This window comes from Seriola lalandi, unplaced genomic scaffold (assembly GCF_002814215.2).
Source record: "Seriola lalandi dorsalis isolate HSWRI2012SDOR001 ecotype SW California unplaced genomic scaffold, Sedor1 jcf7180002054695, whole genome shotgun sequence".
Classification (NCBI taxonomy): Eukaryota; Metazoa; Chordata; class Actinopteri; order Carangiformes; family Carangidae; genus Seriola; species Seriola lalandi.
Genome location: NW_019525248.1, coordinates 672,860 through 801,109, shown reverse-complemented (window position 1 = coordinate 801,109; position 128,250 = coordinate 672,860). Strand labels below are relative to the sequence as shown.

At 40.3% G+C, this 128,250-nt stretch overlaps 2 protein-coding genes across 2 annotated transcripts in view; both read left to right on the top strand.

Annotated features, from left to right (window-relative positions):
• Positions 1–11,054: 11,054 nt before the first annotated feature.
• On the top strand, positions 11,055–106,750 carry lamc3 (laminin, gamma 3). Its single transcript, XM_023424003.2, has 28 exons — positions 11,055–11,642; positions 19,151–19,455; positions 34,575–34,705; positions 36,488–36,654; positions 51,959–52,147; positions 53,190–53,307; positions 57,829–57,927; positions 58,819–58,955; positions 59,254–59,373; positions 67,656–67,854; positions 78,097–78,206; positions 80,820–81,047; positions 91,868–92,056; positions 92,330–92,575; positions 93,734–93,887; positions 93,997–94,139; positions 94,309–94,487; positions 96,469–96,649; positions 97,668–97,900; positions 98,916–98,992; positions 99,330–99,464; positions 101,280–101,499; positions 102,008–102,154; positions 102,906–103,008; positions 103,527–103,729; positions 104,488–104,628; positions 104,737–104,836; positions 105,385–106,750. The coding sequence occupies exons 1-28, from the start codon at positions 11,255–11,257 to the stop codon at positions 105,645–105,647; spliced, it is 4,905 nt and encodes a 1,634-aa protein (XP_023279771.1). The 5' UTR covers positions 11,055–11,254; the 3' UTR covers positions 105,648–106,750.
• Positions 106,751–127,544: 20,794 nt separating this feature from the next.
• aif1l (allograft inflammatory factor 1-like) overlaps positions 127,545–128,250 on the top strand; it is a 13,034-nt gene continuing 12,328 nt past the window's right edge. The window contains exons 1-2 of the mRNA XM_023424006.2: positions 127,545–127,698; positions 127,870–127,931. Coding sequence (XP_023279774.1) covers positions 127,674–127,698; positions 127,870–127,931 — 87 coding nt within the window. The 5' untranslated portion in view covers positions 127,545–127,673. The remainder of the gene's footprint in view (positions 127,699–127,869; positions 127,932–128,250) is intronic.

The window sequence follows — 128,250 nt, the reverse complement described above, 5'->3', positions numbered from 1 at the left end:
ATCATAAATAAATAACATCAACAAGTACAATTTAGGAAGTGTTAAGAGCAATGAGAGCATCTGACTTCAAGATATTGAGCTTTTCATTTCACTAGTTGTATATAGTTGTATATTATTTTTTTCTGTATATAAAGGAGAAACAACATTTGTTTTAGATGTTTATTATGACTCAGTCACAAGTCAGAATTGATGGTTTCTGCTTTTTAAACATTTAGTATTTTTGAAATTTAGAACATGTCTTAATTAGGCCATCAAAGGCAAACTGTAACCTGGAGAAGGCCTGATTTGTGCTGAAGTCATAGAAGATGGTATGATTAGCATAAACATGAACATTATAGTGCTGAAAAAACAAACAAACAAACAAATACTAGATATAGACTAAATAACACAGGAACCAATACTGATACTTGAGGGACACCTCTATCACTGTTTCTGGGGCTTTTTGAAATTGCGAGAAAAATAAATGCAGGTAAAGAGACTTTTTTTATGGATAATATGTCAGCTTCAGAAAATTCTGCTCATTAAAATGTGTGAGCTTTCATTTCGGAATAAGTGATGGTAGTGATAGTTGTGTTAATTGCTTGGTTCCTCTTCATTTTCCTAGTATTTGTGACACAAACTACCTTGATGCAGTTGCTGCTAGATTTAGCAAATTGTTTCATATTTGGTGTGGTTGAATCAGAAATCAGCCAAGACAGATTTATTCATTTTCAAACTGAGCTTGGCTGAGATGCTGTAGAGCCAGTTGAACTTAAGGTCACCTACAACTCCAAGATGCAAACGTTTACCATAAAGTTCTGATCTCTTCCAGAGAATCACTAATTGCACAGTTGGGGAAGGGATTAATACCAGTAAATGTGATGTGGGTATCCCCCACAGCACATTCGTCCAGATCATGTAGCCACATTCATTAGGCACTGAGGAAGACTACAGTAAGATACAATAAAGTAGTTCTTTACATAAATCAATGCCCCACCTTCTTTGCCTTTCCTGTCATATACGAACAACTATATTTATATCTCAGTGTAACATGGGCATTGAACCAGAGTTCTCTGAGGATTCAAATATCTTGTGCAGTTTAACACATGAACCCAGTAATTTCACACATGCATTTAAAAAAATACAATGACCCTCAGTGGTATATATTTTCTTTCAGCATCATTGATGCCATCACAGAGTGCAGGGTGAAGTCATGTGCAGTATTCAGAAGAGGTGATATCTAACTACATACAGTGCAAAACTGAATTGGAATAACATTTCTGCCAAGTGTTCCCGGGGTCAAACTAAATCACAGAGAATAAATCAGTTCTCACAATGATTGTGTGATTTTTCTTCAGTGCCCTCACAAAGTACTGTATGAATGATGCAACTGTTTTTATACTATACATGTGGAGGCTATGCTGTTACAGTGCTTGTTCCTGTCAGTTGATATGGGATAAAAGTTCTGTTTGAGCAAGAGAATACATGGAAAGGTGGAAATATATTCAGATATATTCATGTAAATGTTGGGAGCTGTGCAGGAAGGACTGGTCAGAAAAATTAGAAAAGTTTTATTTCAGTTAAATGCAAAGTGGGCCAGTTATTGCAAACACACAATTACACATCAAGTATGCACGTGCACATTCCCATAGACACACACATTAGTTCAACTGTAAAAAAGGAGAGAGCAGACACGTGCAGTGAGATTACACCAGCATGCAGGAACATCTGCATGAATTATCACCTTGGAGCTATTCATCACACCCAGAGCACTTCCAAAATACACTGTATTTGTAACACAACACACAGACAAAGACACACCGCATACATAACTACACACACATTTTCTTTCCCTAAGCAGGGAGGGAAGGAAGAAGAGACTGGAGATGTGCGGAGACCAAACCATTTCAGGTCAACCATGTAGCACAAAATTTCTACATTTGAGAAAAATGGCACCGTTATGTGAAGGAAAAGAGGAAAATTAGCATGTGGACACCACAGTGCTTAGCCTCGGGAGTGATCACAGCCACCACACTGAGATAAGCCTCAGAGAGGTCAATAAGGAAAAACCATTAGCTGACAAATGGCCACCACTGTAATGTCATTATAAACTAGGCCTATGGGAATCAGAGGGCGAATATCAACACACATGAAAAGGAGTAACAACAGCCTCAACATTAAAACGAATGCTTCTCCACTGATAATCCCATACTTTTACTCTGAAATGATCATTAAGTTGCACTACTGAGATGTAAATGGGACATTTTGGTCATTCCAGTGCTTTCATTTATGTTTCTAAGCTCTAATCCTCCACACTTTTCAGGCTCAGAGCTCAGGCATTCTCACTTAGGGGAAGGTTGGCCATTTGGATAAGGCCTGCATTAGGCAAAATGATTTCCTCCTCTCACTTTCTGTGTCTTTTTCATCTCTGGCTTATGTCATAATAGCACCAGGTGAGACACATAGAGTACTGAAAAACAACACTGCCACCTCCATGGCCTTGTTTACACATACACACATTCACCCACTTCAGTGATGGCCCTGATACAGGATTAATGTTGTCATTTGCACCTATTGTTCACACTCCCCCCGCCTCTTCTCCATCCGTATGTCCAGTCCCCCTGTGTTGCAGTTTTCTCTGTAGCCTGTGGCCTTCCACAATCCCCACCTCCTCCCACCCTGCTTCCTCCCCTCCCTCCCTCCCTCCACTGACTTTTAAATGAGCAGAACACCAATGGATATATCACTAACTCCATTAAGCACACACTGTTAGCCTTATGGTGCAGTCTAGTGTGTGAGTATGTGCCTTGTGTGTTTGTACGCACACATGTGCGTGCATGCATATTGTATATAGTGAGAAATGAGGAGAAGGAGGGAAAAGGGCAAAGACTGGAGGTAAGGAGTGTGCAATGGTGTGTTTTAACTGCGTGTGTGGGCGGGCTGCGGTCACGTACCACTGAGGTCAAATTTGCAAAGATTGAACATAAACGCCCTCATTCCTCTTTCCCATTCATCTACAGTGGAATAGCCATTAAATCAGTGACCTGGTCTCCCCGCCTGCATATGTGTATGAGCCTATATGTGTGTAAATAATGCATGTGGACATGTGGGAGCACAAACACAAATCTCAAATGATGTAAATTATTACATGAAAGACAAGCAGAGACAAAAGAGGCCCAGACAGAGATAAGCCCTATTGAATCAAATGTGCAACATATGATTTACAGAATAACTCAAAACAGCCCTAAGATCTGGCTTTTAAGCATGAATGAATCATGTTTATCTGTCACAATAGGCACTCCCCACATTTATGGTTGCGGTACTGGATGATAATCACTTTCACATGTTTTTGCTTTTTCTCCCAGGAATTCTTGCATAGCGCCTGCAGATACTTGCAGAAGAAGCTTTAACAGTGTGGATCTGCAGCAACAATGTTAAAAGTCGCACTATTCCTTCCTCGATTTCTCCATGTGTCACAAATAATTAGTGCCACCACCTGAGTCTCAGTGGTGTCTGCTGCAGTCTGATGTGATGGAGAATGCACTCTGGATAAGTGTTGCTATAGGTGGAATAGAGAGATTCAGTTCACTTACTCAGACATGATGACAGGTTTACAAGGCTCTATAGATGTATATTTTGTTTGTTGCAACTATTTTTCTCCCTTTTTAGCCCCACCTCCAAATTGAATTTTAAAATTTTTAACAAGATAATCAAACTCTTTTTGTGCAAAAAAAATCTCTTCAGACAAATTATTATTCCAACCAGAGTGTTTGTATATGACATAAATAATGTATGGAGGGGGTCTTTAAATGATGGAACAGCAACTCAATCACTCATCTTCGACTTTTCCCCTCACCCCATCCTTTCCTTTGCTCTACTCCCCTTTATCCCCTCCATACTTTCTAGGAAAATAGTTTAGTGGTAATGAGGAAGGGGAGGAAATAAGGAATATAGAAAATGAGCTTTGGGATGATGCATTAAAAGTTGTTTGTCTCCTTCTTTGTCTCCAAAACCTGTTTGGCCCCACAGCCAGTCACACAAATGCGAGGGCAGAACACTGCTTCCACTTACAAACCAACTCAAGCACAAAGCAGCTACGTCCAATAATGGGAGGTGCAAATTAAAAGTGCAAATTGCAGTGTAAAAATCTCAGAGTCAAATTTAAATGTAAAACTTGAAGCCGGGGTACGTGGAGCATTCTAATGAAGCCATTGAAGGGGATTAATATGCTGGGTAATTGCTGGATCTCTTTTTTCTCTCTAAAGCCCTTTTTTAATCAACAGCCCACTAATTACTAAACCTAGGGATGTTATGAATAAAAAGCTGTTGGTTTCAAGAAGATGGGTGGACAGAGAGATAAGAAAATATGCTCTTCCCTGCAATCCATTCTGACAATGTGTGTTTTTGATATTACAATGACGGAAGGAATCGCTGGAGGATGCGAGAGCAATGGGCGAAGCCGCAAATTCTTGGCCTCTGACAACAGCTCAGACACAATAAATATCCACAATCCCTGCTTTGTTACAGGGCCTGTGTCCTGCTCCAGGTCCCCTAAATCTCTGAAAAGATTTCTCCCCTAATGACACCCCTGTGCAGGGGTGTCATATTACCACGTTTGCAGGTCTCATGAAACTTTGAAACAGTTTTGGAGAACAGTCTCTAAATCGATCTGTTTATTCCGCTCAGTGTTCCCAATGCTGGAATGGCAGATTCATTTCATATCAGCCTTGGACACTGACAAATCACCCTGGAAGGAAGACACAATGTGGACTAACACTATATAGAGCAGAAAGGTGCCGTGAGTTATACTGGGCAGCTCAGGAGGCCTCTCCATTATTTCCCATTGACGATGCCCTTCCAACATTTGAATGGCCACAAACTGTTCCTTGTAAATCATTAGTGCAGAAGTCTTTTTATAGAGCTCGTTAGATACACTCAGCTGTAGACAAGCTGTGTTTGAGTCAGAAAGGACAAAAATATATAAGACCAGTATACTTAAAGTAAAAGATAATTATGACTATTATAACCTGTGTGTCATGGTTTCTAAAATAACTTTCTTGTTCTACTTTTACAGCTGAACCTCAGTGGCATGAATAACAAACCACTCCTTTCATTTCAAAACCTGCTTCCCTCATCTGTGTATTCCCAACCCAAGCCCAGCGATAATCAATCACCTTTTACACCTGTAAGGTAAGTTATGTGAAAAATGTAATCAATTATTCATAACATCAGCCCACACATAACTAGAAGTGGAAGTAAGAAGTCACTTTGCTATTAAGAATAGTTTCATTGAGTTTCATGGTCACAACTTTAAGGTTTGCTCTCTTTTTCAAGGCTAAGTGATTCCATCATCTGTTAAATGCAGTGAACACGTCACCACTTTGTTTGGTGCTGATTTTCACCGTCCTCACTTCATTAGTACATTCATTCGCCAGCTGATTCATGCTGTCCCGTTTAATTCAGTACAAAACGTGCCTTTTACGATAGCTGTTTATAAGGTTGATAGCACAGCAGGCAACAGTTTATGACGCAAACCATGAAAGTTTCTGTGCCTTCTGTGGTCTTCTCATAAGCTTTCAGCAAGGAAGTAATGTAAAACTGTGCTGATCTTAGAGTCACCAGTGGTTTCTGTCACCAGTAATGTGAGCTCCACTGCTAAAAGCTACTGATTCGGACAATGATGATTCAGTTCAGTTTACATATTTGGTGTTAAAGATTTCTCTGTGCATGCACTGCACACGTTTACACATGTCACATGTTCTGCATTATTAAACCCTATCACACTGGAGAACAGGACATTATGGTTTGACGGCGCTTTGGAAGTATTTACCGACTGTCAACACCTAGCTTAACCTCAGCCTTTGTGACTAACCACAGCAGCTCTCCAGAGAAGTCTGTGTAAAGCTGCAGCATGCACAAAACAAAGAACATGTAAATACAATGGCACTGGAGTTGAAGGGAGTCACAATTCTTGTTACCAGGGGGAGTCACATTTCTCCTCTGTTGGTAGCTAGTCTTTCATCTCCTGTGTCAAGCTAACGCAGATAGATGAAACTGATATCAACCCTTTATCAAACTCCTGCTAGGACAGTAAATAAACAGACCCCCAGATTGTTTATGTAACAGAACATGACTGTAATGTAGGTTATTAATCCCCAATATACTGTATATACACTCCCTCAGTTTGTCTGCCCTCGGCCACATAAACTGTTCGACTCCTCTTCCTCTGTCAAATGAGTCTGCATTTGAATCCAGCTTAAGTTTTCTTGAACCACTGTCTCTTTGTCTGCTAAAATGGCGATGTGATTTTTTTTTTTCACTGGAATCGCTACAGAGCTTTTAGTACCACCACTCCGTAAGCTGATCCAAGTGCTGCTCATCCCTGCACACCCAGAGGATCACCACCATCCTCACCAGTCGAATCCAAAACAGCAAATAACACAAGTCACTTCAACACTAAAATCATTCACACTGCAGTTGCATTTCCTTAAACAGCAGTGACAGAAACGTTATCTGTTATAATGGTCCAATTTTAGCATTTTTTTAAGCCTGCCCACACTTGTTTACTTAGCTTGCAGCTGGTCTCCTCTCACATTCACATCATATCGGAGGAGGCAGAAGCATGGACTTCTCATTGTGACAGCTTGAAAGCATTCCTGTGTTTTGCTCATTTGAACACCCACATCAGAAATCATTTTTATGTATGAGTTTTATGTATGAAATCAAATCTAAATGAAGTAGACATCTTTTGATTATTTGGCTGAGAGTGAACATGACAGATGATTGTGACTTTGCTTTGACTGCCAACGTTTTTTTGATTCCCTGTACTCCTGGTAACAGGCATCCATTATTTTTCATGCCAAACGACGTTATTCTCAAAAGTAATGTCCATTCACCCATTTGTTACAGCTTTCGTTATTAACTTCAGTTATGTGATTATGTGTGCAGTCACTGCCATATATTGAAGTTTGTGGCTTAATGGGAGTCTAGACTCGGTAGACTACGCCCGTGGCCATTACGGTCTGTGTCATCTCTGTGGTAATAATGTCGTGGGGGAAAAGTGATGACATTAGCTCATGGTGACAATATTTACTTTATGTTTCCAAAAAGATAATGGCATCAAGATAATTTACTCTCATGCAAGTTGAGTCTGGAGGAAAGATGCTTAAAATCCACAGAGATGAATTATTTTTTGGTCATGTGAAAACCACGTCATTATACTTATAAACATGTACTAGATAAAATGAAAAGTCTGTATTTCATGACAAATATTGCAAACTGCGTGTTGCATAGTTTACTGTATGTTCACTGGGAAGATCTTAGCTTTGTATGTAGCAATATTTTGACCAAAAATCACACGGCATAAACAGGGTTGTTATACATAAATGTAATACGGTTTTGTCAGGCAAGAGGAGACTTTCATAAAGGAGCGTGATGGCAGGAAATTTTTGTGACGACGTGGCGGTTGTGCAGCGCTCATTAGTTTGTCAGGTAACGCGTTCCCTGTGGGGATGTGGCAGCCGCCTCCTGCATTGCTAAGTGAAGCGCTGACAGCTGTGACATCAAATCACTGTTTGAAAGCGTAACTCATCGCTACGACATTGTGTCATCATAAAAAGGAGGCCATACCTGCAAGTCTCGGTGCAACAAGCTTCACATTGTGACAGCCAGCTGCACCAATCTGCAGCATGAAAGAGGTAGGTGGCAGGTGGGGGGCTAAAGGATCTGTGGCATTGAGAGAGGGGGAGACAAGAATGAGAGGTAAGATGCACAGGGAATAGGAGCAGAGGATGTGGGAGGGCAGAGTAGAGTTTGAAGTATTACATGGAACAGGGGAATGAAGACATGAGAGGAAAGGAAAACAAAGGACAGGGGGGAAAAAAGCACTGGCAGAAACAGAAGGGGTTAAAGCGCTGAAAACAGATGGATGAGAAGAAATCTGTCTGAAGTTTGAACAGGCAGATTTCTCTAATCTCATCTATAACAAACTCCATTTGAAATTAATATTCTACCCATATTCACATTCAGTTGCAAAAATGGCGGGACCAGCATATCATGACAGTCTAACGCTTCGCCCGATCACAGGCTTCGGCAGGGATTCAAAAGGAGCTGGCTGTGATCTGGTAAACACAGATCAATGCCAAATCTCAGCCAAACCATCCAGATGGCTGCCAGTGCATTGTGTTTCCTTAAATGCTCCAAACAGAGATTTATCAATTTGCACCGTGACATTGTGATGTCTACCTGCTTGGTACTGAAAAGAAAGTGACAAGAGAGTGTTTTCTAAAGCAAAACTACAAATTCCTAGGTGATACTACTGTGACACTGATTCAGAAGAAGTGCAACTACAAGATGTACTCCTCTGCTGTTATGTCCTACAGCTTGTATTTGACATGTGACTTTCAAAGAGAACACGTTTTTTATGAAGTCAGCACAGTGAATTTGACAAGCTGAGACTCATGCTCCAAGTGTGCGGTCTATCTTCTAGGAAAGCGTGTGGTTGGCTCGTCTGAATGGTTACAATACAGTAGGGGGTGTCAGGCAATACCTTTGGGTACTTTGCAGAACCCCCCCACACACACACACCCCCCACCCCCGTTTCAGCACGTTCACTGCTGAGCTCATTCAGTCAAGTCAAATAATGGCCACAGTTTTGAAGTCAAGAATACAACTCCTCGTGTATACAGAACTTTTATTTAAGACTTTGATTTTCCAGTTCTCCAGCTTGTCATGTGTGTCACAAGTAAAGTCAAACACATTATTCTCTGCAGATGAATTTGAAGTATCATCCTGATTTGAAAAACCTAGACAGGCAAAATCATCTGCAGCAGTTAAAACATTGACCCACATCTCCCAGTTCCTTCAAAATGTTTCTTTGGTCAGTACATACAATGCTGTATTTGCATATTGTTCAAACATGTTGTTGCCCCATGCAACAGTTGTGTGCCCAAGTAGCAGCAGAAGGTATTTTAGAACTCACACACAAAACATGGCATACAGGTGGTAAAATAACAAACCTGCTTGATGAATAAAAGTCTGTTTACAGAGGCATTAGATTCTTCATCATAATGCCTGATCCACATCCAGCCAAAGAGATTTGAAGCCAGGCCTGCTCTCATCCAAAGCCAGCAGAGGATTTCACTGCAAATTGATGTGGTCCCTTTTACAATGTCCCTTCCTGAGCACTGATAGAGCCCCAATAAATCAAGGCAATCACAAGGAGATGTTGGAAAGGCTTTGCAGTAAATCCCGCTGGGATCATAAATGTACAGCATCTAAATGTGTCTGTCCACACTACCTGTCCCTCTATTCTGCCTTCTCATCACTTTTTTGTTGTTGTTCTTTCATTTCTTCGTCTCCTCCTTGATTTCAGACACTCACATGTCAACATTGATCCTATCATTATTTTATTTCCTAATGCGCGCTATCACTTTAAATGTTCACTAGCTCGTTGGATTATTCTGCCAAACTTCTAATGGAAACCAGAAACAGCAAAGGCATTCATAGAAAGAGGATTAGAGCGCACAATATTACACATCATTGGTTCTGGCTCTCCACAACCACTTGTTGCACTTGTCACTTGTGGGACTCATTCCACTTTGACACTGCGTTTGGTGCAGTGCACAGATTTATGGAGCAAGCACATTCAAGAAGCCACGTAGCAAATCTGAGTTCACTACAGGGTGTCATTATTTTGTAAACATATGCATATCTCGTCAACTTAACTTTGCTGGCAATGGAAAAATTAGACTATTAACCACAACTGAGCCTGTATTATACATTATACATTCTGTATGTCCAGTCATCAATGTTTCGATGTGCACAGACAATACAGCCGTAGTTTGCAATGTGTTTCTCACTGAAACTGCAAAAGGTAACTGTGGAGCCTTGTACTTGTTCTCAAGAGTCCAGCACCTGGCACAAAAGGCACGCAGTGGCCTTCAGACTCAGCTTTTCATGCTCAGTTCTGCGTTTTTAGATTTGACTCTACTTCTGTCAGTCTATTCAAGCTGCTAGCATAACAACTAACGTGTTACCAAGTGTATTCTGGATGCTACATCACGTCTGCTGTTGTTAATGGGAACGGTGATCATGAATGTAGTGGAGGATATGCACTTCATCTGCTGTGTATTTGTAGTATAGAGATTGCACATCCTTTATCACCTGACATGAATTTTATGTCAGGTTTATGATACAGCATCATGATGTGCATACTGCCTAAATGAAAATGAAGCTGAGACAATTTGTTAAACAATTAATCAACAGAAAAATCAATCTCTATACACTGTAATATTTGATTAAGCGTCCAAGTCATTTTCAATAGCAAAGATGCCAAAAGAGGAGTAAAGTGAAGATGTAGTTTTAGCACAAAAAGTCTGACGTTGCTAAAATTTTTAAGTTTATATTAGTGAATGCAATGACTTACAGTTACTTGTCATAGCTGTGCCATATTCAATTCATCACTGGATGAGCTACAAAGGACCCCAAGCAGTCAAGAAGAATTACAGTGACAGAGACTTTTCATGAAAAGCTGAAAAAGCAGTGCAGTTCTTTCACTGCTCTATTTTTACAAATAAATTGTTCCTTTAGATCAAAGAGCTCCCCTGAGCGACACCCACTCATGGAGATGACCTGTGCCTGCTGAAATATTCCAGACAGTTTTAGCACCTCTAGCCTTCACTGTGAATCACCACAGTCAGCATTTACCAGGATGTCCTGCTGTGGGGCCAACTGCCAAGTACATTTAACACCATATCCATGATATTGTGTGTTCCTATAAGTGGGGAATGCAGGTGTTTTGGTACTCACTACCTGGATGCCCAGAGGTGTAGTGACCTCGCTGCTGCATCATTTAAACTCGTTGACGAATGTGTTTTTCCCGTCAAAGGAGATTCTTTTAACCAAGTTTGCTTCACATCTGAAGCTAATGGTGGTGCGGTGCTTCTGTCGACCAGCAGGTGGAGAAGTTTTATGGACTTTTTTGGATCCTCCACCCCCCACCCGTCCTTCCTCTGTCTGCCTCATGTTGCCCCCTGATGAAAGGAGTTCCTGCACAAACTTCATTCCACTCCACATAGGGAGAACACATGTTGGAGGCTTAACATAGGCAGAGCAGAGAGAGCAGAGGAACAAAGCTCTCAGACTGGATTTATTTTCTGTTCTTGGATTACTTCTCCCAAGTCAGGTTCTTCATGTGTTTGCATCTCTGCATCAAAGTATATGAGTGTGAGAGTTTCTGTGTGAAGTGTAAATGTGATTGTAACTGCTTGTAGACATGGATACATCCTTTGCTGTGACATCCTTTCTCCTGGCCTTTCAACTCTCTTTTCATCCGCACTGCCACCTCCTTGTTTGGGCCGCAATGGACTCCTGCTACGATGAGGACGGTGTCCCAAGCCGTTGCATGCCCAGGTTCGAAAACGTCGCCTTCAATCGCACTGTGGAGGTATCAAATGTGTGCGGCTCCCCACCTGAGGACTACTGCATGCAGACAGGCTCAACACGCTCGTGCCACTACTGCAACACGCTGGTTCCAGAGCTGAGCCACAATGCCAGCCTACTGACAGACTTCAACAGGAATGAGGAGCCCACATGGTGGCAGAGCCAGTCCATGTACTATGGGATCCAGCACCCCAATTCTGTCAATCTCACCCTCCACCTGGGTAAGAACACGGCAGAACATCCTTAATTCAGCCCCCGGAATTCATCAGTTTGATCTCAGTCAAGTAGAGTATGTGTGTGTTCAGGGTTCAAACATGGTCTCTATTCTTATAATGTTATTATTTCTTTTTAAAGTGCAGGAAAGCTTTTCATATGCACTGCATCTGTCCAGGAATAGAATATGAATATCAGCAATAGATTCCACTGAATGCAGATGGTTTCCATGGTGGAGGAATTTAAGTGTCATCAGGTTTTCCACTTTTATTTTCTGTGACAGAATACTCTGTTTTGTGTACTGCAGGACCATTGATAGTGAAACCTTTAATGCAAAACAGATGTCCAGCTCTGAGCTGTCTTCATACAAAAAAAAGAAATCTTTTCTTTGGCCCAGACATGGCTTATGTGTGAGTGCATAGCCACAAGGGCATGTCTGAGAATTTGGTTGGATTTAGAGGGGATGAGGAGGACACACAGTTGCATCTAACATGCCCAGATAGCAAGGGAGTGATGGCCCATATTTACTTTTATGCAGCCCACATACTGCCATGGAGCAGTGGAGACAAACCCATCCAAATCTGGCTGCCACAATACAGTCACAACTCCAACTGATGAGGCTTTTTTTTTTTTTTTTTGGTGTGATTTGTGCTGGAGCTTGACAAGAATACAGCCACAACACACAGCCATCATAGAAACCTGTCTCCAGCATGATTGATGCTACACTATGGCCACAAATCAACCTTTTATATCACATGGCAAATTCAAACATTGGTCTTTTGCTACAAGCTCAATTCACTGTTCTCTTTTCAGCAATCACAAGGTTTTACTACAACAACTACACTGTACAACTGACTTTAAATGACACAGAAGCTGCTACATATTTCCAGAGAAATTCCAGGTAATAAGCAGCCGACAACCTGCAGAAAAGCTCCAAGTTTGGCAGGAATATGTCGATGATAAGGAAAGGAGGTCCAACTGAAGTTAGTTAGACATTTACATAAAATGCATTTGGAATTTAGAAGATACAGTTATTTTACACAGTGGTAAATTTCTTTAACCCCCACATCCAGAGTAATTTTGGCATAGCCAGGTACTTGGTCAGCAGACCTACTGTCACTTGAAATTATGCTCATCTTCCCTTCACTTAGAGAGTTTTCACAGAACATTTGGAAAGAAATCCCTTGTAGTCAAACACCTTCAGTTATTACAGTTACTGTCAAAGTCAATTGTAATCAAAAAAATACAGGTGCATTTTCTAAAAGAATAAAGAGATAGCACTTGAAAGGCTTGGCCAAGTCTTACTTTTATGCAAGTAAAACATTTATGTCACCTATCCCGTGTTAAGGACAAAGACAGGTTGAGGCTGTTAAGTTCACACAACATCATTTTCAGGGAGTTAGGGGTCAGTCATAGCAAAATGAGAAAACTACCAGCTTTAAACTTCACTTGATTTGTGCTGGGAATTGAACCTCAGTCTCCACAGTTCAAAGCAATAACCATGCACCACTTTTACCACACTGCATTATTTCAAACCTAGTAAGACAATTTTAAGGATTTCCTCCTTCACACACACTTTTCCTTTGAGAAAATGCATTCGCCTCACTTTTTGTGCACTGCGTACATATTTGCATTTGAAGACATTCCTCATTTTACAAAATTTTATGAGATCAGCTTGAGCCATTAGCATCATTATCCCATTACCATGCTGTGGGAAACTGCTGAAATAACTAACAGAGCACATTTTTCACTTTAACTGAATTAAATCGTGGCGATTAATGTTACAAAGAATTAATACAAGTCTTTCTATGAAATTACCTTTTCCATTTCCATTTATTTGCTGAGCTGTGTTTGGCTGGGTATGTTCTGGTGTGTGTATGTGTGTGTTCGTAACAGAGGGTTTCTTTTCGACAAGGGGCCCCCTGCAAGACTATTGCTCTGGGACCCCTTTATTATTGAAATACATTTAATTAATATTTTTTTGTAAAGAAGTTGATGTTTAATAAATTGGATTTATTCTCAGTTTGAAGAGGCTGAAAACAGCAGTTTCCTTGCTGTTTACTCTGTCTTGTCTTTCCTTTTATCCACAGTCCTCTTCTCTGGCTTGGCAAAAGACAAATAGCATAATGTCTAAATACTGAATATAGCACCGAATCAAGACAAGTCAGCGGTGACTTTCCCGTATTGTGCCAGAGGCAGATTGCTACCAAAACAGCACACCCACAACGAATGAACCTACACAGCCAACAATTACTGCTCTATTTAATCTTATAAAAGAAATAATACATTTTAGGAAATATGCTTATTGGTTTTCCTGACAAGAATAAAATAAGATGATCGTATTGAATGATAAATTGACTGTTTTGAAAATGAATATGGAGCTAGTGATTGAGAGACATATGGTATGTAAATCAACTTCCAAAGAGTTGACACTTGCTGGAGCAGAGGTAATCCATCACAGCGAACATTATTAACTCCTTCATTTTCTCAAAGTTATGTGACTGTGTGGTAATAGAATTGAAAGTTGGTTGATATAAATAAATCTGAAAAGTGGTGCGTTCATGTGCTGGTGGAAAACTGAAATAGGGAAACAAGCAGGAATTTTCCCCCAGCTTCTGATTAACTGCCCAATTTTGTCCATAGGTTTGAATGTGAGGGAAGATCTGTTAACACTGAGGTAGAGCGGTGACTTGTCAGGTCCCCCTGATTTCATACAGTATGTGCTGGAATATACTTCAATCCTCCCGTCTTTGTACGTAAGTAAGCGGATTATAAAATTAGTTGGTACATTGAGAATCTTTGTCAACCCTCTCCAGCAGTAGACATAGGCCACATCTAGGGACAAATTTAATTGCCAGCTTGTTTATAGTTTTTTTGCAGAACTCAGTTGAATTCAACACAAATGAAAAGGGTTTCAACGTTGTTTTTTTTAAGATAACCTTAACCCTGCAATAACTAGTTTTGGCCACACGGTGCAGCGAAAACGAGCTGCAAACGCAACACGGACGTATTATCGCCTTAAAAAGTTGACGTGGCGAACTTGTCAGCAAGCAGCAGACACCGGAGCAACATCGTCTTTCATTTGGAGTCAAGTTTCCGGCGACCCTGGCGGATGTAAGCCCACATTCCCCTCCTAGCTCTGTTCTGTAGCTCCAGCATCCCCCCGAGGGAAATACCTAGCTGTTAGCTGCTAAATGCTAACGCTGTGGTGATGATGGCGAGGGTGAACCAAGTTGAAAATTGAAAACGAAAACAATTAGCTTAAAGGTGCTATAAAGCTCAGCAGAGCGGAGGGAAACTTCAAAGACGAGTTATAATTCTCGGTGGGTTTGTCAGTATGAGTAATTTGATCCATTGTTATTATGAAAATATTGATTATAGCCTCTTGAACTGTGGTCAGAATTACCTTCTGTATCCTCTGTGGAAATACAGCACTTAAAGTAAAGAGAGGATGCTCTCAGTTTTATTTATCAACTTCACACATAGTGCAGCAGACAGAATCGAGTAAGTATTTGGTTTGACTACCAAATGTCAATTAATCAAAAGCTTTAAAACAGCAGCCAGTCTCCTAGTACACCTGTACATAGTTTTTCAAGGTACTTGGGAGAACTCCCCACAGTTCTTCTCTGGATTTAGTCTGTTTCAGTATCTTCTATCTCGTTGTGTAACCCCAGTCTGACTCCATGATGTTGAGATCAGGGGTCTGTGGGAGGCCAGATCATCTGCTGCAGGACTCCTTGTTCTTCTTGTCACTGGAGATGGATCTGTAAGTCTCTGACTTTATGTTTGGGCCGGTTGTCCCACTGCAGAATAAATCTGGGGCCGGTCAGATGCCTCTCCTGATGGTAGTGCTATCATCTCAACAGATAAAATACCTAAAACCTTTGCTCAGTACTGTGTGTGTGTGTGTGTGTGTGTGTGTGTGTGTGTGTGTGTGTGTGTGTGTGTGTGTGCGCGCGTGTGCGCGTGTGTTTGACTTCCAGGAATCAGTCAAGCAAGGCAGCCCTTGCTCAAAACCAGAAATTTTCTTGACAGGTCAGATCTCCTCCCTCCTCCTCTGGTCCTCTAGGTGGATAGTGGGTGCACCCCCATCAAAAAGCCCAGCTTCAAAGGAACAAGAGGCAGGGACAAAATGATGACAGAAGTTGAAAATGTCAGCACTTTGACCACAGATGAACTGTTATATCACGTGCTATGAAAGCAGGAAGTGCCTCCGTTAAATGTAGAATATTGATTTCCAATAGCGAGCAGATGTCTGGCTGTGTTTTGAGGCTTTGTTGTTTATAATCTCCGGCGAGTTTTTTTCTCCTGGAGAAAGGTGCCAGTGATTCTGCTGCTGCTGCTGCTGCTGCAGAGGTATGTCTTGTGTTGTCTGGAGGGTTTGTTGTTCTTCCAAGAAAACCGAACACCCACAAGCCTGTCTCACTCAGTGAATTGACCTTTGCTCCTTTTCTGCGCTACTCCTAAACACGTGTTTTTCTAAACCCTGTGCCGTCTGATTATCATACCTGGGCTTAGTATTCCTAAAAGAAGCATTGTAATGTTTTCATACCACTTCATTAGATGTAACTGAAAACCCCTAAGTGTTATATGTGTGTCATCCTTATGGTCCATATGAAAGCTCTGCGATCCATCTGGGTTGCTGGTGGGGGGTGCCTTCGACAGTACTGTTTTCTTTTGCCTCTCCAAACATAACAAGCTCTCTCTGAAGGGAATACAGGCAAATGCTGGGATGATAAACAGAGCAGTAGGATGCTGGGACACATATTGCAGCCAGGTCAGAATGGGTCTGTGGAAGAGTAGAAAGATGAGGGGGAGTCGGGCTGCTTCAAGGGGAGTAAACAAAACATAATGAGGAAGAAGGGGGAGAAAAAGAAAAAACTAGAGAATGCTGGGTGGTTTACTGGTGAGGAATTGGGGTCAGGTTTTTCCCACAAAGACTTGGTAGACAAACACACAGACACACACACATTCAAACAGCACACATTGATGTCTACAGCTGCTTCTCATTCAGCACCGTCAAAGAAAAGCAACATCCTGTCTCCGATGTAAAACAATGATAAAGTCTGCCACAGTCGGCATGACGCTCTCACAGCCGGATTATCGGTTTGCATGTGAGACACGGTTCTCTGTAAGAGAGCAAGAATTCATTTTTAAACTTTGAGACATTGTGAGATTAGAGGAGATAAATCCACTCATCTGTGTGTTTGCTGATCACAAATATCTCAGTTTGAAATAAACAGATTGTAAATATTGAGTCTACAGTCCTTGTGGTGAGTTTAGTCTGAGCCTGTCTCAGTCTGGGTGGACGAGAGCAGCTGTGTTAAGGTGACATGGATGACTCAGAGCGGGTCAGACGCTGTACTTCTGCAGCTCCCAGCCTCTTGCTCTTAAAGTGCTCCGTGTCCAAACAGTCCTTTTTTATTACCGCGTCTGTGCATGATGTGAACAGCTTTGCTTTGAGTTGTGATGTCACAAAATTCTGGCTCAGCCCTGTAAAGTCACACAGGGCTGTTTTTACTGGGTTTCCAAACTTGTCTTTAATTTTCGCAGCTCAAACAGAGACTGCCTCTTCGAACTGAGCTTTCCAAACTGTGAAAATGAATGTGTGAATTCTATCTTGAGGGCAAATTTTCTCTTTTAGGCAGGTTCTTGTTGTATGTTACTTTGCTTTGTTAAAATCTAGTAGCTGAATCCCCGTCTGTTGTTCCTATATTAAACTGTGCTCTCCTGAAAGAGAACGAGTCACGAATCATTAAACATTATGCATAAAAAACATACAAATATCTTCTGCAATTAGTCTGCAGCTCGTCACAGGGGATATCCAACAAATGTTTCATCTTCTGCTTCTTTTATGTGTTTTGCCTTAGTCTCAGCAGGGCTGAGCTCACCTCACGCAGGGAGTAAATGAAAGCTAAATGATCTTAGGGCTCCTAAAGGAAGGATACCATTAGAGTTTGCTGTAGAGACAAGAGACAGAGATGCCTGTTTCTGACTTGGCAGAGAAAAAGCAACAGATGTCATTATGGCAGTACCAGAGGATGGCATCCCTCTATGAATGTGCAGAGGGGCTGAGACTTGGTATCTAATGATGTAGAAAAAAAAAAAAAATCCCCACAAGCATTGCATTGAAGAAGCCTGTTAAAGAGAGTTTCTACATGTTACCTCTGGTATTTGCTTCTCAATATGACTTCAGTTTGTGTCTGCTCAGTTAATCCCTTTTTCAAGATGCACAACATTTGGCAGATTCTGAATGTGCGCCCGTGCTCAGGAAGTGTAACTCTGCAAGTGTCTTTGATACAGCTCCAAGATTATTGTTTGTAGTGTCCACAGTGAGTAAACAATGGGTGGAAATGACACCACTCAATCATCAAGCAGCATCAATTCTCTATTTGCCTTGAGATTAGGGAAGATGTCAACTTTCTTACAAAATCAAACCCGGATGCTCCAGTTTTCTACACAGGAAGCATTGTGTTGAAAAATCAAGCCATCTGAATATACAATCTGCCATCTTTCCTGTTCTTCTTCTCAGTTAATTTAACATGGGCAATCCTGTCTCATATTTCCCGTATAAAATGGACATATACAGCTAAATTGCAACGACAGAAATTGAGGATATTGTGTTAATTTACATAATAACAGTTAATAAATGTAGCAATTCATTAATTAGAAAAAAAAAGAACATAATCCAGATGGTCATTATGTTTCCTAAAAAATGTGCGTGCACAAGTTGTATAGAAACATAATTTCTAGGAGACAGGTTTGTCCCGGGAGACTCGTGACTGCACAAAAAGTATTTTACAGACATTTCTTCTGTAACAGTGCAACACCAATTACACCACAACTTAGTCTGATCTGCTAAATCCCCCCCCAACTCCAACCCAAATGGAAATCCGGGTATATCTCCTCATTTGCTCCATATCCTGCAGATGCACCGATTGTGCTCTGAATCCCATTTTGCTTTTTCACAGATTGAAGTCAAATCACTGTTTTAGGGGGCACACAAATCTATGAAAAGTCTTTCTTCTCTTCCTCTCCGTTTCTCCTTGTGCCCCCAAACAGCCGATGAACCGCTAAAACCTCACCTTAGGTTGCTTTCCTATCACGCCTCAAATGTTGCATCAGCCCGTGTTTTACAGGCGCCTTTCCGTTTTGTGAGTTAATATAAGAAAAGAGACTTTTTTTGACTCTTTCCCTTTGACCTATGTTTCACTTCTGAGGTCCATTATGATCTGGATAATGAGGAAATAATCCTGGGTATTCTTCTACTCCTGCAGGAATGACATTCATTTACCCTGCATAGAGGCACAGGAAATTAAGCCTATCCCCCATTGTTTTCCTTCTTTCTATAATGCAATTATGTCAGTTTTTTTTCTTAGGCTCCTGGGCCCTCACCCCACAGTATTTGTCTCTTACATAAGCAGCCCTGATCTAACTGTAGACTACAATGGATGCAGTTCTAACAGTAATTGTTTCAGTGATTCCATTCAGAGCTAATCATGTCTGTTTTCCACAGGGAAGGCCTTTGATATAACCTATGTACGACTGAAATTCTACACCAGTCGGCCAGAGAGCTTCGCCATCTACAAGCGCACAGAGGAGGATGGGCCCTGGTTGCCGTACCAATATTACAGCGCATCTTGTAGCAAGACCTACGGGAAGGATGCTAAGGGCTACATTCGCCCAGGAGATGATGAAAGGGCTGCTTTATGCACAGATGAGTTCAGTGACATCTCCCCCCTCAGTGGCGGAAACGTAGCCTTCTCCACCCTGGAGGGACGGCCCAGCGCGTACAACTTTGACCAAAGCATGGTGCTGCAGGTGAGGCCACATTTCGTTGTGTATTTTGTGTGATTTCTTTCTTTTTTTTTTCTTTCTTTCTTTTCTGTCCACATATTAAGGTTGATGTCGTTCCACTTTCATCTGTTAAGAGACTTTGCAGAAGCTGCCACAATCTCCACTGATACAGATTTTGACTGCAAATGAAAAAAAACGTTAACAAAAAAAGAAAAGAGAAATGGAGTAAAAAAAAAAAAAAAAACATCTTAGAAGAGACAAATGTTTTATATAGATTAAAGATGAAAAAAATTTAACTGTTTACTTTTTTTTAATGCCTGTTGCTTGTGTCTTTTCTTCACGATAATCTATAATGGATGTTAGATCCTGCTAGTGTTGACCTTTTACTATATTTTTTTTTAAAAACCATCTGGAAAAGGATTGTGTCTCAGTTTGACAATGTGAAAAACTTTCTTCAAAAAACAGTGATTATATACCAATAGACACACGGGCTAATGTTTGTAAGTTTGTAACTGCATGTAATTCTTCCTGGTCAAACCCCTCGCTAACATTTTTACACAAACAAACATATTGTAGCCATACAGATATATACACATGACTTTTTCAAAGCCGCTGAAGGGAATCTAATGTTATGTTTAGCTCTGATTAACATTGATGAAGTCTTGAGAGGGCTGTGCTGAATTAATGGCAGCCTCTTGAGGGTGAGTCTGGGCACAATAAAGCATGGCTAAAACTGAGTAAATAAAGCACTTAATGCAGCCACTCCTTCCCCTTTGACAGTGCTGTGAGTAGGCACACACGCATCCGTCCATGCATGTGCTCTGCCTGCATCGCTACTTAAGCTGGAAAACTCTTCGAGACTTCACTAATTATTAATAATTACTGAGAGCGTCTTTACTGTTGTGTGTGTGTGTGTGTATATATCTGCCATATCGGGAAATTACTTACTATATGCAGGTCTCAGTTTTGCCTACAGCATCTTTTAATGGACCAAAACTATAAACAGAACCTTGTCATGACAGTTTAGGTAGGTTGGCTAATTAGAGCAGAGATTCTACAGGACCATCTACTGAAGAAGATATGTCATGATGCAAAATACATTAATAATAAGTAATACCTCCACATCTGAGCAGATGAAACACGTGTGTATGTGGCCAGAAATAGTAGATCAGGATATGAAATTTTGATTATCCATTTTCATTGAGTGAGGAAACGTAGTTACAGCAGATTTTCAGTCACAAAACTAAATCTATATCAATATTTAGTCACTTGCTGATGCTTCATTTTCTTCACTTCAACCAAATTTGTAGGAGAGTTGAAAGATTTTATGTTTATATGCTAATTATACTAATTTGATTTGCCAAGTGCTTTTAGAAGGAAATGTAATTTCTAAGTGGATTATATTCAGTGCCACCTTTTTCTCTCTTTTTCTTTTTTTAAGGTTTTTTTTGGCGGTTTTATGCCTTTTTTGATATGGAAAGTGGTGAGAGACAGGAAATAGAGTGGGACAGACATGCAGTAGAGGTGAACCAGGGCCCTGCTGCTGAGGTCTCAGTATGCCCATATGGTATATGCCCAAACCACTCGGCCACTGGGGCCATCTGCTTGTACCACACATACCTTTTAGTGTAGAGGATGTATTGTGGGCCGCAGAGTACAGGACCTTGGCACTGGATTGGAGATTGGGGTCCACCCCTGCATGCAGTTAGGTTTAGGCAACACGGGTTAGTTAAATACTGATGGCCTGTTTTGTGCCTCACCGTGGAATTAATAATATTTAACCACAACATCAATTTTTCCTTGACCTTCACTTGAGTACTTTAAGTGCCTATACATAATCATAAAAATGCTGTTGCCATGTCGCTGTCAATCAAAGTGGTGGCAGCAGCAATAACACAGTAAAACTAGTCTTTTATAGCACCAAACATAAATGACCCCAGCAGGAGAAACGTGATGAACAGAATTCATTCAGAATCTAATTTATTGTCTCGTAGTAGAAGTCCCACACCCGCCCCCATAATCAGATCCACAGGATGTGGACAACATCCCGGCCTCCCACTGGCCCAGTGTTTTCATTCTGCATTTTTATTCTTTTCACTGTCCCTTACACTTTCTGCATCATGCTATTTTTATTCCCCTGTCTCTACAACAACAACAACAACAACAACAACAGCACAAATCCCTACCCTCTAGTGGACATACATCTTTTCCAATTATTTAAGAGGTTTATGCTGCAATGGTCAGTTCACACTTGCCATAAGCAAAATTATACAACGATAATGACAACACATTCTCCCGTCTGACCTCTCTCCTAAAATATTGTGTAGAAAAAGGTCTGGAAATGCAAGATGACTACCTCTGTAAGGGAAGCTGTCCTCCTCCACATCATTAAATTAGAGGAGTAAGGATGTCTTTTGGAGGATATGTGGAGGATATGCGGTATAACCCTGCATAACCATAACCCGCTCCCACCTCTATTAAAGAAGACATCTTCCCAAACTTAATAACATAAGAATGAGGGAATTTTTTTTTGAGAATATGCAATGCTCATTCTGCCAGTATATTTGCTGTTTAGTGTATATGACTGTTCTAAATCAATTTAAAGTCGATTTAGCTATAACAAACCCAAACCCCAATATATCTTCCCAGCTCTCTTTATGTTTTGAAACTCGTCTGTGAAACATGTTGTGTTTCAAATTTCTGAATAGGATATGCAGTGAAAAACTGCTGAAGCCTGACTCCAGCACAGAAATGGCTTTTTGTTTGCCAAGGCTGGCATTTGAATAATGTTTGATTCATTCCCCTAAAGAAAACATATTTAATTTGTGAATAAAAGGCTGTTTTTATAAAGGATAGACTGTGAAATTATTAATAAAAGTAACCTAAAGCTTCAAATAATGACTTTTTTTGAAATATAGTGTACATCAACTGATTCTAACAGTTTGTAAATGAGAAGGATTTATTTTGACTCCATCATTGTTTCGTATAACTCTTAAAGCTGATTTTCAAAGGAAACCAGTGTGATGCAACTGACAAGCCCTTACAGCTGCGTATGGTACCTCTGCCTGCACAAATACCTATACCCCACCCCCCTCCCACCCTAACACACACACGCACTCTGTGCCGGATGCTCATAAAAACCCCCCTCTCTTCAACCACAGCACTTTAAGTGGGTGACATATCTGCAACCTCCCGCAGAGCAGAAAGAGGAGGCAGCCTTCCCCAAGAGTGATCCCATTTTAAACTGGGATGGAGGATGGAGGAAAAGACAGAAGTGGTGAAGCCACATCAGCTCTCAAGCATATGCTAAGCTGCACTGAGCAGGAGGATAAAGACATTTTCTCCTCATCTCTGCTATGCGAGGTCCCCATGCATCTGCAAGCAAGTGAAAATAGAAATAAAATGCACTATTGGATTAGCTTTAGCGCTGCTGTGAATTGGACACATTGTGTGGCAGGCTGCTGTCAGTAAGACGACATACAGCTGCATGAAAGAGGAATCTGCACGCAGGACTGGATTTGGCTCCTGAGCTCCAAGTCCAGAGATTCTTCTCCATCTGTCTCGCAAGGACAACAAAGACAGGAGAGTGAATTTGAAAAAAAAAACAACCTATTTTTGTGGCTTAACATAGCCACACACTTGAAAAAAATACCTCTCTGGAAGTCTCCACAAGCACAGAGAGCTTCTCTCTCCACCCCATTATTCTCTGATTCATCCCTTTTTGTCCTGCTCAGTGTGTATTACTTAGCTTCACCTCCTGCGCTGGTGGTTCTACATTTTTTGCATGAGAGCAGTTTTAAAGTGCTTACAAGAAAAGGTAGCTACAGCCCCAGTTTTCTAGTTCAGAGATTATTAAACTCCTTTTCTGATTAATCTCTTCACACTAGCCCTTTACCGCTGTGCTATTTCAGCCCCTCTGTCTCTCTCTTATATAAATGTGGACGCTGGCAGGCTGGGACAATAGCTAGCTAGAGTCTAGGTTTGTAGGACATACCGGATTGAGCCTGGTCTGCTGAAATTTTTCTGAAGAGGAGCATTATGTTTTGTAGTTGGAAACACATGCTCCTTGCATGAACAGAGTTTTTTCTCCTCTCCATGAAAGGATTATGTGGGATTAAGGAATTAAGGCACTAAGGATTATGTGAAGGAGGCATGGCAAGAAACAGGTAGCCTGAGAGTCAACAATAACATGATCGGAAGAAAGGGCACTGTGGTCAGGATGGTCGACACTTGGCTTAATCTTTAATGACCCCGGGTTCAGTTACAATTCATGGAAGGAAAAGAGGAGAAAAAATATTCTGTTAGCAAATTTATTTTATTTTTCACGTCAAAAAACTTTCTTATCTTTATCAGTGAGTTAAACTGAAGTTTTCTTACCTGCTTTTGTTCATATGTTAATTTCGTCACTTTTCCACATCAAAACTGTTCAATTTTCAACTCAGTGGAGGGGGCATGTGATTCCTTTGTGTTCACAACACATTGATTTCATCCCATTTTTAGGCTGTGAGTTGTACAGTCTTGTGATGAGGTACAGTCACTTTGTGAGGTGCTTGTGTTTTTTTCACTCTACCTTGTAAGGTGTTAGAACACATCAGGTGTTACATTCATTTTGCAAAGAAAAAGAGCTTGTTTGAATATTCTCTGAATGTTCACCAAATTTTAGTCACACTGGTGGAGTTGCTCCACAGATGTTGGTTAGTTGTTCCACTACTTTGGTCCAGACCGAAATATCTCAATGACTATTGGACAGATGGGTGTTAAATTTTATGCAGACATTCATGGTTCCCAGATGATGTCTCCAAAGGGTTTTAGTAATCCCCTGACTTTTCTTCTAGTGCCACCATGAGGCTGGCATTTGTGTTTTAGAGTGAAATGTCTCAACTATTTGCTGAATTGTCATGAAATTTAAATGCAACCCTTGCTGGATGAATTGTATTATTGTATTGTATTGTATTGTATTAACTTAAACTTTTGCTTAAGCACCATTTTCAGGCCAAAACTTTAGCTTTTGACCAAATACCTGAAACTACCATTCATATATACTTTTGTTTAGTACTAATCACCAAAAGTTAGCATGCTGACATGCTAAACTAACACTCAACAAGTGAAACATACATATATCAGCAAGTAGTCATTGTAACAGTGGGCTTGTTAGCTACAGTGGCTGGTGACTATGGTGGCCCCTAAGGACAAAAATGAACAAGAGTGAAAGCACAAACAATAAGGGAAACCAAACTGACACATTTTCAATAGAAATAGGGAAAACACATGCAACAAGAATTGCTACACCAGAAGTGCTCTGGGACGTAAGGGGGGAGTTATGGGCTCAATTTGGATAAGCAGCAGTGTTCCAGAAAATTGTGTGTGTCCGTCGGGTTTTTTTTTATAATCTAACCAAACCATTTATTAAGTTTGGATGTTTCTGGTGAGAAAGCAACCATTTACATTTCAAGGATGTGGTCAGTTTACCCAAATAATGTCTGTTTGGAAATTTTTTCCAATGTTGTTGAAGATGTGAGCACCCTTTCAAGGCACTCAAGGACACCTTACAGTAAAAAAATTGTAGCAGTTTCTTAATTTGGAGCATGTTTCCCATAATATGATCTCCCTCTTGTTTGTTTGTGCTTTGTCCTAATCAGCCACAGTAGTAGACTCTGTAGTCTTGTTGCAGCAAGAATTACACAAGGATCCTGTACATGTGGACTCCACTGCTGAACTTTTGACCGAACAGTCTGATTTAACATAATGAAAAATAAAGTAAATAAACAATAATAAATAAATAAATTAAATAGAACATAAAAACATTGCTAAAATTAAATTAAATTGTGTTCCGATTTGAATCAAGTTATTCTTGACCCTTTATTTAATCTCACTGATAACGAGCCTCTGAGAACAGCAGTGTGTTTCCAGTAAATACCCATATGACTAAATCTTTTGAACTGTTTTTTTTTTTTACATTTCAAAAGACTCATCCAAAAAGTCCTCAGTCTATTTATTTGGAGAGCTTGATTCCCAGGCGCGACCGTTGTCTGTTCCTCAGTCTACATATCTGTGATCATTCCTGCTGCCTGATGTATGTGGGACCATTGTGACCAGCTGAATGGAAAAATCAATCGATTAATCCATTGTTCAGTGTGTGAGGAAAAGCTCTACAGTATTCAGTGTGGAAAAAAACCCCAACTAGGTCGGTATACATATGTCAGTCAGTTCTGGCTTATTCTACACTGTTGTGTAGGTGTTGCTTCCCTCTCCTGTAGACACCCTTTATTATCTGTCCCAGAGAAGCAAATCTTCCCTGAGAAAAATGGTAAAATAAGATTACATAAAATACTATCATGAAGTGTTAGTGAAGAAATATTTATTTTCTGTGTATGAATTAATTAAGAGCTCTATCAAAACTCCCTGTCACATTTCATACAATCAGATGTGAAAACTTGCTTTTACATGTAAAATAATTATGTATTGAGAAATAAATGAAATTTGGAGTGAAGTAAAGGTTAACACTGATGTTACATAATATAGTGTTAATTATCTTGGAAAACTCATTATTATTGAATAAATGGCCTCTGCTTCGGAAACCAAATAATAAAAAAGAAAGCGTTTTACACAAAACAACAAAATAGTTGGTAAGTAAGCTATTATATAATGTTCCATCTACTGAATAAAAATAATCACATCTTCATCCTTACTGCTAAATAGTTGTTGTCACTGCAGGTGTGCAGCTTTCATTTCAACAACTAAGGCTTCTAATTGACGTGCAAAAATACACAAGCTGAGTCTTTCACTTTTTCCTTTTTTACTTACCTGTCAACATTTTGAAAACAGCTTAAATACCAGGGGATATTGTAATGTCTCATTAACCTATTGAACCTTTAGATATTTTTGTCTTCATGCAAAGGCCATGCAAAAAACATCAGGCCTTTGTAAGGGTGCGTGACTGGCCTTTATTTACATTGAGACTGACTACTAATGGTGCTGCTGGCTGTATTTCAGTATGTTTTGGTTGACATCGACCGACTGATTGTAAAGCTGTGGGGGATCAATATAAGCCAAGAATACATAGATTGGGTGGCAAATCTCTCAACAGAGCTGCCAAACACCCTCTCTCCTTCGCTCCACCACTCCCTCTCGGCCTTCCTCTTAAACAACAAGATGAGAAGACCCATAATTGACTGTGATCTCTTCTCCCATTAGAATAAAAGGCGGATCAATTGCACCATTTCTTTCATTAAATCTCTCATTCCCCCTCTATTTTAAGGGTGATGGGACAGATGGGTATAGTGAGCACAGACAAAAACACATCAGCCATCCTCTTTGATGCACAAAACAAAGTGAGGGGAATGCAAAAGAGTATTCGTTTTCCACACAGTGAATCTTAACAATAAACGATGAGGCATACTCTTCTTTAATGGTGACATACTAGTTCCTGCTTGAGCTACAAATACTAGAAAAACAAGAAGACAGGCAACGTGATACAAAGCAGTGGGGATGAGAGCAGCACTCAAAAATATCATTCCCACAACAGCACTACTTATTGAATATGAGATGAAGGGGATAAAAAGGAGGGAGGGGAGGGCACCAGGGAGGAAAGTACATACCAGCTATTTGTTTTAGATAATAAAGGAACCCCTTGCATAAATCCAAAAAAAGCTTTTCCCCCTGTACTGTAAATAGTAAAGAGTTTACTTTATGTCACCAGGATAATTCTCTCAGTATCAGTGCTGCTTTTCAGGGAGTCCTGGATACACACAGTATATTAGAAACAAACAATGAAATAATAAGGCACATAAACACATCAAACAGACGGCACAGTCTGTTGATCGAGTGTACTGGTGACCACATATTAGTTTCCATTTGAAAGCCTGTAGACTAGTTTGTTCTTTTCTGTTCCTGCTTCTCCACCATCTCACCCTCTTTGCTAACCTTGTGTGACTAATAGGGGCTGGTAGCGAAGGCCACCTGAACAGTTCTGTCAGGTATAGGGGAGGCAGTGTGATACCACTGTCACTCTGTTGATCACTCACTGAACCTGATCTAACTTTATTCTTTTATTCTGCAGTAGTGTTGGGAGCCAGGCTGTTCCATGGTAATCTTAGCAAGGAGAAGTGCATTGTATAAGATGATGAGGATGATGAGGATGATTTTCTTGATTACAAGTGCCTTTGCTCTACTTATTGCAGTCAAACCAGCAACCAACTTTTTTTTGATGGACCTTGGTCTTATCTAGCTTCCACCGTAGGCAATGATCAGACATAAGTATGCAAACGAAAAGCTTGGAGATATTAATCCCATGGCTAAATGTCAAGGAGTTCCTGGTGCTTCAAAAAAAAAATTAAAAAGCCCAAAGAGCATGGATTTTGGTTTTGTGGGATTAGGAATAGCTCATTAACTTTAAACCTACACTTTCTGTATCTTGCACTAGGGTTTGCTGACATTTGTCTGTCATTTTCTCTGAGGAGTAAAGAATCAGCATACATATGGATTCTGCACTTTGTCAGTTGTGTAAATCCAAATTGTAAGCGTCCAGGCACAGTTCCTTGAGGCATGTTGGAACTGTCATGGTGCAAGGCTGGACAGGGCATTTTGAAAGTGAAAATACTGATGTCTTGTTTACTGTTTAAAAAAGTCAAGGAATAATGGAGAAGGGACTTTTTGTCTCTTTGAGGCTGATTTAATATTTTAGACCACTGAAGCAACAACAAAACTGAATATGATTATATTTCCTTATGCAGGTGGTATTGGCTGACTGTGAAGAGGCTAATATGGGATAAAGGTAATAAATGGAGGATAAGTGACACATTTTTAGCACATTCATGAATCTCTTCTACTTTCAGTCAGCCACGTGTGATGACCTCTCATTGTTGTTATTGTGAGTCAACCTTTTTTCATGTCAAACCGCGGTAAAAGAGCTGGAGAGAACACTCTGTGATACTCTGCAGAGATATAATACTAGGTGACTTGGATTGAACTCTTTTATTCCTCAGAATGCAAACCCTGAAGAGCTCTTGCACAAGCGGAAGAGAAGCCGGAAAGATTTCAGCGTTTTGATTGTAATCAGTGATTGGCTTCTATGAAAACGCAGCTATAAAACAAGCCTTAATCTCTGATATTGTGAATGCCGTTGCTTAGGCAGAAAGGTTTTTCATAAAGTTGATATAATCAGAGTAAATGCCCCAAGCACTTTCTGCACAATTTTTTTTTCAGAGTTGTTTGTAGCAATATTGCATTTCTCTAGACATGAGCAGTGATCCAGCTAATGCAGTAAAATCATACCTCGGAGGTACATATGAGGCCTCAGTCAACCATATTTTGTGTGACTGTCAATGTTTCCTTGGGTTTTTTTTTTTCCGTCAGACCATCAGAACATTTCAACCAGTGACAGTTTATGTGACCACAGACAAGGGATGCATTTTAAATTCAACATCAGCATCAATGAATAGTCTTGAAGAAGTCTTGATGCACGTACAGTACATTATATAAAACCAACCACTTCTCTGATAAACACACGTTTGCTGCAGTGACAGATAATTGTGTTCAAAGATCACTTAAGGAAATTTTTATTTCTAGACTTCACATATCAATTGGCTTTTCTTGCAGTGAGGGAAAGACTGGGCATTTGTGTCAGGGGTTAAAACCCCACTCTTTACACACAGATTGTCAACAGAGCATAAAATGATCCCTGTTCCTCTCTGTGGGATGTCAGTGTGCCATTTCCTCTGCATATGGCTCATACAGAGCTATGCATATTTTATGAGGCTTAAAACAGGAATTGCATCCTGCCTGTTTTATTAGCATTTTAATCCCTTTGCAGATTTGCTACTTGTGCCTCAGTCTGAGGAGCGCATACTTTCAATGTAGAGACTTCACACGCTTCATCTGCTGCTTTTAAAATATATCTCCTTGTCATTTTGTGAGGTCAAAGCAAAATTACATTGGAAAAAAAAAAAAAAACCCAGACAACTGGTGACACTTAAATGTGCAGGTGTTTTTGTCTCTCATGTCTATGTCATCTGCATAAATATAGTGTTCTGTGTTATACTAGTGATCTAATGCATTGTATTTTCACTGCCAAATGATTTTGATTTGGAAAAACAACAGTCACCTTGTAACGTGGCATTTGGATGTTTTCTCTAAAGTAATGGCTTACTTCAAAGAGGGCTCTGTTGTCAAGTTTGTAAAAGCTCTCTTTTTTCAATAATCAGAGAGAAGATGAAAGCTGCTGTATGAATTCAAATTTAATTTGTTCAGTCATCCATTAAAACGGTTTGTCTGTCTCCCCTGCCACCAGTCCATCCTCTCACTCTCTCTCGCTCCGTCTCTCTCTCACTTTCTCTCTAGAAATCTGTGTGGCAAATTGCAGCTCCAGCATTGAATGACAATGAGTAAAAGGGGGAAAAATACATATTGAGGGCACAGTGAACTTAAGCAATTATATTAAAAAGTTATTAACTTTGGAATGAGGGACACAGCTCTCTTTCCCGTCACTGCCTACAGCCGGAGGCTTCAGAGTTCAGGAAAACGCACTGAAACAGAGAGAGGAGAGGGGAGAAGGGAAGGAGACAGACGGGGGAAAGAGACGAGGGAGAATTTAGAGGTGAGGGTGAAGGTTTATGAGCCCCTGAGCAGAGACGACCTCTAAAACAGTGTTTGATATGATCAAAAACTTTGTCGTGTGTGACTTGATATATGTCCATGTGCGTGTGAATGCACTCATTTGATCATTTGGCCGTTATTGTCTGAAGCAAAGGACTGGCTTGTTGCCACTCTCAACGCCTCTGCCTATCCCTAAGTCAGCATCATTGTAGCATTGTGAACCCAAATTCCAAGGGAGTGAGAATCAAAGTTAATTAAGCTTTTGCTGTGGTTTGCACAAATAATAAGTAATGAGCTGACTACTAATTAACCCTAAGAAACTACTTCCTTTCAGTGCAGTAAGTGATATTTGGAACTATGTCTGCTTTTCCTTACACAATTAGCACTGTTCTACCAAGCATAACTAATAGCTGTTCCATATGATAATGGTCTTGTACTGTATGATAAATGAAAGGGAGTGTTTGCGTTTACGGCGTGTGAGAATTTTGAAATGCTAACAATGCATTTAAAACATTTTATCATCTATGTGTGTGTTAAAGCACGAGAGGTGGATGCAGTACGGCAATGCAGTACTGGTGGCCGCAAGGTCGCCTCATTAGCAGAGACATGAATCTCATGCATTTTAACTGTAATGATCGTCAGTTTGTGTTAATCATTTATTTAATAATTTAGCAAAAGGGCAGGTCATGTCCGTTATGTCCTTTACTTGTTATGTATTGAAAACATTGAATTTCAGTTTAAATTTGATCAAGTAAAAAAATGAAAAAAGTTCTGTAGCTCAGAGACAGACTATACAATAAATACATAAAATACAATAGAACACATAAAAACAAAAATATCTATTTTAAGAGCACTTTATTAACAGATGTGGCTGTTAACGTATTTATTTACGCGGCTCAAGAGATAGAAATGTCCCATTTTGGTCCAGACTGAATGAATTACCATGAATCTTTTATAAATTGCACTTTTTGTACTGAACCGCCTTGATGACGCTGCTAATTTCATTGTTTGTTGCTCTGCTCTGCACGATGACAATAAACAGAATTGAATTGAATTGAACTGAATTTTCTGCAGACAGTCATGGTTCCCACAGGTTGAATCCTACTGATTTTAGGGATCCCCTGGCTTTTCCTCTTGGTGCAGAAATCCATGCTCATCATCACTTATGATGATTTGTAAAAATAGTGTCAGTGTAGGCTGAAGCTGAAGCGTTGAGTTTGTGGCACTCTCTCAAGCAGACGTTGTTACCATAGTCACATTTTGCTAAAATAGCTAAAAAGGAGTGATTATAGCATCAATTCTGTCTTGTTATCGTGCAACACTTAGTGGATAAGTTGGTCAACCCTTTGTCCACATTGGAGTCGTACCGTCGCTATAATGTCACCACAGTGATTTAGACTTCAGTGAGCTTATTTGGATCTTTTATGGGCAAACTTAAGTCATGATAAAGAAATCTATTACAGGAGACAAGGCTTTATTATAACCCAACACTAGGCAAGAAAAGAATGTGCAATCAAAGAGAAGATGCATATGAAGACATATAGTGAGCATGTTGCACAGATCGAGAATCATTACCCCATGTGCATCCTCTTGCTTTGTTGTGACCACTACTGGAAAGTTAAATCATGATATCTTTTTCCCTCTTCATTTCCTCAACCTTGCTACCCCTCTTTTTACCATAATTTGTTACCCTGTAGCTGTGTTTCCCACCTCAAACTTCGTAGCCGCTCTCATAAACCATGGATCCTGTCACATCCAGATAGCTTAACACAAAATGAAAAAAATGAGCATCTAACTGCAGTACATCAGGGTCATTTACTGTTGTCCAAACCCCATTAGCCAGTAGACCCATGTCAAGGAGGGTCAAAGTCGATAAGCAAGTGCTAGAACAATAGCCAAGTACAGCCAACTGCACTCAATTCTGCAACACTGTAGTTACGGTAAATACAAAATAGCAGCTCTATAGCCTTCAATGGGCTGCCAAGGCACAGAACTGTCTGGAAAATCCTGAAGTGCACTTTAGCCAGAGGGAGAGTGTACAGGTAAAGCTGGCACAGAGAGAGAAAGGAAAATAAAGAGGAAAGCTATAAGGTAAAGTGAGAGGGCATTTCGAGTAAGAAGACTAAAGGTGGGATGAGTTAGAGCTGCAGAACAGACAAGATTTTGCTGAGAGAGAGCCACCAGTTGGCCTAGATAAATTGAAAAAAAAAAATCTTTCCTTACAAAGATCTATTAATTAGATATTCCTATACACTGGGCCACTGATTGCACATTGCCCACTCTGCTCTGAAAAGTCTTCTTATTAGACTTCACCGACAAAGCTAACCAACAGGTGGCACTGAGGGCAAGTAGTCATGCTGACACTGTCCATGTAAGTGTTAAACCAATCAGGAACATGTGTAACATATTCACACCAGATGTTCCAATAAGGGGCTATGACCTCTTGATGCCCCAGCAGTATGCCTCTTGGAAGCGCAGGCACAGACCACGCAGGTGGTCTGAATCCCAAGACCCTCTCCTTTGAAACAGGAGGATGGCGGTCTTGCTGACAGATCAAAAAAGCCCCTAGGAAGCACCTCATCTTCTCCAACTAAGTTACTAACTCAGTTCTAAAGTTTTACAGCAGTGCTGCTCAGGCTATTTTAAGCAGAGTGAGATCATGTTAGGTACCTGTGAAGAAACCCTCAGAGGGCTCAGCTGTGTCATCTTTGTTATATTTCTTGCTACTAACCAATTAAGCCATTTTCCTCACTTGCCAGCAAAGAGTAAAAGTCTCTTACATGGTAACTGCAATGATGCTGAAGAATGAAAGTGGTGTTACATTTGCTCATTGGGCACTATATATATATTAGGTTATGGTACTGATCTGAAAGGACAATAGCAGCTAGCAACTTCATAAATTACAGAGGGCTACATTGTTTTCTGTCCTTTCTCTACAGTATGAAAATCAGCAGACATTTAAAACTAGTTTGAGATGTGTAATCTATTTGAAGTTTCTGCTTTAGCTGTGGTCATTGCATGATAATGCAATAGTCAGCAGGGACTGTTTTGAAAGTTTTGTGTATTGTGTTTGTCTTGTTCAGCTCTGACTCAAGAGCACAAGCTGCAAAACCATGACCTTTCTATTCATGTTTCTTGTTCTTTGTGTCTTTCTTACAACAGCCGTGTTTGTTTATTTCTTGGACATGAATAAAGCAATAAGCAAGCAAAGCAAACCAGCAGTTAATGTTGAAGTATCCCTAACTGCATCATTTCAATTTCCCTGCTTTCAACTGCGTTTCCACTTTAACAGCAGTAACTTTTACAAAACATAAAAAGGACAATTTATTCGCTGTGATAAATTGCCTGTCTGAAGCGAGTTATCTGCCTGGACGGAGGAAAATCAGTCTGAAACAGAACTTAGTATCAGGGAATCACCAAAATCAGTAGGATTAGTCCTCTAGAGGAACATGAATGACTGAAAATGCCATCATCTTGAGCCATACCATTAACATGGCAATGATATAGTGTAGCATGTATGTTAACAAGGTAAAGTATACATGATTTGTACATTTATATTTAAATAGGCAGAAGCCAGTCTTACCCGATAGGTGGTATCTGATCTACAAAGACAAACTATAGCGCCTGAGAAAACCACGACTGAATGAACTCATCACACATGTTTTTAGTCTGAGGCCCATCCGCTCTAGTCTCTTTCTCTCCCATTGCCACACTTCAAAGACACCTCTGGGGAGAATCTTCAAAACGTACAGCATTACAAGCTTTTGCAGGACTGCCACAGAGTCCCAAACCAGCCAAGAAACAGACAGAAAGTTTCTCTCCAGCTATTTGTTTTAAAGTTGGTTCACAGGTAAGAGATTCCTCATGTCATTTGTTCTCCCTTTACCTGGCCTCGCTTTTATCTTCCACCCACTATTGCGCTTCCCGTTTGCTTTTCCTCTGTTTGTGTTATCCCTCTTCACTTTCTTCTCCCACTTTTCATCCTGTCTTTACCTTTGCAGTGGGCTCAAACAGAGGAGCTTAAATCATATCAGGGATAGGAGCTTTGCCAAGTGCCATCCATTATACTGAAGCAGTGCTGCAGTGTTGTCTCTTTTCTCATGTTTTTTTCATATTTTGGCTTTTGTCTCCATTAATCCCCTTCTTTCCTCACCCCTCTCTCTGACATTAACTCAATTTCCTATACCATACTCATTATCTCCCCATTACATCTGCTCCCTCCCCTGCCATTACACCATCACCCCGGTCTCCTTTCCCTTGAACCACCAACTCTCCACTCCGACTTTTTCATTTCTTTGCTGTGTCAAATTTTGCCTTCTTTACAAATCCTTGCTTCTCTGGTCTCTCTTCATTAATGCCCACTTTCTGATCGCGTCCTTACTTCCTGTCTCCTTCCCTCTGTCTCCAAGAGCGACAGCAGCCAACACACTGCCCTCCTATGGTTCGCTTTCATTCCAATTTTTTAAAGTGACTGACATCAAAAGGTGTTTTCCAACATCCCTCTAACCATGTTGGTCCTTTCTTCCTCCCGACCTTTTTCTCTTTTCCAGGAATGGGTGACAGCCACTGACCTGCTCATCTCTTTGGACAGGCTCAACACCTTTGGAGACGAGTTCTTCAAGGATGCCAAAGTGTTGCGCTCGTACTTCTATGCCATCTCTGATTTCTCTGTGGGTGGCAGGTAAGAGGCTCTAGAAAATGTGACCTTCAGGGCAATGCCACCCTGCATAGGAAACAACCTTTCTGAAATGTTAAAAATGAATCATTTTAGAGTTTGACCTTGAGATTTGTCCCATGAGAATGTGGTTGAGCCGAAAAGTAAAAAGCTCAAAAGCTTTGTGGTGTCCAAGGCTACTTTTTTATGATACATTCAGTGAACATTTTGTGCTTGCAATGAATAGTTTGTGGATGCTATATATTCAAAATAAAATGTCCTTGTTTTGTTGATAGAAAACATTTTAAGGTAGGAATCGTCTTACCGTCGAAATATATTTGATAGTGAACATTTGCTCTATGTAAAAATAGTCGTTAGACAGACAGCTGTTTGCAGAACTGATAAAAAAAGCACCTTGCTTCCTGTCAGGCTGCCATCAGATAGGGTAAACGGAGATATTCCTCTGTCCTCCTTCCACTTCTTTTGGTGTATAACTCAAAGTAATGAGAGAAGACGTGGCGCCAAAGGCCAGGCTGCACCTTAGCGCTGCAGATAGAAGTGGACAATTAAGCAGTTGAGATGAAGCCTTCAGAAAGAATATAAACTTGATCTGACATCTGTCATAAACACTTAGGATCACTGCAGCGGCATGACAAATTACCCATCAATGTCACAGCACCTGGGGAAGAGACCCACATGTCAACATGTTAGCTTTGTACCAGTGCTTTCTGTGCGAGTACACATGCCTTCACACCTTAGTGCTGCATCGCACCAATTCAACCAGTCTTGGTCAATGAGGTTGTGGAAGGCTCCTTGTGATTTTCTGCAGCAAATCAATGCTACTATAACCCGAGGTGGAAATAAATGTGCTGGAGTTATGGTGACAACAATCAACACATATGAAAATTGCTGTTTATGCATCTCTTTCCTTGTGGTGTAACAAGAGGACTCAACATAATGCACATCACTATTTTTGCACTGCACATATGCTACCTGTACAGCTCAGGTCAACTCCCTCGTAACATACGGAGTTATAATTATCACTGAGCGGCTCAAGTCTACTCGAGCACGGAGAGATCTGATGCGTGGATTCAAAACTATACTAGGTTGTTGTCGTCTTGATGACAACAGAAATAACTAGGTCTGAGCCTCAGGCAAGCGGCATACATCTGGATGCGGGACAGCTGGCTAAATTTGACAGAGCCTGCCACTCAGCGTCCCTGTCCCCTGTCACTGCCACTCGACGGAGCCGGCGACACTGCCAGGAAGCAGTGCACACCCAGTGAGGCAGAGCTGCCACCGTGCTTCATAGGGAATGATAGGCTTTCCACATGCAGAGGAAAAGTAGATTAGCACTTCTCAAGAAATCTTGTTGTGAAAATGGAACTTTATAGATGTGGATACACAAAAAAGAGATTTATATCAGTAAATACGTGCCTGTATAGATTTGATACACATGCGCGTATTAATACTCATAAAGATCTTGTATATGCTTGTTGCTGCTTCTTATAGTCTGGGGCAGTGTGAGCGTATTAGCACTGACAGCACAGATGAATAGTGCAGTTGTTGAAGGGGAATGAAAACCCCACCTCATCTCAGGCCATGTTTATGTCTGTGAAAGATAATAGGAAGTGACAACTCCTTACAGTGGAAATACCTTCTCACTTTACCCTCTACTCCGCCTTCTACTCCATCCACTGTGTGCATAAGCATGTCTACAGTCGAGTCAGCGAGGAGAAGAGAGAGAGTGTATATAGGAAAAGTTGTACTTGCAGCCTTTACATAACTATCTGTCGATGTTTCCCTTAGGTGTAAGTGTCACGGTCACGCCAGCGAATGCGTTGAGGGGGAACATGGTGGCCTGGTCTGTTCATGCCAACATCACACAGTGGGAGCAGACTGCCAGAGATGTCACCCCTTTTACCAGGACAGACCCTGGGCCAGGGCCACTGGGGACTCCGCCAACGAGTGTCTGAGTGAGTAGCCTGCCTCTAGGCCGCTGTCACAAACCCATCAGGTGCAGCCTTCTATAAAATCCACAGGGCAGTGCTGAATTCAAGTGACAATCTCAGGCTGCTGAAGGTCCCGAAACATCCATCAGTGCACCACCTTTCATCAGTCCCTTAAAATTTTGATTTCCTCACGTGCAGCTTTTACATTAGCTGCATGAGTGCGTGGATTCTACACTCCCACCACTGTGGAAGAAAAGATTACAGTCTGAGAAACAGCATGGTAGTCAAGTGTTTATAGAAACTGATTCTCATTATGCTGTAAATTAAATGTTATTGTATTATGTTGAACTCTGCCTCGCACAGCATTTTAACTATTTATCACCCACCACATCTCAGTTATCCTTTTTTTAAGCAGAAACAAGCAGTAATGAAATTACCTGTGCGGCTGCACTGCAGTGTATAGCCGCTAAATATGTTCATAAGCATTGGTTATAACAGCTCACTGGGAGATGTGCGTGTGCGGACTGTATGTAAACCTGCTCGTATTAACATATGTTTGTGCTTCTGTATGTGTGAATTAGTATGAGCATTATCAGGTTGGGCTCATCACACTGTGCACTTTTACTGAATGCTTTCGAGGATGAAATGTAATTGGCTGAGGGATGAAAACTATAAAGGAGAGTGGCTTGCAAATTGTTTTTTTTTTTTTGTTGTTTTTTTTTTTTTTTGCTGAATTCTATTAAGCAGCAAGCTTGTTTTAATTACTCTTACTCATGGTTCCAAGCAGATGGCGTCTTAAATAGAGTACTGTTCCCAGCTTAATCAATGCAGTATATTAATAAATAAATATACGCCATATAAAAGAGACACGGAATGTGGAAGCGTTAAAATGAATGCACAGTGTAATTGCACATCTCTATCTTGCACGGAGCTCATTCTGCCACACCAACCTTTTATATTTCTGCCATCATAATATTCTCCCTGTGTTTGGGTAAACCATTTTGACAAAGACATAATTTTATTTGCTGATGATTACAATCAGCAAATCTGCAAGAGGGTAATTAAATACATTCAGCATACCAAGTGGTAAAATATAAACTAAATTAAAACTTTGCATGTGTGTTGATATGTAAAATTTTTACTAAATATGTACAACTAAACAGCAGAAATGGAGTTGTTTTGATGTTTCAAAACAAACTACGGTAATAATCTATATTTTGTTCGCCAGTCTATGTTCATGACACACAAACAGTTGTGTCCTGTCAGTTATGGCTGGTCAGTCAGCACAAAGGTTAGAAATGTTTTGATCACTTTTACCCCAACATGAGATTTTTAGACAGTTTCATGAATCAGTTTAGATAAAAGGCTTTTAGGATAACTACCTTAAAAATACTACAATAACCACAAAGGAAAAAATCTTTTAAAATCTCAAGAATTAGCTTTCTAAAATTGTCTCAAATCATCTATGTACTTAATTTGGCAAAATGATTCTTTCAAATCTTCCTTCTACTTTTAAAAAATCAAGTATTTTTGCTGCATAAAAACTGCAAACATTACATACACATTCTGTCATTTTTGTGACTACAGAGATGTGACACAATGTCAAGATGGTCCCGCCTCTTACGGAAGAGATGCCTTCATGGTAACAAATACGGGCTGAGCTGTCAGCACTAAAGTCTGTTGAAATGTTTGTGGGCTTGAAGGGGCTGAGATCCATTAGTTGTACCAGAGCTCAAAAGTTGGGGGGCTGCAGCAGCTCCATATCCAGTGTGTAAAACTGCTTTTGCTGCGTGTAATTTCAGACTGCAATGAAATAAGGGAAAACGGATAAGGTGCGTTTTCGGAATATGCAAAATAGGCCTAATTGAATAGGAGGAACATGATATCTGGCTTTGCAGGAACTCAGGGAAAAGTTTTAAGTTTACTACATACAGCACAAACATATGTGTGTTGTATTTAATTACCTCCACCAAGAAGGTTATATTTTCACCTGTGTCTGTTTGTTTATCAGCAGGATGACACAAAAATTACTGAGCCAATTTGCAGCAAACTTGGTGGGGGGATGGGGCGTGGGCCAGGGAAGAACCTGTTACATTTTCGGGCAGATCAAGATCGTTTACTATGAATATGACCTTTTTTCGCTTAAGTCTGGTATACGTTGTTTGACACTGGCCTTGGCTGAGGTCTGCGTGCTCTGAGTGCCTTTCTAGTTGTTGATATATTTGCTTAGTTTGCTGTTTATATAGCCTATATTGCATCCACCTGCCATTGTATACTGTACTATAGCAGCTGATTTTGTTTTGTTATGATTCAGTTTTGACCCGGAAAAATCCTGGAGCCATAGAAAATAAACACAGGCAGACAGGTCTCATGTGACACATACCTCTTGTGTTTAATTATTTGGTCTGTAACCCAGCGGCTGAGGAAGACTGGTAATTGCAATTTAAAAAAAAAAAAAAAAAAGAGCTTAATACTGTAGTTTTACTTGCTATGTGCTAATAATTCTAGTTTTATATATGTACATTAGTGATGATCGCACACTTACACCATTTCTGATGCCTTTTAATCCTAGTCTATTTTTACAACACGATGCTGCTAGTCTGTCGAAGTTTTAAAATGCTTGAATTTTAACACATCAAACAATGAAATATATTGAAACACAATACAAATGCCTTTTCTTCATTTGTTTTAATTCAAGTCTTTCACACCACGTTTTACCATGTGGCTTCTCTTTCCAATCGTGCCTCCTTTCCCTGGAAATATTCAGCAGCAGTAGCAAGTAATATGTATTTATTTAGTCATTGTGATTAACTTGAGGTGATTCTTCAAGTGCTGGCAACAAGATAACACCTCATACTGTGTTTTTTTTTTTTTTTTTTTTTTTTCATTCTCCGCTCCCCTGGTAATCTCAAAGATCAAACGCGTGAGATTAGAATTGGTGTAACAAGTATCTAGAGTGAAAAAATATATTGCTTCTCTTGTAGCATGACCTTTTGCTTTTTTATAAAGCTATGTATAAACACCATTAACACAGCTTTGAAGTACAAGAAAAAAAAAAGTAGAACTTTAGTATTACTAATGCTATGTCATTTTCTTAATGGACATGGTCAGCACGCACAGACCGTTTTAAGAGTTGCACATTGATATATGGTTATCTGAGGATAGGCGGGATTTCACTTAGACACGATTTTAAAATGAGAAATCTCCAGCACACTGTGTCGCTTACTGCTGGGATTTATCTTTATGATATTGTTAGACCAGTATCCAAAAGTATGAGCATATTTTTTTTAAGTGAAGCATTCCCCATATTCGCCCTCTCCCTTCTCCTTCTCCTTCTCCTTCCCTTCTCTCTGTTCAGTATTAACTAGTGCTCAGTTAACCGGACAGTGGAGCTGAAAGCATCTTAGCGGAACATTAAAAAAAAAAATGAGTCGCACTGCCGTGTCTCTCGCTGTCATGGTGTAGTGCTGCCCTCTGTTTCCATCACCCCTCTCTACGTGCATCACAGTTAGTTTTGGGAATACAGTCATTTTAAAACAAGACTCGGTGTGTAAAGTTCACAGCCTGCCAAACTGTCCTGGCTGTGAAGCAGCTAGAAAAACCAAAAAGAAAATAAAGTGCAGTGAGATGACTGAAGAAAAGCCAGTCGACTTGGGGCCTTCTTGACTGATGCATCAACTCATCGACTTTCAAATGACACCTCTAAACGTATTGATTATGGAGCTTGAAAAGTGCTAGAAGGTGCATTTTGGTACCTTTGGACAGAGCCAGCCTAGCTGTTTCAGTCAGCCAGGTGCTGACTGTAGCTTCATATTTAGCATACATGAGAGTGGTGTCAGTCGTCTCATCTAGCTCTGAAGAAAGCAAACAAGCAAATATATTCAGTAGTGATGATAAATCCTTTTTTCACATAAAAATGCAGTACACAGACAAACCTAATATAACAAAAATATCAATCCTGATAAAACATAATTGTAAGCGTTATAATATTCTAAACCTTTTTACTCGAGCACAGTACAGCAGCAACAGTTGAGACAACACAACAACAACCTGACAGAGATATTCTAGTTATGTAGGCTATATGGTGCACTCATGCAAATAAGCACCTAATTCACAAACACTTTGCAGCATTGGCTCCAATTATTGTGGCGCAAAGGAGACATTTTTGAAAGACAAAACACGTGCAGTGCAATTATGTTGGCTACTTATCATGACTGCTGCCACTGCTGATAGAGGCCGACAATTTCCAACAAATCTGGCAAAAATTATAATGATGACGATGTCTCTCTTTCAAGCAAATAATTATTTAGCGGGGAGAATAAACTATCATATATCATATATCAGACTCATGACCTTTGGAGGGTTAGAAACCTCAACAATATGAAAATTAAGATAAAACCTGAACTTTACAAAATAAAAAGAAAGTGATTTATTTCTGCATTGATGTCTTTTGCTCCTTTAACTTGAGGATTGAAAACTTACTACTCAAATTAGTAGCCTTCTCTTTCACATAATTAACCCACATCATCATTTTACATACGTTCAGCTTAGAAAATCCAGCTGCAGAACACTGTTTGAAAAATGGCGTTTTATCTCAGTCAATGCAGTGTGTGTTTGGATATTTATAACTGTATGCAACTGATATGACTCAAGCATCACATTTCTCAGTTGGCGAGTGACAATCTACATCAACCAGAATGCCTGAAATAGCAGTGAACAAGCACAGCAATTCAAACATGTTGAAGGGGACTTATTATGCTTTTCTGAGTTTTCCCTTACTTATAGTCATTATATAGGTTTTTGTGCATGTAAATGGTCACCAGAGTCACGACGCTGGACACAACCCAAGTTTTTCCTTTGTATGAAGCGCCTCGTTGGAGTTCCAGACATTACTTACTGGTCCTATTGACATCAATTCATCTCTTGGTGCAGCCCACCTGCAAGCATGACATGCCCTGCAAGCTTGGCATGCCCCTATAAAGCACAGCACATAACTGCTTATAATGAAAAGTTTTCTTTAGTTTTGTATCCATGCCGAAAAGACAGTGTTCTCAATTGTCTGGAGTAAATCTACTTCATTTTTTCCACGGTTCTCCACTGCTCCAAACATTACAGCGTGAGCTCAGCACTTCGAGGAAGACAGTTAGACACTTAATTTTCACAACGAGTATTTCTTTAGTTCACACTTAATGTGGCCGAACAGGGGACTAAGGCTCACAGCCTTTCAGTCTGCATTATCGTTGTGGATCTGTGATGTTTAACCACGTTACCGCGACCTGATCACGTTAGTCAGAAGCAGCAAAGCAAAGATATAAATGCCCAATCATTTGTAACTATTGACAAGCTACAGTATACCTCGTTAGCTTTGATAAATTATCCACAGTTTAACCGCTCAGTTCGTTTTTCAGTTAATCTTTTAATTAATTGAGATGTACAAGCATCCTAAACCAGTAGGAAGTGAAGCAGACTGTCTGTCTGTTCCTCCGTTATTTATATTCCTTTAGTCCGGAAGTGTCCACACATAAAAAATCAAAAAGGTTTCTCATAAAAGTATTCCAAGTAAATGATATTGTTATCTGTGAAGTCGTTGCAGACTGTCCAGCGTCTTCTTCCTTCCGGCTGCAGGACGGTGGGTCCGTTTGTTTTCTGCTCCAGCCCAGCTTGTGAAGGTGGATGAAAATGGCCATAATAGGTCCTCTTTAATGTAAAACCCACTGGTGACACTTGATGGAATATGTCAGCATAATGTCTTGTTCAATGAGGCAAATTAATATAGTCCTCCTGTATGCAGTGCTCTCTTTAAAGATAGAGAAGATGGTTCCATCATATTCTTTTACTAAATACCATCTGACAGCAACATTTTAACCATTTTCTATTATTAATGTGGAATCTTGGACTATTTCCTGATAGACATTCAAATAAGTGGTTGGTTGACAGCAAAACAGGATATGCTTCTGTCTTCCAGATTAATTTTTTTTATAAACACCACTGATATCCCATTGAGTATCCTGGCCTTTAAAAAACAAGATGTGTCTTAATTGCAATTCTTGTAATTTAAGAAAATACTATATATAGACTTGAAAGACTACTTCAGATTTATAGCTTATTTCAAAGAGCAAAAAGCTGTTGTGAAATTATTATAAACTTTACATGAGTTTACATGAGTGTTTTGGTGTCTGAGTGTTTTTATTTGTAATTTCCCTCAGTCAAGGTTGTTTGTCTAAACTTGATATCAGACTGCTTTGTTTGCTTGCTGTTTGCTATGTGGTCTTAAAATAGGTGTGGAGAAATATGCAAAGGGTTGAGCAGGAGTTTGCTGTTTGTGTGTGTGTGTGTGTGTGTGTGTGTGTGTGTGTGTGTGTGATGTGTGTAATGGGATGTCATTCTCATCAAGATTCTCCCCCTCTGAGACTGAAATCATTTATAGCCCGAGCAGGTTGCTGCAGGTCTTCATAATTTTTGTTGTTTGTTTGATGTTGTCATCGGCGTAGCCTGAGGCTGTTCCAGTAGGTAGACACTTTAAATCCTTTCTTGCCACTGATTTAAGGTTGAAGGCTGCAGTTGTAGATGGGAGGCTGTGATCATTTTCTTGAATATCAGTAGTACGGTTCGTAATACTGTAGATAAATCAGATACTTATCATCTAAGCCTCCTGGCAGTACTCCTACTATGAAATATGATAGATATAGAAGTAGATTTAAGCCTAAAATCTGTTTAATCTCCTCTTGTGTTTGTTTGTTATGCTTCTCTGCCGGCAACAGCAAGGGCCAGAGGCGTTATTTTGTTGGGTTGTTGTCCATCCGTCTGTCTGTCTGTCCGTCAGTCCGTCCTTCCATCCCATTCCCGTGAACGCCGTGTCTCAGGAAGGTCTTAAGGGAATTTCTTCAAATTTGGCAACGTTCACTTTAGGGACGAACTGACTGAGGCCAAGGTCACTGTGACCTCACGACTGTCCTGTTGTAAAATGCCTGGAGGGAAATTCATCACATCTGGCACACACGTCCACTTGGGCTCAAGGATGAACTGAATTGAATTCAATCAAAGATCAATCAAATATCAAAGAAACATGAAAAAATTTGTGGTGACCCCCACCCCCACCATATTCATGCAAAGGTTTCCAACGTAAAGCCAGCATCTTTTTAGGAGAATATGTCTATTCAAACATGTTAATTTTAATGGATAGGTATCATTTAAGAGTCACATATCAGGAGACCATGATACAGTTACATCCGGATTAAGATTAGTTTAATCAGATTAAGTAGCGCAAACCTCAACCGAAAAAAGCCTCACATCCTTGCATTCTCAATACAAAGTGTAGCTCGTTTCAAAGGAAAAGAGGAATAAATCAAATCTTGCAGTGTATGTGGAAAAATTTTATTTTGGTATTAATGATGTGCAGTGGTCTGTAATTGCCCCATTTAGTAGTGTCCTCATTAGGTTTGGGCAACTCAGCAATTACAGCAGGATTCATGTCACTGAAAAAGATCTATGAATCATGGCTAAAAAAGCTCCACCCAAAAAGTGAGATAAAACTCTGGGGGAATCCCATACCAACCTTGCCTTTTTTTCATTCCAGCTGTAGCATTTGTCGGTTCAGTCAGAGCGATCGGTTCTCCAAGGCGCTCAGCATTCTCTTGAGTGAGAGCGTGAAGTTTTAGGCCTTGAAATACAGATTCACATTTTGCTCTATTTAATTGTATTTCAGACCAGTAGAACTCAGAACAAAATGTGCGGAACTCTGCGTTTTTAGGAGCAGTTAAGTAACTTTTGCTTTGAGCTAGTAGCTGTGATATTTTTCACATTTCTACAAACTCAGAGCAAGAGGCCGACTAGGTTTTTGATCCACGTAAAATAATCATTTCTTCCAGTCCTATGGATTTGGAATTCAGCTCTTGTTCTTGTAGGTTATTCAGGTTCACTCTGGCTGAATCGATTTCCTTGTTCCTAACATCAGTAAAACCCACCCTTCACTGATCATGCTCTAACTTTTGCAAATCATCCTCAAGTGTGTTTATTTTGCCCAGTTGTTCGATTAAGGTGAGAAGCAAAGGAAATTGTTTTGCTTCTAACAAATCCTTTAATTGCACCGCATAGGACTCAAGGATCCTCTACTGATTTGAGATAAACACTTAAAAAAAGTATTTCTGAAATTTTCACAATAATAAACATAAGTTATTGTTTTTGAGTAACACAGTGTTAAAGTTATAGCCCTGGTAGGAACATCAGCTTGAGTTAACTGTAAAATAATGACACAATGGTCAGATGAAGCATTAGGAAAAATCACAGCAGAGTGAATCTGAGGAAATAAAGTCAGCTCAGCACACTTTTTGAAGTGGAACACTATGCAACTCTAAACCCAGGTCGATCGCCTAAGCATAGATCACAGAGCATGACAGATGTTTGCAATATTAATTAAACAGCCACGGTAACAATGGCACTAGAAGCTGTCTTGCCTAAAAACAGGTTTTGTGCCAGATCATTCATCACCTTATTCTTCTGACAAGACTGCTAATTGCTAACGGCTAATTAGGTCTTGGGAGGGTCTTAGGATATTGAACATTTTCCTCTTGATACTTTTTTGGTTCGTGAAATTTATTGGCATAAAGATCTATACGTTTTTTCTGTTTCTACCCTCAGCGTGCTTAGAAATCCAAACATTTTGATCATTTCGATTTTGAAATATATCTGAAGTAGTGGACAACTTATCATTGCATTGCATTTCCACCTAAGTATGTGCAGAGCAGAGTGGTGTAAATTGAAAATCTGCTGCTTTCCTCCCAAAATGCAAATTGACACCTGTCAACATCCTTCCACTTCATTTCCTACCGAGTCTTTTCCGCCTCGACTGTCACGTGGTTGAGTCCACGTGATCCGCATTTCAACTGCTCTCCATGTAGTGGAATCTGCTCTGTGTGAAGTCTGGACAGAAAAGTGTACTGTGGGAGACAAAGGCTTTATTTACTGAGTATAATCAATGATCCATTTACATGGTAAAGGGACTGCACCTATATATTCCCAGACAAAATGCTTAGCAATTTGCCTCTCATTCAAAGGTACCACCAACCCTATGACCCACTCTATGCACTGTGCCACAGCTGCTCTATTATCATTATTTACTTTATATTTAAACAATATATTGTTTGGTACTTTAGGTAGCTAATTGTGACTTTGTGACAATCTCCATAAAATAGAGCTGCAACCATAGGGAAATGTGTTTAGTAGACGAATGTGATAAGAATAGACAAAAGCATAAAAATTCTATACACTATAAAAACTCGTAGCGTACTGGACTTTATTTTTTCTATTCAGATCATTTAAATGATGAGCTGAATCAACGTCCCGCTAAGCATTCATTAAATGCATCAAACCAAGTTAATTGAGAAACAGTGTCAGTGTCTTATTAGCATACTTCCCATCATGCATTGTATTTGGATTAAGATGCTCTTTCTTCCTGTTTGATCAGTGTTACATGATAGAGGGTTGTCTCTTTTTATTCTCATATTAACGATGATTTTCTCTGAAGTCACTGTGAGCAGCCAGATGTTGTATCCTTGTCACACTGGTGTGGCTTCTAACGACAGCAGAAGCTGTTGTGATTATGTAAACATATGAATAAATGACCCCGATACGCCCACAAACCTGTGCTAATGACAGTAGCTGTGTATGTAAGCATGTAGTGCCTGTCAATACGACCGAGTAGTTGCCAATCTTTTTGTTCTATTAAAGCTGGAAAAAAAACATTAAAGATCAGAAAAATATATGAAATGACAAGCCCCAGTTCTGTGTACATCACTGTCTTGCACATTCCTTCAGCATGAGTGGAGAGGAGATCGCAAGAATCATACAATTATCTGGTGTTACTCTGGTGTTGTAAACAATGTTGTTGGACAACTGAGCTGAGGTTTGCAAATGCTGGGTTTTTTGAAGACCAAAAAAAAAGATCTTAACCTAAAAGGCTGAAAAATGTGTGAGGCAGGTAGAGGTCAGATGTGTTTGTAACGCTACAATAAAGGTCGTACAGATATATGTGCAGCATAGTCCCTCATAGAATGGTTTCTTATCACTGCTGATGTTCTACTCTCCTTGCTAGTCCGACATCTCATTCGTCTGGCAAATTAGATGTAAAAATGAGAAATCATTGTGCCTGCAGGGGTTGTGCTCCCCGTCTGCAATGTGTTCTGCAACACTACTAAGAAACTATTCATATACAGGGCATAAGACAATAGGATGTTGGATTGCATCACCTCGGAGGTGAAGCAGCAAATCCGGCTTGACCTCGCAAAACCACGCCTCGCTGCTGGAAGACGCCTGATGCAGAGTTCAGTGAATTTGTCAGCATAATTCAATCAGGCAAACTTAGTGTTGCTTAATTTGTAACTGATGTTATTTTCTCTTCAATCTAACAGCTTTCATTGACCACTAAACTTGCACAGGTCCAGGCTTTTTGCTAGCTTTTTTTTTTCATTGTTACATTATTATGGACATGAACTGAATTCCATATTTTGTTGTTATTTCTGTTGTTATCTAATTTACATTATGTTCTTTTCACGTTTGACATTGTGTCATACAAGAAAGAAAGAATGTAGTCATTCAGGAAGTATTTGCATCAGAGTAGTTGATTTCCTTTGATCAAACATCTTGTAGCACTCAGTTTGATGCTGAAGGATAAGAGTTGGATAACCAAAATGTTTCGCACACAGCTGACTTGAATGTGCCTTGGGGGGATGGGGGTCTGCAATCTCAGGGTTATTATCCATCTTCAGCTAATTAAACTAGCCTGACTTTTACTGCAGGCAACAAAATATTATTGTGTTCACTCTGGGTTCGAAGCGGCTGTACGCTGTTAAAACCACTGGAGATAAAGAGGAACATGACTGTCACTGTATGCCCAGGCTAATCTTTTATAAGACAAAGCCCCAAGGAGCAATATGAGGGCAATGTCCACGCCTAAATGGGCATGGTATGCAAATGGGAAAAGTCCTCGGAAGCCCTCAGCAGGAGTCTGAAGTGCTGCAGGACCGGCCCCCCCAAGAGATGTTAGTGCCACTGGCTCATAGTCCATCCCTTTTTATGCAGGAAGTTTTTCTGTATTTGAGACATCCACTGAGAGTAAAGTTGGTCAGACTCTAATGAAGGTTTATTCATATAGTTTAAGATGGAGGCTGACCTTGGTCTTTACTTTCTTGACTTACAGTACTGGTCACTGTTACCAAATAAACCACGTGTATGGCATGAGATAATGAATTTGTGACTATTCATACCAGACAGGTTGTCACCATTAACACCAATCCTGTCTCCTAGAAATCACATTACTGATCATACAAATTTGTTTTTCCAAATATTTTATGAGAAAATCTAATTGCTGCCTGTATTATGTTCTGTGGCAGTGTCATTTTGAGAGGAGGAAATGCCACCTTGTTTTAGGCTCCTGCATGCAGGTCATAGGGATGAGGTTGGAGAGGATGGAGGGTGCACAAGGTTCTGGACTTCAATACTGGAGACCAGGGTTTGCATCTTGAGCCTCGCATGTGGTTAGGTTTGGCTAAGGTTAGGGAAAGACTGCAGTTTTGGTTAAATGTTGATGAAGTAAACAAGTCCTGTCTTGCGCTTCAAGTCACTTTTGACTTTTTCAATATTTAACCAAGCGGTTACCTCCATTGCTGAAAAATGAAGTGCCGAAAACTGCAGTTCCTTAAATGGTTACTTGAGGCTGACTCCAACAGCGAGTCAGTCCCCATAGACTCCCATGTTAAAATGCTCAACTTTTACATGAGCATATGCTTGCCACAAACCAACATGCACCGAAGCCTCGGCTACACACACCTCCACACCCCTCTTAGCCTATTTTTTGGATTCACTGGGTGTTATGCGATCACTGCCAAGATGGCGAGAGAGGAGCAGCCCACCCTGAGATTCAAAACCGCTCTTCAATAACCTATGGGTGACGTCACAAAGGCTATTCCCATTTGTCTATTTATAGTCTTGTATTTTTCTAACCTTAACCAAGTGTTGTGAGTGCCTGTAACCATAAAAACCTTAACTATTTTGGTTCCATACAAATCACCCTTACACCATACGAGACCTTGTGTAAAGGTATGTTCTTTTTCACTTTAGCATACAGTGTAACTACAAACATGTTCCTGTGTCTTTGTAATTAAGAAACATAGCATGTATGGTTGACAAGGCTACAGCTCACCACCATTGTACCCTTTTAGTTTTAAGTATTCTGAATCATCCAAAAATGTATTAGGCATAGTGTTTGAGGAGGCGTCTCCATCAATCACAGAAGAGAGGCCCCTCTTGAGTATTATACTGAGTGTGGAGCTAAGTCAGCCTTCTTACTTGCATGAAGCCTCCACAGTGGCAGTTATCCACAAGTTGTGTGGTCACCGGGACAGGGTCGAGGAAAGCAGCATGTGGAAGAGGTGGTTGTGGGCGGACAAACCTATAAATATGGTCAAGATGGCCGAACACGTGCTATGCAAAGCTGTGTAGTGGTCCTTGTGTTAAACCTGTTGAAAAACGGCTTTAAGTGATTTGCTCTGTCTCACTTCCACTCACTGGATGTGTGCAATGCTTGTGGCAGTCTTCATCCCACATACATATACCACCTTTAAACTGCTCTGCTGCTCTTAGTAATCGCATCTTAACCGAGATGGAAAACAAGCTGCAGCACTGTAACATGCTTATGATAGTGTGTTTAATGGTTTGATGTGTTTTCATTCAAGCTAGGAGGTTGACACAAGCCAATATGGCATAAACATCAAAGGCTTGTAATGTACATCACAACATAAAAAAAAAATGCATATCTATGTATATATTAAAAATACATATAAAACATAGTTGGGATTGATTTGTTTTTTAATTCAACCAAATTGAATACCTAAATTAAAAAAAGCTTTATAAAAGTCAGGTACTGAAACACGAGCAGCAAGTAATTAAGACATCAGCAAACATAAATTTAAACTTGCTGAGAGGGATCAGAAACCAGATGTTCAATTTGCTCTGAAGCTCATTTAAGGATGATGAACCATAATTAAACAAACTCATTTGCCCACTTCAGTTCACACATGAAGTAACTTTCGACATAACCCATTGAAAGACCCGACGTTACAAGCATGAAACATAATTTTCAGATAATTGTTAACTTTTAGGATGGACATCATATGTTCCGTCAGGATAACAGTATACGTCATGGATTTCATCATATTTTATGAGATGTTGTAAGAATCAACATGAATTTGCACCATTAAAGGAAATGCAGAGGCTCAGGCGGTTGTTGACATTTCTGCTACCTGGCTAACAGCTAGCCTGACCAGCAGTGGCAGCACAGCTAGCTGAAATGATAAAGACAGAGTGGATGGGAGTTGAAAAGTAGAGCCGACTGGTTGTCTATGTGCTCTAGTTCCCCGCCAGTGGCAATCAGAGTCATGCTGTAGCGCCTTTCTATGTGGAGTGTCAGGTTTTGTCAGATTCTGTTGCCCCATGGGTAGAGGGACGGCAGATGTGATAACAAGGGACTCAGCATTTGTCAAATGATGCATGTTGTGTTCAGAAGGCTATTCCTAGCAGTGGCTGGTTCCTGCAGTGTATTCTCTTTTCATCCATCACACCTACAATTTCAGGATGGATGCTTAAAGTTGCACCAATCAATATTTTCATATCAACAATGGGTCAGATTACCATGTGTAATGTGAAAGGAATTGCTCGTATTGAAAAACCCACAGGGAATCATCACACGATTCCACGGTTCTCCTAAGCTCCCCTGAGCTGTTTAGTAAATTTTAGCTCATTGTCTTAGTTTTAGGGCACATGACTTTATTGTTTTGGTTGACTCTCACTGCTCCTGTCAGCATCACATTCAGATGCAGAGTGCAGCTGTTTTCAGTGAAAAAGCGATAAACCCACTGTGCACAGTGCTCAACAAGTTACTTGAAAAATGAATTACTAATTGCAAACCACACTCTCTCACTGTGCTACCACAAAAAAGCCCTAAAAATATGCCTTAAAAAAAAAGCCTTGGATGAAAATCAATTTTTTAACATTAACATGTCCATATGGTGTTTTTTTATATAATGCAAGACATATCATGAGTGAGATAAGCAGTCAGAGTATTTCCACCTTGGAGCTATACAGAGAGTGAGAGTTTGCATTAGCACAGCCACTAACAGCCACTGCCAGTTGCAAGCTAACAAACAAAGGATGCTAGCTGTGCTAACCCCAGTTTTTATTTCTACTTTTTATTTGGGAAAACCATGTTAAACAAAACACTGTTAATAGCAGAGTACTTTTACATGGTTGAAAACATGCCTGCAGAGGAACCTTAACCACGAACAGCTTAGTTCTGGTAACTCTTGTCGGTGTCTCATTACCGTAACATGTTACTGTTACACTGCTGCCCAGGTCCTAACGGCAGACAGAAAAAGTTAGTGACTGTCTGGTGAACACAGTGGAGCATTTAGCAGCTGAAAGGCCAGATATTTCCCTCAGAAGATGGTAGAGATCAAAAGGAGAGCTAGAAGAAAGTGAATATTGGACTTAGATTCATCAGGTTACATGATTCCATGTAAATGCTAATGCTGTTTTATGTCTGATGGATGTGCAAATAGGCAATTGTTTGCTAACGGGTTAGCCATAGGGGGAGTGTAATTACAAAGGTTGCGGAGAATGTGTGAACCCGTAATTACTCATTAGAATTTCAGTTATGCAAAATTAGTTGAAGCCAAATGAAACACATAACTCTCTTAAGATTTTCACCACCGATCTCAAGTCTGTACATTAGGTTTTAAAGCAACTGGTGATCATTTTTTATCTTTCAAATAAGGTGAACCCTGTTGAGACTCTTTATTAACAGGAAGGAATAATCATATAGTTATTGCCAGCACAGCAGACAGCTTGATTCATAATAAAATGGGCAATTTCACCTAAATCCCCCCTCAGGGTAACTGGTAAACTAAGGAGGGATTTGATGTGAGGGGTATGAGAGCTGTGATGGTGTGTTATCAGCTGAGTAATTTGCTCTTGTATAAACATGAATTACTGTTATCTAAGTGCCCCCTGACAGCCGATTGGCTCCTCATTAGGCCTGTGTGAAATGAGATTAGCAACGAGCCTCTAAATTATGATCCAATCCCAGAACACATAATCTCTCACACATATACCCTCCCTCCGTCTCTCCCCTTTGTCTATTTCTGTCTTCTCGCTTTTTACCCCGTTGCCTCTTCTGCCTGCTTTCCCCCCACGGCTGTGCTCTTTCCTCTTTCTCCACGTCTCTCCTCACTTGACCTCTTGCTCTTTCTCTCTCTTGCTCTCCTTCCCTCGCTCATAGAGTGTAACTGCAGTGGGAGATCTGACGAGTGCGTGTTTGACATGGAGCAGTACCGCAGCACTGGCAGTGGGGGGCGCTGTGTGAGCTGCAGAGACAACACTGACGGGCCCCATTGTGAGCGCTGCAGAGAGAGCCACTACAGGAAATCTCCGGAGGAGCCCTGCCTTCCCTGCAGCTGCAACATCAATGGTAAACTGCAGACACAGAACCCTTAATTGTTTTGATAATAATTTAAGAACCCTAATTATAATCCACGCCAACGTCATTACTCACTACTTTTGTCTTCCCTGGTATGAGCAAATTTAATTATGGCTAAATTGGAATGCTGTATTGGCACAATATGGCACCATAAGCAAGATTTAGCTACAGACTAAAAAGACTCCAAAGATTAATTGTTGCAAATTTTATGGCCAAATGTTTTTAAATCATTAATAACTCTGCATTAATATTTAGTCTAACTCATCGACTACTCAACTTGCCAAACCTTGCCTAAAAGTAGAATCTTTTCTAATTCATTATTTATACAATCTTGTTCCTCTCATGTCTTGCGCATCTCATCAGATTTATCCTCGGTTTAGCTTCCCAAATGACCATTAAAGAAATCCATGACTTTACTCAGCCCCGCTGTTGTAAATTGATCCAGTTGACTCACTGAGTGTTATCAGTGAAGAGGCTCATTCTTGTTCATTAAACACAGTCTAATTTTAGGTGAAGGGACATTAAATGTTTGGCCTCCTAATTACACCATCCTCAGTGTAAAGAGAGAGAACCAGAGGGAGAAATGAACAAATATACATAGTTATCTTTTCTTCTGACTTTCCCTAAATAGTGTAAGGTGATTGCACAGAGCTGTTGGAGTCCATTATATTGATCAAAGGTTATAGCCGACTCCATCAGCCTTCCATTTTCTCTCATGTCCGCAACGCCCCAGCTGGTCTTTTCTCTCCATTAACTAAAGCTACAGTATGTCAGCTACAGTATGGTTGAAAGGTAATAAACTAAGCTTTTTCAACAGGAATCCAGTACCAGGCGTTCAGTTATTCCCGCAATGACAAATTATTAATGATATATTGACCCATTTTGTATAATTTACCAATAACACTTCATTGGTTCTGAAATTTTCCATTTTCTTGAAAATAGTCCTCCTTTTGTCCTCCTTCCCTTTGTGTACCCCTTTCATTCTCTGTTCTTCTGTCTTCCTCCTCCATGATCCATCTGCTGTCCCTTTTAGGCTCAGTGAGTCTGCAGTGTGATGTAGAGGGAAGGTGTGCGTGTCGAGTTGGCGTGACAGGGGAGAAGTGTGACACGTGTCGGGCTGGCTTTCACTCGCTTGGTCCTGGTGGCTGCAGGTGAGCAACACGCATAGTCATAAACACAGATACACAGACATGTTGACACGCAGGACACACAAAACTTAGAAAATAATAGATTTAAAAATGAACTAAATAGACAAACGAAAAGGAAAAAGATATAAGTAGTCCAGATAAACAGACAGACATTGTTGAATAAATTAGCTGTTTTGCAGTACCCATCTAACTTCCCCAAGCCTGAATTTATCAAACTACAAAGCAGCTGTAAACAAGAGGATTCTCATTTCTCAATGTGACGCCACTGTGAATTAGTGGCCTTCTTATCTGTGGGCACCAGGATGCGCCAAATACAGTATCAAACTGCTAACAACTGTTCTAACAATACAGACTGCTGTAATTTTCCACATGGAAACATGAATTGTGGGTAAATCAACATTTTTGATTTAATTAAGATTTCAGCAAACATTTCAAGCTAACTCACAACAGAGTATTTTATTTCATCTCTAAAATTCCTATATGTTGTTCTTCTCTGCTTCTTTTACACATAATGCACATATTTGCTGAGTTCTTCAGTCAATATCATCTCCTTACTTCAATTATCCATGAGATTCCTCTTATCTGACAAGATAGCAGGACAGTGTTGATGTTCACCCAATCAGATCAATCACCATTGCTCCATAACACTTTTTATTTGTATGTATTTAATGAAGCAGACTTGATGTAATTATTTGAAGTCTTATTTATATTACGTAAATCCGTATTGTTTGCATTTAATTTCTAATGCATTCTACAGGTATAAGTGTTAAACGTTCAGGGGAATCCACGAGTTCACAATAGTAATTGGTTGGTTATGTGAAATACATATTCACGATAGCCAAATATTATATAAAGACAAAGTTAAATAAAAGTTTTAGCCATGGATCGATGACTGTGTGCTGTGTGTAATGTGAGAGGGATCGCTTGTTGTGACAAACCCACAGAGAATGTTCCCCTCAACTCGACAGAGCTTTTCTGTGCCTTTCAGCTGATTGTTTTGGTTTTATGTGTTCTAGCTCCATCCTGCTGCTGTCGTTATACCCTGCAGACAGCAGAGCGATGAGGTTAGCCACCAGCTGGTGAACATTGTGGAGCATTTAGCAGCTAAAGAATCATTAACTTGCCTCAGGAGCTGGTAGAAAACTAAAACAGAGCTGAAAGGAGAGTGATTATTTGACTTGCATTCGTAAAGCCATTTAAAAACATGACCCCAAAGGAATCCTAATGTTGTTTGTCTCCTTGATTTGTAAATAGGCAAATGTTTGCTAGCAAGTTTGCCGTTTCAAATTTATAAGGAGCAGCCAATAAACAAAAAGTGTTCGTTTCACGGTGAATCATCTTTTGTTTGGCCAAGTTGCTGAATCTGGCCTCAAAGCCCAAGTCTTTCACAATACAAATAGTTTTTTGCATCAAACCAGTGTTTTCTAGATACAGTACATGTACATCTTTTTGCATCTTAGAGATATGGCCTCGATTTACAGCATATTTGCATTACCAAAATAGTTCCAGTTTAGTTAATCATTATATATGTGTATATATGTGTAGATGTATAACATTATAAAGTAAATCAGAACACCACTATTTATCACTCTTTATTAATCTAAAACAAAGACCGGCCTGCCACTGTCTGTTCTCAAATAACTCCAACTTTTATGAATTCCCTCCTGCTGCACATTGTGGATGTTGTGGTCATCCACCCAGCAGTCCTGACCAACAGGAGAACGAGATCTGGTGTTTGAAGATTACTTAGAACCAAGCCGGAGACCATGCAGTCTCCTCTATCTGTTACCATGGTGACTGGATCCAGCCTCGCTGCCTTCAGAAACTTCAGAGAAGCGCTTTAGCTGCAGCCAAACCCCAAGGAGAAACTTAGCCTGAACAATTTCTCCTCCACAGATAATTGAATTCTTAACGAGTTACATCTAAGGTTAGTGTTGGATACATTCCCATGTTATTCTGGTTTCTCTGACCAAAACCCAAAGTGATCTCTTTTTATTTTCACCAACTAATTATTAATGGGCTATTTATAGATGATTGATAATTTAACCTAGTAATACTTGCTAATTCCAGCCCTTCACTTCAATAATGACATTTTTGTGTAATTCCATTTATTCAAACAGATCGAGTTTGGTGTTTTCTCACAGAAACAAACTAATCACTGATTGGAAAAATATTTCGCAATTGTTCTCTATTAATCAAGTTGGTGCCCGGAATAACAACAAAGTAGTAAATCTATTGGACTATTGTTTTTCTATATTTGTACTTGGCTCTGATTTTCATCGTTTCATTATGCTACAAGAACAAGCTCGGTGGGTTAAACTGATTTTAAGATAGGCAGAGTTGCTTTTATTCCTAAGATGTGAGAGTGAATTACCTCTTGCACCTTTGCACGCTCACCTACCTGGCCTGGGTGTTTTTCTGCGTCCTTTGTTGCGGCTTGCAATGCGCTGACCTGACATATATTTTGATGATGAAAAGAAAATATCAACTCTCTCTGACCTGATCACTCTCTTACCAAGTATGTGTGCACATGAGCTGGCATTTAAATGCATATTGTAGTGCATATGTGTGTGTGCATGTGAGAAATATGTTGTAGTATTTATATTCATAAGAAGTCCACCCTGGCTCTCCCTGACCCCCTTTACCTGTCTTGGGAATGCTAAATTGTGATGGTACTGAATTGCATATCAATGACTGTTTGGTGTTAATATTATTTCTACCACCACTGACTGCTAAACAGACATTCAGTTTTAGCTTTGACAAACAATGTAGATGAAAAGGTTTTGATATTTATTCTTGTGACTTTAAAGCTGCTCTAATAAATATTTTTACATGAATAATGGATCTAATGACTACATGTAATGTGAAAGGGGTCGCTCATAGTTATGACCCCACAGACAATTACAAAACTCTGCGGTTCCCCTCAGCTCTGCAGAGCTTTTTAGCATCTCTCTGCTAATTGTTTTGATTTTACAGCCCCCAACTTTTATGTTCAGGTTCAGGTTCACTCTCACTTCTCTCGTCAAATGTTGTTTCAAGCCACAACAGCCAGCTTTTTCAGCTAATAGCTCTAAAAACCTATTGTACACTTCCTGTCCAGTAGCAAAGTTAGTGACTATCTTATGAACATAGTGGAAATATTTTGAAGCTAAAAAAAGATGTTAGCTTAAGATAAAGAGACAGATATTTTTCTCAAGGGCTGGTGGAGACCAAGCTAGAGCTAAAATGAGAGTGAATATTGGACTAACATTAGCTAAGCCGCCAAAAACACAGCTCTGAATGATTGGCAATGTTGCTCCATATCCGATGGATGTGTAAGGAATTGTTAGCTAACATCTTTGCCATATCAGCTTAATAGATAAGAATATGTAAGAGTTGTGTTTACATCTGATTTCTGCTGCCTAAAAACAACATTGATGCAAGTTTAAAGGAGGTATTTGTACATTTTACTATTGCTACACAGCTAATGTTAGCATTAGCAGCTATTTTGTCTTGTCAAGCGCCAATTACCACTACCCACTTCCAGCAAGAAACCACATTTGGTGGCAGAGAAAACTTAGAAATAGCCCCTTTAAATTGAGGTTCAGGATGAGGGCGTCTTTATTAAAAATCATTGCTGAATAAGATCCTATGTTTAGCACTTGAAACCCATTTCTTTTTTTGAGTATCACAGGTTTTAGCAATAACAAATTTATAAATCAACATGTGCAATAGTGTGTTATTAGATTATATTTGACCCTCATTTTACTATTCTCACAGCAAAAACCTTTTCTGTACACACATGTATGCATACACACATGCCAACATGTATGCACACAAATACATCTCTTTCTCTAATTCATGCAGCAAAATCAGGCTGTTGAGTTGAGGTGTGAATTACTCAGACCACTGGAGCAGAAACAAGCAGAGTCGGCTTGCCTTAGGATAATTGAATTATTTGTAATAGCACGTCATTAAAAAGTAGATTCTGTGTTACAGTTTCAAACAAAAGTAATCAATCAATGAAGGTGATCAAACACATTTTGACATAATCCGAGACCCTGCTGACCCATACACCTACTCACTTGCTTTTATCAAGGTTGTTTGCACAGCCTCTAAATTTTGCATGATGGATTGTGTGCTATCAAGCATCTCAGTTTTGATGATTTGTTACAGGAAGCCTTGTTGTGCTTTTTGAATCAGGGCAGAGATGACAAAAACACATTGCCTGGGTTGGCTTAGTTATTTTGGATGCACAGGTTCAAGCCTCAAGACAAGTATCCATGTTGTTGAAGAGTCCTTGAGCAAGACACCCCACTGGTTGCAGAGTTGCTGTTGCATAGCTGACCATCTGTGATCTGGAAGTGTGGGGGTGGGGCATGCAAATAGAGAATATTCTTATGGAAAAGTCGTCACATTAAATTGTCCTTGTCTCTAACACTCTTGGTCCTTCCCAGTCAACAATACATTTTTCCCCCAAATGTGCATGTCCACTAAGTGTAGTGGATTCAAATGTTACATTTTCACGTCACATTCTGTCTGCAGGCCGTGTGAGTGTGACCCCAGCGGGAGCGTGGGTGACTGCTCTCCTCTGGATGGACGTTGTCACTGCAAGCCAAACGTGGAGGGACAGGCCTGTGACAGGTGTGTTAAAAGCTTATTGCTTGCGTCATGTATGCGTGTACATGACCTGTGGTTACTAAGGCAACTGATGTTGCACATTGAAACAAACAAAGACATTACTAATGTTTCATCAGTTTATATACAGAAGTGTGTGACAAGTGTTTTTGATAATGATTTGATGTTTTTATTACTTTGATTATCACTCCTAGATTTAATATTAATGTAAGATTTATTTGTTTTAAAATAAAAATTGAGTATATTAAACCCAGCAGATCGTACAGGTGCAGCAGAATGGTAAATAGAAAAGGTTTGGGAAGGATTTGTCTAAAAATGCTCTAAGTTTTGGGGACTATCCGTCATTTTGCCTCCTTGGACAGTGAATATGACTGTTACAATATGTCAATAACCAAGTCCCTGCTTCTCCCTGTCTGTTTCTATCTGGTTCTCTCTGGGATGCAGGATCAAACAGATAAACTCACTGTGACATTAGCAATACACACAGCCCCAGGTCTCCAACTACTGAATAATTCTGTGCTCCCTGTTTGTTGACTTTTTTTGCTGATTTCATGGCTCGTTGAGCAGGCCCCTCTCCTGTGTAATGTGACTAGTGTAGTGGCTGATTTTTAGCAGTGTTCCCCTTCCCACCCATATGCCAGCCAGTGTCTGTAGGTCAGAGCTCAGGGTCTCTGCAGCTGGGCTCCATTTGGTCCATTCTTCCTTAACACCGCCGTCTGCAGCTAGCAGCATCCCCGACTGCTGCAGTCAGAACAACTTAAAGAGATTAGTAAGAATAACACCATGGCAAGGATGTGGCAAATAGCTGCAATGAAACGTGTGTGCAGGATCTGCATGTTAATAACTTTTTTTTTTTTATGCATGAGGCTGTGTGTGTGTATGTGTGTGTACCTACAGATGCAAGCCTGGCTTTTTCAACTTACAACAAGAAAACCCAGCGGGCTGCCAACCTTGTTTCTGCTTTGGTCACTCCCTGGCCTGTTCCTCCTCAGGTCACTACGCTGCTGTCAACATCACTTCTGACTTTATTGAAGGTATTGTCCCGGGCTCAGCAGCTATTAGTCAGGTCCTGTTGTTAACAAGATACCCAAATGAAATTAACAAGACCAATAATGTTTTGTTCTCTCTGAATTCTCATCCTCATAAATCAGGAGAAAACATAAATCACAGATAATAAAATCAATACAAAACAATGTGGACATATCCCCTAGGAGAACACAAACATTTATACTCTTCCTGAACACCAGTATTTACCGTATATATGCTGATGCTCTGTGATACTGAGGAGAATAGCTATGATTCATGTTTTGAAATGTCCTCTTTAACTTCCAGATCAGGACAGCTGGCTGGGAGAGTTCACTGGGGGGCAGGAGTACCCCCTACTGTGGAAGGAAGGTGAAGTCTACCTGCTGCCTCTTAGTGAGGAAGACATTGGCTTCTACAAAGCTCCCGGTGAGTCAGAAAGGAAAATAACAGAGATTTGAATTGGACAGTGGAGGACAGGTCGCTCCCTCAGGTTGGCTCAAACGGGTGGGTTACAGCCCGAGTGAAGATATTTTCGTGTTTCTGACAGTTGTGTTATTAGATAATAAATCTGCAGTTGTTGCTGTTCTAGCAAATATGTAAATTATATTAGTCTTAGTTCAGCATCTGTAACACCCATAGCTTGTTCCTGTTGTTCCTTAGTGAGATTAATCAGGGTCTTTGGCAGTGGGTCATACAGCGGTTATTCTGACACCACTTCTTCCAATCCCTTATCAGAGCCATTAGAAGATAAGGGAATAATCTGGCCCAGCTACAGGACTTAGGGCCCATTTCTATCAGCTGCCCCGGCAGCAAAGGCCTGATGGAATTGGATGTCTTGGCCATGCTGGAGAGGCAACAAAGTGAAAATTGGCTTGGTTTCTTCTTGTCCCCACTAAGTCGGTTCTAGGCATCAACTCACATCCCCTTTGGCCGCCGTGCAGTTCGCAGCCAGAAGCAAAACAGGAGCAATCTCATTAACTCCACATCCTGGAGGTTTAATGCCCAAAACGCGCACAAATCACAAAGAACGACTCCATCTGGAGGCATCTTTTTTTAGAAAGACGAATTGCTCACAGCTGAAAGAGGATGTGACAAAGCCCGGTGGTCAGGCATAATTTGCAGAATGTCATTATAATGCACAGCTAGATATAGATAGACGTTTTCGTGCATGCGTGCGTGTGTGTGTGTGTATGTGTGTGTATGTGCGTGTGTTCACGTGAAATGAGCATAAGTCCATAACGAATGCGCGCTTGCTCTGATGTATATATGTGTAATTATAAATGTACATAGTTAATAATGTTTTTTTTAAGTAGCTTTCTTCTTCATAGAGTCTATAGTGATGTCTCTGAAGGCCACACAGATTAGTGGCCCAACTGGCCGAGAGCAGCTTTGTGGCAGGCTGCTTATCTACTTCGCCCAGTGCTTGTTTATGTTGTTTCTCCACATAATAAATGCACAAATCTATTGCCTTGCCATCCCTATTAATGATCTCATTTTCTCTCGCCTCTTTTTTTTTTTTTTGTAGTGGTGCATGTGTATAGTTACTTTAAAGATTAGACCAGAGCGGCAGAGGCTTTGGAAGTAGCTCTGGAATTCTCTCTCACACTGCCACTGCCTCTGCTCTTTTTTGCTTTTAACTTGTATTTGTTGCTGAAATCTCTCCACTGTGTTCTTCAACAAAGTAAGAGATAATTCTGAGTGACAACTCCATGTCAAACATAATACAAACTGCAATTCTGTGATTCCCATGAACGCATTTGTCACCGTAGTTTGTCTTGGGCTTAAGCTGCCACATACAGCACAGGATTCAATCATCATTTTTTTTTTTATTGAGCTTTTGAAGCAAGAGAGAGGAGTATTTTGGAATCCATGTAGCTCACCTGGCTCCAGAAATATTAGCCGATGCTTGGACAAGACGTCACAGATTTTTTCTCTATATTGTTTGACAAGGAGTTGTTGGACCAGACGGGGAGAGTGCCAGAATAAAAGTGAAAAGAAAAAGGGAGAGACAAAGAAGTTCATTTGACAAGCAGTCCGACGTTACGCTTACGTCTGTCAGGACCTCAGAGTTGCACCCTCTTTTTCACAGCCTGAAAACACTTCATTTTTTTAACGTCTTCGATTGTCCTCCCCTCCTATTTTCCCTTCAGCACTAGTGTGTCAAGTGATAAATCTATGTAGGGAGTTTTCAGTGAATGTGTATGTGTATGTGCATGCTCTTGGGAACATTCCTGATCCTGGACATCTGCTTGACAGTTGACACAGGCGGAGATCAAGTCCCTGTGGTGACTCAACAGACTGAACACTTGAGCGCAGCTGCCAGGAACTATCATAGACAAACATGAAGTACCTCCCTAAACAGTTGCTTTGACCTGCCTCCAACAACCGTGGTCACCACTTGAATCTGCTGGACAGTAACTGTGGCTCTCTTGGCTGAGCAGCGCTTCATGCTGAAGGGGACATCATCTAACATAAATCCTTACAGCCATCTGTTGAGAAGCTTGCAATGTTGATCCTTTTCATATCTGCAGCACAGGCCAACCTGCTAAGCCTGAAGCAGCAGGGAGACTGAAATAAAAGAGGAAAAGAAGAGAAGAAGAAGGAGAAGATAGACAGAATTTTAATGAAATAACCCTCTAGTAGAAGGCAAGAGAGCATCATATGGCTGCTCTTGTGTTCATTTGAGGAGTGGAGGAGGAAAAGAAGAGCAAAGATCCACGAGAGCAGCTCCAGGCTACCTGTCACTTCGATTCAAGCGGCAATTGCAGCTTCACACAACCTGAGCGCTACCTGCACGCAGGCCTGCATGTAATCCAGTCTGGAGGCCTTGTCAACTGGAAGAATGAGCAAAACAGAAAGGAGATGCAGTAAAGGAAAATTAGAAAATTGAGTGGGGAGAGATAGAAGTAGGGAGGGAAGGAGTATGGAGTGCGGAGGAAGAGAAGCAGGGGTAAAGTCAACTGGCTCAGAAAGTGAGTGAGTACTTAAGTGAGGCTCGAGTGGGAGAGGAAACAGTTTGGTCTGCTTGAAACAAACTCAGGTGTGCGATTTGTCGTATCACCACATTTTGAAATCAAAATGTTGATTCTCTTTCCAAATAGCCTCACTCAATGGCCTGGTGAAAAGCCTGCCATCGTAGCCCTCTTCTGGCTGCATCCCACTGCTGTTGTGACACAGTGAATCTTCAGGGTAGCCTCCTAATTCTCATTTGTGGTTGAGAAACAGAGCTTCAGAAAGAAATTCATCAGTCACCGTGTACATCTGATTGATAGATTTTCTGTTTTCGAAAGTCGACAGAAAATTGTCAGACGCTGTCCTTCCAGTTGTAAAGTCAGAAAAATGCAGGATGAATGGATTTCAGATGGGTTAGGCGATCTGTCCAGCCCTTTGATTAAAGCTGCTGGGGTTATCGTGCCAGCCCACATCACTGGAAGCATGGAGGTGCCAACACTGAACGCTCAGGCAAAATCACATGGCACGACTTGCTACAATTCAATTCAATGCAAACAAAATAGGCATTCCACAATGAACTATATTGACCAATCAAACACAATCATACATTCCTGGTAGATTACTTAAAGGAGCTATTTGTAAGTTTTGCTATTGCTTCTTAGCCAACGTTAGCATTACCAGTCTAGAAGAAACATTGCGAGTTCAGCATCAAATTTCATTCCTTTACTTGCCACGAGCCGTCTCCAGTGGTAGAAAGCAACACCAATGTTAACTCTTGTCTCTATCACGTCTCTTCTTCTACTGAAGTTAGCACGCTAACCAGCTTAGCTACCTTTCCGATAGTGACGCACTCTAGCCTCAGATCTGCCCTGAAGACATAGCGCTGCTCAGAGGATGTATAATAACCTCTTGTCTTGATGACCAAAGCTCTTGTCAAGCGACAATCACCACCACCCACTCCCAACAAGAAACCATGTTCAGCAGCAGAGAAAACCTACAAATAGCCCCTTTATATAACATTAGTGACATATTCCTAGCACAGTATGTTTTAATTGTTGAGACAGGCTAAAACAATTGCAGCCTTAATAACTTTCTAAAAACTTTCTTCATAAGCCTCATGTATAACTGAAATTACACTTCCTGGATCCATTTCACATGCACATGTGGCAACACGCCCACACCAACAAAGCACCTTGTATTTGAACACAGCCCTTTTTAAGGTCTAAACACCCACTAATAAAAGAACAGTATGACTACCTCATTTACATTTGTGCCAAACCTCTGCGGTGTGGGTTGGATAAGAACCCTCAGAGCTGAGACAAGTCCTCAGAGTTGATCTCTGCTCCCACTCGAGCCCAGGTTCACTCTGCTCAACACTCCACTCTGGCCCCTGTTTCCTCCCAGATCAGAGATAAATCATCACTATTGGTTTTGTATGTGTCAGTCTGCATACGCATATGTGATGTATATTGCTTTGGCAGTGTCCTTGTATATGAATGAATCCTCCTTATGTGTAATGAGGTTTCGGGTCACGTATATCTTGTGACTGCAGGCAGTGCAGTTAAGTGTCTTGACAGTATTGGACCTGTTTAAAAGTTTAAAGTTTGTCCATCCAGCCTTTGCCCTCAGACTGTCTGCGTGGTGGTCGATGTTAGAGCCTCACTGGGACTTTGAGTTTGTGTGATGCGTCGGTGATTTAATTGAAATGGAGTTTATTTAATTTGGTTTGAGCAAAGTCTAAACCATCGATTGATCGTGAGCTCCACCACCATTCCCCAAAAGTTATACAGGCATCTATCACTTGCTGTGATGGCAGCTCTGTGTCCCTGGCAGAGTGTCAACAGCAGCACAGTGGACTTCAGACCAATCTGACACACTCATAGAAACAAAATGGAAATAGAGTATGCACATGCATCATTTATTTTGACTAACCCTGGAGTGCAACACTTAACTTTTTATTGCCAATTAATCTGTTTTTAATTTTTCACTTGCAAGAGCCCAAGTTGACATCGTAAAGTAGCCTGTTTGTCCAATCAAGAGTAATGAGTACAAAAACCGAAGTTGTGGTTTTTATTAGGGATTATACACGGGACTGTTTCTTGGCTTGGTGTAGTGACTTCCTGCAGACTCCACTGGTTGCCTGGCACATAACCCTCATAAAACCACAACTTACTAATTTTTTACACTTCAATTTTTCTAAGGGTTAGACAACCAAGGTATAACACGCTAAGCAGTGACCTAAACATATACTGGTAGCCAGGTTTTTACCTTTTGACATACATGTAACAAAGACAATGTGAATCTCAGTGTTGTGAGGGGAGACACAGTACATTCTCCCACAGCTTGCACGCTGTGGTATTTAGAGATTGCTAAACTTTTTAAGTCTCTCCTATTTGTCACATGAATTAAAATAATGAATATAAATCCACGGCGATACACGGACAGTAGATCAGACTTACACATGAATAATCCCTTCATTGTTTTTTATAGTGATTCATTACTTTGGAGAGAGGCCCGCCAGTGGTCCCCATTGTTGGATGGTCTATTAGGGTTGTGAGTAATTATTGCTTTGGTACCTCTGTCCTCACAGACAGAAAGAAAGAACACCCGGGAACCACACTGACGCGAATCAAACCCCAGCAGTGTAATGGCCAGCAAGCTCCACCTGAAACATAACCACTCACAACCATAAGGGAGCAGTTTAGGAGAGAATATTAGCTTAGTCACACAATAGTATTACTGGGCTCATTACCCACCGTTATGCAAGGAATGCACGGTATATATTTCCTATTAATCATTTCAAAAGTAATATCTGTTGACTCTTATTTTCTGTGAACATGAGTTTCTTGCATTATTCATTATTACAGTGCGTCACTCCCCAAATACACATAATTGCCTCTTTTCTGCGCCAAAAAAATTGTGGCTCTGCTGAGACTGTTCTCATTTATAAACTTAATGCTCAGTGATCATCTGCTGGCAGATGCTGATCTGTTGAGTGCAGCTTAAGCAACGTGTATGTGTGTGTGTCTGAGTGTCTGAGTGACTGAGTGCAGCATCTTAGAGATGAGGTTGCAGAGATGATGTCTAAGTAATTTTGCACAAAGGTTTGGCAAAGTCAAAAATATAACTGAATGCATGAATAAAGAATTCAGTTGGTTAAATAATAACAGTGGAAGAATAAATATAAAGCTTTATGTCTTTCCTTTAAATCCAGATTTGTCTATATTAAATAAATAAAAAGTTGTCTTACTCATTTCAGCAAATTTTTATCCAGTTGTTTTTTTTTAGGTAATGTTAATCATCTTCTTTAGTCAGCGTCTTCTAAATGAATAAATGTGAATGTAATCCATACATGCATGTTACAGGAAGTAAGAAAAAGGCTTATTTGGAATTTGTCAACTCAGTCGTAAAATGCAGACTCCAATCACTGCATCCTTTTGAGTCATTTACGTGTTTAGGTCTAAATTTTCCCCGGAATGAGTGCTGGCCCGTCGGAGTGCATATTGATTGGTCTTTTCATTTAGAACCCACACCCTTTCCATATTGCTTGTTTTTCCACTTGTTAAGATGTTTAGATGTGAGAGGGCTCATTGAAAGCATTCCTGTCTAAGTGGTGATGGATTTAATCTAAGCCTGTTCTCTTCATGACTGGCTGATTTTTTCTTTTTTTTTTCCTTGTCATCAATATGTATTGATTATGACACTAGACTGAGACCTGTGACAGCTCGTTTCACTTGAGAAAGTGTTTTGTCTTTCGCTGGTGATGATTGGTGGTTGTTAAGCCGCTCCCCTTGCTCCTGATTGGCTGTAATTATCTATTTCTACTGATTCTGAAGTCAAGTTAACATGAATGATGCCTTATTGGAGTAACAGAAAGTGCTATTGATTAGTCATGTAATTAAAGCCTTCCCCTTTCATCACTGGCTGGTTTTCATTTCTACAAATACTGATCCCACAGTTGAATGATGAATGTAAAGAACTCTTGTGTCTTCATTTTATTCATGTATCCTCACTGGAATTGAAATTGGTTTAAAGCTAAGAACTGTGATGGAAGCAGATTGTTTTGTTTCATGTAGTGAAACTGAAAGAAAGCTGCAACAGCTTTGACTCCTGGGTGTGCTTTCTTATATCTGAGCACTTGCAGCTTATTAGAAAGAAAAGAGACACATCACTTCATATAAAAACATTTTAATTTAAGGTCCCATATTGTATAAAGTGAGATTTACATGTCTTTTTTGATTATAAAGCAGGTCTAGGTTCTGTATTAATACTGTGAAAATATCAAAGTGCTCAGTCCACAGAGAAGCCCATATTCAGAAACTCAGCCTTAAAACGAGCAGTCGGGACTTGCGTAACTTTGTGATGTCACAACAAAGCAGTCACCGTGTTCAGCCATGCTCCAAGCCTTGCCTACCTGGACCCACCATCCAGCCTTGCAGGATTTGGTTCCTCAGAGTCTTGGCCTGAAATCTGCTTTGTTTTTATTCGATCACTCAGAAAACAGTCAGCCAATCAGAAGAGAGGCTCTCTTCCTGTTATGACTAGAGCTCCAGAGAGAAGCTTGAGAGAGGAGATATAAAACTACATAGAGATGGTAGCTGAAAGATATAGTAGGAATAAAAAATATAATGTATAATAAACCAAATGAACTGGTGAAGTAAGTGGTGTTATGTATTAAAGCATGAAATGCATGAAATTATGCAATGGTTTAGACTTCATTGAAATAATAATGTAATTGCTTTTTACTTTAAAAAGTAATAACTTGTTAGTTTAACACATCACTGAGTAACACATTAACAACAGCAGCCAGAAACCTCGAGGCAGACTTTCAGAAAGTAGGCCCTTACCAAAAGTGTTGCAGGTCAAGTAAAGTCATTGATTGATTTGGCCGCAGATGTCACAGTGAGAGTGGGCTGCAGAGGCACAGAGGGGCATGCAAGAGATGATAAAAAGGGGGCTGTCGGTTGAGCAGATATTAGACGCTCAGACAGTTGAACTGCTCTGAATGACGCCAGAGGCCTCTCGCAAGCAAAATCACCCACTCAAGTCCTTAGCCCTCCCAACCCCCAGAAGAGCTCAGGATGTACTTCACACACGATTACGCTCAAAAACAAGGTGGCAACCAAGCATGCAACCTGTCAGTTTTGCCCACTCACTCACCCAGAGCTGGCACAGAATGACAGCGTAGTTGTTGTTTTTTTTACAGAAATTGTTATGATTTGTTCATTTTTGGAGTCTAACTGATGCTTTCTACAATGATGTTTACATTTTTCATATTTCCCTGCAGAGGTTTGGTGAGACTCCTGCCTATTTATTCTTTTTATATCAGAAGTACAACTCGTGTGTGTTTTTCCTTTTAGACAGTTTTGGGGGTTTGGGGGGGGGGGTAAGATCTTTGAAGTCCTGTTAATGTGCTGTAATGAGCCAGAGATGAGAGGGTGGGTAATTACACATAGACTCCTGCAGTGCTCTGTGTGGGCTCAAAAAGCCTGAGCCCTCTGCCCTCACAAACACACACAAACACACACACACACACACACACACACACACACACACACACAGTAAAAGAGAAAGGAGCGGGGATAGTATTTCTAAATGTGCACAAAATGAATTCATCTTCTACCACTACACACTTCCCTACATACAACTCCATTTCTGTGTTGACTACATAGATGGCAGATAGTTGGCTCAGACTTCAATAATAAAGCTGACTCCTTTCACACACCCCCCCCCTCCTTCTTCTCATCCCCCATTAGAGAAATTCCTGGGTCACCAAGCCTACAGCTACGGCCAGCTCCTCTCCATCACCTTCACCTCTGAGACCTCCGAGCTGCTCCCCGACCGCGTCACCCTGCTCCTCCAAGGCTCTGGAATCACCCTGTCTGCCGACCTTTCACCACAACCAGTGCTTGACCATGACCCCGGCCTCTCTCCACGGCACTCCTTCATTGTCAGGTAGAAGGATTCAGGCTTCGTGAGTCTGTGCTTTTTGTTGTTGTTTTTCTACTGTTGAACTTGTGTCTCTCTGGAAAATACCAAAGCGTCTGCCTGAATGTGTGCATAAGAATGGATGTCGGGATGTTTGTTTTTCCCCTGCACCTATGAATCTCCCCGTTGCCTGACTTGTCCTTGTTACAATATATAGAGAGTCTGCAGAGTACAGACTATCCAGGACATCCATGTACTGATTACACCTCACCCACATTGACTGTGACTGTGCTGTCATGGTCCCAGCAGAATGTCGGGATGTGAGTGTAGTGATGAGCCAGCTCCCCCATGCGCTGGCTGTCATGTAGATCTGGCAAGTACAGGGCAGCAGCATTACATTTCCAGTTTTACATTTTATACGTTTAGCAGATGGTCTCACCCGGAGTGACATGAAATGTGTGCAGAAGTGGAAAGTCACCAAAACCTTAGGAAAGTGATACTAAAGCGTAGCAACAGGCAAATTTACACTCAAGTGACACGTGCTTTGTGGATAAAATGATGATCATGAAACGGTGGTGCAGTGGTTAGCACTGTAAGAAGCAAGAAGGTTCTGGGTTTGAACCTGCCACCCGGTTTGGGCCTTTCTGTGTGGAGACTGCATGTTCTCCCCGTGCCTCCGTGGGTTTCCTCTGGGTACTCCGGCTTCCTCCCACAATCCACAGACATGCAGATTAGGTTAATTGGCAACTCTAAATTGCCCGTAGGTGTAAATGTGAGCGTGAATGGTTGTTTCTCTCTATATGCCAGCTCTGTGATAGACTGGTGACCTGTCCAGGGTGATATATGTAAGTCTGATATTCTGACTGAAGTGGGGAGGTCAGGAGGCAGAGGAGGGGAGGGGTTCTGCTGGAAGGATGACCGTGTCGTAGCAAGGGAAAGGAGAGCTAAGTGGATTAGAGCGACGGCATGCAGAGCGCGAGATGGAGTGCAAGGCGGGTCCGTGGCCTGGAGGTACGGTATGCGGGGAGTGGTCCCTTTGCAGCCTAATATGCCAACACCAGGGTTTCATATTGGAAACAAGCAGCCACAGACATTCGAAACATTATTGATCTTGATGCGAAAGTAGGGCAAAGAAAAAGTAGAATGTAATACAAGCATTACGGATGTAAACAAATATGAATACTTTGGATAAGAATGTGTAACTAGCTTGTCATTTCCAACAGGTAAAACTTCTGTTTTGTTTCTGCTGTTGATTTCCACCCGGACCATTCACAGTTAAACAGTTTTTAGTTAGACTCACTTTAGATGTGTTTTTTTTTTTTTTAAATGCGGATAATGCTTTATTATGTTATTGTTGTAGGTACATGGATAAAACACTATGCTCTTTTGTGTGTAGGTACACCTACACGTATAATGTAAATTTAAGTACAAATGGCAATAAAAAAAAAGTATGAATCTGTAATAAGAGCTAATAGAAGCTTCTATCTTTACTATCAGATACAGATAGTAGCTTTGCATTACATCTCTAATAGGCTTAAAATGCAAGAATGTGCACATATATGTAGAGTAAAGAGTGAAATCTGTTCTCATGAGTAGAAAATTTGAAGCTATAGAGGTTTGTTGTTGATGGTATTCCTTAGGGGGAATTACAGTCTGTGTGTGTGAGTGTGTGTGTGCGTGCGTGTGTGTGCGTGCGTGTGTGTGCGTGCGTGTGTGTGTGAGAGAGCGTGTGCTCTTCAGGTTCTACAAAGCTCTGCAGAAATGTACCCTGCATGCATATGGCATGGACAGCTGCAGCCCACATGCCAGGATTCAGCTCGCTGAATTTTCTTACTTAATGGCAAAGTTTAGTTTGAACAAAATATTTTGTTCATTTTTTTTTTCATTTTTTTTTTTTTATCGATGATTCGATGAGTTAAAATGTCTTTGACCTACCACAGCACTTTGCTGTTAACAGCTGCAGTTTTTAATGAGTTTTCACTCACTTAGGTATTATGCACACTATAGCCTCCCACATCTAAATGTACTGTAGACGCACTTTTGTTCTTATAATAATCAAATCACATTAATACACCTCCAGTAGCAAATGCGCAGAAACATACACATATAAATATAAACTCAGAGAGCAATTTCCTGTGAATGCGTATTTTTGATTGCTTCACCGCTACGTTGTGACGAGGTCTAACAAATCTTAACATTACTTAGACCTTGCAGGTAGGTATGGATTTTATTAAGTTTTCGAGTACAACTGCACCTTTGTGACTGCTGCAGCAATCAGAGGCCTGGATATTGTCATAAAGATAGCAGCAATCAAAATCAAGCTGCGACACAGTTCCTGTCACACAGAGCTGATGGTGTTTACATCACTCGTAGCTAGCAGTCTTCTGTTTGTGTTTTCTTGGTGTGTACTGTTAGACTATATTAAGTTGGGCACGTGTCATTTGTAATAGTTTGTTTGTGTTGTAGACGGTTGATGAGCATCTCTATTTGGAAACTGAGATTAAAGAGCTGATTGAGAGTTTGCCAACCTGCATTGTGTTTTTACTGCGCTATGTCCTTGTTTTAATTGTTTTAGCTTCAGTTTTTTTTTTGTCCAACCTAACAAAAGATGCAGTTAAGTTAAAGGAAAGGTTTACATTTGTTCAACTTTTTCTCAGAATAATACCCACATGCCCTTATGTGCTGTGTATTGAAGAAGTTATCAGTCAGTGTGATTTCCCTCTGGCTATGAGGAGATCTCTTCATGTATATGACTGTAGACAAACTCCACAGCCCTCATTCTGTGTAATTATTCATTCTAAAGTTAATGTACATACATAACACATAACGAGGCTTCATCAGTATTAATTTGACAAATCAAGTACAGTGTGTCTTTTTGTTCCCCTGCCCGGTGCTCTCTCTCTCTTTCTGAGCAATGGCTGTGGCACAGTAACACAGGGAGGTCATTTCATACAGAGAAGGATGTAACTTTTGAAGCTATCCGCTTGATTCGACTAACTCAGATAGCTAAAGCCTCCTACTAGCTTTGGCTTAACTTTAAGATTTTTTTTTTCTCCTGCAGAACAAGGACAGTGGATTTTGTCCTTCATCAAGTTAAGAAGTGGTCTCTTCATGGCCAGGAGAAACAATTACAGCTACCATTAAGGAACTTAGTATAGGTATATGATTATTAAGACAGACTTGGAAAAACGTATTGATGAGGTATTGTGTCAATCAGCACTTTCCTTCAGGTCGTTCAGTCTGCCTCTCCATTAAACCATAAAGACACTGTGCTAGAACATGTAGTTCCTTCCCAAATGTCAAAGCCTACTATGAGCTCTTGTGCCAAAACCACTTTCTCTGCAGGAAATCCTCTACCAGATCTTTCATCTCACATGAGACTCCCAGTTGTTCTCCTTGCACCGCTTTGCTCTCAACCGACCTTTTCCCTTCTTGTCCTTCATGGTCAAGTGGTCAATCAGGAGGCGTGAGCGACTGTCAACCCTGGTGTGGCATTCTGTAGGGAAGCGGTAGTGTGAGCAGTCACATTGTTGTGGAGAGCTCTCATTAAGGCCCGTCAAACCTGGTGGAGTGGGTGCAGTTGGCCCGGTGTCCACATTGAACCTTTTTTGAAAAAAAAAAAAAAGGCTTAAGTCATTCGCTCTATTTTTGTTCTCTTCCTCCACTTGGCCGCCGTCTTGTAGCCAGTAATCCTTCTCATCCCACTCAGCACCTCCTTCATACTGTTTTGTTGCAATTTGTCTTCAGTTCTGCTGCCGTGTTTCTATCTTTAATTCTCCTTCTTCAGCGCCCGCAGACCAACTTCCTCCCTGAGGCCAGCCCTGGAAGCCCTCTTCTTCCCTAAGAAGGGATTTAATTTTCTTTGTTTTCCGGGGTTTGTTTAAAGTGAACCAAAGAAAACAACAAACTCTTTAATGCAATTTAAGGGTCCACATGGAAATTGACATGTTATCCAGCTGGGAAGCCCCTTGCATTGTCTTCTCTGTGTATTCCACAGAGTATGTTCCAGTCCATTAGCTCAAAACAGTCCTGTAGAGCCTCCACGTACATCTGGGATCAAACTCCCATTGTTCGATAACAATGGGCAGTTGGCTGTTGGCTGCTGCTGAAAGGTATCTATAAAGGCGTTGATATAGTACATTTTGGAGAAGTCGGAGAGAAGGTGGGTTGCAGCGTGTTGTTGTTCATGTGGAAGTTGCAGTTTGCTGGGAGGAGAGCAGCACTAATTCCGATGGGAGATGATTAAAGAATGAGCAGAGAGCTGGCGAGAATCCTGAGTGAGGAAAGGTCTGACTTGATGAATGCTGTGAAGAGGAAGCCTGCAGATTCAGGCTGTGATTACAATGAAAGCTCCACAGAGCAGTTGGTTGTTGAGAATAATACTACGATTGTTGGGAGTTTGGGCAGGAGTCAATATACTTGTGCTTTTGTCTGTTGTGGTGGAAAACAGAATTTGACAAAGGACAGGTCAGTCTTGCTGAAATTGGTTTTTGTGTGGTGGGTAAAAGCAGCGAGTCCCATTTCAACTGGAGCATCAGGTGACTGGAAAGAGAGAGTGTGTTACTGGCAAAGCAATAGTAGTATGACAGACTAAACCGTTCTCTGCATCAGTTTTTTATCCTGCATATCATTAAGCAAATTCTACATCTACACAAATTCTCTGCGTCCTTTTTAGTTGGTATAATTCCTTTGTTGAAATTACCACGAAAGAATGAACGCCAAGACCAACGACACGCAACAGTGATCGCTTTAATTCAGACAATTTGCGGTTTTAGGGGATGTTCGGTGCCATTGAGAGTAACCATTTGTCCATTTTAAATGAATGTTTGGATGTTGATTGAAATTTGGGTGTCTGACAACTGCCTTCAAGTTAAATGCAAATAAGAGAGAAGCTCTTATAATTGCTCCTGAAAATGTAATTCCAAGCATCAAGCTGTATATTGCGTCGTCAAGTGTTTGTGTTCAGCATAATCAATATAATTACATTTCGGTGTCATCTTTGACCGGTCCCTGTCTTATGATAATCATATCAGCTTCCAGTTGAAGAACATTGCTACATTGAGATCTGTAGTGACCAAGGTTGAGGTGGAGATGATTATTCATGGCTTTATTTTCTCTTGTTTAGATTAGCATTACTAACTTACTAACTTTTTTTCACCTGTTCGAAGCAAACGTCTTTGAACCATCAAACTGCCCAGAATGCATTTCACTAGAAATCCTAAGAGATCACACACTCACTCCTCTCTGCACTGGCTTCCAGTCCACTTCCACATACTGACTTCCTTTCTTACATGGCCAATCAGGCTCTTAGTTCTGCTGAACAGACTCTCCTTCATACCCCTTATAAAAGCCGAGGTGACCCTGTTTTTCAAGCTGTTGTTTATGGAACACTCTCCCCTTATCATTGTGATCCCTAGACTCCAGTGAAATCTTCATGAGGCAGCTTTTTATTCAGAAAGGCTTTTGGTTAGCCTGTCTGAATACTCGCTCTATTTTATTTATTGCTTTTTATTTACCTATTTCCTGTCTGTGTTTGGAATTTTTGTACTTTTTTATTGATATAAAGCACTTTGAGTTTGTCTTCTATCTGTGAAAGGTGCTATACAAATAAAAAAATAAACTTACTTACCTACTTATTTCTTCATGAACAACAGCTGGGTGCAGTGACTGTGCACAGCCTCCTCAAGTCTTGTCTTCACAGTGAGGTTGCCAGGTTTGGTACCATCGGGCCTCTATACAAAAACTGTCCTGGCAAGTAACTGGCAACCTGTGCTGAACAGAAGTGCAGGTCAAATGATAAGAGCACTGTCAAGCGTTATCTATAATGGTGGATTTGTAGCTCCAATTATTTGGAAGCTGCACAGGCGCCCGTAGTGGACTGACAATGACTGTTCGAAAGCTGCTCAAAGAGTGGCAGAAAAATGCAGTTTGAACTCAAAAGCCATCCTCTGCAGCCCTGAGTATCCCATAACATGTTTTGCTGTATATTTTAATGGAGCATTCAGGCGATCCACTTTAACTCAGTCAAGAAATATCACACATTATTTATTTAGGTATTTCCACTTAGGTGGTCATCAGTTAGTAATATCTCTTGAGCTGTACAGAAAAAAAGCTACTGCAGGATGAAAATAATTGATACCAAGCACTGACTCCACTGTTTGCTGTTGCTAAAAAATATATAATAATATAAAATGCTTTAAAAAAAAAAAATCATAATTCATACTGATCATAAAAATGTCAAAGTTTTTACACTGGAATTGACACCTTGTTGACCAATTGTCTTCACCTTTATTGATGATACTTAGTTTTGGCTGAAGCTGGTTTTTGAGTTCAGAGCAGGGCACCGTCTTTACACGGTCCATCAGAGGATCCAGCCCCTGGACTGGGACGGAAACTGGGACACAGCTTGTGTCTGTCTGTCCCCCTTGAATACTTCCAAGGCTCGCTCTGGTGTCTGCGCCCCAGTAATGAGTTTCCCCTCCGCACCAAGAGCACAGGCTAAAGGTGCTCTGTGGTTCCCTCACTGAAACGCACTGGAGCTTGGGGGACAGAAACTGTCATTAAATGTTCCTCTCTGGAGAAGTTCTCTGCAGATCTCATTACACTTCTCAGGTACATGCACAGATGCACCTCAGTACATGCTTTGTGTCATTCCCTCATACTCACTCTCTCTCTCTGTCTCTTTCTGCTTCTCTCTGTGTCACACACACACACACACACACACACACACACACACAGACATTCACACATACTCACAAATTCAGACATGTCAAGAATGTGTGCAAGCTGTGGCCATCTGGTAGTGTGTTTTGCAACAATCAAGTGAAACATATTCATTAAAAATAATCATGTTTCGAAAAAAAGGGAATAAGTGTTTCATTAAAGGCATTTTACAGTTTAAATAAGCATGAGCAGAAACGCACACACTCCACATCTTTCTTGCATCTGCATTCATAGATGGTAAATATGGTAACCTGTTAAGTGGCTGTGTGTTCCCACCTGGTGCAAAGATCATTTCAAAATCAGATGAAGGACAAATACGTGATAGCGCTGGGATTGAAGCGGAGGGGACTGATGAGAGGAGGTGAATGGTTTATATAAGGAAGCATCCACTCTCTGATGTTTCCCCCTGTTCACTTTCTGTTCCCTTGGAACCAGTAGGCGGGGAGGTTTTATTGCCTCGCTTGTAGCTGTATGAGTTTGTCTGCGGCACGTAAGCATATTTATGCCAAAAGGCACCCCTCGGATGCTTTTTACAATCGACTGATGAACGTTCTACGTGCAGTGATTCACCAGCGATCAGCTGTTTGCTGTATAAACGGCCAAAGGAAGTGTTTGAGGAAACTGCTCGTATGAATGCCTTTAAAAGGAGCGAGCCAATTCAGCGAGAAGTCAGCAGTGCACCAGTAGTAGTGTGGGCATGTGGTCCACTTGGCACTGAGCTCATTTCTGTCATGTTTTGAAAGTTCACTGACTTTGATCATTGATCATGGCCCGCTAAATTTATTGAACAGAAACCAGACTTTGCTGCCATAATGAAAAAAGAAAAAGTTTTGCTATAGGTGACTGAGCAAAGCAAGGAGAAACATGGATTTACTATGTGCTTGCAGGAAACCTGTGGTTTATTTATGATTAAGTAACCCTTACAATGCCAGGCCAAAAGCTCCATACCTTTTCCAAGATAACCAGAGCTTTTGAATATATATCATATATGCATATATACCGTATATGTAGAAAATGTCTGTCGCTCAGTCCAACTAATTATTGAAATCTGTCGTGTTTTTGGTGTAAGTTGAAGCCTCATACCAATCAATACAAAACTGATCAAGCACCACAACAAACCATTGCTCAACGTAACTTTCACTCAGGTTTTCATAAAGTTTAACCATTTCACTAATGATTAATGTACGATTACTTTGGTGCTTCTCAGTCTCTTTCTTTTGAGTCATGCACTCTTCATATTCACCAATGTGACTGTGCTCCAAGTGACAAGTTGGTGATACCTTGGATAGATGCCTTTGGTCGCTATCCATGTTGCATTCACCACTGTCTGCTAGTCGTGACTGATAAGACCCAATCAGGAGGCGAGGCGGGTGTCTGCGTCCCCGTTTATCATCATCCGGACTAAAATGCAACCCTGGAGTTTTCAAACTAAAATGTGGCCAGCAGCAGAAGTCTACACTTTAGGGGCTCCACAACGTCAGAGTAGAGACGTATGTGATGCACTCTAAAACTAAAACATATCAGTGTGGACGTTGCCTGAGGCTCAGTGTTTGTGCTCGTGTCATCCATATCGTCAGCTTCACTGACCTTAGTTGGACGGCGGGAGGCACGTGCCTAAACACGGAGTAGTTTTTTTTAATTCCCTTTCAAGGGGAGAATTAATGAATGCACTCATCAGGGAAAGCATTTACCAAATTAACCGACATGAGCAAGACTGAGTCGATGAGAGGCTCTACATGTCGGTTTTGATACTTTTTCCTGTTAATTGCTCTGTCCCTGTACATGTTTTATTTGTGTAACTCATCTGTATTTTTCAATTTTACAATCGCTTACACGCTTACTTACCCTCCCACTACCTTATCGTTTCCTTTTTATTTTCTCCTTCTCCGTCTTTCACACACCATTTATGTCTTGCTTTCTTGCTCACCTTGTATCTTTATCTCTGTTCTCCCTCTAAAGGTACTTGCATGTGTGTGTGTGTGCTTGTGTGGTTGTTTGTGTTTGTGTGGGTGTGTGTGTCCAGTATTCTTGTGGGCTTTTCTCTCCTGATGATCTCCACTCATCCTCCGCGGAGCAGGCTTAATTACAGTGTGGCTCTCTGCGCTCTGCTTGGTGCTGATTAAAAGGGACACTGATGCTCCATAGGGAAAGCATGACTGGGAGTTTGTTCACTTTCATGCACACTCTGCTTATCGCTGTCTGACCAGCTCCATTACCATGGCTTTGAGGCCCAGTTTGTAATTGCCTCTCTTTATTACTGTGCCTACATGTCAGGCCAGGGAACAAGGACCCATCGCTTCAATGGAGAGTCTGTGTGGCAAGCCAGGAATGCACACACACACACACACGCACACACACACACACACACACACACAAACATATGCGCTGATATACAGAGTGCAAATGTGAATATAAGACAGAGGCTATGCACGAATTAAAGCGTTCTGAAAACGAGTCGGTGTCATGCTGAGAACAACTGACCTAATAAAATAGAGGCCATTGAACACTCATATCTCATCAGGACATAAAAATTATTATTATATAAATTAAATGTTTTAAGTTTGTCGACTATATTAGACAAAGTCAGGCTTTTCCTAATATGGTCAACAAACTTAAAACACTTCATTCTTTTTACATCCTTGCCCATATTTACAAGGTTCATATAGTGTAATTGGATACCACTTTCAAATAAGTCCTTTATGAATTCTGTTGTAACAGTGAAGCTAAGGGGAAAAGCTGTTGATGTGGTTTGGCTGAAAGTAATACACAATTGTCTTATAGATACGTTACAACCCATCTAACCATGTAGAAAAGAGCAACAGAGCATTTGGACCAAAATCCATTTATGAACACCTAATTAACAAATGTAACTGCAGACTTATTAGAAATTCAGATATTCATGGAAACCTAATTGTGGTTTGCCACCATTTTTTTTAAAGATGTTAGTGTAGAGTGTTACCTGTAGTTGTGTTTTCTACAACCGTACATGAAAATTATGTGAATACTATTCGTCATGCTGCTGCTCGTCACCCCTGGGACCGTCGCACAATAGTTGAGGAAAATCTTATAACACAACATCACCTGTGTGACGCTGACTCAGCACCTGTCATCAAGATGGAAAGAGTACATGATGTCTGGAGTAAAACAGGCAGATGTCAGCTGTACAGCCTGGCTTTGCAGAACATCCTTCAGCAGACGGCAGAGCTCAGTGATCAAGACCCTGAATATGTGTTGAAGTCAGCACATCTATTTTTTTTTTTTTCTGATAGACTGTATGTGTCTGCTCTTGATAGCCACCCATAGAAAGTCAAGCACATGTGTGGCAGAGCATTTCATATCTTCTTAATTACCAGTGGAGAGGAATTAAACTGCTTTGAAAAAAAACACTCCAATTGTTCATAAATTCAGCACACAAGCAAATTTACCATTTGGATTTTTGCGCCTTCATAATGTGATGTTTTCAGTGTTTAATCACAGTTTATTTGCATTTGAATGTGCCACACAAATACATTGCAAATGATGTGTTTCTTTCTTCTTGTTTCACAGGCTCCATGAAAATGAGATGAGATTTAAACCTCAGCTGTCTGCCTTTGAGTTCCAACGTCTCCTTTACAACCTGACCGCTGTCAGAATCAGCAACGCTGGAGGACACAACTGTAAGTGTGTGTTTGTGTGTTCCTGTGTGTCGCTATTAAAGTGTGCAACACAATTAGCTTGGGATCTGTTGTGGTTGTTATTTTAAGAATGTCTGTCTTTTAACCTGAATATCACATTATTTATATGTTGCAATGCACTGACAGCTCACAGACGTAGCCAATGCATTATTGTTGACATTTATACACGCTGTTACAGACCTCAGGAACATGGTTGTGTGTAAATATATACTGTGTCAGTAGCACATTTGTTAGAAAAACAAATATTATGTTATATTATAGCTGAATGCATGGCCATTTACAAATGATACCAGTTAAAGTGCAACAGAAAAATTCATTTTCAACACACAGTACACAAAGTTGCATCAAACATACTTGCAAAAACAATGTCAGTGCTTGTATTCAGGGAATAGTTCAACGGTTCCAAATCTGGCTTAGCTGAAAACGGGACATTTATTCCCAGATGTTGATAACAACTTCTTTAAATCCTCCTCTTATTTTTTATCATGTTCTTCCTCCCCTTGCTATCTGATATTCTGCATAGTAAACTACAGGCAGGATCTGAGAGGCATTACGGCGGATTAGAGCACCAAGAAGACAGAACAGCTGGCCAAAATCACCAGCTCTCTCACACTTACTTACACCATTTTAATTAGTTGCAGGCAGTGCAGGCAATGAGACACGCACACACATTTGTGTAGTTCCACGGCGTGCACTTGTGCGTGGAGAAAGGGACTGGCACAGAAGTTTGCAGAAGCACAGTCATGCATATTCCATCAAACTGTTTCCAGTAACCACCCACCCACATGACCGTGCAAACAGAGTCAAACACACACAGTTTACACTGAATCCATTGCACATCACAGGGGAGAAAGTCTTAATGATTTGTGTAAGGTCTCAAACTCATTCTCAAACAGCGTTAGACGTGCTTTATCGCTGCAGGCTGCGTGGCAAACTTTAATATCAAAATCCCATAAAGCTGTCCTCTCATCTTTCTCGTCTCTCCCTCGCACATTCTCCTTTACTCCTCAAATTTCTCTCTGCACCGCAGAGAGCCTATTATAACAGAAGTGTATTATTTTAATGACAGTATTGTCTTTAGACTATAAAGGCATTTGCAGCAGGCACACTAAAGGCCTTTCATTTTCTCCGCCACAAAAATTGAATGTTGAACAGCGAGCATAGCCATATTGGAAATTTAAGAGGAAGCTGTGGCTTAATGACTTAATGTACAGGTAGAGACCTAAATTGTCAGCAGGGCAGCAGTGAACCATTAAAGGGAAATAAAATCTCAACTGGTCTGACAAGGTTTCTCGGAGAAAAGGATTGATGGCGAGAACTTGCACAGCGTGACTTAAAGTGAAATGTTTTTAATTAACTGAAATATGGGTTCAGTGTCTGAAAACTGTTTTAATTGCACATTTTCCCCCCGTTGAATGAGCTAATAGAATTCAGGAGGTAGAGGAGAGTAAAGGGTAGAGGCCAAGGCGAGTCTTGGAGAGGGAAGAGGACAGGCTTGCCTACTGATTATCCCTCAGAGGTGCAAATGAACTGGGTTTCATCACCGCTGAAGGAATGCCTGGATCATGACTTGTTAGAAGTCAAGGTCCATCCTCTCCTCTGGTTCTTCCACTCAGATTTCCCTCATTATGCAGCTGCTCATTCACACTTGGTTTATTTCTTATCTGACAAAGCTACATAGTAAAACATATACAGCATATTCTATCTATCTATCTATCTATCTATCTATCTATCTATCTATCTATCTATCTATCTATCTATCTATCTATCTATCTATCAGTCTATCTATCTATCTGTCTGTCTGTCTGTCTATCTGTCTATCTGTCTATCTGTCTGTCTGTCTGTCTGTCTGTCTGTCTGTCTATCTGTCTATTTATCTATTTATCCATCCAACCATTTGTCCATCTTGTGCTCTCAAGGAGCAGGAACAAAAGTAATTTTGTGTTCAGTGGCTGCGGGTTAGGGTGAAAGGGATTTGGTGGTTCAGGATGGCCTGTCCCCATCACTATTCATGAGAGGAGAGAGGGATCTCGAATCCTCACAGGAACTGCACGTCTGACATACCTCCACCGAGTCTCCTGTCTCCTTTTCTTCTCGTCTTGCTCTGCTGCAGTGATTTATTCATTTGCTATATCAAAGATTCCCTGGGTGACGAGTGCAGGTGTGTGGGCGCATGCCAGCGCACGTGCGTGTGCAAGTGAGCATTAAGTGTGGCATTTACGAGCATGTGGGTGGATGAATCTGTTATTGTGTGTGTGTGTGTGTGTGTGTGTGTGTGTCTGTGTGTGAGAGACTGTAAACACAGGCCAGAACCTCTAATGAGACAGGGAGGGAGGGACAGCACTACAACAAATGCTAATAACCCACTGCTTACACGCACACACATCCACACACATCCACACACACACACACACACACACACACACACACACACACACACACACATACCCCTCCCCTCTCCCTCCAGAGAAAAGCAGGTGCCTCTTCACTTCAACAGGCCTCTGAGGCAACAATTATCAGTTTACCAGTGACCTCTGTAAGCGTCCGTTTTATGACAAAGCACTCGTCTCGTCTTCTCCCTTCCTTCCTCTCCAGACACATCACAGCTCGCAGATGTAACCCTGACCTCAGCTTTAATCTCCTCTGGTCCAGCCAGCCCTCCTGCTCCGTGGGTGGAATCTTGTTCCTGTCCCCCGGGTTTCACAGGCCAGTTCTGCGAGCGGTGCGCCCCAGGATTCACCTGGGAAGTCCCCGGGAGAGGCCCCCTCTCCACATGTGTACCCTGCAACTGCCACCATCATGGAACCTGCCATCCGGAGACGGGTAATAAGTGAAACATTTACAATATATTTGACTTGTACACAACTGTATTCGAATAATAAATCTGGAAAATGTCAGGTAGCCATGATGACTTTGGTGCCACTTCACTGACAACCAATCAGCAGCGTTTCTGTTTCAGCGACTCCTGCTGAAGTAGAAAAAACTAAAAAAGCCTGAAAAAATGTTAATTCATAAATCAGTTGCAGAACATTTTATAATTTGAGGGGAACTAGTGTATTCTGTGGCCTTGGAGGAGCTTTGTTAAGTCGGGGAGGGTCTAATGCTGCGATCATGTCAGAAAGGAGTTAGTTTTCAACTTGTAAACAGCACGTCAACGTCCAAGTCATAATTCCAACTGACATATTATAAGCAGAAAGATTTATCTTCTCACAGTATGGAAATTCCTGAGAACCAAACAAGCCTCAAGTCCGATAAAGTCTGTTGCTCAAAGTATCAAACCCCAGAGTGAACAGATTACTGGTCAACGCACAGTATGTGTAACCATCACACTGAACATAATGAAAGATGCAGATCAAAGTGGCATTATGGGAAATGTAGGATCCAGCTTTTGTAGAAAACTAAGAGTCAGGATAACGTAGCCACAGCTGCATCGACTTTGACCGTTCTTTTCTCTTGCATGTCGCTGTTTTTATGGAAGAAAATAAATGGTAAATGGACTGCACTTATATAGCGTTTTTCTGCTCTCATCGACCACTCAAAGCACATTACAATACTTTCCACATTCACTTATTCGCTCACACATTCATACATCACACTCTTACACTGATGGAACAGCCATTAGGGCGCAACATGATGTTCAGTATCTTGCCCGAGGGCACCGACTTGTGGCCTTCTGATTAGTGGACGAGCACAGGAGTTGATGTGCTGGAGTAATAACCGTTTGAATTGAATGAAAGTGAATTAGAACCATCCCAGTGTGACCCAAGTTTTAAAGAAACTTCACAGAGTGATTCAAAAGCCCACCATTTGGTATGTCACTGCTCAATGCTGCTGCTCTTGGCACTGGCCATGACAACATGCTTTGCTTATTGTTAACAGAGCAATTTAGAATAGTACTATGGCGTTATAGGGCATGCAACAGATCTAAGCTGGTAGTTAGGCAATAAAGCCATCTTTGTGAAGCGTTCAGCCAGTGTAACATGAGATGAGGGATCATTGTTGAGACAATGTTTTCTGTCACTGTGCCTCTGAGAGAGCAGAGGGAACAGAAAGAGATGCAGGCTGTTTGACTGAAGCATTTTTCTGTCTTTCCAGAATTGACATTCAGTCATCATCGCTTCAAGGGAACATAACTCAGTCATCCCTCAGGGGCATTGGCAAGCTATCACTCAAAGTGAGAACTGGATGGGCTTTATTAATACAGTGATATCCTCATCTCACACGGCTAATCTTTATAATAACAGTTGAAACTACGCGTGTGCGTTGAATGCACCTGACGGTGTTAATGGGAGATAAAAACAGCAGCTGCAGTATTCTTTCAGCTTCATATCCTAAACACAACGTCCCGTCAACGACAGAAGTAAAACAGCAGCTGTTGGGTGTGTAAACAGGTGAACCTCTATGCGGTTATTTAGAGTGCGTGGATGTGTACTGTATGCACTCTGTCTTTTTCTCCCCAAGTCTTTTCCACGCTATCTCACTCTCGCAGCTTTTAAACAAGTCTCTCTCCGTCTCACCAAGAGCAGACAACGATTCCCATTCAAAGTCCCAACCTCCATCTTTTATCTTTCCTCAATCTCTCTCCCTCTCTATCTCCCTCTCCTACCCTCCGACTTAAAGTCTCTGAGATCTGACCTAGTTAGGAGATGCCTGAAGCTTTGGCTGAGAGTGTGAGTTATGTTTGTGACTCTGTGTGTGTTTATATGAATGTGTGTGTGTGCGTGTGTGTGCGTCTGCGGTCCGGAAGCAAGTCTGGTATCACTGCCTGCCTGCCTCCCCCCTAATTAGACTTGTTAACCGCCTCTTGGCTAATGATGTCTAATTTGCTTGCAGATTTCCTGTGTCTCTTATGTCTCTTCTCAATCTGGATGTCTCTCTCTGTCTCATGCACATACACACACACACACACACACACACTCTCTGCCTCCTCTTGTTCCCCAGCCTCTCTAGCCAGCCTCTTGGTGTCTTCTGCTTCCTCCTTCCTCAGCTTGGATTGCACCTGCTCTCCCCAGTCACCTTGACTTTGTTTATAGCATCCTTGACTCCCTTCTGTGCAGACACCTCTCCAGTTTCCACACCCTGCATATCCTCCTGACTTTCATAGGTGTATTTCCTTTGTATTAATATAGTACCCAGCAGTTATACAGTTGGATTTCTGCGATGTTTGATGTAGTTATTTAGCAGGATTTAGTGTCAACAATAACCTCAATCTTTGAGAGCAGATGTGAGAAGAGAAGTGGTGAGACATAGATAAAAAAATAAAATAAAAAAGAAATCTGTTTATTTTTTGTTTGTGTTCTCTGCAAAGATTGAAAGTGTGAGAAGACAGGGCGACAGTTTTCTGGGCGGCTTGAACACAAATGTGCTTGTGTTCTGAGCTGTGAGAAGAAAAACTCCCATTATTTATTAATGAACTTGTTTAACTGTTTAACATCAAAGTAGCTTTGGTTTACACTCAGCAGGTCGAGCTTTGCAGCATTTAGCATCTTAACAGAGTTCACACCTGACAAGTCCCCACAGGCTGTGACGATTCTTTTTCAGTACACACACACACACACACACACACACACGCTTTTCAGGATGTTTTAAAAATATTTATGGTGCCATGCAAAAGATGAATGAGTGTTAAATATGGAACACGATGTGTCCTCTGAGTCACAGATCGAAAATTCCTCGTGCGCTGTGTCCTTTGGCACCACAACTCTTTGGGTTGAACAGCATTAGCCGTCTATCAGTAAAAGAAGCTAGTTAAAATTAGCCTTTGTTTTTCAAATGGATGATGGCATGTCATCTTCTGAAGGCCTGCTGGCTTCTCTTTAATAAAAAAGGAAGCAAACAAACAGCAGAAGCTCTCCATAAATCCATAAGTTCAGGTCAAGGGGAACTATCAAAGTGAGTCGATTAGAGACACCCTGTTCATCATTTGTCACCGGGAGGGCGGACCAACCTGCTGTTTCTCCTATCAGAATCTTAATTGCTGTATAATTACCTAACGATTTGTATCATCATGCAGGGTGTGCCCACAGACAGAATTGGGATGGAGTTTATTCACTGGCTGTCGAGGGAAGCTGCAGCCAATGGTGCTTCATAATCATGATTTATTAACACTCTCTGAGTCGTGCCGCTTCTATTTGCTGTAGTGCAACACAACAGATTGGAAATGTTAATATTTGTGGTGGAACAAGCAAATTGCGATTACTGCAGAGCGCTGTGTCTGCAGGGCTGATGAAGTCAAACATATGTCCTTTTGGATGCAAAAAAAAAAAAAAATGTGTGTGTAGCACATGTGTTTCCACAGTTTGTGGACATAACTTTCATTTCAGTGTACCACTGGACTGGATATGCTTCTATAGAGTGTGTACACTGTGTTAATTGCATACACACCAACCATAAAAATGGACAGAGGCCATAATTTATAAGCTCAAGGGAAGGTGTTGAGGAAGAAGAGAGATGATTGTAATGTATAGATAAAACGGAGACACTCAATTTTCTCTGCGTCCCACACTGTAGGCGAGTGCTCATTAATCACCTAAACAAATGAAACACATGATGCTCTTGATACTGTACTCTCTGCTGGATATTGTGCATCAGAGCTCCTCTGTTGGCCCTGCATCCTAATAGACCTGTGTTAGTCCTCCGTGGTGCACCACACTTAGACTTCATCTATCTTCAGAGAGCTGTGCCATGTGGGGGAGGTTGCCTGTTACACCTGATATGAGTCCAAGAAACGAATATAATGCAGCTCACCTCAAAGTCTGATCACTAGTCATCGGAAGCGCTGTTCAACCTGTAAAAAAAATGGTTGTATAATGTGTTTTTGTGGATATAGAGGGAGCGTTCCTAAATCTTAGAAATGTATTCAAGTGATATTATTGAGTTTCAAACTGGGGGCATGGAGTCTGAAAAACGTGGGTGTTTACCAGGCTGCTCTGATGAAAAAACTGTGTGCAGTGGCGTTATGAGGAGTGTACAATCCAGTGTTTTTCTGAGCGAGATGTCAGGATTTGTCGGCCTCTGCGTTTGACCATTCCTTTGTAGCCATGCTAGTGGCGTGGCTTTAGGAAATGCAACGTCATTCTTTCGGTTCGTCCACCATTAATCCAAATGACTCCAGTGATCCCCTTATTTTTCCTCTAGTGCCTCCATGAGGTTGACATTTGTGATTTTCAGTGACATATCTATTTAACTCAGTCTTGGTCAAAGCATTCATGTCCCCTTCAGGACAAATTGTAACAATTCTGGTGCGTCTTTAACTTTTTATCTAGCGCCATCATCGGGTCAACAATACTTTTTACAAAACATATTTGCAGTGTCATTGTGAACATGTCAGCATGCTCAGCTTGCAGCACCACTGTCCCAATCACAGCCTCGCAGAGCAGCTGTCATGGCTCTGAGTCTTGTTCAGTCGATCTCCTAACTTTAGGAAAGTGCAGTATATTGCAGGAGTCTCTCTTTAATTGTATAATATCTTAAATATACATTTTTTTAAAATCATATATTACTCTTCTCTTTAACATTAGATATAACCAAGATACACAGAGTGTACTTTAGCTTTTTTCTAGAGGTTTTCTTATCTTACCTGCTGTTCTTAGACGGGGGAAACTTCCTCACTTCTCATTCATTTTGGCAATGCACCAGGTTGGTTGTGCTAAATTATTCTTGTCTAAACTAATTTCACCCAGGGAAAGGTTGAAACCTTTTCAAATCAGCCGTCTCTGACAGTGTGGCTAGAAACCAAGGCGGGCAGACAGAGTGTGCACATTGTCTATCTTTGTGTTTATTTTTGTGTAAAATAAATGCACTGGTTGTGAGGAGATAAGTAAAGCATACTGAATAGGATCAGCAGGAGAAATTACATGGTAAGATTCATTCTAACTGACTACATCTGTCTTTTTTGCTCCTTCTCACTTCCCTCTTCCCCTCACTGTCGCTCCTCATATCCCATCACGCTGATACAGGCCAGACATCTCAGGGCTTAGCCTGCAACAAATACAGCCCACCAGAGAGATTAGGGGGTTGAATAAGCCAGCACTAGAGCCAGCTTCACTCCCCATCAGTTTGTCTGCCTCAACTTTCTCCCATAGATTTTTCTAACTAATGACCTTAGAGAGCTGAAGATGGCATTTAAGCAGGCATTTGGGAAATGCACGCCCTGGCTTCCTCTGTCTCATTCTGAAGCGGCCCTTTGTTGGTAAACACTGACTCACAGTATCCTCCATTTTACCCCAGCATTCTAATGAGTATTGTAATGAGCAGCATGTTTGGTCATTTCTTCATCTGTATCCTAATTGATGCAAAGAGACAGGTACTCTGGGTGATGGCCTTTATTAGGCCGACTTCAATGTATTTCGCTGCAGGAGCCCCTGGTGGTCCGTTCCCCTTCACAGACCAACACCAAAAAAAGCCTCCATTTCTCGACCTCCTCCGCCAGACTGCAGTGGGCGTGACATTTAGCTATGCAAAACCACTGTGCATTATTCAAAAAGTTGGCCCCGCACAAATGTCAAAGTGAGAAACAAGCATATGCTGTTATGAAACAGAACAGAAAGACCTTTTTTATACTAGGATTTGTGGAGCAGATGCACATGCAGCATTCAGGTACTTGTAGTCAGCACAATGCAGCTCACTACTATATGGATAAGCTTCGTCATAGCCGCAAGGTTTTAGCTAGATCTAAAGTGAGTGGTTTAACTTAACATCTATATATTGAGTGAATGGTCCCACTGCAGTCTGTCTGTGCATCACTTAGATCCACATCGATCTGCATCTTCATATCTTTAATGCTTTCAAGCGCGTCACATCATAGGGCTGCATAATGGCTTTTGAGCAGGAGATATATTGAAAAAAAGTGGGATGTGTGGTTAAAGCGCTTTTAACCTAATTAATATGTGGTTGCTCATTAATAATGTGTCATTGATAAGCAGAGGAGGAAATTAATCAAATGATTCCCTTGGTTTGGTTCACTGAAACAGAACAGAAAGTGTTGCTTTTGATTGCGTGTGGCTTTTCAAAATCAAAAAATATTAAATTACAGTTTTGTGCCAAATTAGCCTACTATTGTGTACGCTAATTATACCCCATTGCATTATGTAGCAGTGCTTATGGTTGAAGATAATGTCGAAAGGCATTGAGACCGAAACAGAGAGTCTCTCTACAATGAGCATTGTATCTTCAAGAATAGGCTGAATTCAGATTCTTTTGACCCACTTACAGCAGTATTGACACTGATTTGAAAGAGTCAATGACCATGCTAGTGGCTCTGTGATTATGCGCAGTGGTGCTTCGAGCTCAATGCTAACATGAGTATCGTAATATCCTCGCAGTGACAATGTAAACATGCTGATGTTTAGCAGTTATAATATTTACTTGCATGCTAATTCGGCCACAAGGCTACACACTCAAAAGTACAGGCTTTAAACTTTTACAGGCATTTTGTCACAAATCAGATTGAAATCATAAATTTAATTTTGACCAGGTGATGGCGCTAAATAAGAAGTGAATCACCAAAGTTACCAGAGTTCATCCTGAGGGCAACATGAATGTCTGTACCAGATTTCACGGTAAAACATCCAGTTATCAAAATATTTCACTCAACAAAGACAAATGTCAACCTCATGATGGCGCTGGAGGTTGAAGTGAGGAGGACTCCTCTAGCCACCATAACTTGTGTCATGACAGATCCGTGGGCATGGCTAAAAAGAGCAGAAAGGGAAAAGGATTTTTGTCTCCACCTAATGCTATGACACCTGTCACAAGTGCAATTTCAACTTCCAGGGAAAGTCTCACCCTGGTTGTTAAATGAACCGAATAAAGGTGTAAAATATTCAAACACAATCAATCAATTCAGCAGGTTGCTGCATCAATTTCATGAGTGCATTGACATTTGATCAGAGTAAAATACACAGTAACTGGTTTATAGAGCTCCTCTATAGCATTTCAGTGACCCAGAACTGTGGCAAGACAACATGAGCTACGGCCTCTGCTGCTAGAGTTCCCATCCCTGATACCCGAGGGCCTTGGCCATAACAATTTGGCTGACAGCCTCTGTACACAAAACAGGAATTGATGCATTTATTTTCCACAGTCAGAGTATGACAAAACATATTTCCCCAGTCATCTGTATTGTGCACATTATGTATGGGGGTGGACAGAATATACAGCCCCTCCTCTTTTCTTTCAACATCCTCCCTCTCTCCTCTGCTGCAGTAGTCCTCTCGTTCAGACCCCACTGACAAGCCACATCTGCAGCAGCCGGCGCTGGCAGCGTATCTGTGTTAAATTAGAGAGTAACATCACCATCAAACAGTCCTGCAGCAGATTTACCCCAACTTCTACCCTCGAGGCCTCAGAGCTGCAGACAAAATTTTCTCTGTCTGTCTCTCTCTTTCTGTCTCGTTTCCTCCTCTCCTTCATTAAAACAGGGTGTTCACATGCATTAGTAAATAGAGTTCCTTAGCCTCAAGCTTTTTAATGTTCCAGTGGGCTAAAGAGACAAGCCTCTTGGAAAATATGGAGGTCTTGAAAAGCTCATGTTTTCTGACATCACATCCTCGTTGTAATTTTGCTTACGTTATGCAGAGATGTTCAAGCTTAGTCTAGACTTATTTCGTTGCAGTTTTTCAAGCATCACTTGAAAGGCATTTGTGCCTGTTGTGTGCAGAGGCGGAAGTAGCACATACAGTCACATACTGTAGCTGATGCAGCCACATGTTGCTTTGAACTCGTGTGGCTTTATTTTACGAGTATCTCTGGGCATACGCATCATCAAAGACCTTCTCCTTCAGAAAGACCTCCCAAGATGGTGCCGAATGACATGCGGCGATCTTTAGAAACTCAATTTGGTCAGTAAATAAATCTGGAGAGTTTGAGGGCAAGAATGTAATAACAGGAGAGAGAAGCGTGCTCTGATCTTCTCCTTCTAAACAAAAACATATTTATTTAAAATCCATTTCTCCGTGGATTTTCTATCCCACTTTTCTATCCGCATCTGGTGTTAAAGCTATTACAGGCTTCTGAAAACAATGTTATCCACTATCTTTGGAAGAGGCACTCTTCACACTTGCTGGAGAGGAACACTGTGTGATGCAGTATTAACACACTGAATAAGAATGTAGAAAAAGGTGGACTGTAAAAGCACCAGTCTTTTCATTCTTTCTGTAGTGCCTGTCCGTGCCTCTGCAGCTATCATAGACTGATGTATTCCAATGTATTCCTATCCTCCACAAGTGGCTACCTTAATGAAGTGCATTAGTCCTGAACGTGTGTGTGTTTCTGTGGAGAGAGTACAATGAGGAGCACAGCGGAGGGACGAGGTACAGGTAGAATGAGCGCTGGTAAAAAGGAGCTCTTTGGAGAGTGATGTGTATATGATAGACTCAGACTGCTTGTTTCCCGTACAGAAATACTGCTTTGGCATCACAGAACAGACGAGCAGGGTTCAGGCAGAGAGCGACGAGCTGAAGTGTAGAGCCCCATGTGGCTGGAAGTTGAGGAGTAACCGGGGAAAGGGGGGGGGGGGTTGAATAGTGGGATTGTGTGGATTTGTCACAAAAGTGTGCAACTCCAGTAGGAGCTTCAAAGAAATCCCAATTCATTAAGGCTGAATGAACGGCCATTGATTCATTGATAAAATTATTCCGGGCGGGTGTTATGAAGTAATGATGATTAGCGTGACGATGAGGAATACCATGTGCGCAGCGGTCCCGCCATTCAGCGGCGGGTTTGTGATGCATGCCGTTAGCTTTTCCGAGGAGCCGATGGAATGATAATAGTGTCAAGGAGGCCCTCAGTGGCTCTACTGCCTCATATCACGCTCAGTCATCTTCACACTCAGTAAAGTCAGCACATTTCTGCTGCCATTAAATTTACTATGGCTCATTGGGGATTGACACTGCACACCACCAGTGTCATTGTAATGCCTTGTGAGATTCAAGAAAGATTCACTTCTTTATGCGGGGAACAATCATTATTACCAAATACTCATATAGTGCTCAATAGTCATGTATTATTCACCTCAGCTCGACAAAGAACTAATGATTTTTATGCAGAAGTCTATACTTCATCAGGCAATGGGATAATTGTTCCCACTAATGGCTGTGTGATCAATTTATCTCAGCAGCCGTTACTTTATCTCATATACTTAACTTACAGGTCCGAAGTTAACAGGGCTTCATTTAGTGATGGGAGACACTGGTTGTCAGTGATCCCATAACAACAGGCAGGAATTTTCTTTACACCAGCATTCAGTGGTGTGAGTTGGTTTAAAAAGGCACAGGGGAAGAGCTTCTCACTGAATCACACCGTAGGCTATGAGGGAGGGATCGGAAATTTTAATGAGGACTGTAAAACCGCACGCCGGGGGATTATTTGCTATGCATCGAGATCTTATTGGTGTTCTCTAGAAAATTTGCGCAGTTATTGTTACCAACGGATTCTGAAGTCATTTAAGAAAGTTTGAGATGTAAAAGAAAAAAAAAAGATTCAAATTAGTGTAAGCCGTCTGATATGGAGGCGCTCGGTGAATACCAAGAGCAAAAACATCATGCAGTGCAACAGGAATGCTAAATATCTTCTTGCAGTTACACACCGCAGAACAACAGCAGCTATTATTTTGTTACGGATTAAAATGCATAAATGGTGATTAAAAATTGAATGAATATCTGCTCATTCTGATCTTATGATAGATTTAACTTTGTGAGCATCTGAGCAGCAGAGTTGCTTTTTTTTTTTCTTTGTGGTTGTCCAAGAATGTTAACACTTATTACTTTGTGGTGCTCTGTAAGCTTTAGTCAGTCAGTTATTAAATTAGAATGCCACATTGTATTATGTCACATTCTGACTGTTTCATATCAGAGGTTGCTGTTGCATAAATTCAGCCAGCACCAGAGGAGGTTTTGAGGGTGTATGTGGGTCCTATCATCTCGACTTGTGACGTTGGAGCCGCAGCTGGTCACTGACCTCCAGCAGGAGACGGGGCTGTTTTAATCTAAATCTTTTTGCTATTTTTATAGTCATACTATCCACTTAGACATTATATCAGTTTCTTCACCACTGTGGGTATTTTCTCTGATTATCATATTATATTATTTAGCACTGCCTGTAGCTTACTGGATTTGAAATATGGCACACTGAGGACTGAAAATCTGCTCAATAAACTGAGCAGAATGCATCCGGGATTTGGTGCATGTACGTGTATATCAACACATGTTGCATGTGAACAAATCTTGCAAGTTGTTTTTCTAAGGCTTTCAAAACAACGCATTCTTTTGAGGACATCACAGAATTGGTAATCTCTCCCACTTGGTGGGGGAATTGCTTTACTTCTTGAAGGTCTTTCGGACTGCATTTGGCTCCTATGTTTCCCCAAGCAATTATAGTCAGGGTGAATTTAGTTGTCTTCTGCTCACCATGGTGGGCTGTGGGGAGTGTTTTCTTGCCGGGCTGGGCTGTGGAGTGGAGTGTTTCTGTGGAGGGGCTGCAGTTATGGTCAGAGGCACAGCGCACTCTGCTGGAGATGAGGAAAATGCCACCCACTGCAGTCTGTTTGTGTCAGAACCAAAGTGTGAAAAACAAAAAACGTACATAAACAGGTGTGTGTGTAGTCGCAGCAGCGTGTAATTGTTACACTCCTCTCTCTGTTTCAGGTGTGTGCGAGTGCTCAGACTTCACCACTGGGATGACCTGTGAACACTGCCTGGACGGTTACTATGGCAACGCCTTGATTGGCACACCTGGTGATTGTCAGCCTTGCCCTTGCCCGGACCGTACCAGCTGTGCCCAAATTGCAGAGACAGGACAGGTGGTCTGTACCAACTGCCCTCCTAGACAGACAGGTGAGATTAACTGCTGACAGTTCAAAATCATTTTTCTCACACCACACAGTAAATAATGAGTTTTACTCCTCGATGCTGAAGCGACTGCGGCTTTAAAGCAGCTCGTTTGCAGGGACTGTCATCACACAGTGCAACCTGACATTCAACCACATCTGATATCAGTTTGTAATGTAATTATAACAGACTCTAAGGTGACATGAGACTGACCGCTGACAGTGTCCCAGCTCATCCATCTAATTCCTGCCCATCTCTATCAACTTTCCCCTTGTGTAGGGATGCGCTGTCAGATGTGTGAAGACGGTTACTATGGTGACCCACTGGGACAATCTGGGGCAGTTCGACCATGTGTGAGATGCGACTGCAATGGCAACGTGGACTATAACGCTTTGGGAATATGTGACCATGTCACAGGGCGATGCCTGAAGTGCCTGGGACACACAGAGGGCGACCACTGCCAACGCTGCCAGCCGGGTTTCTATGGCGACGCCCTGAACCAGACAGCAGGCCAGAAGTGCAAGTGTGAGTAACTGAGGAGGGACTCGGACGGAACATTGGTCACTTCATTTAATATTATTTTTATAATTTATTGAGAAGAATGGATAAAAGAAGAAAGAGATTTTTATATCTGCAAAACAATGTTTAAGACATCTTCTCTCAAAAAATATGTTTTGATGTTTGTTACTTTTGGACCTTCACTGTGCAGGATGATGCAGTGTATGTGCAACTGCATGTGCAAAGTTTGACACTGGAATAGAGAGAAGAAAGTTTCTCTGTGCTAAAGATCTGTAAATATGAACAGGATTTTATGACTAGTTTAAACATGAAACCTCCAGTGCAGAGACACTGAGAGTAAAACAACTTTTGACATTTACAATAATGTTTTTTATATTAAAATAAGGGAGAAGGAGCATTTTTAGCATGGTAATTTAACTTTATTATAGAAATCCCATATCAGACATGATTAGGAGTAGAGTATTTTTATATATGTTTTACAACATGTAAATGAAGGGGGTTTTTAAGAATTCTCGAATGCTCTCGCAACACGATGAAGTGCCATCAGGAATCCTGTTAGGATTCCGATTGATCTGTTTTCTACGGAATAGGTAGAGTCGTACTGATAGTCTGAAGAATATTCAGGACAAATTCCACGGAGGACCGCATGGCCCTGGGTTCAGCTTTCAAATGAACACAGAGAGCAAAGCATTGAAATGGACTTGACTAATCAATTCAGGAGTTCAGATTCGACAGGTGTAGCACTCTTGAGTGATGAAAGAGCAAAAGTTGAAAACGGGGCGAGCAAATGGTAGTGAGTCAGAAAGATAGCGACAAAGGAAGAAAAGGAAGGCGCGAATCATTGGGTTGGGTGAAAGCCTAAGTGAATGAAACTCAGATAAAGTTATAAAAAGCAGACAGAGACCCAAAGAGTAATGGCAGTGATGTGTTCATCCTTTGATTTTCTTACTATACTTCAGTTCCACCTGCGAGCCCCAGGATGTACTTTACTGAACAATGTGAGGGAGTGATCCACGAGCCTCCCTGGTACTGTCTGTCATTTCCCTCCCATTTTCCCTCAAGCACTTAAATCAATAAAAAAAGGTCCTCAAGCCTACTGGGTAAAATCTAAGATATTAACAATGTTTGTTTTAATTATGGAACTGTTTTATTTGCTTTCTCTAGCCTGCAGCTGCAATCCTGCTGGAACCTCTGGGCATGTAAATGAATGCCACCCTCAGACAGGAAATTGCCAGTGTCTCAGTCATGTGACCGGACGGGATTGCAGTTATTGTGAAGTTGGCTTCTTCAACCTCCAGCCAGGTGTAGGATGTGAAAGGTACACGCATCCCCAGTGCATTTCAAGGGGGGGTCGGTATGAATAGATGTGACAACTGAGCTCACAAACTGAATCTATTATTGAGAAATTGTTTTCCTGTCCTCCTTAGGTGTAAGTGTAATCCAATTGGCTCATCGTCCGCCTCGTGCCATCCAATCACAGGGCAGTGTGTGTGTCGTGCAGGAGTGGAGGGGACACTGTGTGATTTTTGCCGCGTGGGTTTCTTTGGATTCTCGTCACAAGGTTGCAGAGGTGCAGGACTTTACTTCAGCATCACAACTGCACAATGTACCATCCTCTAATCCTCCAATACAGATCACACATGAAGGCATTTTTAACTCTTTAAATCTTTATCTCTGCCCCTCCGCTCTTCTCCCGTCTCCTTGGGGGTCCCATCCCGCTGTCCTTTGTCCTCTCCCAGCCTGTAACTGTGACCCTATGGGCTCCGTTTCCATGCAGTGTCACAGGAACGGCACCTGCCACTGCCGCCAGGGCTTTGTTGGTTACAAATGTGACAAATGCGAGTTGAACTATTTCCACAACAGAGCCACACACCAGTGTGAGGAATGCCCCATTTGCTACGGCCTTGTCAAGAAACAGGTGAGTTTATGGCTTGTGGTTTTTTTCTGTGTTTGTGTGAAGGCCAAATATCATTTTAGACATAAAAACTTTAAACCTGGAATATTTTGGGGGAAATTCTTAACAAACTATTTCCTTGCAAGTGCTAGGCAAGTTACTTGAAATAACACATTACATATTACTCATTGCAAAAGTAATTACATTACATCACATTACATAAAAAATCTTCAAGTCCGAGAAGGCGATGTCAGTGAATGTTTTTCTTTGATAAATGTCTTAAACGATAAATCAATTAGCAAAATTGTTGATTAATTTTCTGTTGATCAACTAACTGATTCATTATTTTAAGCACTAATCTTTTCAATCTCATTATGCGATGGCATAAGTAACAACAGCTGTCAGATTCCCTTTGAAATGTAACGGGGAAAAAAGGTACAGGTTCAACAGCTACATTCAAGTGAAGCGTGAGAATAGAAATTGTGAGTACACTGTGAGTACATTGTGATTAAATGTGCTGATGTCCCTGCTCTCAATCTTTATCCTCGATGTCCCTCTGTAGGGTTGTTAATGTGGTTGTGCTGCACATATTGTTGCACGTGTCCATATAAATGTTTTGCAAACCTACATCAAGTATGGATTGTGTCTTGGCTCTCGCTATTATGAGGTGCAGTTTGTTCTTGAAATAGCACATTCCCCCAGCACATCCTGCCTTTGTGGACCCTTGTGACAGCCATATGGCTCCTTTGTATTTGTAGATTGCAAGTAAACAGTGGATGTGCAGTGAAACAGAAAGAGACATTTGCCCTAATGATCTCCTGTGCAGCTTCTTTCTGTCCCTTTAGATTTGTTGCAGCCCACATCCGTATGCTAAGGTGCCGTGTCCCGGGATTCGCCTTCTGAGGCCAATCCAATACCATGTTCTGTCTTTTCTCTGTATATATTCTTGTTCCAGGTGAAGTGGCAGTGTGATCTCTCCGGACCAGCTTGTAGCTGTGTGAATGCACGCTGTGATTTCCACAGTGTTAGCAATTCAGTGAACATCCCGAGCCTTGTCTGCTCTGAACACCTGCAATTACTCTCACTGTCCTCAGTCTCCCCCAAGCTCTCCCTCTCTACCTCTCCCACTCTCTCTATCTTCCTGCTCACATTTTCCTCTGGCTTAGGCACAGGAAGCAAAAAGGCTAACAAGCACAAAAAGGGGAAGGTTGAAAAAGACAGAGATGTGTGATCGATGATCAAGAAAGATATTAAAAAGAAACCGGGAAGCAGCAAAATAAAGAATGGGGTAAAATAATGAAAAAGATACATGGTGCTTGTTCAAAGGCAAGAATGAATCACTGCAGAGAGGGACAGTGTTTTTTATAAATCATATGTTGTACCTTGTGTTAGAATGACTGGACTGAAGATGTTAGCTCATTAACACCTTGTTTGTTAACTAATGAGATCACCAATGGCAGATATTCCTGCTAACAGAAAACACACACCATAAACAAACACATGTGCGTCACGTGCAACATGGCTCCCACTTTGAAAAAGAGGTGTGATCACAGCGAGATTGCAGGCTCCTTTTATAGGGTCTGGACCATTTAAGTGCCAGGGTCAACAAATTGGTGCGAATCACAGCACCTTGATTCCATTTTGAGACCTGGACCTCCGTTCTCTAAGAAGTCTAATCTAGTTATCTGCTGAAAAGCCTTCCTTGGCCGCATGCTATGCAGAGAAAAGAGTGAGTGGATGCGGATATGAAAACCGTATTCTATCCTTATCCTGTTGTTGATATTCATTTATTCATTGCTTTTGTTGAAATACTACATTTTGATGTTACGGTGTACCAAGAATCAGCGTCCTATCTCAATCCCCATGTCTGAATAAATAAATACATATCTGGGTAGATTTTTTTTTTTTTTTTGTGGTATTTGTTGTTGAAGCCCTGTGTGTTGCAAAAAAAAAAAATCTGTATTCTCATTGACGCCGTCAGTGATAAATCTTGGTGCTATTACAGGCGGAAAAGCTGAGGACTCGCCTGCAGGATTTGGAGAAGCTCCTGGCTCACTTTGATTGCCGAGGTAGATTTGGGAAGCAACAGCACCTGCTGAAGTATCACATGGCCAGGCTTTATGAGCATGAGCACCAGAGGGAGGATACTCTGCCCAATGCTCTGGAGGATTTTCTGGCCTTCCAAGGTAACAGCAGCCAGAAGCCAAGATAATTCCACTTGGCCTGTCACTCCTTTTAATGTTTCCTATGTGGTCATGACATCTGAGGAGGCACTTGGCAGCCTGTGCTTTGTGAAACATGAAGCTCTTTTATGTGCCATTGTAACTACTCTGTCACATTTTGGCTGCCAGATGATAACGTGCCATATCAGTACATACAAAGACCAGCAAGCATGGCTAAGAAATTTGACGTGAAACCGCCCCCGGTGTTGTGCAAAATGGGCTGCTGCTGTGCCTGTGTCTCCTCGGTGTGACGCTGTTACAGATACAGCACAACAAAGCGATTAAATCAGGAAGCAGGCAACAATACAAACCTCTCCCAATTACTTCAACACAATGCTGATATATCGTCATTATCTTTGGAGGGGAAAGGGCTTACAGGCTCAGCTGCACAGGCCAAATGGAGACAAATCATAACAATATAGAACAAGGCGCCGTGTGACCAACTTAATCCCTATTTATATGACAGGCATCGCATCTCTAATCCCTGGTTTATTATGATTATAGTTGCAATCACGATAACAGTTGTCTAACAACACCCCTCCCAATACCCACATACTTATACACACACACACACACACACACACACACACACACACACACACACTTGTTATCTTTCATTTTATAAGACACAAAGACAGAGAGAGAAGAAAAGTATGTAAATGGAGCAGCAAACATCCAGACATATTGTGCTAATTGTATCAGCTCCACACCGGCTGTGCAGCCAGTTAGAGTCAAAAAGCTCATAACACAAAGTGAGACTGTGACAAAAGTGTTAACATCTGGACAGAATTCCACTTGGTTTTGGGTTTTTTTTCTAACTCCAAACACCCAAATGGGAAGGATAAGAGTCTGAATTCATGCAGTAACTTGAGAGGGATGCAAAGAAATGCAGCTTACTAGCTGGAAGAATAATATTCTCTGTGAAATAGTCCGTGAAGGTCTTAATGTGGTTTTATTTGCTTTGTGCTCTTTGTTCTTTCAGAGGCACGAGAGGCCTTCATAAAACAATTTTCCCTGCTGGAAGCTTCCACAGGCGCACTCCTAGCCCAGCTGCATGGCATTACGTCTACTTTGAACTGCAGCATCAGCATGACAGAGAAAGAGGGGAAGGACGAAGGGAGCAGGGGTGTGTGTCAGACCTTCGAAGACACTGTGCTGATGATCAGAGCATCTCAGAAGCAGCTAAATCAGGCAACACTTGACCTGGACAATGTGGTAGGAAAAATAAAACACACTGAATCCTCAACTTTGTGTTAATTGTTCACACAGTTAGCATATATTCCAGGTGTTTCATTGCATTTTGTATGCTCTGGATAGTTCCAAAAGCACACTGATTTTGTTTCTCATGAGGAGCTACACTTTACTATTGGGGCTCCTTTGTGTAGATCGACAAAGATCCCCCAAAGCCAAACAATGTTTCTTACCCACCTTCACATCAGCGCCCTCCTCCCTCTGAGTGGCAAAGTCAAACCAACGTTTGATGGACGCTAAAATTAACAACTTGTTCTTCACCCACCGCGAGGCTTTCCACTGTCTCTCCTCGACGCTCACAGGAATCTATTATGGATACCGCTGCCATGTTATTTAGGTTCGAGGAGATGAGAGAACTTGTTTTGCCAGTATATAGCTCTCTATTTCTGATTGTGTGTCTGTGCGTGTGTGTGTGTGTGTGTGCACGCAATACCTCTGTAGCTGTTATCACTTGGGTAAGCCTGAAGCAGTAGCAATTTAATTCCATATTAATAAGAAGTGTAGCCCCCCCCCTCAAAAAAAATGAAGAAAAAATGCTACTGTGTCAATTGCTGATTTAGTTTTCCCATTTTTATTTGCATTTTCTCAAATTAAATGTCACTCGGGGACGGATTCTGCATTCGACTGTGTACTCATTACATTTATCAGGACCAAACTTCAGGGGATTTATTTAGAGGGAGTTTTTACCGTATGCCCATGCTTTGAACACTTTTTGATTACATATATTTAAATGGTGAGGTGCATTAGATGAGTTTTTATTGTTTGTTAGCAAAACCCACACCAGCATTTTTGAGGCAGACCCATGACTCCTTTTCTGGACTGCACCCAGTGGAATTTTCTGATTAAACAGCGCTGAAAAAGAAAAAAATCCATTCAGCTGAAGTGTGAAAAATGGTTAAATGGAGACTTTAGTTCACATGATTTAATTAAACATGTCAAAACAGTTTGAAGTCTCTTCCCCTCTCTACCTTTTTCATAGATCATTCCTTTTGAGATGGTGTCAGGACCCAACAAATGGAACATCATGGTCAATGACTCACATGTCCTAATGGAAAGGTAAGTTAGGTCAATGGACTTTTAGTGGGCAATTTTAAGCAAAGACCACAGTAGTAATGTGTGGGATCTCATCTCTCCTGGCTTCCTCCCTTTGAGCTCGTCATGTACATTGTGCTCAGGCCACTGTGAATCGATGCTCTCGGCTGCTCAAAGTATGCAGCGTTATTATGTGGTAGTTACAGAAATCTGGAGTGGAGAGTCGGCAAGGGGAAGTCATCGATGCTGAAATCCATTTCATCTCTCCTTAGGCAGTTGTAATGGTCTGTTATGTTCCTCACTTTCTCCCGTTTTCCCCTTCCTTTCACTTTGTCTTCCTTTTTTTTTTCCTCCCCTCCAGTCACAGGGAAGCAGCAGACCACATTGAGGCCGTAGCCAGCAGGGCAGTAAGAGCTTCAAAGCAGACCTTCGGTTTCCTGATGGATCTACTGCAGGACAACTCCACCGAGGAGTACATCAGGAGCCTAACGGAGCAGTGAGCGCAAAAAAAAACAACCTAAACACACGCCCACACAGACAAGCACAAGCAAAAAGAATGTTTCCCATTCTCATAAAGCATCCTTTATTGCAAAATCCCAACAAGCTGCATGACTCCCCGGATTATAGTGCTTTCGCAGTATATTTCTAACAAAGTGCACCTATCCCTGTATTACAGCTGAAGGTCCTCTTCTCCACAGCAGCCTCTTAAAGCACATTGGAGTTTAGGAGTAAGACATTTAGCCACAGGGGGACGGCTTCTCTCCACTGTAAGCCTATTGCTTTCTTGGATTTGCCACACGCTCGCTGCATCTCCTAGCGTGTGATTGCTCTGAGGATTATCCTGAATGCTAGACTGAATGATGCAAAAAGCCCTCCGGTGGCCATGATGAGAGCAAGAAGCGAGGAACTCAAAATTGATTACCCCCCTTCTAACAGTAGTCAGCTTGGTTCAGGACAGTTCTGTTAATCTTCGGAGCACTGCTGTACGACAGTGTATGCACGTGTGTGTGTGTGTGTGTGTGTGTGTGTGTGTGTGTGTGTGTGTGTGTGTGTGTGTGTGTGTTTGTGTCACTTTAGAGGATGTGAATTGAGCACTTAATGCGCAGATGGGTGGCATAAAATTGCATTTACCACACATACTGTATTTCACCATGTGGTGGTACTTAAGAAGATCAATTGCACTTTATAGACAGGACAGCTATCCAATCAGCAAAATGACAACAGTATTGAAGAAGTCACCCAAGCATCTTTAACAATAACAACTAAGTTTCACACCAGAAATTCTTATTTGATGGAACAGTTCCGATAACCTCTGTTTACTTTTTACTAACAATCAATCCAGGGTATATTCAGTAGCAGCAAAGGCATAAGTAGTGTGACATTATACAATCACTTAAGTCAAAAAAATGTATACACATTTCTGTAGCAGACCCTTTAGAGGGGAATTGGCCCCTAAGCTGGGAACCACTGGACTAAACTGTTTATAAATTAGTTCAAACTAGTCCCAGGTTCAAACATGTGGCTAAGTCTGTTTCCTCTAACGCTAACTATCCTGATACGCACTGCTCTTTCACGTGTCAACTTAGCACAAGCAGTGGTGGTGGGCGAGGAACAAGGCATGATCCAGAATATCTCAGTGAGGAAGTAAGTGTAGATGTTCTTCCAGCGAAAAAGAAATAAGAAATAATCATAGCAGAATATTTTCATAGAGAAACTTTCACCAAAGATTTTGAGTTGCCTGTACTTAACCAGACCTTAACCATATGGGTTGTTTTGAAAGGCACTCACAGACGTTCTGTTTGTTATTCATGAATGTGCCTTTTTGCAATAGCCAAGTTTCAAGCACAAAAAAATACTTCAAAGCACAATATTGCAGCATCCTAGTATTCTACCAAACACGTTAAATTAATTATTGTTAAAATGAATTATTTTTAGTGACCCAAGAGAGCTGCATGTGCTTGTTGTGCGCACAGCATTCGAAGTGACACATACTGTGATTTTTGGAGGAGCTGCTCTGTTGCGGTAAAACAGAATGGATATCATTACAGCTGTGGAGGTGATAAAAATGACACTTTAACATCTCCTGCACTGCTCCTAACACCTTTCATGACTTCATGAAAGGTGTGAGAGGTTCTGTTGTGTTGTTTCAAAGCAGTCTAACCGAAGATATGAAAATGAATGTGCTGAATAAGATGAAATGTATGTGAGGCTAATGAGTCTGCAGCATAGTGTAATGGACATCCTGATATTAACACAAACACTATTTATAAAAAGTAGCTGTTACATTATTCGTTCTCTTCTTTCATCTCAGAATTACACAAATGCAGCAGCAGAAGGAGAATCTGACAGCACAGGTGAACGATACTGCGGGCAAACAGCTGGCCCTGGAGGAGGAAGCTGCTGGTTTAAAGCTTGCCCTGGGTAACATCACATCATCCTTACATCAGCTGGCTCTGACAGATGCCAGCCCATCACCAGAGCCTGACCAAACACAGCTCAACCAAACACATCCAACTAACCACACAACAGAGGTCAGTTTGGACAGCACCTGCAGGGTACAAATGGAATCTGAAACATTATTATCTCACATTGCGGGCCAATTCAACTGAACCATTTAGTCTAATTAGAGCTTGTGTGATAGCTCCACATTTTATATAAGAAACCACTTCGGGTCATTCAACTAGGCTCATGCAGAGATACAAGCGTCTCTCATTTGGTAAGAGTGGGCAGTTAACTCCACTTTATTTTTTCCTTGATTTAACATTTGGAAAGCATGCCTTCAGAGGGGGACACTGAGTTGGCACTGGAGAAAAGATTCTGGCAGGGTCTGCTGCTCATGGGGGTACATGTTGTTCCAGAGGAGGGCGATTAACCACTGCAGCATCTCCGGGCAGACAACACACTGTAAAATGGCAGAGACACATGCTAATGTGCCCCCTCAAAATGGCAGCATAAAGGTTTTGGAAAACTGATAGAGAAAGCAAACTGAGGCAGTTTTAACCAAAGCACTGAATTTGTGTATTCCTGATTCCTGTTTAGTGGGGTGAGGACCTGCGGAAACAGACAAAAGAGCTGGACCGTCGAATTCAGGCCAAAGATGATCTCATCAGTAAGATCAGCGATGGGATGGAGCCGCTAAAACAGACTATCAATAAGAGCCTGGAGGTGGTGGATGGCATCAGTCAGGTGATTACATTCACTTATATATTAATAATAATGTAAAGGTTTTTGTTACTAGATGGATTGCTATGAAAATTTGCACAAACATTCATGGTCCCCAGAGGAGGAACTATGTGAATGTGATATCTCAGTAACACCTTGAGAGAATTTCTTCAGATTTTGCATAAACCTGAACTCAAGGATGAACTGATTAAACTGTCATGGTCAGAGGTCAAAGGTCAAGGTTACTGTTCTTGGCTGTAACTTAAGAATGCATACGCTAATTATGACACAATTTGATGCAGAAGTCTAATTGGATACAAAATGTCATCACTTCATTATTTTATCCTAACAGTCAAAGGTCATCTTCACTGTGACATCATAATACACTGCAAAAATACCTCTGGCCACGAGTTGTAATAACCTTGACAAATACCTGCGAAATTAATGACATTCCCATCAGCCTCAGGTGTACTTTGTTTTTATTGCTAACTATCAAATGTTAGCATGCTAACACACTAAACTAAGATTGTCGTGGTAAACATTATACATGCTAAACATGAGCATTAACACTGTGAACATGTTAGCATTTAGCTCAAAGCACAGCTGTGACCAAGTCCAGCTTCTCAGCCACTTGCATGACTAGAATTTCAATTGACTCTTTGAATCCTCCCTCCAGTTTACACTACATTAAAGATTCAAATACTTGTTGTTACAAGCTTTGAATATACTTGGCTGCACTGAGGTCCTGTCTCACTCTTCATGTCTCTTTCTAAAGCTTCAAGCCCAAGCTCAAGGGGCAAAGGTCGTGGCTTTATCGGCCGTGGTGTCAGGGAAAGAGGTGGAATCAGAAGCCATTGCCCTTCACAGAGAACTAGGAAGTGAGTCTGCATCCAGCTTGTTTATCCTCTTTACTCTCCTCACTGTCTGTCTAACATTATTGTTTTTGTTGAATGTCCAACTGAATTATTCTACTCAAATTGAAATGTCAAGCACTGAGACTGAAAACAAACAGGGCTATACACTCAAGTATCACTATGATAAATTTACCATCGCTATTGCAATGTTTTGACCTACTTGTCATGTATTGAATGCAGCAGCAGCTTATGTGGAAAATGTAATGGAGTGGAATGTTTTGAGAATTTTTACACCATAAACTTCATGAATGAAATGTTGGTTGTTTATGACACATGAAGAGAAGTAGTTTGTTTGCTCAGACTTCCAATGAAACAGTAAAGCTGAGAGTTAAACTTAATGAGCAGATGTTAGATAATCAAAATATTTAATTCAGCAAGTAAAATAACAATCATCTATCTGGATCTAATTTTTTTTAAATTCTGTACAACCATAGTTCTCTCTCTTATTTCCACTACCTGCTTTCCTCCCAATCTCTACTCAGACATGGTGAGGGAATGGCCCCGTAGACAGGCCCAGACCAAGGCAGCAGTGAAGAAGGAGAAACCCCTGGAGGAAAAAGTCTTAGCTGATGTCAGGAAAAGAGTTTCACAGATTGAGAAGATGCTAAAACCAGCTCTGGAAAACTCCAGCCTGTCCAGCAACATCACAAAGGAGGCGGAACGAGCAGCACATGCTTTAGCAAAGGTATGAGTCTTTGCTTTTGGGGATTGGCATTGTCATTTTGTAGGTCAGTCAGTCACTTTGACTGAAATATCTCAACAAATGTTTGATGGATTGATTGAAATTTTGTTCTGACATGAATCGTCCCCGGAGGAAGAACCCTAGTGGCTTTAGTGATTTAGTAACTTTCCCACTAGTGCCACTGTGAGGTTTACCTTTAGGTTTTTGTGTGAGCTGTTTTGACAGCTATTGGATGGATTGCAGTGAAGTTTAGCACAGACATTTATGGTCCCAAGAAGATGAATCATAATGACTTTGGTGATCTTTTCATGCAACACCACTTGCAGGTCAAATTTCCATTTATCCAATGAAATATCATCGCCATAGATTGTCATGACATTTCAGTCATTCATGTCCCCTCAGGATGAATTGTTTTAAGTGAACGCTGGTAATTGCTTAACTTTTCATTTAGCACATCATCAAGTCAAGCTTGTCTAGTAATTTGTTTTATAACCAAATACCTTCAAACTAAGGACATTCCCATCAGCCTCAGCTGTACTTTGTGTTTAGTGCTAATTAGCAAATGTTAGCATGAAAATGGCAAACATTATACCTGCTAAACATCAGCATGTAAGCATTTAGCTCAAAATACTGTGTCTGAGTACAGCCTCAGAGAGCTGCTAGCATCACAGTAGATTCTTAGACTTGTTCTGTAAGTAATTGATACAGTATATCTCCAATAGTCAGATGCCCTCTATCTTTCCTCCTTTCTTTGTGTGCAGGAATCCAAGGTCATTCTAACCCAGGCCAAACATACAAGGACTGCATCAGCTCACCTCAGCTCCCATATAGACTCTGCTTTACAACAGCTGGCTGAACACGAGATGCTAACTGACGCAGCAAACTCCGAAATCACCTCAGAGGTACAGCCATATACACGTTTGAAAGGCAGAATCTATGAATATTGATTTGTACTTCCTCTGTGCAGCTTAAAAGACAGTTCCTAGACTGTGTCTTCTTCTTATTCCCAGCCTGAGGTGTCCCTGACCAACATAAAGCAAGACATGGAAGCAGCCAAGCTCCAATTAGAGGTCTATTCTGTCGCACTAACTGACCTAATCAGTAAGATTGGTAAGTCACTCTCTTCTAGATAATTTTCACTATGGCTACTTTTTAGTCTTGTGTCTATAAAAACTCATAAATCATCATTATACCTTAAATGTCAGATCACTGAAGAGCTCTGTGCTTTTTAACGCCTCATTTAACAGGAAATATTTCCCAGATTTTTATCCCCATGATAAAGCAAGAATAACTTGTTCATAGGGCCCAGCAGCATTTTCTTGTGGGTAAATTCCAATGTATTAAATTTAACCAGTTGTAAATCTCTGACCTATTATTATCTGGCCTATTCATTCCAATGCATTTCCTGTATAATGTCTTGTACAATATTTAGTATTAACTTGAAAGCCAGAGATCTGGTACTTGCAGCCAGTATGTTAACATCAGACATCAGGGATAATGACCAAATCACTATAATTAGGTCATCATGGAGGTTGATGTACCATTTGAATCACTGATGTAAGACTGCTTTTTACAGAACGTAATCTGAAAAACAAAAACTCTTGAAGCCTCTGTCTTTTCTGTCTCCATCTGTCCTCTCTCTTGCATGTTCGGACCAGATGGGAATGTGCCGCTGGAGCGTTTTGACCGGATCTTGAACGAGACAGCACATCGTCTGAGCATGCTTCACGGGAGTGTGGAGAGCCCGGCGCTGGGCTCTAAGATCCAGAAGCTGCAGTCAGCTGCTAAGGAGCAACAGAGCCAGCTGGTCCTCATCGAACAGGACTTACAGGAGATCAGAGAGGAGAGAGACAGTCTCAGAGACATTACCTTAAACTTGCCTCAGTCCTGCCCCCAGGCCACAGGTACAGGTAAGGGCTAGATACTGTAGATGACGGGGATTCAGTCATTGATAAGACAGCTGAACATCAGAAAGGTCTTGGAGGATTCTGTTAATAAAGGGTGTGTGGTCATTTTTTACTCAGCTTCAAAAAAGTCAGTGATATCCTCTTTATATTCTTTCCTCTTTCCACCTTTTGCCTGAAGGTACAATTTACCACCACATGCATTGACACACACATTTCCACCAAAAGCCACAGATTTCTACCCTGTCTGCCATGATTTATACCTTCTCTTCCTTCTCCTCCTTTTTGTTTTGTTTTCTTTCTTTTTTTTAGCTTCATTTTTTCTTTTCAACAACAACATCCAAACTTTAATTTCATCATGAATAATACCCAGCCGTTCTGAACTGCTGGAGTGCACTGTCAAGTTTAAAATAATGCTGATTTTCCTTTGTGGGGGTAAAAGGTGTGTCTGAGTGCTCCTCCATACTGACACATTCATTTACACTTGAGCTCTTTTTCATCAGCCTGGCTTAATTAACAATTAGTCCTCTTGGCCTCAATGGGGTTCAGGTCAGGCTTCAACAGCACACAACCTGTGTTCAGGATTCTTACAGTGCCTACCTCTCTGTTTTTGTAGTTTCTCCATGTTTCTGTCTGTCACTATCATATGCTCAACCATCCCTTGTCTTGGGGGTCATGGTTGGTCACACTGTCTGGATCCAGGTGACCAAAATGTAAAAGCAAATGATCAATGTTTTGCAAATATTTTAATGACAGGACTTGTGAAGTGATGATACCTAAATTATGTAAGATATGCATTTTTCTGTTCTTACAAATGCTGAATAACTGATCAGGGATCAGACTACAGACTGCAAGTTACACATCTACATCTACTTATAGGAATTATAACCATATTTGGAGTATTTTAGGCCTTCACATAGAAACCATTACACAATAAAGTATACTTGAAAGGGTCATTTTGCATACCAAATGTAATTGTTAGTGCACACTATTGAAATTTACAGTGGCTATGGAGGAGCTACTCACAGCTGATTAAGGGCTTAAAATTGTAGTAGTTGGTGGTTCAAGGAACACTCAGAAAAACAAAAACAATAAAATAAGTATTCAGTCCTTGGAAAAACATGCTTGTTGTTTGTGAACTTTTCAAAACTGAATTTGGCATCAGAGTTTGAGTTTGCATCTGTTAACGCTCATCTTGTCTCTTGTATCATTTCCTTTAAGTACAAAATGGTAAAGTACGTTACTCTCTTGCTGCCAAAATAGTGCACTGTCAGCTTTTGTTTAATATTATATCTCATTAAACAGCAAAAAATAACTTATTCATTTGTGAGCTTAAGAGGTACTGGTAAGTGAAGTGTTTTAAATTTGGTTAAAGGCGATATTTGTAAGTTTTGCTATAGCCACGTAGCCAACGTTAGCATTAACAGCTATTTACTTACCAGTCTAGAAGAAACATTCAGCATCAAACTTCATTCCTTTACTCACCAAGAGCTTTCTCCAGCGGTAGAAAGAAACGCCAATGTTAATTCGTCTTTATTACCTCTTTTCTTCTACTGAAATTAGCATGCTAACCGGCTAGCCCTGGCCTAGCATGGCCATACAGACTCACTGTAGCCTCCAATCTGTCCTGAAGATGTAGCGCCGCTCACAAGGCGTATAATAACCTCCTGTTTGGAAATGGAATTAGACGGCAGAGAAAACTCACAAATAGCCCCTTTCAGTTAACAGACAAATATGAGTGTTATCAATCATTTTATCTAACTCTTGACAAGAAAGCAAATAAGCATATTTCCCAAAAATCACAAACTATTCCTGTAACTCCACTGAGCAGGCAAATCATTGTGAAGTCAATATGCTCTCTCTGTAATGCGCTGTCCTTATTATCAAGTAAATTGCAATAGCACTACAAAAGGCTGTCCCAGCTGTTGCTTCACCCAATAATTGTCAAGTTCTACTCAGATTGAATATTTTGTTACATTTGTAGTCTGCCTTTTAACAACAGCATTGACAAGTGCACATCCTGTAAATGTGATTTTTCATCTCTTTGATTAATTTAATGCAGATGTACCGAATGTTGTACAAGAAACAGAAGAGCCTCTGTGTAACCCTAAGACAAGATAATCTATTTTGTAATTTTGGCAAAAAAAAACACTATTACAAATGTAGACCAATTTTCAGGAGAGCATTCATGGAAATCCATCATGTAGATAAATGAAGCTCAAAGTTTTAGGAATTAGTAGTAATTTTCACTCAGTTTAGCAGCTCAGTAGAGATAAGTGTCATTACCATATGAAAATGAAATCAAAATTCATGACTGTTGAGAGCATGGAGATAGAGAATACCACAGAGTCCTTAAAGTCATTACTTTATGAGAATATTCATGCTTCATATTAGTGGTGAATATTGCAACATTATTTCTGAATGGGTAAAATAATAGCTATGTTCAGGTAAATTGTAATACAACTTATTTCTGAATATCTATCAAACAATCAGATAATATATAAAGTCATATATTGTTTCATATCAGATCTGATATTGCCTAGGTTTTTTGATAATTTCATGACCACTGGTGCAGCAAAGGAGTTCACAGCAGGAGTAATATTCAAGTCTGAATCTGCTCTCATCCACATTAAAGGCAGCTGGGTCCGCCGCATTCCAGTGTTGTCTGCATGCAGTAATATGCATATGCAACAGTTGAACAGTATGTTGGCCAACAATGGGCATTTACTGAGGATGGGTGTCACATTTTTCCCCATGACTCCACCATTCCTCTGACATTTTGAATGTATAGACTTTTTTTTTTTTCACCAGTACAGCTGTCTAAGCTGTACTGGTGAATGTTTCAACAAATATGAATCATTAATTAGATAATAAAAAATTACACCGGAGAAAGAGTTTTTTTGTTTTTTTTTCATATTTTTACACCAGATCTGTTAGTTGCAGTTCTCAGTGAAGGTGTTAAAAAGGTGAAAAAAACATGAATCCAGCCAAAGAACTCTTTGAAACAAATGTGTTTGTCTGTTTGTCTGATTAGAGAAGAGACTTTGGTCTTGTTTCTGGGAGTGTGAGAAGAAAGACCGGAGCATGAGAGGAACACTCACTTCAGTGTGATCTCACTTTTTTTTTCCTGTTATTGAAGAGCTCCCCTCCCTCAACCCTCTCCTCCACCTGTAATGTGTGGCTTCCTGTTGATTTTAAACCGTATCTTTCACCTTTCTCCTTTAATGAGGAAGGCTTTGTGATTCCACTGTCGACACCAGCAGCTTCATTGTCGTGTCAGTGCTGAAGATGGGGAATTCCTAAATGCTGATAATAATAAGACACAAGACTGTAGAAATTTACAGTATGTTTTGTCAAATGTCAGTGTCCCTGACAACCAAACAAAGTGTATGTTGAAATAAGAGAAGGTGAAGAAGGAAAATACTATAAGCTTTAGCCTGGGTAGCTCCTTGCAAAATGAAATGTATACTTTCATATATATACTGTATAAAGGCATCTGGTCAAAATTTTATTGGGGATTCCTTTGTCACGGTCAAGGTTACACATGGTTGAATTAATAAGAATGAAACAATATACAGTACATTTAAATATTTTTTATATAGCATATTTTCCATGTCTTATTTTTTCGTTCATAGACGATTTTATTTGGTTGTTTCGTAATGACTAAAGCAGATATTATCCAAGCCTGCCTCATGTTAAGTCTCATCAACCTCCTGTTTCATAGTTTCAGTTAAAAGAAAGGAAAATTAAGTAGCTAAATATGTCCCACGAAATGTAGCTATATAATATTTATTAATTATATTGTGATTCTGCAGCTGACTGTTTGCTCAGCCCCATCCCCTTACTGATGCAAGGCCTGTCGAGCTCCCTCTTCTTGCATGGTGCAGTTTACAATGATAAGGGCACCAGATTTAGCCAAACTACTAAACGTTTTTGAAATGAGTCCTTGTTTTCAGATGAAAGCAGTTATTTCTAATTGGCAACCAATGATTTGTCTTGGTCACTGCTGGATTTGAGCAGCTTTAGGTAGCTAGCAAAAGAAAGCTCATGTTAGTTCCATGTGTCAGTTAAAGATGCATTCTGCCAGTGACTTTAAAGTTTCCAGTTAACTCTAGAGCCCTTTAAAATTCATCTGAACATGCATTTGATGGCTACATAAATGACATCATGCTAAATTAGGTTAAAGCTACATTTCCCAGGCAAAAAGTCAGTATCCTCACCAGTTGATTATTCATACAAAGACATGGGACTTACATACTTTCCACTTTTTACATTACAAGGAAAGGCTTTTAGTTTGAGGACAAGCTCGACGTTATGCTTTCCCCGAGGGGTTGTGCTGAGGGTAGATTATCAGAATAAATAACAATGTACCTTATTAACTCCTTCCCAAGAAAAAAAACATATCAGTGTCAAATTAGCTGCGTTAAAATCCACAAAAAGCTAGTAAATCCACAAAAATATAGTACAGCCTGACATGGTCTGAGCAGGCAACACAAGTGCAAATCCTTAACATCAAAGATAGTTGCTGACACACCCCCTACTGGGCCTCTTGTCCCATTTCACAGCTTGTCTTCAAATGAGTTCAGGAAAGGAAACTAAATATGTTTGTGCCCCCCCAAAATATATCCTCACTTTTTCTCTGCAAACCCTGCCATGCCCCATGCACTACTTTGTCAGGAAAGTAGAATCCAAGAGCTGCTATCTTCCTCGTCTGTTCACTTCCTTTGCTATCAAGCTATCACACAGGAGCCGGGAACCTGAGCATGCTGTTAGTGCGATGTATAGATTAAACAGGTTCATAGCAAAGGAGAAAAATAGATGTCAGATAACTCATAAATCTGTAAGAGACCTCATGTTTAAAAAAAAAAAAAAAAAAAAAAACCCTGCAGACGAGGCATTTGTACTATCTGGTACACACCTTTTGAAATCACTTAAACGTATGCAAAGACAGTAAATGCTTTTCAGTTGGCAGTAAATTGTGATGTGTGTATATATTTAAGAATGGTGTTGGGTATATTTCTGATTGTTGCAGAACCTTTTCCTACTCATTACACCGTTTTGTCAAAATAGTAAAAATACTACAATCTGCCCCATTTTTTATTAAACTGCACAGCATCTGTGCTCGACACACACTACAGAAAATCACCTGTGATATTATCATCTGCTGCACAAAAGCTCTTCTAAAATGTTTCTATACATGTGTTTGAACTGAAGCAGTTAGAAACCGGCCCCTTAAAAACATGGCTATTGTTACTATAAACATAATAATTCAGTGTTCAAGTTGTCCCATTGTTTTAGTAAAGGAGAAGTCAGAGTGGTGTGACGGGACTGAAAATGAATCTGCTTCCAGCGTTGCAACAAGTGGAATCATTCAAGTTAAAACTATAAAGAAAAAGGTTTTTGCATGATGAAATAATTGTAAGCTCATTTACAATCACACCTCATGCCTCAAATGCTGTTGCATTTCCCACTGTTGAAGAACACACTGTGGGTCCTGTTGGGAACTGTTCAGCTTTAACAGAACCCAAATTAATTATGAAAGCTATGTTTATGTTGAAAGCCGATGTCTGTCTTCAATGGAGTCAAGATGCTAAAAAGAACTGGCAGATGAAACAGGGTTAAGATCAGAATATTAAAGACAAAAACAAACTCTTTTGTGGTAAACAACTTACATATGGCGCCAAATTGATTCCACAGGGAAGTCTAGAAAACAGAGGCTACCGATGGTATACATGGGTGATTGATGGGTGAAAAATAAAAATAAAAAAACATGTTTTTTTACCTCAGCTTATACACCTAAACCTACATTCATTGATTTCTTGTCCACTTGTAGACATGTCAACAAACTGTAATCACAACAATGACATAATATCACCTCATGAAATTCATATGGCAACCATGTTAGCTTACAGTTTACACATTATTATTCACGTGTGATAGTTCATTATTGAGTTTTCCTTTTTGTAACATTGTGGTCTCCTCCAACTCTGAGAAATATCTGACTCTTTAGTTATGAATCTCAAGTATTTTGAAAAGCTAGTTGCTAACTTCAATCAATCAATCAATCAATCAATCAGTCTTTATTTTGTATAACACCTTTCATACAAGTTTGCAATTCAAAGCGCTTTACAGATGACTGATAAACTGTTAATAGTACAGAATACATGTGAACAGTAAAATAACTAGTAAAATAAATGTAATGTAATATGTTGTTTGCCTGGTTCTTAGCAATTAACATAATGTGTTTAGCTTCGCTTTTTTTTTTTTTGCTGAAAACAGCTGCCGGTCACACATGGCAATGCAGCAGATGCAACAGAACACACAGTCATTTGATTTGTTGTAAATATAACAATAATTTAATTAGCACAGCTTTAAGATTAGCTATTCAAAACAAGCTAGTAATGACTGAGCAAGATAAAAAAAGTTGTAAGATATAAAACCTTTAAAGACAAGTATAACTGTTAACAGGGAGAAGGTATTATAAGAGTCTTCAAAGCACAAAAGTGGGGATGATTATGCACTTACAAGGCAATTACGTGGACTTTTCTCTACCTGTTTTGGCCTGAGACCATTTTAGGTCCCAAGATTGTCTTGTGCTGTCAAACTGTCATGTGAATCTGATTCTGACATGCTTTTACTCTTGGCTAGAGCTTATTTGTGAAATAGATATAGTTTTAAATGTTGTTTGAAGAAAACCGGCTCAGGCCAGGCTGACTGATGTGTAATAATTACCCTCTAACAGGCAGGTTGATGATAAGGCAAAGGTATAGACTCTCCTCTTGCTCTTATCACATATTTTCTCATTTATTTTTTATCAATTTAAATGGATTTCATTTTTAGCTCTGTAGGGTCACTGCCCCAAATGTAAGGGATATCATGGTTGTCACTAAAAGAAAAGGATTTTTTTTCTCTCCTTTGTAAGCAGTCATGCAAATATAATTGCACTTGGGAAAAATATATTCACTTGCGTGATAGTGACTGGAAGTTTGCGAAATCTCAGAGGTAGCACAGCTTTTTTTTAGTTGTTGCTCAACCCACTCTGTTGGAGGTGCTGTGCTCTAAAATACATTTGAAGGTGTCTTGGAAACTCAAGCACCTGCTGGGGAAAGATGACTCAGAGCTGAAGGATAATTACAATAATCATCATTTGTAATGTCTATGGATATATTTCTTAAGTAAGAATCATAATTTGTATTAAATCAATAATTTAGATGTTCACTTGGTGAATTTATCAGTAAAGTTATCCAAACAATAGAACATATGTTTTTTAAAATAAATTTGAGTCTTATACTGGATTATGATCTGTTCAAAGGAGCTACTTGTAAGTTTAGCTATTGCTACATAGCCAACGTTAGCATTAACAGCTGTTTACTTACCAGTCTAAAAGAAACGCTGCGAGTTCAGCATCAAACTTCATTCATTTACTCGCCAAGAGCTGTCTCCAGTGGAGGTGCTGGAGGCAGCACCAATGTTAACTCTTGTCTCTATCTTGTCTAGCATGCTAACTAGCTAGCCCCGACCTGTCTGTAGCTCCCTGCCCTGTAGAAGTATCAATGCTCAGAAGGCACATTATAACCTTTTGTCTTGTAAACGCAACAGTGGCTGAAGCTCTTGTCAAGCGACAATCAACCCCACCCCTCAGCAGAGAAAACGTACAAATTTTCCCCTTTAAAGTGAAAAACACGAACACAAAGAGGCACAAGACATTCAACATAAAAACTAAACTATAATCCTAAAAACCAAAGCATATTACCATAATTTGAAAATAAAAAGTAATAAAATTTCCACATTTAAAAAAGTTCTAACCTGACTTCTATAAGCTCCTTTCATATTTAAAAGGTGGATGTGTAGCGGAAAGGTGTTCTACAACATGGTACCTTCTGGCTGCGTTATTCACTGGAACCACTTCACCTGAACACAGACTAGCCCGCAATTATAGTCATGCTGAGTATGGACCATTGTTATCTGAGAACACAAGTACTGAGGGACATACCCATTGATAACATTGAATATATGATGCAGCATCCATTGTTCCCATACCCTTCTGAATTCACCACTACGAACATGAGTTTGAGGGGATGCATTTAATAAGTACTGGATAATATTATTTTGCATCACCTGCAATTTGTTCCTATAATTAGCTGTCAAACCACTGTACCAAGCAGTACATGCGTAATCGAAATGACACTGTATCAATGGTGACACAAGAAGTTTCTTAACAGAAAAGTTTGAAAGCTTTGTTCTGTGAAACAGGGAATTAAGTTTGCTGGCACACTTAGATAATGTTTTTGCAGCAATAGATTCACAGGAGAGGGATTGGTCCAATATTATTCCTAGATATGAGACGCTTGTCTGAGATACAATTGCAGCTCCATTGCAAAGAGACTTTAAACTTATTTGTTCTCAACAGCTTCTTCTTATTTCCAGACAGGATTGACTCTAGAACATTTTGAACAGGACTGCATTTAGAGGAAAAACTGTTCATAAACACATCGGCCAACACAAGTTGCAATATTGATACTGAATGTATCAGCAAAACATGCACCCTATCCCATATGTTTTCCATACAGTATTCACTTTTGCAATACAGTGGCCCCTATTAATGCATTATTAAACTTTTTACATTTGGACACTAACTCACAGCATTTGGTCAAAATAGTTTAAAGATCTTTTTGGCCTGGTGGTGGAATATGGGCAGAGCATGTTGCATATGTAAACTGGAGCCGTACCATGTATTGATTTAAAATTTTTATTTTATTTTTCTAAAATCTTGACTGTTAGTCAGTGAACAGAGGTCTGTATCAAAGATGTGTTCGCTCCTCAATCAGCAGCCTTGAGGTGTGATTTGACTGCAGGAGCGACAGGGCTGACCAAAACCAACTTCTGTGTTAAGAAAGTAGCAAAAAGTGAATTTCCTGAAAGTTTTGTTCTGTTTCAAATAAGACGACAGATGTGCATTCTCGGTAAATGATGAGTAATGTTAATGTTTTTGGAGAAATGAACCCAGTGGAAGCATATGAAAAATGAACTCTGTCCTAAAGTGAGGTCATGTGCTGCTCCACAGGAGAGTGGACAAAGAGAGATGACAAAAGCTCCCAGTTCTAACAAGAAATGATCCGTCTTATAAATAGGAGGATACACACTTGTGGCACAGCATGAGAAAAGTGCGTTGCTATGTGTCAAAGGTGGCAAGAGTGGTCAAGCACAATGAAATGGCTCAATTACCAGAATCCACAGAAATCAGTTATTAGACACCCTGAGGAGAGGACATGAGTCATGCTGGGCCTTGACTGGAGTTTGCCCACAATATATATACATTATTTTAATTTACCTCAATCTTTTTTCAATAATTCCTACTGATATCTAGCAATGCAATGGAGATGAAATAAGATAAATAATTATCCTCTCACCTCACTATGGACACTTTTCGCTGGGACTATTTCGAAATGGTGTGATTTTTACATTAAGCTGAGTGTATTTTTCTGGGTCATAAAATTGCCACCACCTTTAGACAGGCTCAGCAAACCACCCCAAGGACTGGTGTGTAATGCAAAATATGATGGAGCAGCGTTAAGTTCTGACTCCCAAAATAATATCTCCATTATGCCTTGCAAATTGCCAGTGATGGAGTCAGGTCATAAACAACATTTCTGGAGTTTCTGTCGAAAGAGGAAGAAACCTGAGAGGGATAGAAGGAATGAAAACCAAAGCCGAGTTGTTTTTCTGCCAGGCAGGTAAGTGCAGCTTACGTTATCAAGCATTTATTGCTATCAGGGGAACTTATATAGCCACAATAACTCCACTTTGAGAAAAACAGTCCATGAAGCACCGTGAAGGTCTGAGCCTTAAAAAGACAAAAGCCCAACTGGTTCATTATGTGTTTTAAACAGCTAATGGGTATGATTGTAGCACTGCTTCATTGTGATCGAAGACTTTTTGCATGCATGCTTCTTTATTTAATTCTGTAAATACATTACACAGAGCACAAATATCATTTACTATATTTAGGTAGAAATAGAAATCCCTCTGTTATTCATGAGGCTGCAATGAACTTTAATCATTCAAATTTAGGAATGCTGTGTAGCTGCGCAGGATGCTACTTTGAGTTAAGGCAGTTATGTGTGATCTGATGGCACCTGTGAATAAATCATTTTAAAGGCTTTGACAAAGAAGCTAAATTTGCCTTCTACCACCTTCCTACTGGCTCTGGTCAGTCGTCCCCACTCCATGGATCAAATAGGGATAAACCCTCAGAGAAGTACCTCCTGTTTCAGCCTATTTTAGCAAATTGTTTTGGCTCACTCTCACCGGGCTCATCACTGTTGTTTTTGGCAACAGCCAGAAGCATTTTTCAGCGAGAAAGCTCTAAAAACGAACCGTACATTGTCTGCTTAGCAGCAAACCGCAGATAGACAGCAATTAGCTGGTGAACAGAGCGGAGCATAGCGGCTGAAGAGCCAGAGATTTCCCTCAAGAGTTAGTGGAAACCAATGTAAAGTTAAAAAGAGAATATTGGACGAGATGCACGATTCCAAATGAATGCAAATGTTGCTTCATGTCTGCCTGCTTATCAACTAAAACTGTGGTAATGTACCATTGTAGTGTTGACGGCTTCTTGACAGCTTCTTTCCGTTGCCCCCTGGACGCAGGTTCTAAATTGTCCAGTAACATTTAATGCCAGATAGTGGCAAGTAAATAGAGTTAACCTCTAAGTAAATATACAGCCCTCTTGTACTGTACAAAACAACAAATTCACCTACAATATGGAAATTGAATTGTCTGTATATTTCATTATACAGTCAGAATAAGAATGCTTCTACTTGGCCTTCCTCTCTCCCACTGCTGTGCCCGGCACGCCACTCTCTCCAGCTGCTTGGGTACGCCAGGCAAATAAAGAAAAGATACACATGAGGTGAATAAAAATGGTAATACCCACTTCAAACACCTCTTCCCACTAATCCCTACATGCTCTCAACCTTCACACAGTGAAAGTATACCGCTGACACCTGGGCACTGACACTACCCACTCAGTCAGGCTTTCCGGAACAGACTGAGGAGTAGCAAGAGACTGGGAAGGGAGGTGATAATCCACTCAGGAAAGAAAAAAAAAAGACGAGACCCTGCATCTGTCTGCACTTTTGCACAGCATATGTCCTTTTCCACAGATAAAAGTACTTTATAAAAGCAGCCTCCCATCAATCAGGTAGTATTGTTGCCTGCTGTCATCACCTGCCAAATGTTCTACAAATGATCCAACCTTGTGCATCCCTTGCTACTGAAAGTGGTCTATTTGCATGCACAGGATACACAGGAGATAACACGTGACTGTAACTGTCATTTCTCCATTTCTACGTTGTCAGGAGAAAAACCTTTGAATTTGATAACAATGCATTTTTGTGGCATTATTTTATAAGCTGATCTATTAACGTGGAGGCTTGGTTGGGAGACATGCACATGCAGATTAGTGCTGCCCAGAGAGGGAAAAAAATCAAACAACTTAATGTGAGCAAGGAAATGTCATCACAGAACTTGCTGAATGCATTGTAGTGTATCATTTAAAGACATTCATACAGTAAAAGATGATACTGGGCTGCAGGAGGATGTGTGAAATGTACATCTAGTTCAAACACTTTATCTGGCCAGTGGTCAGTGTTTATTTTTTGACTGAATTTTTCATCAAGTGAAATGGTTTAAAGATAAATGTATTTCTTAGGAATGATTACATTTGACATTGTAGATCTTTCCTTGAGGAAAGCACAATTAATGGACCTCCCATACTGTTACCATCCTGTCAAGCTTTATGTGTCCCCACATATGTAGTTACTAATGACAGTAGTGGCAGATTATTTCCATTTGAAATTCTGAATAATTTTCTTGATTTCAGACAGAGGTGGAAAATGCACACTTTTTATGCTCCATTTTCTAGAAAATGGCTATCATGTTTGACAGATGACACAATGTCTGTTTTTAATGTTTCCAGCTGCCACGTTTTGGAATAATAAGGATCCATAAATATGCACTTGATGGCTTTATTCATAATATCTTGCTAAAGCAAAACACATCTTGGTATTATGAGCATGATATTACATTGATTCCTGCGTAAGCTAACAGCTAACAAGTATGTAAGCTGCCAAACTACATACGGTATCCTGATGTGCTACTTGGTCTTGGAAGTAACACTCGGTTACTACTGTTTGTAAGCTAGCTAGTTAGCTAACACACTATGAAATCCATTGCTAGCACTTTTGCTCTTGTGAATTTGTTTTCTGAAAGGATAAAACAGTATGAAAAAGTATAAAATAAGTATAACTCTTTCTTTATAAATAACTCTTTCAACCTTGAGGGTGGCAAAACAGGTGGCAGGTGTTTGGGGGACCTTGTCTCAGTAGGTCTATTGTGTGTCAGGCCTCTCAAGCGATTTGTTCATTTATGGGAACTGTAATGGTTTGCTGGGGCAATGGTACAGGGACAGGAAAGCAGCAGTGACGCTAGCTGGAGTCCAGAGGCATTATGTTCTTCCGTCCGTCCCATTCTCATGAACACGACATCTCCATAACGCCTCGATGGAATTTCTTCAAATTTAGCACCAATGTTTGCATCGACTGAGAGATGAACTGTTAAGAATTCGGTGGTCAAATTTCAAGGTCACTGTGACCTCACAGTGTAAAAACAACCCATCATCAACTTTTCAGTCTTTAATGCATTGGTCAGTGATTGTATTCTGTGCTTTACATGCTGAACTTGCGTTTGCAAGAGAATTGTTGAATAAATTCATATAAGCACATACAAGGTCAGCTGGGCTGTTGCACTGATGTAGATTGTGCCAGCCCACACCTGGATGGCACATTACAATGGTAACATTAGCAAAGAGTGTATAATCAAGGTCACAAATTGGACAAATACATTGATCTGAGCGTGACTCACAATTAAGGATGAAAGGTAATACAGAAAACGCTCCAGTGTCTCATAAAGCTTCAGGGGTCACCAGCCCCAGAAAGAGCACCATTCCCCAGCCTGGCTCCAAAAAGGGGCCCTGGTGTGTTTATTCTGGGCATGATTCTTTTTACTGACTTCTCATCTGATACCAGTTCGCCTTAGGTGTCCCTAACAGGGGCTCATGTTCCTGAAAACATTGCTCCCAGGGTCACTGTGGCACACACTCCCGCTCCACCGCAATAAGGTTGCAATTCAAGAAGCAACTGAACAAAAAGGTGGTTTATTCACAAGCAATGGCTAGAAGGATCACAAAACTGACCTCAGTTAAGGGCATTGGCTGCAGTAATACAGACTTTGTATGGGACCATTGGGGTTGCACAGAGAGCTGAGGCACAAAGTAAAACACTTGGTTTACAGGTCAGTCTTAAGTCTGACACTCACCTGGAGTCACAAGCTTTCAGAAGCAACCAAAAGATTGTTCACATAAGCAAGAAAAAGAAGATTCTTCAAGGAGTTGATTGATTTCACTGCTTGACAGAGTGAATGGTTCGGTCATACAGAAAGACATTGGGTCCAGCTGTTGTTTCATCACACTGGTCCTCGTTTATCAATATGTTCATAAAAGTGTCTTACTAGCTAACATTTGCCTTGTATTTATCAAATATTCGGTGATGTTTCCATCATACATGTGTTGAACACCCACGAACACATTCCCATTTGGGAAATCCTGTCAAGGCAGAAAAATGAGTTCTCTGAGGCGAAGATGACTGTGAACCAGGATAAACAATTATTATTTAGCAGCTGACATAATGAGGTTTTCAGGGCTGTCCCACTTTTGCCATTGTTGCTTTTACCTGGACAAACATTAAAAAAAAAAATGGATGGATGGATGGATAGATTGATGATGGCACATTTGCCATTGGTAATAATAGAATTAGTAAGATCATCATTTTTTCATGCTTGGATCATTTAAAATGATTATATGATACTTTAAAGATAAAGTTAAATAATGTTGTTAATAATAATAACTTTTTAAGCAGTGCATCAGTCATTGTTAAATAGCTAATGGCAATCTAAAAGACAACAACGCTTATTTATTAATTTCCTGCATTATTTACTGACATTGAATTATTAAATGTAAATTATGACTAATTTTCAATAATGTGATAAGTAATAAGTAAATTAGCCTAATTGTCTGCTTTGTATTTATGCTACCTGTGAGGCATATTAGAGCAATCAGTTAGAAATTAAGACACACGTGACCTAAAATATACAGGTTCAGTGGGATGAAGATTACCTTCTGAAAGTTAGTTTTTTTCTTCTGTTAATTTTTTCACACTATGATAGGCTTGATGTGTTGTGATTCAGGGAAGAATTAACTGTGTTTTCTGACATTCATCTTTGTAAGCTCAGCAGCTCAGTGGGAAACTTAGTGAACTAAGTCCCTTACTCTCTCTCTCAAGTATAAAGTATATGCTTAGACTATTAGCTGACTACTGCAGATTTGGCTGGCCTTTATACTCCGTATGATTAACTCTGCTTTTGTGATGCCAATACCACTGACTTTTATTCCTCCCTTGTATTCAGCATCCTGCATATATAATTACACCTTAATCTACCAGGGTGCCACCTATAGACACCTATGATAGATAAGGGGATGAAGCTTGGGCGAGTCTTGTATGTTTAAGTCAGTATCAGTCTTGTTTTCACATTGAAATAGGTTTAAAATGCTCATCTGTATTCCTCTGTCTCATCATGATTTCTGTTTTCTTTAATGTTGGGATCCTTTAATATTTGCAATAATTTTTGTGTCTGATTTCCTTTTACCTTCTGAATTTGAAAGAAAGTGATGCATGGAATATAAACATGGTCCCACTTTCACAGAGGCAGCAGCGGTGTGAATCAACGCTGCCCTCATGTGGTGTGTGAGACTATCAGCAAAAGCATTGGCTTTGTTTCACATTGTTTCCATCTGCCAGTGGGTCACTGAGACTTGATATGCTTGGTTGGGGTGTTTTGCTTATGTAGCTTCTCCTCTAATGATGGTATAATTACCAAAGATTAGCAACAAATTCACAGTGTTCAGTATTTTCTTCAATCTGTGACGATTATGATTGGCATTCATTAATGTTAATAATACCAATTTCCTCCAAGTCCAATTGTAGCTTATTACCAAAATTTGCTATGGATTTTCTGACTCTTCCCAGGAATTCCCAATGTTGTTCGAGCAGGTATTGTGTTGGTGATGTTTCACTGTGTCTTTTTATTCTCATCAAGTATCATTCAAATTTTTTTTATCATCCGATTTCCAAGGGCATCCCTCCCATAGAAGTAAGGCAGGTATAAGAGTAGTGCAAAATGCCCCACTATATATTCTCAGGGCTTTAGCTTAATCATTGTAGGAGCTGCTGATCCATACGCCCTGCATCCATAATCAATAACTGATCTAATCGTTGCTCTATAAATCATTATCGTTGTCCTGCCACCTAAGAACACTGCACAACCTTAGAAAATAGAAACTTAGGCATCATAGATGCTCTCTAACACTTAAACAAATAGCTCCACACCCCTGCTGTAACCGTTCAACCTCTTCTCTGTTCACCGAGGAATGTGCCTCCACTTTCCACCTCCTTTTACATCCAGTAATTCTGAATTAACATCGCTTTCTCTTCAGTTGCCCTAAAAACTCATTTCTACCATCATACCCGCTGCCTGCCCTCCCAGCCGTCTCCCATCCCCCCGCTGTCACATCATCAAGTCTGATTCCCCTAAATTTGTCTGACATCAAGTTGCAAAACGTTTTTCACCCTCTACTTCTTTTCAAACATTTGAACGTACCACAACAAAACAACTTTCCCATTTCTCCTCACACAAACGCCTGTCAGATCCAATATGTCTGTTCCACTGAAACGCAAGTCTCTGCTGTCTCTTCACACTGCTGGAGCTCTTTCATTCTGCATGGCCCTCACCCGCCGTTACCTCTGACACTTTGAACCACCAGATGTTCATTGTTGACCTGGGGATCTCAGGGGACTTTCAAAGAACAACAACAAAGGGCATGTGAAATTCACAAGTGGTGGAACTAGTCACACTGTGAACTGTGGCAGGCAAAATCTTTACGTCCTAAGCTGACATATTTGTTTGTATATGTGTTTCTCTTATAGTCAACAAATCTGATGCAAAGACCAGGAACAACAATGCATTAGTCCATCTCTGGACACATAATTCCCTGCATCGTCTGTAGTGCTCAGACAATCCAAATGCATTTGTTCCAACTAAAGATGTAAATCTTGAAAATATACTGTTTAATTTGCAACAAAACAGCTGGGCACTGTAGTTTTTTAGTGCTAACTTGCAAATGTTAACATGCTAAGATGCTACATTAAGATGATGAATGCGGCAAATAATGTCTGCTTGACGTCAGCATGTAGGCATTGTGAACATATTAGCATGCTGATGTTATCATTTAGCTCAGCACTTCCTCACAGAGCCAGTGGCATTGTTGTAGACTAAGGCGAGTCCCACATTGATCCTACATACAGATTCTATATAGAAAGCTCTAGTCTATACTAAATTAGCATACTTTTACCCGTTACTGCTAACATGAAATGATATAATATGTGAAGAATCAGCTGTCAATCAAATAGTGACTTTGGAATCCAAATGATTTTTTAAACTTCACGAAGAACTAAATGTCAGAAAAAATGTCTTTTATATATAATACTCTTTTTTTCAAGGATCTTTCTTGAGCTTTCTCACCATCAACCACAATTTTCCCAGCTGTGAGCAGCTCCTCGATTTACCTTTGTGCATTGCATCGTGGAAGAATACTGTCCACCAGTAGCACACTCCAAAATTGGCATTATATAGTTACCTCTTTGTAGGTTTATTGTAATGGTGAGGAAGTTGTTGTCAAACCTCCTGTTTGTCTGACATCACTTGTATTATACATTGTATTAAAATATTAAGAATTAAGACTAGCATAGCGTCCTATTGCCCATTTATTTAAATCCAGTCATTTCTCTTCTGAGCTAGAATATCTCAAAGCCATCTACAAATAAATAGGGAGAATTTTTAATTTTGCAACCTCACTGTTTTAATATTTCAGCAAATGCTCCTAATTTCCTGACACTAGATTAATTTCATCTAATCGTATGCAGACCATTGTAACTCAGACTGTAACTTCCTTACAGTTAAAGGTTCTTGCTACGACATTGCCAGCAACTACCTCAGACAAATCTGGTCCAGGGTCTCAGTCAGATCAGTTTTTCTCTTCCAGTAGAGAAAAGTTTCAGCAAAACACTACAGAGATACTTGTTCAATGAGTCAATGTGTCAGCAACATGTACTACAAAACATTCAAGGAGAATACAGATGTAGGTCACCCATCTCTGAACATCAACAAAAATATGAGATAACTTGAAAATCACTGGGAGGGCAACATATTATAATTTGAAAGTGCTTTGCAGTCTGTTCAATTTCATCCCAGACTGTGGTCTTGCCAAGGTCATAATTTATTCAAAACCAAGCATCCCTATGATCAGAATTAATGAATGTAAAAAAACAGTAGATAAGATCCCAGTGTAGTGTCTCGTAGATTAATAGGATGCAGTCTAGTCTCTCTAGCTGTTATAAAAGAAGACCAGTAGACCTTGTCATGTAAATCAGGCTGGTGAAGTGAAGTGTCTCCTGTAATAAAATTCAAGGCGCTGTGGTAAACTCAATAAACTGACTTTTATACTCCCATAAAACACTCTAAACATGTTTTGTCATTTTTGGCGTTGGGCTGAACAGCCACAGTTACAAAACATACAACTCTGTGCATCAGTATAAAATGTAGCATGTGAATAAAAATGTTGTCATAATCACAGATGCGACACCATATTTTTCTGTTGGCCCTGTGAACACAGTATCTCAGGAAATCCTCAAGGGAATCACTTCAAAGTTGGCACAAATGTCCATTTCCACTATGACCTCACAAAACACGTGTTTGGCCTTTTGAATGTGATATGTCAAGACCACCTTGAGGGAATTTCTTCAGATCCAGCATTAACATTCGACTGGACTCTAAGATTAACAGATTCGAATTTGGTGGTCAAAGGTCATTGTGACCTCTGAATTCATACACTAATTATTACACAATAAAACACAAATCTCTAATAGGATAAAATGATGAAGTGATGAGATTTTATATCCGGTTTGTATAAGGTCAAAGGTCAACTTCACTGTTACATTATCATGTTCTGTAAAGATCTCTGGCCATTATTCACTGTACTGTAACTCAAGAAAAGGAGGTTTTGACCATATTTCCAGCAACTTGGCTGCTTGGTGGAGGCCAATAACTACAAGACAGTAATTCTAGTTTTGACTGAAGAATTAAGAAAAATACTGATTCCTGAGAAAGTCCTTGCCCTCAGCTAGCTTTTTATTGTGTGTGTGTATTCACAGAAGCAGAAATCCTTTTCTCTGGCTGTTAAAATTCAATATTGATTTTGTTACATGCCGGGTCTAATATTACTTCTGAATTATCATATGTAAATTATTTGCCATCTAATTAATGAGGTGAGACTGTGCCACTCCTTAAAAAAATAACACGCATGCCCTGAAACTGTGAATTAGCAGCAACAAGTCAAGCTTATCTGAAAAAGGCTAATAGGGCAGAAGCGCCCACAGTTACACTCTAAAAGGCTTTCACAATGCTTACATTATTAAACAATTAATGAACATGACACCCCCAAAGACACTGGGAGCTTAGAGCCATTAGGAAAAAAATCCAATAAACCTAAAAAAAAAAGAAAAGTCTGCTCAGACAGGAGTTCCTACCAGACTTGTGTGCAGTGGTTTCTTTGTGTCTCTTGTGACTGAAAGCTAAAGTTACACTGAGATAGACGTATCTGATAATGATGTTGAATGCTTTGTACATAGCTGTTTTCTTCTTGTGTCTTTTGCTTGTGTTATGATAGTGTGGTTTCCTTAATGAGCATAGTCTTTGTGTGTTTCTGTTTTACAGTGTTAGTGTTTCTCATACTTGTGACGCCGCTATAACATTGTTTATCTCATCAATTAATTGTGTTCACCGAGACTTTGAAGCTAACATGTGGCTAATATGTCCTATTTTTTCACACTTTCATTTAGAGTTTTCACCAACAATTATTTCCATTATTGATTAATCTGCCAAATATTTTTTTGATTAATCAATTGATAGTTTAATCTGTGAAAAATTAATAAAAAATAAAAATAAAATGCCCAACATAACTTTGAAACAATTCATCAAAAATGGTTAGCAATTATTTTTCTGTCTGTTTTCCCTTATTTTTCTGATTAACGTGTGATGCTTTTCTAATGATGCACATATTGTTCCACATTAAGAGGCATACAGCCTCTTCTGGGCCAATATGGGGCATAATGATTCAAATCCAATTATAATCAAATAGAGAGTGAAATATTTATGAGACTGAAGGCTCTGGACAAAAAGAACAAGTCATTATCAAAACACATTATGAGGATCATTTTCAGTCCAGCTGCATGTGACATCGAATCACAGTGGTTCATAGAACTATTATAAATGTTAATGTGATTTTCCTGATTATCAGTGACATTTTCTGTGTTCCTTGAAATTCCAACCTTTGAATGTCAGTATAGCAGCATATTTGCCAATCTGTCAGTAAAAAGTGAAATTGACTGAGCATTTATTCCACATTTATGGATTGACTGAACATTAATTCAACCATTAATTCAACCCACAATCAAGTGATAATTTAGAATAATTCATTTTCTGTGTTTGTTTAATGTTCCAGTATCATAGTCCTGTGAAGAACTGAGGCGCGAATAGGTTTTAATTTAATGATCATAATAAAACAAACTGTAACAGAGTCAACCAGTGTGGAAAATGTGCTACACACACATTCCAACTGCAGAATTAATTACAATTTTTACACAGTATAGAAATGCAGTGAACACAAGTATATTATACATGTCAGTGGCTCCATAAAGATAAACAGCACTGCATCTTGTAGTGGTTAGCAAGTGAAACAAACAACAAACTAAAGCAAATAAGTGATTATTTTTGGCTGACCTCTGCAGCCAGCACATTTTTAACAACATGTTAGATTTTGAATTCAAGAGAGAAGAATTCAACTGTCAAACAATCAAAAACAACACAAATTGAGTATAATTATCTTTATAAAAGTGTCACAAACTTAATACTACAGCTGTGCAGTTTTTACAGGCATGTGCAACCCGAATTTAACTAAACAAGGATGATGACCTGTATGTAATTTCCAGTCACCATGCAACTAAAGTTTTCTTAATTGACCACAAGGAGGTGACAGACTACCATTAATGATACTCACACAACTTGACTACACTTTCCTGGTAAATAACTGGTTCAATAACAATATTGAAGCCTGAGTACTTGTAATGGAGTTTATACTGAGGATGGAGTTTTAACTGCATTTTTAATTTCTTTTCTGCATTTTCTGAATATATTTACAGCTTAATATATTTTCTAAAGATTGGAATGGGAGGAGAAAAACAACTTGGATAGATAAAAGCACCATAGTTTGATTATAGTCAATATATTATTTATTCATGAACTGAGTTAGACACACAGTGTATTAATTGGCATAAAATTGTGCATAAATGGAGATTTCTTTTTTTTGTTTGGGTCATGTTTGTTTATATTAGTATTTAGATAAAGCTGTGTGTCTCTATTTATTTAAATTCCATTGCTGGGTATCTCCTGGGGCACAATATGTCGGCTGTTGTAAGTTTTTAAGAGACCAGTGTGTTATGTTTTTAGATGCCGGTGGGTATATTGAAGATTTTTAATTCATTTTTGATTAATGTGTCTGCATAATCATGTGAGGGATGGGCCATGTAAATGACCAGACACCAAATAAAATGATTAATTTACTCATTCATGAAGTGTTTCAGTACATTACAGTGTTAGTACATAAAACAAAAAGCATCACCAATTTGTTTTGTTTAATGAGTTCTTATTGAGCTGAAATTAGATGAACACATCACAAGAGGCATACAGCATAGTTAGAAGTTTAATGACTTCAGAGCCAATCATAAGCAGAAAGGAATAATTATTAGACTGAAGGATTTGGACGAATAGAGGATGAATTATCTACATGAAATATGAGGATTTATTTCAGCTGTTATAGCTTTATTGTTTTTGAAATGTATTTCTGCACTGTGGGGTGGCTTAAATGCATAGAAATTAACTTCTGTTAGGTCCATCCTTCTCCTCTCTGTGTTGTCTGGGTCACATCCTCATTATGTGCAGTTTCCTAATACGCCACATGATGGTAAACGCCAGTAAAAAGCGTCCTAGTTTACTCCACGAGCATCATTCCCTGATGAGGATAGTGTATTTTCAAAATGCTACAGGAAATTGGATGTTTCTACCTTCACAATAAGAGCTTAAAATGTATAATTGGAAGAAGACAGCAATTGTTTGTGTACATTGCTGCAGCCAGTTATCTCCAATGTGCATGTATATATTGATATTGATATATGGCAATGAAAAGGTGCGGCAAAAATATTGGTAGCACTGTGGTGCTTTACAACATACTGGGTTGTGACTTGATAAAGCACTTAAATTAATATAATATAATAATATGGAAAGTAATATAACCAAGCCGTATTAATGGGATAGAGGCATTGAAAACAACAGAAATTAACAGATAATTAGCTCACGTAAAATGTCATTAATAATGCTTCACCTTATCCACATAAGCTCTGGCCTGACAAGCCCCTCTGAGAGTCTCTTATTTTTTGTTTAGGGCTAAAACAATCACTCGTTAATAACCATAATAATCGAGTAATTGTTAAAGTAACTTATCAAGGGCACATTCAAAATATTCTTATCAAATTTAAAAAAGGATCAGTTCTGCACGATCAAGAAAAAAAAATTACTTTGAAAAGCTTGACCGGATGTTCCCCTCCTGATTGTGTCCGTCTTGACACCGGTGCTGAGTGGACCGCTGAGCCCAATCTCCAACGGAGAATAGGAGTATCGCCCCGGCGGACTGTTGCGGCAGCCTTCTGGCTCTGATAATTTTCATTTTCTGGATTTATACATCACAGATAAATTCCGGGATGCCTTCAAATCAAAATGTCCAAGGTAATGAATAAAACAATAGCGGACTGCCTTGTGTATTTTATGTCTATCGCTAGCTAAAGCTTTGAATCTGTACAATAGAGCATCAAGCAGGCCGACCGGCTACCGTCCAAGCTAAGCCTGTGTCGATATTAACTAGCTAGCTATTAAAATAACTTGATTTTTCTTTTGCAGGAGGGAAAGCCTTTGGACTGTTAAAGGAGCAGCAAAGGCAAAAACTGGAAGAAATAAACAAGGTACGCATGTTCTCTTTATTTGCTTCCAGCGTCTCTAACGGCACCTCGGGGAATTTGAATTTAATTAGCTAGCGTTCGTACACTTGACTTGGCATTGGCCTTGTTTTTGGACTCCACATTGATGGTTCAAGGCAGTCAGATTAAAGTGACTGAGTAGTGCTGCGAATAATGCATTTCTCCAATGCCACACAGGTTTATTGTAGCTGACCATCGCTATGCTGCTGTTGATGCATTTTATTGATTTTCCCCTGCAGTCTCGTGGCACTACTTGTTGAATGGCTCCATGCTGTCACACATCTCTGTGTTGAGGGGCTACGAG

Excerpts from the sequence above, each read along its gene's own strand:
- lamc3 (XM_023424003.2), top strand. The coding sequence starts at position 11,255 with ATGGATACATCCTTTGCTGTGACATCCTTTCTCCTGGCCTTTCAACTC. Across the intron at positions 52,148-53,189 it reads CTGCAGCTGCAACATCAATG|GCTCAGTGAGTCTGCAGTGT; the intron begins GTAAACTGCAGA and ends TGTCCCTTTTAG. Across the intron at positions 59,374-67,655 it reads TGGCTTCTACAAAGCTCCCG|AGAAATTCCTGGGTCACCAA; the intron begins GTGAGTCAGAAA and ends ATCCCCCATTAG.